Below are 142,441 nucleotides of genomic sequence, written 5' to 3' on the forward strand. Positions count from 1 at the left end.
CGTAAACACCAGCGCCAGACCTGAGTGGGATCAAAGTGCTCATTAAAGAAGCCCACAACCCTGAGAAATGGCAGACCAAATAGCAGCCCATGGTGGCGGGCGAAAAAACTAAATTTGGAACAAGGGCACGCATTCATTTCCCAGGAATGGGGTGTCTTAGGCAATTGCCATTGAGCAACGACAGTGTTTTTGAACAGTCGTCTACAGTCACAAACAGCCCAGTTTGATGCAGAACACTGAAAAAAAGGAGCTGTCACATACATAGATAAAGATAGAGCTCGTCTATGACAAATGATTCCAAAGTCAAAAGACTCACACACACAACTCCTGAAAACTTCCAGAACTTTTTCAGGATGAGCTGCACATGTGAACGCAGACGGCCACATTTCCCCCCCTCGACTTTAACTGGAATATTTCCTGACTGCCTCTGAGTACATTTTTCTGCATGTGGTTGGGGTGAACCGATGTGAGAAGGCAGCAGGAAGTAGTTGGTAAAAAAATTTACTACAAGCAAGTGAGCGGGGGTGATGACTTTCATATCCTGCTACCTGCCTGACGGGTGCGATCCTCATGCTTGTAATGAAACTCATTATGTCTCCTGTTCACAAGGATCTTCTTCTTCGCTCTTTTGTGGGCACCGTGAATGTGTCCAACTACACATTGCACTGATTTATAGGAAAAACATTTTTTTCAAATATTAATGTTTCATTGTGTCTGAAATAGCTGTAATTAAAGATTTATGTCAGAATGCGTCATTAAGAGGCTAAATGGTCCAAATAAAGAGAAACCTCTGCCAGCTATTCATTCCACAGGTCAGAGCAGCTCATGCATGATCAACAAGTCTATAAACAGGTGACAGAACCAGTTAAAATAACACACTTGTATGGAAAGAAAAAAACGGGGCAATTTTCATACCGTGGAGGTGTCATAGTTTCTGCTCATTTAACTGTTTCCGCCAGCTGCTGTGAAATAGTGGAAATGCAGTGTTTGTGTGTGTAACAGAAGCACACTGAGGCATCTGTTGTACGCAGGTGAACACAGCGGCATGATTCACAGTTGGCCACTGATTCAGTGTTGTTTTTTTTCCCCTCTCGAGGGTAATGATCAGAATCAAACTGCCTTTTTCTATCGACCTACGAGACGCAGAAAAACAGCTTTGATGTGGCTTCAGAGTGAAAGCAAAAACACAAAAGCAGAATCGCAAGTCACCGCTTACAGGCTTCTTAAAGGCTCAATCAGAGAAATGTTAACAATTGTGCGAGGGGACAATAGGCTCCCGAACTCCAAATGTAAATCAAAACGGCCTTGTGTAAACAGAGGGAACGAGTCAATCTGGAATAATCTGTTGATTCAGATTCTATTTGAGTCTTTGTGATTATGGCTTCCCCACCATCACTCTGTAATTATAGGCCTGCTCTCCTCAGCAGTGAGGTTCACATTACAAGTGTGGTTATCGACATGTGTGTGTGAGAGCGAGTGAGAATGTGTGAGAGTGAGTGTACGTGACGGGCAGCCGAGGACTGTCAGTGCAGCCTGAGCGTGCCTGTGGTTGACCTGTTAGCCTTAATGTCCTCTGTGGAGGCTTCATTATCAGGAATAATGCTCCTGCTGACACTTTATATTCCCAATGTGAAACAGGAGTGTGCCGATGGCAAGCGTGCACACAGTCAGTGTGCGAGGATAACTAAACCTATTTACACATCTCTGCCATAGATCAGTCTTGAGATAGTTGTTATTTACTTGAGTTTTGTGATTTTGGACGTTTTTCCACTTAGGTCTAGAAGTTACTACTCATCGTTTTACCCTAATAGCATCATCTCACGGCTATTTTAACTGGTTATTTTGGGGGTGCTGGTGGCGCAGTGGTCAGCGCGCGAGCCCCACAGCGGGCGACCCAGGCTCAAATCCAGCCTGTGGCTCCTCTTCCCTCATGTCATTCCCCACTCTCTCTCTCTCTAGCTCTATCCACTGTCCTATGTCTCCATTAAAGGCACAAAAATCCCCAAAATATTTTTTTTAAATGAGTAGCTAGTTATTTTGAAGATTTTGTGTGCAAAACATTTGAGCACTATGTATGGATTATTATAGATATGTTCAGTGAGGCAGGATATATTCTGCATGATTACTGTTCATACTCATACAATGTTGCATGCACTCCTCCACACAAGCTCACTAGTAGAGCTTTCACACTTGCAGAAATCTCCTGAAAAACTGAGGATATTTCCCGGAGGAGCTGTATATGTGAACGCAAACAGCCACATTTTTCACTCGGACTTCATCCGGAGTTTCTCCTGCCAGACCCCGGGTATTTCTGTCCAAGTGAGCTGATGTGAGAACACTGCAGGATATTCTCCTGAGAAGTCACCTCGAGCCAATAGGAGGGGAAGTGTCATTTAAATATCGTTATTTATTTACGTGGTGTACTGCTCCATTCCCTCATTGTTAGCCGATCATATTGCTGCTGTCTTTTTAAATATTGCTTTCTCTTCCCCCAGTTCATTCATTGTTAAGTGCGACCCTCCACCTCTCTTTCAAACCTTTCAGTTTTATCACATTCTTCATCACAACAGCCACAGATCAGCCATTATCCCCTACGCTAGTACACATTCAGTCAGCACATATAAACATCCCAGAGTTAGAAGAAAAATATGCATTTATTTTTCACCCTCAAAAAAACTTCACATGGTCGTATTTTCATTGTTGCTTAATGTAAGAATCTTGTGTTTGCTTGCTGTGAACGGTCAGAGAAAAATGTTGTTTCCTCTGCCAGGCAGAAGGACTTGAGAGGAGAAACGCAGGCCTCCAGCTTTCAGGTAAAAAAGCCAACTTTTACTGTGGAATTTAGATTCTCCAGAGAAGTCATCAGTCAAACGGAGGACAGGACTAAGTTGTAGTTTCTTTAAGCTCGAGAGACAGCGCCAACAGTCCCACTTTCTGAGTGTAGATAGAGATATTCCCCGATGAGGCTTAGACAGGCCTAACCTCAAATGATGAATTAGGCTATTCACCTCCTCCAAATCCACACAGACCTCTGTGTGTTTTGTCACATGAAAACACAAGGTTGCCTCTTGTACCCCAGGTCCAAGTATGTAAAAACAGAGGAAATAGCTGAAAGAAAAGGTGTCATTTTTCTTCATCTGAAAGAGTCCGTGTGTGTGTGTGTGTGTGTGTGTGTGTGGCTCAGAGAGAGTGAGAAAAAGTGAGAGCCTGCATGCGTGAGAAGCATATACACGCTCTCACTGCGGGGAAAGTGAGAGCGCGAAAAGGAGAAAGAGAGAAACTGGCCTCTAATTTGCTGATCTCAGCTGATTATATTTTCCCGTCCAGACGGTAGACATTCCTCCAACCTGCGGCCCAAAACCATCGGGGCCCCTCAGTTTTCACTCCGCAGCAGAGTTTCATTAGAGGTAAACAACTCCTGAGTCTATGCAGGCCACAGAAACAGGTGGGCGTGAGGGGTGAGACTGGTCACTGCAACCCTGGTAGAGGTCAACAGAGAGCGAAAAGCACCGAAAGCTTTAACCATGAGAACTCAGACCTCAGGGATTTTTAACCTTTTGCAGGATTTGGTTTTCTCACGGACATCAAACAGGAGGGAAAACATCTTGTGGTTTCGATTTGTTTACAGGGCTGTGAAAACACAACATCATGGGCGATGAAGAGTTAAACATCAGATCTGTTTGCCGCTCTAAATACAGATTTGGATCGTGAGTTGATCAGAGTGAAGCTGTCATTCCCACAGGGAGGGAACCACTTCACATCTCGACGTTTGCATGTCAACATGAGGATGTGCCGTCAGCCCAAATCAGTGAGACTGGGAAGACATGACATGGCAAGAAGTTCACCGTAAATCAATGATGTGTTTGCTGCCCACAAGTGATGAAGGCTCATGTGTGTAAAAACCTTTTCAGATCAAGTCGCTGTCCTTATAACAAAATATTAAGAGGCTAATGCTAAATATACGTTTTTGTTTATCTTAATTTTTTAGCTTTTTATGTCTTAATAGAGAGACAGGACAGTGGATAGAGTAATGCATCAGGGTGAGAGAGAAAGGGGACTGACTCACGGGGAAGGAGCCACAGGTCTGATTCAAACCCGGGCCACCCGCTTCAAGGACGACAGCCTCCGTACATGGGGCGCGCAAACTAGCCACTAGACCACCGACGCCCCAGTTTTTGTTTATCTTAATGTTTAAGTGTGTTGCAGCTAATCGGGGTGAAGTCAAATTGAACTTTTTTTGTATATAGTTGGCAACTTTAGTGTAACGAAGTGATCAGGCCCCTTCAAGAGGTAACAATCAAAAGGCCTGGGTGAACGCAAAACGCCAAATGTTCACCTGACTGGAACTTTTTGTGCCAGCCCCCCAGTAAAAAGGATGCAGGAGGAAAGGGTGTCAGGCTGACATGTGAACACAGCATGGAATTATTATCATTAAATTATCTTTATTGTTTTTTCAAGCAATCAAAGGAAAAACACACATTGACATCATACAATATTCAAAACAGTCAACACCCCCAAAAACAAGAAAAAATATCACATAACCCTACAGTACAAGGCACATATAGGCATCAAATTGGATTTCTCGAAGTGTAGACATTATCATAATAATCTAGGAACGGGCCCCACACTTTATAGAATTTGTTGATTGACCCTTGAGTTGTGTATCTGAGCTTTTCCAGTTTCAAATGAGCCATGACATCACTGACCCAGCGGCTATGCAAAGGAGGCAAGTTGGATTTCCAATTAAACAAAATCAGACGTCTCGCCAGCGATGATGAAAAGGCCAAAGCGCGGGTCTGGGCTCGGGGGAGAAACACAGCATGACTCCCTAACTGGTCACAGTTAGTCGTTCGATCTTCCTGAATGTAATGAAGCTGCTTCATAGGATGTTCTTTTCCTCTCTTTTGTTTATACTGTGAAGACGACCAATTACACATTGCATTGATATACAAAATGAAAACTGTCATCACAGCGTCAGACTCTGTTGCTTCGTCCACCATCTTGGAGACATTAAAAATATTGAAATGTGACTCCCATAGCCCCCTTTTGTGTCACGCTCTGCCTCCTGTGACCCTTTTCGTCTGACATGTACAATATCCTGCTGTGAGGGATGTGTGTGAAAGGGGACAAACATCAGGGGCATCCTGTCCTAAAAGTGTTCTAGAAATTGCCAGGAGTGTAAAGACTGTAAGACAAAAGTTAATGCAGCCTGGATAGCAAAAGTGAAAGTGCCTGTAACGCACGTTCTTTCTAATGGCCAGCAGGCAGCGACTGGTCACAGAAAGACCCCTGATTGTATGACTTTGTGTGAAATAGTGAATGGTCTCAGTTGCAATTTTTAAAGAATTTTTGAAAGGAAAAAATGTAAGATTTGTCAACACAGCATGTGAGTGAAATAAGACACTTGAGCAGAGGAATGCCTTTGGGTGAGGCTACATGGGGATTTTCAGCAATTAAGTGTTCAAGGGTTCCAAAATCCAAAATGTCAACAAGCAAAACACCAAATCAAGGCTTGGAAAGGGGGTTCTGAAAGCAAATGGGGACATTACAAATATAAATCTGAGGTCTCACAGGATGGTCAACAAGGTAGGAGAGGATAATGTTATTTTTTACCTTTCTCTATTATTTGCTGTTTTTGGGTTTGGATACCTTTTAATTTCTAAAGCAGTTATTTATGAGACCGTCTGCAAGATTTACAAGGTAAACGTTTCTTTTCTTTTTAGTTGCTGAATGTTCCATCAAAACAACTGGAACAGCTGGAAGCTTTCCCAACACCTCTCCAAAGTCCAAAACAGGAGGGTCTGCGATAGACACCATTTTTTTTTTTTTTTTTTAATCTTGGAACCTGACGTCAAACATTCACTAAGTTCAAGAAATGATCAGCCAGAAAAAGAGCAAAAAGGTTTGAACTTCATTTCTGTCATGTTTCACACGTACCAAACAAACTCGCACTTGATTAAATGTACTCAGTTACTTTCCACCACTGCTACTCACCCGCCAATACATCCACACAGTCAGTCAAAACACACCTCAGCCAACGACAGCATCAGTTTTTCCGCCATGTAGGCCACAAAGGTCAGGGAAACACTGGCAGCATTTCAATAAGTCCCCCCCCCCCCGTCCCCCCTGGTTTTCTCTGTTCCTCAGCAGGCCACACGTTTACTATCAACAGGAAACATCTTTCACGGCAGCGGAAGTGTTACTCTCTAATTGGCCTGATGTGATTCAATGACCGGTCCTCGCTCAGCCAATGGGAGGGGGCTTATTTTAAGAGGAGGTATAAAAGGGAACTGCGGCCCTTCCAGAAAGCTTAGACGGCACAAAGTTCTCACACGGACTACATGGTGCGATCTCGCCTCTCCACTTCTGCAAAAACAGAAAAAAATAGACTGTACAGAGACACATTACTAAGCACATCTGGTTTCATTGTTGTTTCATGGATCCCATAACACATTGTGAAACCACAGTCTAAGCAAAAGAAGATGGGGGGAAACCCAGAGTGTAAAAAAACTGACCTCATTATTATTCCCTCGACTTGGAGTGTGTGTGTGTCTTGTGCAGTTTATGAACAGAGAAAAATGATCCATGTGTACAGTAGCCTGAAATATTTGAAGTCATAAATCATATAGGGGCTATGAAGGTGAGCAAAACTGTCAAGTTGTGAGGGATTTGTTAATTATTATTTTTTTACGCCATGACGAAGTAGTTACCTCCCTGAACTGCCAGTGATGCCACAATTTCATTTTTAGTCCTCGCATTCCTCAAGGTTATTGTCCCCTGCCAACTTTGACATTTTTCTCCCCCTTCAATGGACTGTGAAGGCATGACAGCAGAGCCAAAAATATCATTACACAGAGGGTGACATTAAGGGGGAGCGCGGCCTAGCGACAGGGGGGGAACTATGACGGAGTTCCCTGATTAGCGAGTGAGCACGCAGAGACAAAGGGCCTCTGAAATCACAGGAAACAGAACAATCAAAGGGCCAGCGCACATTCCAAGAAAAGCAGAAACACAACATGATCCAGGACGTCCCAGCGTCTCAACATCTGATGAAAGTTTCACTCCAGCGAGTGCGGTGAATTATTAAAGAATGACGGCAAAGGACGAAGCTGAAATCTTAAAATTGCTGGAACACAAACATCGGATGCTATCTTTGATTGCTGTTGCTAACTTTTTTTCCTGCTGAGAGAGGGAGAATTAAAAGGAGAATGTGAGTATTTGGACAAGAACTGACCGTAATTACAACTTCCACACCAATGGTATCCGTCTTACAACATCACTGACAGGTATATTCATACACTTCCTCATTCAAAACCCTCAAAACTGTGGGGTCCCCCCCCCCCCCCTTAAAACACCACCAGGCCCACACAGCTTCCCCATGATCCATTAGATCTCGGCCTGAACTCAGGAAGTAACTGGCTCCTTCTTTTTCTCCAAAATGGCAGCCCTGTTGCCGCAGCATTGGTTTTCTGGATTAGAACAATTCCCCCACCAGCCCATAATTTGTGGGATTCTCATAACACGCCACACCCTGCCATACATTTCCATTATAACCCCATTTTGTCCCCCAATGAGGATATTTCCAGAGTAAAGAGGACATCTAATCCAGTCTCTGGTGAAGGACCCTCCGGTCTTTGGGGTGCTGCAACAAGGATGAGCTTGTAGCCGCTAAACGTCTCTGCCTCCTCCTCCTCAGTTTTCCGGCAGGTAACGACAGGGTTTGGTGGAAAACCCTCAATGTGGGAGCACAAATTCTAGGTCAAGCAGAGATGAAGGGGATCTATTTTCAGCCAAGTGTGCTGTTTATCTCTGTGTGCAAAACCAGCAGAGAACCTCTTCCCCCCCACAAGTCAGGCCCACTTCTCTAACTTGTGGCGCATGTGGCTACCTGTGTGATGCGGTCGCTAGATCATCTGTTTTCTCCTTCTCCTCTGATAGAGCCGTTTGTGTGTGAGTGTGTGTGTGTGTGTGTGTGTGTGTGTGTGTGAGTGTGTATGCGAGAGAAATAAACAGCAAAAATATTAAATTAAATTAGGCTGTGCAATCAATCAGGATATGAGGATTCATAATTAACACATTGCATGTTTTTGCACAAAGCATACTGTTATTCACATCTTGCAGGCCTAATTCAAGCCTTTACATAAGACCTTGAAGGAGAGTTTAAGTATTTTCTCTGGATTCAAAACAAGATATCTTTCAAATCATCCATCAGAAGCAGCTGTGATATCTCTCTTTGTATTTTCAAGCCAACAGCACTTCACTCAAGCTTGTGCAACCCAATGGGGCAAGGCGCATAAAACGCCAGATGAGTATAAATCTCGTCACCCTCAGAGTCAGTGAAAACAAGTTAAGACCCTGACAGTCCCCCCTGGCTCACAGTCGCAATACACAAACAACTGGCGTGCATGTGTTTCTGTTAATCGCTGATTTCAAAGACAACATTCGACGCTGGTCTCAGCTCATGCAAGAATGTTGAATCCCTGTCATGAAGGCCGCTTGAAGTCCAAGCTGCTGAGCTGATTGTAGACAAAGCACATCAAGAGAGACGCAGAGATGAAGAGACAATGTGTACGCAGCTCTCTCACGCTGCTCTTCAGCCGAGCAGGAAGGTTACAGTGTGAGGCCACAATGGGGAATGATGCATCAGTTTCCTGAAAGACAAAAAGGCTTAAACACATGCCATTCATACAAAAAAAAATGACACTTGTTTATTTTATTTGACCACAATAAATCTACAAAAAAATATAAAAAAATGAAGCAACACTGGCTATCAGATTTATTCATGCAAAGAGTAAAACAAAAACCAGCAAAGAGACAAATGTTTTTGGTGCCAGAAACTTCTAGTGAAAAGAAAGTTAGTGTGTGTTCAAAAAAAAAAAAAAAAAAAAAAAAAACTGAGTAGAGAGGAACTGTGATTGTTCATTGCAAACCCTGCAAGCTGCCTGAGTTTGCGTTAACCCACAACACACACGAGTGCTCGTGCTTACACACACGAAACACACTTCAGGAAATGATGGCCAAACTGTGAGAAGATTCACTGTTCCAAAAACAGGAAGTGGTTACCAGCTGCATTAAAACCGAGTACACCTATGTAATACTAGAACAGTCAAAATACACTGCCGAGCTGCCATATCTGAGTGCTTTTTAAAACTCTAACGCAGAACCAAGAAAACTGTTACACCGCTGCCATAAACTCAAATTTGCTTTATTTGCATAGGAGGCACACGTAGGGAAAAAAAGCACCTAATTTATTTGCTGTTCCTCAAAGAGGTAGCAAGTCATTATTAGAAAGTTGAACCCACTCACATGCATGCGGGCCTTTGTCAAAGAATATCTCTCTCCCTTTGACAAAAGAATGTTTGAATTGCATAATATGCCAGGCAGGTAGATTAGCAGAGGCTTATTCTCCCGCAACCGTGTCTGCGCCTCAGGTTAAACACAGCAGCTGCTTTTAAGAATGTCACCCAGACCTGCAGGGCTCACCTTCCTAATGAGCACACATGCATTTATGGATCAAGTGTGTTTATCCCCTCGGCCTGCTGCAGGTTGAAGTACACGGCCTGAGAAGTGCCCGGGCATGCCGATGATTGTGGGGGGCTTACATGGGAAGAAAAACAAGAAGGGAATTAATCGAGCCAGGAGTCATTATCTGAGAGGTTAGTGTCAGCGGCTCAGAAGAAGACACGGGCAGCAGGTCATGCAACAAACAGGTTCTGACAAACACGATGGGCCTGATAAGTGCTAGAGGGAGGGCTCAGGTGAGTCTTAAGTGGTCAGTCAAGTTGGAGAGGGCGGATCCTCAAGCTCTCCAAAGGTCATGGATTCAGAGGAGCAGCCACTCTGACCTTTGACCCTTTAAGAAGCCTGTGAGACCAAGAATCATCCTCTGGTGTTAAAAAATTAAGCCAATGCAGAAGTGGAAAAGTGTCCACTTGAGACTGACTATGTATTGTAACAAATGTATCGTTACAGCAGAGATAAGGATGTTTACTGCCCTGCTCAAAAAACTGTTTTGATCTGTATAGCTACATTTTTGTATTCGTTCACACTGTAAAGACTTCATAACTCATTTGATTTGATATTTTGAAGGCTATGAGTGATGCATATATTAACATGATTAGGGCATCTCTTAAATGCCTGACAGGTGGGCACATTTAAGCTGTTTGTCTGGTGGCTTAAGGTCCGCCACAGATAGCATTTCCAATATGGCACCGCCATTGTTCTGCTTCACCACGCCTCCTCAGCAATGGGTGACATCACTTAGATTACATCCATGTTTTATACAGTCTTCAGCTGTGTCCAAAATCAGTGTCTGCGTCCCTCGAACAGAACCAGCCTGGAGTTCCTGTTTGCATCACAAGCCGTTCCTGCATTAACAATTTTCGTTAAGCGCCTAGAAACCTCAAAAGTTGGACTGGAACTCTCTCACATAACTAATGTCACATATTATCTTAAAGATCATTTGAAGCTTCAAGGCATCTTTTATTTTTAACATAAGCATCATATACAGTTAGAAACCAGTTACATTTAAAAGTGTATTTTACTCAGCTGCAGCTTGAGAGTCCACCATCTCGTTTAATTTGCCAGGCAATAAATCTTGGAATATGTTTGGCCGCAAAGGATTCAGCTGATGCTGTCCTTTTTGACCTGGGAAAAGTAGGACACATGGGACAACCTTTGACATGACGCTGTGAAACATGTAAGTCTTGAAATGCGCCCTTGATGCAGGATGCAGCCCCTGAAGAGAGACGGTCACAGACTCAGATGTTGAGGAGGAACTGTTGCTCTGTTGCGGCCTTCCCCGCTCCGTCAGCTGTTGCTTAGCACTGGGTGGGTGTGTTTGTGTGTGCGTGTGTGTGTGTGTGTGTAAGAGAGAGAGTATAGTGAGTTACAGTCACTATACAATGTGAAAGCACAAGATGATCGCATATTTTGGGAACAGTTGCTTGATGAATAAGAGACTCAGTCATTCAAAACTGCGGTGCGGTTACGTCAACAGTCCTTCCTTATACTAATCACCTCGATCATTTACAAATAGACATGACCCTGTGGTGACTTATTAAAAAAACAATATGCACTGAGGCCTGAACTTTAATATGCATGATGATTATATAGGCATGTAATAATTGTCATTTTGACATGAGATTGTGTCATCGTCTTACATTTCACCTGTGCTAATAGTGAAATCTTCCCTTCTCAGTATTACAGCTATGATAACAACCAGCCCCTGTCTATCCCCCCCCCCCCTACAGAAAGCCCATAAATTACAGCCTGATCAATGGTGGGCCCCATCCAGGAAGCAAGTGAGGAGGCAGAGATGATACGAGAGATACAGGTTATTAAAGAGCAGGGGGAAGAAGCTTGGGGGGGAGTTTGAAGTTAACCAGTCGGTGAGGCCCCTGAGCTATTACAGCAGGTTAATTATACCTCAGTTGAAGTGTTAAATAGACCAGTAACCTGCGCTTTTGTGCCGTTTATTGAAGCCAGGTGTAGTAAATAAATCAATTAGGTATGGGGGTTCAGGAGTAACTTGACTCACTCAAGCTTTCTTTATGTAATGTGCTGTGTGTGCATTTTAAGTTCTGCGCCTGTAATAAAACAGTGGTATTTAAAAACAAGTCAAAGTTCTCCAGCTGTTAACTATTTCATTTTTTGAAATCACTTTATATCACACACAGCCACAAAAGAAACTGCTGAAAGTTGGAGAGGAAACCGACATGCGGCTCTGAAAAACCACTCTCTCCGTTGAGGTAGCACACTTCACACACGATGAGCTGAATATTTTGCATCGTGGACCCACCTGGTGAGCTGACAAAACCACACTACAAACACCAATTCCTGTCAGCAGGCAAGAGTGAAAGAGGGACACATCAGAACCCGAATGCACCACGTGTCAAATGGTCGGTACACACCGGATCTCGTTTGCTCGTCAACCACAGAGTGTTATCTTCTCTGTGTTTTTGCAGCCAAACCCAAAAATCAAAATTACTCAGTTGTAGGAACACCCTCAGCACCTGAACCCTCCCTTCAACTGCTCTAACTGTCCAAAGTAGAAATTCATTGAATTAGCACTGGTTACACCCAGAAATCACTTCAGCAGCTGGGTTTTTGTCTCAATATGAAACTGACAGTGTGGCTATTTAATAAGAATATTTCTCACACATCTAAACTGTTTCTGACTTTAACTGTCTGATCCCAGCAGGAAACTACATCAGACATTATCTGTCAGCATCTTTCTCACCCCTCACCCCCTTGAAAAGCAGGGTGTTTTATGACAGTTTGACTCTGGGTTAATGTCCCCGTGTGCCTTTGAGATAACATCTGAAATGTGCAGAGGAACCTGTCTGACCCCCGCGAGCCACGACCTGATGAGTTATAGACTAAGAGAGAGTGTCAGATAGCTTTAAGAAAGACTTGTGACGCGTCCTGGCCTTGGGGCACGGAGGGGAACAGACTACACCTGTGTGGATTTGGTCTTACCAAGACCTGCAATGCTTGATATTATAAAAATAAATACTTCTACGGCGATGATTTGTTGTTCTGACTCGAGTGGTACTATTTTTCGGATCTCTGTTGCCAAATATTCATATTTTTTAATTTAAGAATAATTAGTTTAGAAAAAGTATCAAAATACTTGATCCTACATTTCCCACAATGCAGCCTGATATTTGCCTTTCGAGAGCAGACTACTTTTAAAACCTACACTTCCAGTCTTTTCCTGTCGGCTATAATAATCTCGTTAGATTGTCTTAATCTTAACGTAGATTTGTGGAGAGACTCTGAAGATGAATTATACAGGGGTCCTGAAAAGTTTTTTTTTTTTTCATCAAACTTGATTGTAGTGTCCATAAAAACCTTCAATCCAGCCTCTCTGTGATGTTCAAAAATTGTTACAGCATCTACCGTGAGGCTATAGCTGCTAAACGGTCTCATAACTGGGCTTCCCTCGTTTTAAAAGCCATAATACTGCAGCTGTAAAGCAGCTGTAGCACGAGGGTAATCACCTGAATCTGCAGCTCCCCTCGGCTTTATGAAGCTTTATAGCAAGTTTCAGCTCATTCTTCAGATGTCTGCCTCACAGTTTCTCTGTTTCTGTTCACACTTTCATTCACAGCAGGCCGCTGTTTTTTTTTTTCTGCAAAGAAGCTGTTAAAACGATAAGCTACATGCTCAGCACCACGCAGCAACCACACACAACCCCCTTTACACTTTGCCGTTCTGCAACAGCACTGCAATGAAACGCCACCATCACTATGTTTTTTTGTTCTTTTGGGTTGAATTTGCCACAGCTTAATATTGATGTCGCAGTAAAAGATTTTAGATTGTGTCATGGCGTTATAAAAGCACGAGAGGCTCGGTGTGTGAACAAACAGCAGGAGATCCACATACACAAACACTCCACTGTTCGGCTCGGACGTTACACCTTGCCACTGTCTCAACGTGTTTCTCCTCTGTTACTACCAATGCAACATCAGGGCATGAGCGACTCTTGCAAACTGTGTGCGTGTGTGTGTGTGTGTGTGTAAAATCATTGTGATATTAGAGATCAACAATGACTTGCTGATGTATGATGTATGACACTGAGATGCAGAAGCTCCTCACGTACACATTTAGTCATCCTGACCTCTTGACCCCTGTGCTGGACATCAGAGCTGATAACCACCTCCCACACAAGATGACTTTTACTCACCGTGTACTTCCATTCATTTCAACACCACACTGAACTCGCTTACCACCGTAATTTCCCAAGAACCTTACTGACAAGCTCGTACGAGTTTGAGGTGAAATGGCCCCCACGTGTTTTCAATGTCATCCATTTAGAAAAACACAACGGCATTCATGAGTACAGGATCAATATCCAGTGCCTGAAAGAGTGTGGTTCTGTGAAAACAGACGAGTGCACTCAAGGAATCGTAACCAGGTGTAGGAGAGGAAATACCTGGTGCATTCCTTGCTGGAGGAATGTTTTTATTAGCCTTTTTACAAATGTCGCCATTTCAAGGTGTGTACACTATAAAGTGCACTGCAGGCTGGATCACTCCATCAAGCGGAGCGTGGCTTCAATGGGGAACCTGTGTCGAGGCCGGGGTTATGCTATTTGAACAGCTGGCACAGTTTAGTTCGGCATGTTCAAATGCGCACAGGACTGAGGCCGTCGTACCACACAGAGGAGAAAAACACAGGCCTCCCCGAGCTTTCAGCAGGATAGACTCTGCTTTGTACAGTGTCATCATTCTGAAGGTGAAACAGAGTTAACCTGCCGACGTTGAGTGGATATCAAATCAATGCAAAAGAAAAGCCTTCATATACAAACAGATCACATTTATGAAAGCACACTCACTTACTTTTTGGATAAGTAAGTGTGTAACTAGAGATAGCTAGCCTAGCTTTGCTCAACAAAACCTTAAAAAATGTATGAATTATTTTATCATAGAGCATAGTGCAACAATTGAGATGTAGGCTAACTTTGATAAATGAGCTTAATTGGTTCTCTAAGCCTGATTCTGCTTGTTGTTTCACCTCTGTTTCCAATGTTTGTGCTAAGCCAAACTAATGGTTTCCAGGCTAAAACTTAAAAAATAAGAGCGTTTGCAGGGTATGCATCTTTTCATATTACTCCTGTTTTAGTGGTTCTTAACTGGAGACCAAAAAATGGGTCACAGAGCTGTTTTCATTGGCTGGGGAAAAAAACAGTCAGAATGTCAATGAAACACATTATTTTGTCACATGTTTTGTAACATCTGAGGTCCAAACTGTAACATTTTTCAGATTCAGATTGGTTGAAAAATATCTGAAATTTGGGTTGAGATCTTTCCTGAAGGTGTTGGGGCTGGGTCCTGTTGCTAGATCATTTGAGAACCACTGCTGATAGAAGAAACAAACTTTTATTATAGTCTTGTTTATTTTCTTCCTTTTTATTAGATAGAAAGATTCAACACATTTTAAACTGAGTAGAAGTGCTGTTAGCTGGCTTCTGATTACCAACTAGCCGTGCCTCCCTGTTTCCACTCTATGTGCTAAGCCGAGCTAAAAGTTTCCAGGTTAAAACTTCACATTTAACTGAGTCGGGTATTCTCATGTTACTCTGGCTAAGAAACAAAATCCCAACAGTTCAGGAAGTAGGCCTATATGTTATATTTCTTCCATCGAGTCATATGAGAATGTTTTTAGCCTACCACTAAGCGTTAGCTTAGCGCAAAGACTGGGGAAACAGCTGTGCTTCAACAAAACAGAAACAGATAACTTCTTGAGTAGGAATCAGTTTACCTTTATTTTGACAGGCAAACAAGTTTCTCCTTTCTCCAACTTCAATTTAACGTGAAAACATCACAGTGGTAATGATCTTAATAAGAGAGCTAATGAAAGTCTTTAAATAAAAACATAAAATAAACTTTAAATTGTGAAATGAGCTTTCTTTTCAGACGTAGCTCTGAGTCTGGCCAGCGCTCAAGTGTCGTGTGACCAAATACAAGTCTGAAAATGTTCCAGTCGTTTTCAGAGCAGCCCACTTCTCGATCTCAAGAGCCTGCCCATTCTCATTTATCTAATAAAAAGCACCTTTCGTAGCACTTTGGGGGGAAAAAAACAACATTTTCACAGCCAGTGAAGCCATGTGTGTGTGGTATGACGAGTGGGACCGGTATGATTCCTGGTGTTAACAGCTAATAAATTGGGGCCCATCCCCCTGTGCTCTACTGGCTCAATTATATCCACATGTAGCCATTATCCCTGCCATGTTAGCCGAAGTGAGCTGCATATTTTTAAAAGGTGGGTTTCCATAACACTTGCTGAAAGCTACATTGGTTGTCGAGACACATGTTTGGGTTCTGTGGAAGCCAGACGCTGGCTGTTTTAAAGGCAGAGGTGCTGTGGAGCGCAGTATGAACCCTTTGTTTTCCAAATGTTTTGTAGGAGCAACAAGCAGTCACTACCTGGATAGACCTGTTACATTTTACCTTAAAACCTTTTCTCCAGTGTGTTTTATCTATCGTTTAAACCAAGTTTCCTACAATATGTTTCCTACTGGCTAATACAATAGTAGCTTGACATGCTATCTTTTATAAGGGTAAAGAACTTAATGGTCTTTTATATATATATGTGCAGTGCTTCACACATTCAGCCAATCCTTACTGTTGTAAAAGTAACAGTGGTCGCTAACCATTAGCACACATAAAAGTTACAAATGTACAGTACAGCAAGAAACGCTATCTACATTTGGATTATAAAAGCTGAACCTTGAGGTCATTTTGTAGTTTTTGGTTCTCTTGGACTGTAAAAAAAAATTAACTGGAAAGAGCTTCCTTTATATGATGAGATGGAGTTACGTCTTAATGTAGATTCAGTCTCACTCAAGACCAATACATCCACATAATTGTATTTCTGTCGCTATTCTATGAAAATATTCAATTGTTTGGTTGAATATTACTTTACTTATTTATTTAAAGAGGAAACAATGAATAATGCTTCAGACGTAAATAACAAAGTAGATGCAATGCAAACAGGTTTCATGGCTAATTTGCAACCTTTAAGGATGAACACAGAAGCATTAAAAACATACGAGAAACATTGTAATACGATACAAATGCAGATATTACAATATGATATAATAAGAGACTAAAATAAGGATAACAAGAGGAAGCACAGTCGATGCTCCCAGTCCCTGTTTTAGATGTGTCTAAATGTTGAACTGTCAGTTTTTCAATTTCTGAAAAATTATTCCTAAAGTTATGTTCTTCTTACTGAGGAGGATGACTGACCAAATGTAGTTCTGCGTTTTTGTGCCGTGCAGTTTCGATCTGATGTAACACTCGTTCTGATTTTGTTTGGTCTGTTTACCAGTTGACAGATTGTTCCTGGAGACATTATTTTCCATAAAAAGCCTGCCTAGACGAAGACAAACACTATGAAATACTGTGTTTGTCGAAATGCTCGACTTGTAAAACCTTCAATTTGTAATTCTGCATTTTTAAGTCTCATAGCGTTCCTTTGCAGATAACAATGTAAACAACCAAGCAGTTTCATACCACACGTTATACAAATCAGCGCAGTGTAATAAACAAGGAGAGACTGCAGGTTACTGGCAGCTCTGTTTGGTGACAGTTATCTTTAAACAGTGAAACTCAACCGATCTTTAGTTATGCTAATTGACTACAGAAACCTGGCTGAATGCTCTGCTTCAGGTGAAAACTTCTGGACTGTCTGCTCTGTCCGTGTGCTGTTATTTTAACAAATGTTTGAGGTTTTCTGAAATTGGAGCGGGACTAGAGCCAGCTCCTTGGATGTCAAGCTGATGGCGCGTGCCAAACTTCTCTGCTAAACATCTCTCTCCCCCTTGTCTAAACCCCCCCTCCCCCCCCCTCCCTTCTTTTTCCAACAGGGGGGTTGGAGAGCCTCAATGCTATCATTCTTTGATTCTGTTTGAATCTGGCCGCATGTGAGCAGGAAAAGGAGCCAAACGTGCTTCCTGAGTGGAGAAGGGGGGGGGGGGGGGGGGGCGACTCTGTAATAAGCAAAGGGGGTGGGGGTTTAAAAATAACTGGGGTATATAAGCATGGCGCAGGATCCCGCTCACTCTCAAACTCTCCTTGACTCGGGCTCAGTCAGGACGTCCTGTGCAGGCCCCGCTGCTACCTCTGACACTCACACACAGTTTTTCCATGGAAGTTAGCAAAGTGTGCCACATGAGGCAGAGCTGATGTGTGTCCAAAAGTCCTCGCCACACTGACGAAACACTCTCAGGCCTGACACAGACATAACGCACGCTTGTTCTCATGTAGGTGACTTGAATACTTATTAGTGACAACACACGAGTTTCATCATGGAGAATGCGAGACATGGACGTTGATGACGAGCCATGTGATCCGCCCTCTGGCAGAAAATATTAGAAATTATGAAAATATCTGAAGATTCAGTGATATATTGTCACTTTGTGGATTTTATTCTGTTGGGTTTTCTTTATATTGTTTCCATAAAACAGACATATTTGGAAATTTGTCATCTAATTTGACCTTTTCCTGCATTGTGTTGTGGTTGAGCTGCCTTGTTTCTGTCTTTGGGTGTGATTGGGAACAACAATTTTAAAATAAACATAGCAAGAGTTCATAGAATACTGGAAGGGAGAGTGATCTTTAAGGAAAACAGAGATTCTCAACATTTCTAAGTACGTCTTTGTGTGGGACAATGTTGTGTATTAAGAAAACAGAATATTTTCAATACACTAAGTGCTGCGACAACATGTCATCGGCTTCATGACTGGATAGCAACTTGACAACCTGTTGATAACTCGGCACTGATAAGTCAGTAGCACAAATTGTTCAGGCTTTAAAATTGTGAAATGACATGCTGGTTGCTCAATTCACGTTATTGTGTAAATCTCAATTCAGGGAAAGAGATTTTCTGAGGCTTCTGTAGAAATTTGGCTCATCTGTATTCGACTTTTTTTTTTTTTTTAAAACAACATTTTCAGTTGTTCCTCTTCTGCAGGGATAGTCAAATGTGCATACGGGGAGCTGTCGTATTTTTGACCTCTGACCTCTCAAAAGGGGAAGTCTTACAGGGATCTTTTCAGATTAAGCTTTCTAAGAACATTTTATAAATGTCTTTAACTTAAACTACCACTGAGGAATATGTCTATGTTGGCTGCTGCAGTCAGAAGTGTGTCCCACCCATTGTAAGAGAGGTCCTGTACTTAATTTGCCAAAATTAAATTCTCTCGCCGGGTACGTACACTTCTCCACAGGAAGTGACGGATCAGAATGAAATACAAACCTGTCTCTGAAACGTCATACAAATTAGCGAGCGCTCCCTTCGGGGAAACACCAGACTTGCCAGCTCCGGCTCTCTTGTTTGCCTTTCTCATCCCTTTGCTGCACGTCATGGAGCAGAGCCCCGCTGTGTGCAGTTTCACATTATTTCAGTCTACTCAAGTGAAAAGTTTTCAGTTCTGTCTGGCTGACATTTGAATCCACCAGGTGCACGCTGCAAGGTCTTGATACAGTTAAGTCGCAAATCTTCTGTTAACAAGGTCTGGTTGAATCATCACAATGAACCGAGTGTACTGCAAATTATAGGTGAACTTTCCAAGATGAAAATATAAGATACCACTTGTTATTTCCAAATTTAGGAACAATGTGAACTTTCCTCTTGGTTTAGCTCATGCCAGGTGTTGCAGAGCTTAAGTTTCGTCATGATAAAATCCTCAAACAAAAGAAAACCTGAACATAAATTTAGCAGCTGCATCTCAGTTGGTAGACAGAGTTGATGCTTCATCATGACTATTCCTCAACCAACATGGAACACAATCTGATTTGTTTTACACTCTGATTTTGAAACATTCAGGGGATGAAAAACAAACTGGCTCCAAACACATAAGCAGTTTACACATTTCCCGAGGAAATGTCAGGCAGGCTGCCCCTGAAATCTTCTGGAGTTTGTTGTTCACACACGTCCCTCACAGTGGGAGACTATCCATGTGGTACAAGGGGGGGGGGGGGGTCTCAGGAGGCATCTTTAAAAGAAAGATGCAGAAGAGGTCCAACACTTTATAGACAGTTTCTACACTTTCATATCAATGCTGCATTTGACATATTCATAATATCAACCAAAGAGTGCAGAAGAAGATACGGGACGGCAAAAAACGTAATGAAGCAGTTTCACTACATGCATGGAGATGGCAGCGATCATCATCACCAACTTGCTCGCGGCGTATTTCCTGAACATTTCCTGCATCGTTCTCAAATCACCTCACCCTGACTTCATGCTGAAAATTCACTAGAGGCCCGGCAAGAAAAACTTAGTGTGAAGTCGGAGTGAAAAATTTGACTGTTGTGGGTGCGTAATGCCTAGCAGTTACGTTGAGCTCCATTTACAAGGCTATAGTCCTCCAAGCCGGGGGCCCGCGTTCAAGTCCGGCCTTTTGCTCCTTTCTTGTATTTAATTTCCAACTCTCTCTCTCACCTGTCCTAACAAATAAAGGCAAAAAGCCCCCAAAAATAGATATAATAAAAAAATGTGTAGGCTTTTGCATTCACACATGCATCCCACCCTGAAAATTACAGGAAGTTTTCAGGGGTTTAATTTAAGTGTGAAAGCAGTATACAAGTTGGTTTGAATCTGGAATAAAAGAATGTAGCACATGTAGCACATTCCCAGTGAAGTCACTGCAGAGATTACTAAATACTGAATATTATATAATGTTTAGAGTGTCCTTCTCATGTGTTGAATTTAGGGCTGAGATGAGAACATAATATATACAGTTCATTCTCGCACTAGTAGTCGTGTCACGCTTCTCTTTTTGAATAAAAAACTAATATCTGTATCAAGGGAACAAAATGTTACAGTCATGACGCAAAACTAAAAGCAACTACAAACTATCAATTCTTACAAATGTAAAAATCAACAATATGATTAAGTTCACCGGTGCTGTGAGTCACATTTTGTCATCTTTTGACGGATCCAGGCTAGTTGCTTTATCTTGTTTCTAGGCTTGATGCTTGGCTGATTTAAAAATCCTTAAACTGTAGTTACATAGTGAACACACAGATTCAGAGTTATATTTACTTTCTTATCTTACTATCTTAAAAAAAAAACCATTATGTCTAAAAAGAGATGGTGCAAGTTGCTTTGGATAATAGCTGTTTTGATCTGTGGTCATAAACATGTCCTAGTTAAACTCCACAAATTTGTGATTTTATGATGAGATTTCAACATCTTCCATGTAAGCACAATCAGATGTCCACAGCAGCTTGTATTCAACAGGGGAGAGCTTCGTACATCAGGGAGGGAAATCTACGCCACAAGCGCTTGATGCAAAACAAAATTGTGTTTGAAAGTCATTTATGAGATATGACAGTATAACTACAGAGATCAGGAGTAGAAAAGGTTCCTTAAACTGAAAGTGGATTACAAAGCGTTAAAGGTAGCTGAGGAACGGGGGAAGTGAGAGTGAGAGCACTCTCACTGGTAGCAGAGAAGAGGCGGCACGGTGCCGGGGTCAGAGTCAGCGGTCAGGGGTTCAGACATCAGACCGGCCACTCTGTCCGCTGCCACTGAAAACACACTTCCTCTCTCCGGCCTTACTGGACTGCTGCCGTGTGACGCACTTTCCACTGAACACACAGCACAGATCAGGGATCAGGATGTGGAAACCTCACAGCTCCTCTCCTGGAGTTTAATGGTGGACGTGACCGCCTGATGAGAGGTGATGTGTCTGTCATGTGTCTCTGAGCTGAGAGGTTCTGTGTGTACTCAGATTCCTGAGTACTTTGATGTGTTTTTACTGCACCTGTTGCAGAAGAGGGAGTGCTGTTCTTCTCCTTAGCTTTACGCAGCACAGTGTTGCTCAGAGTTGGAAAGTTTGTCTACTCAAATATTCTGGAAATATGATGAGCTAACACGACACATTAACTCATTCACTAGACAACTCGATAAAGATTTCTACTTGAGTAAGATAAGAGGTGGATAACTGAGGACGGATACTCGTTAATAGACTAAGACTAATAAAACCTTTTAAGGTCAGTTATCCTGAAAGTAAAAATCACTTCTACAACTGGATTAGTATTACTATAATGAAGGTATAAGGCACATTGTTACTACATTGTGTTAAAACATTCTTGTTTACTAAACTTAGGTAAAATTCTTAAATCTATATTTTAAATATTTGTCAGAGTTTTTATCACACTGGTCTGAACACTTTTTAACTGAAAAAAAAAAAATCCTTTATTGTCCCCGGCCTGGCTTCAGATGTCATTAAAGCATTTGATTATGATGAGTGTTTCTTCTACACCTCATTGAGTATGTTTTCTTGTTAGCTTTATTGTTTTTGTTTGGACTACTCTGTGTTACATGTTTCTCTTTAGGCGGGCCACTAGACAAGCACCTCTGGGTTTATTTGACACCTCCAGCACCTTTCTTTCAAAAATGTAAGATATTCTATAGGCCTATATGTGTAACTTTATGTATGGATGATTTTTATTTTATGTTAATGCTGATATGCTGAGAGTTTGACAATTGTCTTAAATCAAGATTAAAAGTCTCATTCAGAGACTCTACATGTGTTTTCACATGTATTGAAGGCTTTAAAGCAGGTCCAGAGTGCAGAGTTACAGTTGGCCTAATGACCTCTGGAGTCTGAGGATCCCTGCTGAGAAAACACACCGACAGTCTTCACGTCAGAAACCAGATCCCCTCAGCACAAACAGCAACAAGCAGGCCGGGGTTGTGATGTAAATGTGAGCTCCAATCGACACTGCAGTCTTCCCCCCCCCCCCCCCTCCGTCCACCATTAACACCTGAATGGGACGTTACTTTAAATCATGTTTACATCACCAGCGGTTAGAGAGTTTAAAAGCCGTGAAACGCGTTTCAGACGAGTTTGGCGCCTGTTTGGACAAGCGTGCTGCGAGGGAACAAAAAAACCCCAAGCCTCCATTCATGAGAATGACCCGAGAGCGAGACGCGCCGAACAGGTGGAGGCAGCGGCACGGACCATCTCCACCTGCATGTAGTTATAGCTCAAACAAAATCACCTTATTCAATGCAGGTTTAACACTGGAAAGAGTAAGGTAACAGGGAAAGCTGGCAAAGACAGGAGAGGGGGTTTCTTCTTTTAATGAAAAGCAAACATGGATAGAAATCGTTCTTGTGGTTTTAAATCAAATGATGCAATCGATGAGAAGACACAACTAATAATTCTCGAGATATAAAACTTGTGAACTATGTTTGAAGACATGTTTAAACATCATGCGCGGTGAGATTTACGTGCCATAATCTCAGTGCGTAATACCGCCTGCCTTTTATTAAAACCATTTTTTTTCTTATTCCTTTGTCTCTCCTTTCAGGCTTTTTTCTCCACAACTCTTGTTATATTTTGTATTACAGTTCATTAAACAGTCATATGTCATCTGATTAACTGAAGCACTGACAGCCTCTCATATTAAGTAGTTTCTTGTGGCTTGGCCTGCAGCAGTTTCTGTCATTACGCTTGTTCTTTTGAGCATGTTACGTAAGTATCTATGGTTGCTATATTGTCCGTGTGTTTGTAATTTGCCAGCAACTTTTTTCCAACTCAAATGTTGGTAGGCGTGTCTGTTGGTGTCTGCGTCATCGCATGGGGGAGGTCCTGCACTTTATAGGCTCCGCTGCGCTGCACTGCCTGTCATACAGTGAACTGAGCAGCACTGCCTGCACCAGGCGCTTTATAAAGAGCTAAAATTACCAAACTTTACGTTGTTTCCTGAGCTCTCACAATTGGACGGTCGCGCCGAGCTTAGACAGTTATAAGGGTTGAAGGACCTCCTACCACTTAGAGACTTGTTCATGTCTTCTGAGCGCAACTGTGGAGAGTGAGACAGGCGCACAGACCCTTTGACGAGAGACGACTTATTATTATTATTTCACCCAACGATGGCCTTATCCGGAGTGATGCTACCGTCCTTTTCCACATTCACAAACCAAAGAGAGAGAACCTGGGAAAACGTAAGTCTATCACCTTTTTTTGTGTTTAAACGCGATTGTTTTGTCATTTTATTTTTAGCGCTTTTGATTGGGAGGGGATTTCAATAGCTTGGCAAGATATTTAAACTGTTCATTTGCTTTAGTGTAAGAAGAAGAAAAAACAAATTTATAAGATACAAAACAAATTCTGAGGCGAAATAATCAGTCCACGTAAAGTCACCTGCATCTGTCCTAAAACTTTTTCTTCAAAGCAACATTTGACTCATCATGTCTAACAACAATCTTTTCGTTCTTTCAGAGGTGGAAGGGAGAGGTGGACAAACTTGTCTCCAGCAGCTGCTCCATGCTTGAAATGGTACACAACTTGGACAATCACAGCAAAAAGGACGACGAGGATCTGAGTAATTACTTGGATCTGGATTTTATTCTCGCCAACACAACTGGCTCAGACAGCGCGGCGGACTTTGCTGGCACTGTTGACCCCAGCATGTACACGACGGGACACTCGATGCCATCCTACCAAGCAGAGGACCACCGCTCCCCGCCGCCCCCGTACGGCGCCAGCCTCATGACAGAGCTGCTCCGCTCAGAGGGACCCAACAACTATGGCATTACGCGCAACCCTTGCGTCCAGGGGAGATTTTACGTCAACACGGTGCCTTTCCCCCGGCAGAACATCAAAGTCGAGCCCCCCATGGACGGTTACGGCCCCGTTATGGGCATGGTGCCCCAAAGCTGCAGCAAAATCAAGCAAGAAGGGAACGTTTCGTGCATGATGTCCTTCGAGCAGCCCCGGGTTGCAATCTCCCCGCGGGCAGCAAGCAACATGACCCCGCCTCTCAGCCCCAACGACCAGGGAGCTTCGGACTGCCAGGCACAGCTGTGCCAACCCATGAACTTCTCCCAGAAGTATCACACACAGGCGGCTTTCCCACACCACCCTCAGGCCCCGCAGATGCAGATGCCTTATCATGCTCAACACGCTGCCTTTGGCATGTACGACGAAGGTCTCAGCCTGCAGCCAGGCGCGCAGAGGGTGATGCTCACACCGCCTTCTTCTCCCCTCGACCTGATGGAATCCAAACCCAAGAGAGGGCGACGCACCTGGCCGCGGAAGCGCACTGCCACGCACACCTGCACATTCGCTGGCTGCGGGAAAACTTACACAAAGAGCTCCCACCTGAAGGCTCATCTCAGAACTCACACCGGTAAGTTTGAGCCCATATCTTTTGTGATTAACAAGATGATTGTAGTGCGTAATTACGCACAGATCTGTTTAGCTCCAATCAATGTATTCCTTTAAACAAAGACTAATAATCTCTTAATTCTTTGTCCACGCAGGTGAGAAGCCATACCACTGCAGCTGGGAAGGCTGTGGATGGAAATTTGCCCGCTCAGACGAGCTGACTCGTCATTTCCGCAAACACACAGGTCACAGGCCCTTCCAGTGCCACCTGTGTGAACGCGCCTTCTCCAGGTCTGACCACCTCGCTCTCCACATGAAGAGACACATGTGAAGAAGCCCACATAAGAACTTGGGGTCAATGGGGGGGATTGTGTTATTTTTATTGTAATTAACTGATGTATTTTTTATTTAAATTGTTGTACACCTGACCAAAGTCTTTTTTTTTTATATAATATTGAATTCAAAGTTTTAGTGTTATTATGTTCTAATAACGTAGCTGGTACTACTTTGGTTGTATGAAAGCTTTAGAAAAGCTTTGTTTGCTTTAGAGCAGGCAGACCAGGAAGGGGCTGGCCCTGTACATACTACTCTTCTTTGACAGAACTGGAATGCTGTGTTTGACACAAAAGTGCCTTTCTATGACTGTGCTACTGTAAAACTCTTCACGACCAAACGACGTGGCCACAAAAACAGAACATGTTCTTGTTGACAGGAGTGAGGTGCACATACAGTTGTCTAACATGTGCAAAGACAATGTTTTATTTAAACTGCCTCAATGTCTGAATGGCCTGAACTTTTCCTGTTTCCCACTCTTTGGAGTTGATTTTGTCTCCTCGTTTGTGAAACTCTCAGATCCAGCCCCCTCTGTTCACTATCAGGGCTTGATGTCCTGTGCATTATTTTTCACTTAAATTTATATAAAAAAAAAATGTACATGGATTTTATACTGTCAAATGTATTTATTGTAAATATTAAAAACAATGAAATTGAGCTTTTTGACTTCATGCATTCTTAGTCACTGCCGACACATCTTGTTCACACCTTTTGTTCAATGAACCACATCCGCCCACTCACTGACAGGTCCCACACTGTGTTTACAACCAGAGTAAGTAGGAGCAGCAGACCTGCACACCGTCAGATCAGTCACACTAAATAGGCCATACATGTTGCCATCATATACCCACTCTAACTCAAAACATGGGCACTTGATTTCCACTGTGATGTCTTGCAGCTGCACGACAGAGAAGGGCAGCCGCTTGTGGGCTTAGCCTATAAATACAAACACTCCATTTCCATAATTACAGAGTGAGCCGGGAGCCGTCTGGACAGAGGGGCACTGCAAGCCCTCATCAGGGAGCCCTTAGACTCCCTTTCTGATGGGTAGAAATTATAGTAGGACATCAAAGGGCCTTAATACTACAATTACACAGAGTCACTCTGCTCTGCAGTTTCAAAGTATCTCAGTCCGTGCATATTATGTCTGCGTGGTGTCACTGAGCATTTGTTTCCCCCCGCATCAAAGCCTATAGCGAGTCCGTGTATCAAAGCCAGATGGCCTTTAAAAAAAGATAAATATTCAACATTTTCTTTAAGTACTTGGCTGGTGATTGACATATCGCTCTCCTTTCTGTTGCATTATGGGTGTGGACGCTGTGTCCCATAGTTTTGAGTTATCTCATATCTTGAAGTAAGTGCTGAGTGTCAACAATTTTCTAGAATTTATCGTCCTATTATTAAAAAAGAGGAAGTACACACTAGGTAAAAATATCTGCAGTGGTTGATGCAAATGTTTCACTTTCATTTCACTTTTTTTTGTTCCAATATTAATAAAAATTCAAGATGTAAACATTAGATTTCTATAACTCTTTACTTTACATTTTGGGGATGTTTCAGGCTGAAACCATTAAAAAGAAAAAGGTTGACTAAATTCTTTCCTTCTTACACGCAATGTTTGCAAATGTATGTATCACTACTGTTCCATGAGGTCATCTATTTGATGACTTGAGGAACAGTGTTGATGCCTGGCACACATCGGTCTACTGTTGTTGTACTGCTTTCTTTTAAAATCAAGACTTACCTTATTATAAGGATTTCAAAGATCACTTTTATTCAATTGAAAGTTATAACAGATCTGAGCGTGTCAAACCTCTGAGTTTTGTTTTTTAAAGAATCACATACATACTGTGCAATATTAAAATGATACAATGCCGATATGATGATAAATAAGGCGCTGTCACTTTGTACATATCCAGTAAGCTCTAGAATATACAAGTGTGAACATTATGTGCCAAATAAACCTGATTAGTGTTTCTTAGTTACAAAGATACAACATTTTAAGGCATTTCAAGAAATGTCCTCCAACTGGATCATAAGACAAAACTGAACAGAAAAAATAATCCATCAGGGAAAAAGAGATCCACTGGTTGATCTGAGGGGCCAGAAAAGATTGGCAAAAAGTCGGAAGCAGACGTCACTGTGGTAGTGTGAAGAAGTAAGGGACAGTTATGTGTAACAGCACCAGTATAAACAACACAGGTTTACACTTCATTCCATTTTATAGAGGCTTTAGTTGTATGGGAGTGCAAGTTGTCGTTGGGCGTTACAACAAGGCAACCAATGAAAAACAGCCTGACAGACACAAGCTGTTGACATCAGAGAGGGACGGTGAGACAGCGCTGCAGGTGGGCTGAACTTTGTTCAGAGGAAAGGAAGACTTCAATGATTATCACTAGCATCTGTATTACTGAACAAGGCAAAAACTCCATTCAGCTAAATATATGTAAAGGCTAAAACGCTAATCAGGGTTCCCAAAAACATTGTTTTCTTACATAAATGTATCCAAGCTGAGGGTTTGATTATGCTCTAATATTTATCACTTTAAGGCCTTAAATAGTTGATGAAGCCGGCACAAATGGCTAAAAACACGTGTAACACATTTAGACTTAAAATACTAAATCTTACCACTGATGATCTGATTACAAAGCTCTGCTCCTTTAAAGACAGGTTTGCATTAAAAAGACGAATCAGGCTTTTCCCAAACCGTGAACATAAAACCATCATCTAACCGTATTTACAGTACATAACGGAGCGCCTTAAAACTAAACATTTGAAACTAGGCAATAAAAGGCTAAATTAAATAGTAAGCCTGTATAGTTTGACTTTCAATGGAGTTTTTCTGGAAAAACTAAAGGTTATATAAAACAGTTTATACATTTCCTTTACAGGTACTTCTTACACAACAGATTTGTTGCTTTCACATATAAATAAAACTGTAAAGTATTCTTAAAAGTTACTTTTTGTAAGACAGAGGCCCTCAGATATTGAGGGTGATTGGACTATTATGAATGTTAGATATACTGTAGGTTGTATTCGAGTACTCAGGGTTGCATTAAATGGCATTTTATGTTTTTGCAGGATGAGCCAGGCTTAAATTAAGTTTGCTGCGTATTGTCCCTGATTATAGGCGCCTTGAAGTTTGGGAGCAATACACCTGAAATGCTTGCTGAATATGGAGTTATTTGACTTGAGTCCAGTCGAGGCGTAGAAACACTGGTCTCTTACACAAATTGTTAACAGGGCTGCTAGTCATGTTGGGCCAGTGTGGGTGCTGTTGTCATGAGCCGGAGGACAAGAGAGACTGTAAGGAAGAGGGCTAAAAGCTGTGGTGGGGGGGGGGGGGGGGGGTGCCTGCTCAGGAGCTGGGCATGTCGGCCCTGCTGAGAGCCATGGCCAGCTCCAGGTCCTGCTGCTCCTGGAGACGCAGCCGCCTCAGCCTCTCCTGCTCCTCACGCTCGCTCTCCCGCTTGGCCCATTCCAGCTGCTGGCTCTCATTTCCAAACTGGAACAGAGAAACTCACATTAGACGTGGAAACAACACCAGAGATAGAGGCTGAAATGTCAACACAAATAGAGCAGCGTCATTGGATGTATGTAAAAGTAACATTGGATGCAGATTTTTAATTGACTTTCTCTACTTGCGCAGAGGATCAAAATACACATCAAACATAACTGAAATGATTGGACTTAAATAGCAGCACGCAGCTTTAAATTAAGAAACAATGAATGCGATAATTTAGATGTTTGGATTTTGCCTGGAAGTCACAGAAAAGCAGAAAAAGCAACGCTACAAGCTTCACAAACTACTGCTGCTCACACATTACCCATAATCATTCAGCACGTGAATCACTGTCACGGAGGATATAAATGTGATAAAATCATGCTTATGAATCAGCGCACTCGGCCCACGCAGTGCGGACAGGTTTTTTTCACATGCAGAGGACCACCACACCCATGTACAGACTTACCTCGTCATAGTCAGATCCTGGTAGAAAAAAAAAAAATTACAATACAGAGCTCGATATAAAAGAGAACCCACAAATTCCTTTCACAACTCTCATGCTGGCATGAGGGATAACATTGATGCATGTCATGTCAAATGATACAAACCAGACACAAAAAGCTGCCATGCATCATCTCTCCAAACTCAGGCTGCACACGAAGGCAAAGAAGCGGAAGATGTGGGACAAAGAGGAAGATTTACTCAATGGCGCTCTGCTTCGAGGCATATCATGCTTTGACAGCAAATAAGCCTTTAGCTTGTACTTCCAAGACTTGAAATATGCTCCTCCAGTGCATTCCTGACCAGACAAGTTCACTGACTCGCTGTCGCTGATTAAGAGTTTATAAATCCTGAGATAACAGCAAGCATGCAAGAGCCCCTCTACCAAGACAGTCGACTCAACACACATCGGGGGCTGTCAAAGTCAGTCACGTAAACATTTAATATCCTTCTTCACCAAGCCTTTAAAAAGCTCTTATGATGTTCTGCCAGTTGTTAGTGGACAGCCAGTAAGCGCGACGTCGTTAACAGAGAGAGGCCAAGTGACACCTGTCACCTCGGAGCCTTAAGCGCCTGTCAGTCTGAAGAGTCAGATCGTAAGATCAGCGGCTCATGCAGACAAATATACCAACAGGAAACCATAAGACTACACTTACAGAGGCAAAATCTGCAAAACCCACAGGACAGTCTTTGGATGCATTACTCGAGTGAGTTGTAACAAACGAGCCTGTACTGTCTGCTGTGGAGCCAACGCTCAGGGACGCCTCTGATGCGGTCAAACTGAGCATACCTACTGGAGAGGAAGATGTTTAAATAAATCCATGCAAGATAACACATTTCAGACTAAGGCTGTCCAAATGTTCCGTATTAGGCTACTTTTTGATAGCACCTGTTTTAGAACAGTTCATTCTTTGATATTTAAAGAATGATAGTATCGAAAAGTAACAAAGCTATAAGAATGACACAGCGTTTTAGTCAAATTACTAAACAAAGGCAGCCTCGAGCAAAAGAGAGAGCACGGTCCGAATTGCACAAATGTGTTGGCATGGTTCTGGTACTGAAACCTTGCCACGGTATTTGTGCAGTTTAGACAGTGTGCAGGAGTTTGCCTGCATTTTTTGGTAACCAAAAACGGGAAAGTACCAAATGCTGGGTGCGCAAGCCTTCTATTTTTGCTGCAGTGGTATTGTAATTGTTGGAATTGAACTCGTATCATATCTGACTTTACAATTCTGGTATTGTCAAAACCCTACTTCATATGTCAACAACAGAGAACCCTTGGGAAACTAAGGTCACACTTTAAAAGGCTGGTGTGTAATATCGTGAGGCCAAATTTTAACAGGAAGCCAGCAGCTTCACGCTGATGCTTTGCACAGCAGTCACCCAGGGGAAAGCCATATTGATTTTTTAAAAAAAAAGGTAAAAAAAAAAAAGGTGTTGACCACATTTTTGGAGTGAGGCTCACTGAAGCATTGAAGCTTAACACGCAAAGTGTGGCTTTCTGGAAATGTATAGAATTGTAAAAGACAGACACACCCTTGAATACAGCAAGCTTTGTATTTTATTTGTGTAATAATGTTTTCAGAATTATTCATGCATAAAAAACGTGTGCACTGACTGACACATCGGCTGCATCCGTGAATCGAAGGGCTTCTAAGAAAACAAAGGGTAGTAACTATATATTTTAATATTGTTAGTGATTACATGTGCCTTTAAAGTTGTGTGTAAGTGAATGGCTATATGGTTCCTAACGAGACCAAAATAACTGCAATTGTCCCTCTGATGCAGTCCTTCAGAGTAGCCAATGAATTTCAAAGAGAGCTTCTCACTTTTGTTTACACGAAGGCCCAACTGGGGACACAAGTTGGAAATTAGCAATATTTATATACTCTTTATGCAGCACATCAGTTTCATGCTTTGTATTAAATTATTTTAAATTGCATTGTCCCTATTAAAATAAATAAAATTCAATTCAAATTAACTTATCACGTGATGCACATCTCTGCAGCCGGCCAGCTGGTCTACTTGTGCCACTTATCTCACCCCCTTTTCTGTGCGGTGAAGAGGAAGGACAACTTTCTCACGCTGCGGTTCCTGCCTACAGAATAAGTGCAAGGTCACAGCGGAAGGGCACGTGCTGGGCATGGCCTGTGGGTAGTGGTTGACTTTGTGAGCACCAACACTCACACAAATAAAAACAAGACAAACATGAGGCTTAATGCAGCCAAAGGCAGAGAGGAGGTGTTCTCCATCTCAAGTTTAACCTAAAACTGCACTAACTACATTCAGGCTCAGTGACACTAGAGAGGGTACATCACTTCTTAAACCCACAGTACTACCTCACCTCTACCAACTGCTTTCCTGTTTACAACTTCAGAAGAATACATGTTCAGTTTCTCCCTCACATCGAAACAGGGAAGTACTTTTTTTTTCTGCATACCGCCAGAGCAAAAAAACTGCTTTTTTTGTTGGACAATGACTGCAATAACATGAAACGACAGATTACATGTTTAAAATTGGCACATGGCAAAATAAAAATGTGTGTAATAAAGAAGTGACTATGTTGGCATGGTGAACAGTATCGATTTCCCCATGGACTAAATCAACATAACATGCTAAACAGAAACACAACTGAACAATTAATGTCAAGTTAAGCTGCATGCTCAGTCATGTTCAAGCACACACACACTCACACACGTATATAAAATCAGGGCTTACCATAGGGAGGTGCGGGCCGATTAGGCACATTTTTCTTTGATGGGAGAACAGGGTTGTCTGACTTCTGTTCACACACAAGGGAGAGGACAAGAAAAAAAAAATCCTTCACTTATCGCACAAAATGATGACTCCAACAGAAATGTGAGCCAAAAGCTGAAGCCTTTGGCTTCATACCAGAGAGGTTGTTTTCATAAAGGTGATAAACTGGCAGAAAAGTAAGAAATCACTCATGATGAGAGTTAAAATAACAACACGGCTTTCTACAGCTTAAGTGGAAAATGATGCTTAATGGTGGAACTGATTCAGAACTCCAAGACTCTCCAGAGCGTACCTTTGACATCTGACTGAAGTCAGCAAATCCGCCCCCCTTACTTCCAAAGGAGTTGCTTCCAAAGGGGTCTGTTGTCCCGAACACATCTGTGACAAGCCAACATTGAAACACATCAGGAACATTTGAATGCGTTTATAGAAAAGGCCAGAAACTATAATAAAGTTCAGTCCTAAACCACACATTTAAAATAATAAAACCATCTCTGCATCTTGCTTCCTCCTAAAAGGCCTGCTTGCTATTTTTAGGGAGGGGGAATGTGGCATGACCGTTAAATTTTCCGTGACATTTCGCAAAAACCTGGAAAGCAGAGGTTTTGTTAGACCTGACGTATGCATCTGATCAGCTAATTAAAGGCGTCAGTTGGCGCACTGTTAACCAGAACTGTGCCGGGGTTGTTTTGAAGCTCAGTTGGTATGCCGCTTAATGAAAAAGAAATTGTGCTAACTGCAGATGGTTACAGTGGAAAAACAAAACATTGTAATAGAATATGTTTGTTGTGAGTGTGCAATCACAAGAGAGCCCATTCATGTGAAGTACGTAGTGTTTTTCTTTTTACGCACAGTAACTCAGCTCAGGTCTACAGCAGCCTCTGTGTTCCTCTGAAGGTGTGTAGCATGGCAGAGCAGTGACCAGAAGTAGCCACTAACTTAAAACAACTTCCGTAACTGAATGAGGTAGAACATTTCAACAGCAGCAGATAGAAAGAAAGGACAGAAGCAGCAAGCAGAGAACTGGTTAAAGGAGTGGCACTGTATTCTAGTAGAGCAGGACCAACAGTCACAACGTTTGTTATGTTTGGCTCCTGCAGGCCTCCTGTTTTTCCAGGGTAGGGGGAGTATTTTTAGTTGGCCAGTAGTTATATGCGTAGGTACTCGACTAAAAATAGCCTGAAAGCACAGGAAAAAATGAAGCCGCAGTGAGTAAAAATTGTTTGCCCCCGATGCACCCCCCCCCCCCAAAAATAAAACCTAAATCTAAAACGTCACCTAGAACGGCAAAGAATGGCTCTTTGAGATGTGGTTCACAACTAGAGCGTTATTCTTAAACATTCACATGTCCACTAATAGAACCACCTTCTGGAAAATCTACAAGGAAAATCTGTACTTTTTTTGGTACAGGGATGCATTTTGTCTTCCTCTGAAATCACATACAATGAATAATGTTCATCCAGTCATCGCTGTTAGTCACTTTATTAGTTATCCATCTTTGAAGATGCATTCGCACTTTCAAGTCATAGAGCAAGATGTCGACTTACAGTGAGCTCCAGTGTGATAGCGCGACATATTAACCCTTTGACACAATATTGTCAAAAGGATTGTGGCTTCAATCCTTTCAGTAACAAGTAACTCAATCGCCGTTATTTTAATCGTTAAAAATCTTCAGATCTTGAGTCATATTTTTAACTAAAAGCTGCCATGATAGAGAGAGAGAGAGAGAGAGAAAAATAGAGAGAGAGAGAGAGAGAGAGAGAGAGAGAGAGCAATGTTTAAATTGCACAGATTTGTTGACGACTTTTCGGTATTTGAGCAATTTAGCCTTAGCAGGAGATTGGCTGCAATTGTGGTTCTCAAAAACAATAACTTATACCCATTAATAGGTATATTAGGCGCCTCGGTATTGTATTTTTGTTGCAGTGAGATGGAAACAGGTATTGTTCGATTTTTCTTTATAGAAGTTTAAAAATCTGGTATCATGACAACCCACCAGCCCTCCACACTAAGTCTATTAAAATAAGAGAGAATAAATACCCTACATCTCCAAATTGACTTACAATACCAAATAAATCACATTTTGCTTTATGTTCCGCTTTTATGTGGAGACATTGTATGTACATATGAACAGAAAGTTGAAAAAAGTGAAACTGTATAACTACAGCAAAATGAAGAGGTCCAAATCAGCTAAAGGTTTTTTTTCCCACAAACTAATACTACCTCAGCTCACACTTAAACATTTAAATGAGAAAGTCCACTCTCTATTGACAGGCGTTATAGGATACATACGACCAAGCATCATACCTGAGTCCTTTGGTTTGGGGCTGTTTGATGTGAAAGCGTCACTGCTGCTGAAGGCACTTGGCTGAGAGGAAACAAAGAAAGAAAAATACAGAAGGGAAGTTATTCATTCACCATGTCAGCAAAACCACACAAAAAAAAAAACCTCTTTGTGCCATTGTCTGTAATAGTTAGGACACTTCAGAGCTCGTCTCTCTCAGCACACAGAAAACACAGCAAGTCATCAAACATAAGAGTAGAAAGAACCATTTGACCCTTTGTATTGATTGTTCCACGATAATATAACATGAGAAAGAAAAGTGATAATCACTCCAACAAACAAACATCAGCTAAGAGATAAAAAAGGTTTGATACCTTTGCTGGCGGCGTCGGTTTTCTACCAAATGCTTCAGAGGATCCAAATGCGTTTGACTTGTCTGTACTCTTAAAAAAATCATCGGATGAGGTGCCTTTGAAGGGATCGCTTTCTTTGAAAGGATCTCCAAACGGATCTAGAAAAGGAAACAAAACTGTCAGAGTCTTTTTCATGGACTAGGCACGCACTAAATCATCGTCAGCCTTTAAATATAAAAGATCAGAGCTGTATTCTTGTTTTCCCACGGCCTGAACACAGCGATTATTTCCTTTTCTAACAAAACAACTTCAACGTAGGTACATGTTCAGTATTCAATGGAAATGCTTCATGACAGGAGCTCAAACTTAGTGCAGATGATTACAGAAAGAAAGGAAGTGAAGAATAAAAACACAGCTTTCAGACCTTTAAAGGGGTCGGCCTTGAAGGGGTCCTCTGTCTGGAAGGGGTCTACTGGAGGCTGCTTAGCGCTGCTGCTGTTGTTGAACATGGCTAACTTTGACTTAAAAGAGTCATCCTGATAAATGGACGCAGAAAGACAATAAATGAGTCCAGTGTTAAAAGTGTCACAAAGCTTTTCATTTACAAGGCATCACTGAGCATGTTTCATCACAGTAAGAAAATAAAGTTTCATCATGAAATACATAAAGATATGTTAATGTGTGCCATGAGGTAATTTCCCACTGTAACATGCAGACAAATATATTACTAACTAAGACTATGAAACTAGGCAACCAAATAAGGTTTCATGAGCATCAGGTCGTAATAATTTGTTAATTAGTTAATGAAAAAAACTTAAAAACAAAGAATTCTTACAATTAAGACAATGTGACTGAAACATGCTACTCGATGGATTTTAAATATTTTAGCTGTTTCTCCTTTTTCTATTTATTGGTTAGGAATCTAAATCTGAATCAGGATTACTGGGAAGAAAAGTTTCTTGCTTTTAGTCAAAATTCTGGAGAGGTAAAAAAAGGATATAGAGTATTCATGCTCTCACCACACTTCGGAAACCTCCGTTCTGCCTCTCAGCGAACCCTTCACTTAAGTCGGGCAGGTTGCTGACGTTTCCACCGTTTATGTCGCTCAAAGCGCCGTTGTATTGCTCGATGGTCTTGGTCATCTCCTTTTGGCTGTCCTGGATCAGGGACAGCTTGCTGCGGGCCTAGATACACAGATTGCTAAATCGGTATTTGATTCCATAAAATACTTAAACATGATCTCCTCTATTGTCACTTGTTTACTATTTTTCAAAGCTGTTAACACCGGAGAACTTCAAAACCAGGCGCAGGTGAGTAAGCCATAATAATCTCAGGCAACATTTTCAAATAGAAAATGCTGAGTTTACACTCCCGTACATAAATATAGATTTGCTTTCTTAGAAGTTAGTCATGCGTTTAAAATCTGCTAATTATGTCATTTGCTGTTAGTGGTTAAGTTGATCAAATAAATTAAACTTAACTACTGAGATGTGATGGTTTCACTTCAGTGCTATTCAAATCAGAGTGCTCCAGAGCATTCTAAATACATTTCACAAATGCACAAAAGTCCTGAAAATGTCCCTACATTTTCTGCGTGAGCTACATGTGTGAATGCAAACTGACAAATTATTCATCTAGACTTTTCCAGTCAGCCCCTTTTTAAAATGTCATCGTGAAGTCGGGGTGAGCAGCAGGGGAAATGTGGGGGAGCGAGAGCGGGCGGTGATGACGTTTATATCATGTGACCAGTGAGCGACCGCTGCTGTCATCAAGCATGTAATAAAGCAGCTTCATACTCTTTCTGCTCACATGAAACACTGAATATTATATCATCAGACTTTACATATATTGTACACATTGCTGCTGCAACGTCACATCCTGCCTCTATAAACCCCCACACTCTTGTCCACGAGGGAAAATGTCACACTGAGAGGGACAGGTGTGATTAACTAATGTTACAAATGTTCTGTTTTTAACTCTGCAAAACGTTATAAATTGCTGTTCTAAACTCACCTTGAAAAATTCAGGGGCAGGCTGTCCTGAAATGTTGTGGACATTTTCACGAGTGCTTATGCATAATGTGAAAGCAGCTTTAGACAAAGTGGAAGTAAACGTGAAACAAACAGCTGTACCTCCACAGAGAGGTCTGTATTATTATTGGATAACCAGAGCTTCCTATATATCAATTTAAAAATCCCTGTAAATTCACCACTGAGATTACACACAACATCCACCTGTGGTGACTGACCTGGTTGATCTCTTCCTGAGTGGTTTTGAGGGACTTGATGATGCTGTCCAGCTGCACTCGACCAGTCAGCAGGCTCTGCTCCAGCTGGGCCTCCTCCTCCTGCAGCCTGCTCAGGTCCATCTTAGTGCGGCTCAGTTCATCCTCCTGACTCCGGAGATCTGTCTCTTGAGAGTGGATTTGGCTGTGCAGTGACGAGATCTGGACGGTGAAATTAAGAGAAATGTTCATTAGATGGGAGTCTCTTTTAATTAAGTAGCTGAACATTTTTAGTCATTGCTACTTTTCAGAATACAGTATAAGACCTCATCAAAACCACCATATTTAATTTTCTTCTTCTGAAGACGCCAGAAAAATACAATGGTTAGCATAACACTTACACTGTGTTCCACATTACACTTACTTAAATGTATGCTTTTTCTTTCATTTGCACCAAAAGAGACTTTTGATAAAAGGTCAATATTTTCCTTAGAATACTAATTAAGCTTTACTGCACTTTATTTTATTAAAATCTGGTATCACTTTCTGAAAATACCAAAGCATGATCTGCTTAATGAATAAAAGGTGGCACCATTTTGCAGTACTACCATGTCACACGAGGCAAAAATACAAAATGCTTAACAGCTGATTTCCTTTTTGTTTTTACATATATGCATGTCTTAAATGTGTCAAGTCTCGAACCAGCTGGGACTCTTCCTGGCACTTCTGCTTGACGTCATTGAGCATCCCCTCCAGCTTGGAGCGTTGCTGGTCCATCTCCTCCAGACGCTCCTGGGCATCCTGTTTCTGTGACTCCAGGTCCTGCAGGCTGCAGCTCTCCCTGTCCAGGCCATTCTGCATGTCCTGAAGGTCAAACACACATGCACAGGCGTTTCTATGGTGCAGCAAAGCAAAGCGTCTTTTATCTACTGATTAACTCTGAAGCCAAAATACCTCAAAAATTGTCTCATTTTGTTGGGAATCAGGGAGGAGTTGATTTATATTCAGGCACTGTGAGCTGGTAAGCCTTACCTGAACATCACTGTTTTGTTGTCTCATGGTGTCCTCCTTTTCCCGGATCTCTTGCTCCAAAATGAATTTCTCTCTGTGGGTAAACAACAAAGTGAAAAAGCAAAGATAAATAGTATGTTACTACTTCCTCCTAACAAGGCTCATGTTGAGATTGAGACCAAGCTTTCTGAAATAGCATGAGGATTTTTTACATGCTTGAAAAAACAGACTGATGGGATTCCCCAGAAAACAATGCCACGAGTGGCAAACACATTAGTAAATTGCAATAAAGCTAATCTCCACTTTATGGTCACTTTACTTGACGTAAACTGTCCTGATGTGGAAAACTTGAGCATGCGTGGGCAAAAAACGAAAAAGATTCATGGTTGTCTTATACTGCTTTTGGCGTAACATGGAGATGGAGGGATTTCCAAAAGAATAAACATTAGGAAGCAGTTAAAGATGTGGCATCTGTTGCAATAATTGATCCGTATTCTTTCCATGACCCTTCAGACAATATGCAGCCTTGAAGCATTGCCAATTATCAGTTCTCCAGGCAATTCCTTGTAAAATATCCTCAATACCTTTAAGGATAAAAAGTGTGATAAGAGCACCCTGTTAAGTAAATGTTCACCTTATTCAGCAGAAATATCTCTCATAGTTTTAAGGAACTTTGATCCTGCACATCCTTTCTCTGTTACCTCCCCTCCTCCGTCTCAAGGGGAGGAAGAGAAACAAAGCTGTCCTCCTGCTACTCAGAGTTCAGGGGCTCACCTCTGCAGCTGAGCTATTTCCTGGCTGAGGTCATCCAGCTCTTTGAAGCCTGTCAGCTCAGCAGACCCTGTGGAGCTGTTGCTGTCCTGAGGCGAGAGACAAAGACGGACGAGAGCGAAGGGGGGGGGGGGGGGGGGGGGGGGGAGAGTGGGGTAAGAAAATAAGATGAATCAAGTAACTGGAGGACAAAGACAATAAGAGAGAATAAAGAAAGACAGGAGAGGGAAACAAGATGCCAAACAGAGGTGAGAAGGAGGGAAAGAGAGAAAAAAGGGAGCAAGAGAGCAAAGGGGAAGTGAACGGTACTAGAGGTAAGGAAGTACAACACAAGATGCAGGAAGGGGGGCAAAAACACCTCTAACAGGGAGGACGCAACATTTCCAGACAACACATGAACAATGACAAATACATACAGACTAGACAGATTCATTTGATTCATATAGCTAGAAATGGGACTAAAATATCGTTGCACAACAAATTAAAACGTTGATGAATAAAGATGTTCCAAAACCATCCTCCCTTTACAAGAAATGAAATCATTCCTGCACTGATCAGCCGTACTGTATGCTACATTACAAGATTAAGAGGGAAAGACCTGAAAGGTTTCTTCTCCAACCTTAAAAAAGGAAAACAAGAACTTGGAGTTTGAAATAATCTCTCTAGTAGTAATTAAAAGAGTTTGCATTACTATATTTCTTTTAAGATCTTGCTTCATTGATTTTCTTTATTCTTTGACATCCCTCTGTGTGTACTAGGGTTGTGTTATGACACCAGAATTTCAAACTTTGATATGATACGAGTAAAAACCAATATCAATACCTGTTTCAACAAGAAGGCAACAAAACCAATGTTAGGTAACTTCCTGTTTTTAGTAACCATAAATCGCAAGAAAACTCCTTCACACTCTCTAAATTGCATGAATACATTGTCAACGGGATAACGTATTCTTGCAGTTTAGAAACGTCTTATCTAGTTAAACTGCCCGTAGAATTTGAATGAACAGCCGCTTCTGTCTTTCACTTGTGGCAGCTTTGGGTTTAAAATACGACTGAAAATCTTTTCTTTTTTTTTTTTTTACTTTCGTACTTTTCAATTCTATCTATGATATTATAACAGAGATCTTCTTAATGATTAAAAACACATGGCGAGGAAAAGTATCAAATTATCGACAATTTTGACAACCCAGTGTTTACACACAAAGACTTTCTGGTCTCTTCTGATTTTACTTTTTCCTGCCTTTGTTTGTTTGTTTATTTGAACTGACAGTTTACCAAAAAGTAACTTTTCTTTCTAACAGAATGAAAAGCTGCAGCCTGATATTTGATGAACCAACAAACTAAATTAAGAACTGGAAATAAAAAAAAAACATTTAAAAATCTAAAACCTGCTTTTATAATCTCTGATACTACGTTGGCTTAAAAAGGACACATCTCTAAATGTTCTGTTAAAGATGGCAGACTTTGTAATCACTGTTTGGCTGGAGAAGAACAGCATTACACCTACTGTAAATATTCTATATTCATTATCGGCTGCTAAAGTTAAGTGTTGCTTTGTGTGCATGATAACTTAATAATAAAGTAAATCATGGAATTCTGGAAAGAGGTTCTATTGTCATACCATTAATGAAACAGCAGGTGGCAGTGTCTGCCTTTAGCACATTTAAGGTTTAGAACAGAAAATAATTCTTATCAAAATCAATATATACATACAGTATATATATATATATATATATACACAACATGTAAACTACATTGCAGAACAGAAATGTGCTACACTTTTGGGGAAGATTAAAACAAAAATGGATACAAAAAAAGGAAACTGTTTCTAGATACACATAAAGCTTCACACTGAAACAGAGAATATGACAGGACAACAGTGCCACCTTGTGACAAAGCGGTCTTTTACTCACTCTGCGCATATGAGTGAGTGAGGCAAGGTCAGGTCTCACAGCTGGCATAAACCCCACATAGCTCTGTTTGAAAGGGGGGAAGAAAGCTCAGAAAAGCAGAAGCAAGACAACGTTTTGCAAGGCAAGGCTGAAAAGTCAGAAAGCAGATCTCAGCATCCAGAATGTATAAAGCGGCAGGACAACAGATTCCTGAGGTACATATGCAATGGAAAATGTGTCGTATTTAGAAAATAGTAAGAATTTAAATAAATGAGGCTATTGACAGGTAAAGTTTATGTTTCAGGACTCACTTGACCCGCTGCTGAAGCTGCAGGCCTCTCTGAGGGGGGAATCATGTCGGGGGTTAGGCTGGAGGGAGGGTCTACACCTTTAGTGGCCTTTTGCTGGATCAGATACATGGCCAGGGAGAACTGCTCCCGGTTCAGCTTGCCCGTCTGTTTAGTGTCAGCAAGTCCCCTGCAGAGAGAGGAGAGGACGCATGTGTGAACAAAAAAGGCCCCAACTTTATTCAGTCACTGCAGAACACTGGGGGTGATGACGTTTATATCCTGCCACTGGTGCACAACCAGTGTTCTTCATGTGTGATAATGTAGCTGCTCCATGCTCTACTCATGTATTTCCACTCATTTGTATGATAAAGAGTGAGGTTAAGACCTGCTCTTTTGTAAAGTTACTTGAGATAACATTTGTTATGAATTGGAGCTAAATAAATAAAGATTGAAGGAAAAAACTGTCCGATAGAATCAGAATCTGTTGCTTTGTCTGCTATCTTGGAAATCTTGGAAACATTGCACTGTGACTTCTGCAGCATCCTTTCTAAGTCATGTCTTGACCTTCCTCCTTCCGACAGGAAAAGTCTCACATTGTGAGGGACATTTTCAGGAGAGAATGTGTGAAAAAAAAAAAGCATGGACTGTCCACTAGATGGAGCTAGTGTTAAAGCTGGTGAGAATATCAATGCATACAGCAGGTGTGGCTGATTTTGTTTTGAAAATGCAAAAGCAGATTGTGCAATGTTAAATTGGTGCACATGTTTCCCAATTTGTTTGTGTTATTTGAAGGTGTAGGGCTAATTTCTTCATGTCGAATGCTTCTGTTATAATCCTAAAAGTCTAGTCAGGGAGAGGGGTTGCAAATGAGCCTCGACTAGAAACCTGTATGCATGGCGTCTACTTTGTATTTTAAATATGAAGTAATGTTTATTGCATGTGTGACCCTGTTAAATAAACAAACAAATGTACAGTTGATTTGTATCGGTTGTATTTTTAATATGTAAAAAGAGCGCTGTAGAAGTGTTGGTCTCACCATATCTGTGCCAGCATGGTCTGCGAGAGAGTGGACAGCATGAAGATCTCAATCACCTCAGTCCCAGTAACCAGGCCGTCGTTATCAGAGTCAGTTTTCTTAAAGATCTCATCGTATCTTTCCCTGTCGGCCAGCGGTACCACCCAGTTCACAACAGGCTAGAATGAACGAAAAACAACATTCACACGGTTTTAGCAAAAGGACACAACATCTGGTTAAAAAACTACAAAGTATAGTAACTAGATCAACAAGGGTTGTCATTCACGATACCAGAATTTTGAACTTTGATACGATACTAATACAAATCTTAATGACATCGTTACTTGCACCCAATATCTAATAATGTCCTTGTTTTTAAAGACACCTTTTTTTAAAAATCTGCAAGAAAACTCCTTCACACTCTTTATTTTGCACAAACACGTTGAAAACATATTTATGTAATTTGGTTTCTTCTGCTCAAAGCAGCTTTTGGTTAAAAATATGATTGAAAGTCTTCTAGTTTTTTTTTAAAGCCTGGAACTTTTTGATGCTTCTGATCATTGTATCTGATCAAGTACCATCAAATAACTTGGCATACACTCAGTCCGTTGGGACTTGGGCTGGGAACTTAAGGGTCACCGGTTCAAGTCCCGGTGGGACAGAGCATGAAAATCGGTTTGGTTGCTGGAGAGGAGCCAGCTCTCTTCCGAGCACTGTCGAGAGGCCCTTGAGCAAGGCATCGAGCACCAAAACTGCTCTTTCGTGTGCAGCTTCTCACCCTGACATCTCTTCATTAGTGAATGTCTTTAGATTCCTGCATGAGGATTTGTCAATGACCTATAATGCCCATTTAAATAACATTTTTTAAAAATGATGTCAAATCTGAGTTTAAATTGAAGCTCCTACGAAAAAAACAGAATACACAAACAAGAACATTTCATTCAAACAAATCCCCTATCGCTGGTCCTAGCTCTTTTAGTTAGGTAATATAAAAATTTCATTTATATAAAAATTTAATTTAGGAGAAATGTTGACAAATTGAGGAATGAGAACTGGCACACAAAATAAAAATGACAGCAATGGCTCCTCAGCCCAGCAGGTGATCATGGTACAGTGTTACAGAGGAAACCTGTTCCTCCAAAAGTCACGGATGAAAAATCCCTGCAGCCATAAGGAGGTTAAGAGAAACAGACTGGGCTGTGCGCAATGCTCAAAACAATGTGGAAAAACAAGTCCACCCATCATCACAGAGGCAGGAAGAATCAATACATGTGATGCGGGTTTCTTTAAAGGCGGAGGGAGGAGTACGGAAAACACTTATTTTGTTGTTAAGTATTTGCATGTTCACATGCATTTGCATGTGAACATGCAAATACTTAACAACAAGCCAAGTTCAGATGGAGCATTTTTATGAAGCCAGACATTAATCTGCACAAAGTGGCACAGCACGTTTATCAAGCATGCACGCCTTTTTTAATTAATACAGGGAGGCAGCTGGAACTACAACTGAAATGTAGCAGGACGTTAGACCTGTGATGTAGTGATGTAGAACATATTAATGCAAAGTATGGCTGGATTATTTACAACATTTAGCAATGTTTAGCAGAATTATATGTAGAAAATTATTTTTCACAACATTTTTTAAACTAGATTCCTTCTGAATTTTTATTATTTTTGTTATTATTATGCAATTGTGAAGACGGTACAAAATGTTTTATTTTTAATACCAATACTTATTTCGTAAAAAAGACAGTCTATTAAAATGCCAGCCGATGCAGTGAATTATTAGCTTGAATGGAAATGACTCTTTCTGTGTTTTTTGTGCATCCAAATTTCTGTGAAAGTTTCTTGGAAACTTGCTTTCTTTAAAATAACTTCAACAACTTCTAAACTATCTGCTCAGCTGTGATGCTCTGATCATTTTGCTGCAGGCACTACTGAGATGTATTCACAAATATGGAGCCAAAGGGTGCTTTGCAAGACAAACTATGTGATTGCACATTTTCAATCACCCCAGGCATTTCCTTCTAATTTTACGTTCTGCGACAAGTGTTTTACACAGGTACATATCCGAATGCTAATGTAGAAATATATTTATGGGCTTAGATCAGCCAGATAAGATTGGTGAAGTGATTCCACAAAATATGTATGTTTGGGTTAAACATTCTTAGTGATTAATAATATTCTATCTTATACGTTCCTCTGTCAACACTTCAAGAGAAACAGAAGAAAGGCAACGTACCGGTGTGCTGGATTTAAAGGAGTGTTTTGGTGACAGGTTGACAGTATTGTTGCTATGGAGGGCACTGCTGCCCAGAGGAGGAGTGCTTCGCAGGGAATCTTTAAGAGGAACAGGGCCAGCCATCAGCCCAGACAGAGCAGGTAGAACAGCCACAGCACCTGGAAGTGCTCCTGCAGTCTTCTTTCTTTTAGATGGGGGGATGAGGTTAGTTGGTAAGGATGTTGGGATAGGCTCCTTCTCCATGGCACGATACACAAGATGCATAGCCTAGAATATGGGACATTAGATCATTTATTAGCATATGATATTGTGGTTATTACTCAATTTATTTTGCTTTTAGGAGTAAGAGCTGAACTTCAAGTGAACAAAATATGTCATATTCTCACCACTGTAAACTCTTCTTTGTCCAACAGTCCATCTTTGTCAAAATCACTTAGATCCCAAATCTACAAAATAATTTACAAAATGAAAAGAACTTAAACTGCTTTGGATTTGCCTTTATGTTATTTATATAAATCTAACAAGAAATATCACCTTTCCCAACACATCCAGAGGTAGCTTGGAGTTTAGCAAAATGGGCCTGACTTTGTCACCCGGCAGGAGTCCATTTACAGGTGATAGACTCTCAAAAATGCCCTCAAACTTCCCTTTTTCCTCAGGCTGGAAAAGAAAAGAAACGAAACACAAGTTTAGATCAAACGCTGGATTCTAAAACATGCACGGATATTCTAAAAAGAAAACCCGTATCAGCTCACCCTAATGGCCCACTGAGAGTCAGGTGCAGCGGTTGAAACACTTAATAAAGGACTGTTTGTGTCTATCTGCAGAAAGATAAAAGTAACAGAGAGGTGATTAAACACAGTTAGGGGTGAAGTCTTTCCACACCCAGTTTGTTACATATCACATCACTGGATTTTGCAATTGTCAGGAACGTCATCCCATCACTTACAAATTTGGGTACACCTAGGTTTTGGTTGAGGTTGTGGAGGCTGATGTCATTTCCACCCTGTGCTGACGCCACTAGTCTCAGAGCTATGAAGAAACCCTAAAAAAAAAAAGAGGAAGAGAGCAAGGCGAATCCTGTATTTAATGCAAACATCAGCAGCATCGGAAAAACCACAGTCTCCAGAGATAATCTGTTACCCTCTTATCCAAATAGCCTCTTCTTTCGGAATCGGCCAAATCCCAAATCTAAAAAAGAAAAAAAACATGTGAAAAAGAGTTCAGCTGTTAAATACATTAGTGAGCTGTGTATACATGAGTAAGTGTCCCACCTTTCCCAATGTACTGTCTGACAGCCCTGACTTTTTAAGGAACTGAGCTGCATCGCCGGCTGATATTTTCCCTGTGTTTCCTGGATCGAGCTGCAGAGAATCAAAGAACATAATACTGAATGGATACAGCAGACAAATCTGTGTCAAAGTCATGGATCTAACATCATATATTTGACTCAGCTAAATGACAATCTGAATAGGAAATCACCAATCTCAGAGCTTACCTTCCTGTAGTAGCTGTCATAGGCTGGGTATCCACCTGATAGCTAGATACGCAGACAGCGAAGAAATATAAGAACAACAGTGTCACATACATAATACACAGTAAGCCAATTGTTTACTTTCATTAGTATCAGTACCTATTCATTAGAAATAATATCTTCCTTCGTCTATGAAAACGTTTAGTAGGTCTGCTATCCTCACTTCACCTAGCTAACAATGTTAACTTTGCTGTCAGCGAAAATAACATAATACGGCTCAACTGAGCAGTTTTCGTAACTGCTTATAGGGCTATAGATAGGGTTAGATCATAAAACGACTGTCATCGTCACTCTATAGTCATTAGTGTTCAAATATAAGAGTTATTCTGAGGTGTTGAGAGTTGTTACCTGACTGGTCGTCATGAGCGCCGCCATATTTCCTGGTGACTCGGGAGCGCGCACACGCCCCTTAAACTGATCGGGGACGAGCGGCGGCAGAGCGGACGGGACGTGGGTTCCGGTTGTTTTGTTGTACCGCTGTCTCTGACTGTCTGCAGCACTACGAGGCCAGTGGACCTGCACAACTGTTAACCAGGATGCGAAGAGCAATTACAGATAGGGAAGTTATTGCTCAAGTCCTTAGCTTTGACTTGATACGTCACTTTGTCAGTGGAAAATATAACAAGGCACAGGTGGTGGTCCAATGTGGTTTAGATAGATAGATAGATAGATAGATAGATAGATAGATAGATAGATAGATAGATAGATAGATAGATAGATAGATAGATAGATAGATAGATAGATAGATAGATAGATAGATAGATAGATAGATAGATAGATAGATAGATAGATAGATAGATAGATAGATAGATAGATAGATAGATAGATAGATAGATAGATAGATGGATGGATGGATGGATAGATAGATAGATAGATATTTTATTGATCCCGAGTTCAAATTCAAAGCATCCAGTAGCAGGTTACAAAGACGTACATGACATGAAACATTTGTTACAAATTAAACCACAAAACCGATATATATATATATATATATATAAATATATATATATATATATATATATATATATATATATATATTAACCCGAAAAAAGATTCAAAGAATACCCCTAGATCAGGGATGGGCAACTTTGGTCACAGCAAGGGCCACATTCATTTAATTCTGACTGCCAGGGGGCCAAATTGTAGGATACAAAAACGATAACAGTCAAGTCAAGTCAAATTTATTTATAAAGCACATTTAAAAACAGCTATAGCTGACCAAAGTGCTGTACAATACATTAAAAAAGAAAAAACAACTTCAGATCACAACGTCCACAAGAGAGAAATATATATATGTATACATATATACAAATAAAAAGAAAGAATATATAAAGAAAGCAACAAAATAAAGAAAGCAACAAAGGAACCTGAAATAAATGGTCTATTCAGGACCAGGGGACTCAAATGCTAAAATATAAAAGTATGTCTTGAGACGGGACTTAAAAGAGTCAACAGAGGGTGCAGACCTGATGGGATGAGGGAGGCTGTTCCACAGTTTAGGGGCTTTTACTGAAAAGGCCCTATCTCCCTTTAGCTTGAGCCGTGAGTGGGGAACAGCCAGGAGGCCCATGTCTGATGATCTCAGGCGCCTAGATGAGGTGTACGGCCTGAGGAGGTCGGTAATGTAATGGGGGGCCAGGCCATTCAGGGCTTTAAAAACAAACAACACAATCTTAAAATCGATTCTGAATCTGAATCTTATTGGGAGCCAATGAAGGGATGCTAGGACAGGACTGATATGCTCCCCCTCCTTGGTTCCAGTCAGCAGCCTTGCTGCAGCATTTTGGACCAGCTGCAGACGGGACAGGGACGACAGTCAATTATGTCTCAAATTTAACTCAACATATACCAGTGATCAAATATTATTATGGAAATATTTCTGGTTTTCATGATTTCATGGCAGATTTTGTCATGTTTTCTTCATGTTTTGATATATAAAAATTGACCTGAGGGCCACATTGAGGGTTGCCGAGAGCCGCATGTGGCCCCCGGGCCGCCAGTTGCCCACCCCTGTCCTAGATGAATCAAACTTAAACTGCAATTAAAAATAGATTTATACAAGTGATGTACATAACCCGTGCAGGGATAAAAATATATGTGTAATTTCAAGGAAAAACCTATAAACAGTTGAGGGAAAAAATCTGAAATTAGACCTGAATATAAATAAAAAGTGTTGACCTTCTGAAGTTGTGTTGTTTATATATGTACAGCAATGTTTAAAAAGCAGATAGTGCAGAGTTATCAAAAACAGACATTAAATTAAAGGTGCTATTGAAGTAATTGAGGTGATTATTAAAGTGTCCAACTACAGGATGACTCTTGGGACAGCTGTGCAGATGGGAAGTGGAAAAAGGAAGATTTAGTCCAAGTGTGTGCTTTCCCCCAGCCATAACAGTGAGGTGTTGTACAGCCGTATGGCCAGGGGGAACCTGTCTGTGGAGCAGGATTGTGACAGCAGTCTGCCATTGAACACACTCCTCTGCCTGCTGAAGGTGCTGTGCAGAGGGTGGTGGGTGCTGTCCATGATGGAGAGCATTCTGTTCAGGGTCCTTCTCTCTGCCACTGTCACTGTCATACACATGATGGTGTATTTATTTTACCTTCTCTGAAAATAGTGCTTAATATAAAACTGGACTACCTACTTGTACAACCCCCCATAGGTTTACTGTGTGGTTACTAATAATGTTGATGGGTTTTTTTGTAGACTTATAAACCTCTTTATTACAATTCAAACCTGTTTTTTTTAGGCGATCCCATAGCTATAGATGACACGCCATGTGTCAATATTACAAACGTAAAGCTGGAGTTGGGTTGCATTGTATTCAAACAGTTATAATGATGTGTGTAGAGTGATCTGGAGAGTTTGAGGAATCTTCCATCATAACTCAGCTGTGTAAATACAGCTCAAAGAGTGGGAGGAACTGTGGCTGCATAGGGAGCATTGCAATATCTACAATTAAATTTGCCCAAGGGGACCCTAAACAGATCACAGGAATTGAGCAATTAATTTTCCCTTTCAAAAATAAAACTATTTAAATTTCATCAGTTGATATAATTTACTTCCAGCTGTAAGCCAACAATAAACATGATTTACCAATTATCAACTGTTCTCTATAGAAAGCTCACCTAACTTTAATATAAATAGTTCATTATTCCAACATAAAACCCAAATCCCATTCCATGTTTAATACACACAAGGTCTATATCTACAAGATATAAACTGTAAACTACACACTTTTTTCCAAGCAGAGCACATTATAACTAAAGATTTGCAAAAGAAAATGGGCAGGCAAGTAGGTTATAATCTTTTTAATAAAAACTTTGGTATCATTAACATTCTGTCCAATAAAAATCATCCCTATGATTTCACAAGTCACTCCAGGGGCTCCCCATCTGTTCTCCAGATTTCCAGGATTTAATGCAGGTGCCATCATATTACCATGAAGACACTTTCAAAGTATGCAATTTACTGTAGAGAAACTATTTCATTGTGCATTAAGATGGAGACTGATTGACACTTCCTTCAATTATGCATTTTAAGTCTGGGAGAAACATTGAAAGTCAGTGCCACAGACATAAACAAGTTACATTACAGTCTTGATTTGTCTGTATTTTGTGATTGTTTTGCATTTAGTCAGTCTATGTATCTCATTTTCAGGTATGTGCAGTTTACTTTTCATGAGGCTACAAGAGATCGTTCCTTTCTAGGAGGGAAAAGTTTTAAATTCTCAGTTTTCTTTTATTTACCTCTTTTGTATACCAGCTTTTGGTAAAATTGTGAAACATATATGAGAAATTCTGCATATAATGTTGTGTGAATCAAGAAAATCAAGAAAAAAAGTGAATCTCTATTCTCTGTTATTTCAAAATTAGGAATGCACCTTGAGCATAGAAAACACAAGAATCAACTAAGCAGCTCAGGGGCAACAGGGAAATATGACCAAAATGAAAGAGAAACTAAGTCCAGCAACACCCAATTCACTACATTTGCACCCTAAGATGGGTTGTGTCCAAATCTCAGGGAGAGGATGCACAGCAGCCAAAATACCCCTGGGAAATTCAGGACAGAGTTTCTAAAGGAGGGACGTACAAAATCTACAGCAACACCTCCTCAAAGCTCATCTTTAAGCTTTGCTTCCTCCTCATCCATTTCTGAAAGTGCCTCCTCCATTTCGTCCTTTTCTTCACTCATGTCTTCATCATCCTCCTCCTCGTCATCCTCCTCATCAGCTTCAGCCTCAGTCTCTTGTTCTTTGTTCTTCTCCTCGTCTTCTTTTCGTTTCAGGTCATCTTGCTCCTGTTTCATTGTCTTTTCGGGTTCCTGTGGAGGAAGTTAAAAAACAAATTCACAAACCATGTCTCTGGATCTATTCAGTATCCCACTGGCAATGGTTAACATGTTGCTCCAATAAAAATACATGGCCTAAAGAGGGCACCAGTACTAACATACCTTTGTCATCCCCCATGTCTCCTGTCCAATCTCTTCAGCCTCCTTCACATCGTCTCCGATCAGGAAGTTATCAAAGATGGTTCCAGATTTCACCTGAGATAAATATTAATAAAAGTTTGACAGTAGTTCTATAATAACCAAAGAAATAAGATTCATTTTCAAATCCAGATTGGCTCTCTTACCTGCCAAAGATCCAGACCTAGAACACCAACTTTGTCAAACTTGTAGATGTTCGAATCAGGGCTGTATTCAGGATTGTCAATCTCAGGGTGCACCCAGGTTCCTTTGTAGTTGGGGTTGTCAATCTGTTTGGGTTTCCATTCTCCCTGTAATACAGAAAGTGTTAATTAGAATTTGGTGAAGGTTAAGCATTTTGCAGTCAGACTGGATTACTAAAAGCACAAGCCATGCCCATCACTATCTAACTTTAGCATACCTTGTACTCTGGGTTTGGGATCATAGGTGGCTCCCACTCTCCATCCATATCCTCATCCCAATCCTCAGGTTTTTTAGCATCAGGGTCTGGAATGTTTTCAGCTTTGTCCCAATCCTAAAGGAGAAGAAGTAACACAAAAGTTAAAATACAGAAATGAGTGGGGCGCTGGTGGCGCAGTGGTTAGTGCGCGCCCATATGTGGAGGCTATAATCTTCCAAGCGGGCGGCCCAGGTTCGAATCCAGCCTGCGGCTCCTTCCCCGCATGTCATTCCCCACTCTCTCTCCCTGATTTCTCACTCTATCCACTGTCCTATCTCTCAATTAAAAAGGCACAAAAAGCCCAAAAATAAATCTTTAAAAAAAAAAAAAAAATACAGAAGTGAGTGAGTGTAAATTAAGCTCTTGAAAGATCAGGACTGCATTGGGTGTGGAGAGAATGTTGGAGAGAACTAAAAATAAAAAAACATCCCTCCCCTTTCAGCATTTCTTATCAACACAACACCCAGGAAATAGCAAATGTCACATTTTATGCGGGATGAGGCTGATTCACTTCATAATTCACCTCAGGCTTTGTGTCATCAGCATCATCGACCTTTGCACGATCATCCCAGTCCTCTGGCTTCTTGGCCTCAGGGTCCTTGACTTTCTTAGGAGGCAGGAAGTCCCAGTCTTCCTCCAGACTGCCGGATTCTACCTTCTCATTGTCAATTTTCACCTCATAGGTCTGATCGGGATTCAGGATTAGTGTGTACAGATGGGTCAGCTCATCATCCTAGAAGAAATATCAGCATTTGGAATAAGCCACTGGTACAGAAGTAGTGCATGTTTACATATCATAATTATAAGAATATTTTGTTATATTAAAATGTTAGTATTACCTTGCACTTAATCTCTTTCTTGATTAGGTAATTCTTGCCTTTGTAATTGAAGATGACATGGACTTTCTTGGTGCTGTAGCCACAGATATCAGGGCCTGGGTGGAATTAAATATTTTAAAAGTTTTTCAAAACTGACTTTAAAAAACACTCAATTATTTCATTAAAATATTCAACTATCACAAACAAGGACTTACCAAACATGACGTAGTACGAGGAGTCTCCATGCATGTCAGTCTGGTCCAGGTCTGAGGGGAAGACTTTCACGTAGCCACCACCACAGTCAATCTTTTGCTCATGCTTGACAGTAAACTGAATGACCAAAGGCTTGCCCTCGTTGCTGAAAGGCTCGAAGCGGGCAGAGGTTGCATAAAAACGAGCATCCTGGCTTGTTTGCAGACCTGAAAAGGAAAGTGCAAAGCAAGATTTAAACAAGGCAAGCACAGTGAAATAAGTCTTCTATAGCTAACAATGAAAAGTAAAGACTATACTACAACACAACAACACTTAGGCCCTTTAAACTATAAATCTGCATCGCTAAGGATACATTTTGTTTGTGTATTACATCAAGTTACATCCAAGCTTTTGAATCAAGATGCATCTAGTGATTCAACTTTTCATATGTTGTTCTCAATTAATCCTTACTATTATTAGCTTATTCATAAAATACTCAAATCAGAAAAAGCCAACTACTCTCAAGAGCATTTATGGCATTCTAAATAAAGCATGATCAACACTGAGAAAAGGTTGTTCCCAATCAAGTGACGTGTTTTTTTTTGTATAATGAGTGGATTTTGAGAAGAAATTCGTTTACCTTTGTCTTTCTCAGCATCTCCATAGAAGTTGCCGGCTGTTAGTTTCCACTCTCCATAGTCAGATTTGTGTTTGGAGTTCACCCAGCGACTTCTCCATTCATCTGAAGAAGAGGAAAAACAACATCACGTTAAGTAAGCCCCTGGGACACCACTTTCATATTCATCAAGCTACTTCCCTTAAAATCCTAACAACTGTCAGATCACCTGGGTTATGTTGTAAACTATCAAATGGACGTACTGTGATAGTAGTTACATCGTTATGCTGACATTAAGGCCACGATTAGCAACTTAAGCATATGTAGAAAAAAAAATACGTTTTCAAGCCAGGGGGGGGGCCTTGCTAAAGTTAGCTACCTAACACCAAGTTACAGTAAGGACACTGAGAAATGAAGCATTTTCGCTGAATCTGCGAATATATATCACAATTATAGCCAATGATGTTCTGAGAAGAGAACATTATTTTAAAATAAAAGGTACGAAGTTCATTTTGGAGATACAGTCAAGCTAACGTGCACTGAATCACCCCCTCTGCAGGACCAGTGTTAAATATACTTTAAAAGACAAACTTACCACCGTCCGTAAACTCCTCACGAAAGAAAACAGTGGCATGTACGGTGTACAATGCTAAAACAACCACAACGACCCCAAAGACTTGCATTTTTCCACAACTTTCCACAACCGACGACGTCCTTGTTGAGAAGTGAATACCAGGTGGAGAAGGAAGAGAGGAGAGTATTTTAGAGTCGCTCGAGCGAACAGATGTCTGCCTCCCATTGGACGACACGATGGTGTGCCTGGACCAATCACAGTAGACCACGAAACATATGTCACTTACAGGGCCTGATCCAGGATCAGTGAATAATATAACACGTCGACTTTGTCATTCTATCAACATTCCTGTAGAGGGCGCCAAATATCAGATGTATAAAATAGAAAGAAAAGGTGTTGTTGCCAGGTCCGCTTGTTATAAGCGACTTTGGGCTTGTTTTTCCTGTAAAGTCGCTTGCAAATATCGTCAGTCGCGGGTTGCGGGTTTTTGGGCTTGCTTTCTAAAGTGCAGTTGCTTGTTTGGGCTTGCTTTGCTCCCTGTATGAACCGCTACTGATTCTCTCCACAACTCTCCACAATAAAGCGAAAAACGATCGCGATAGTTTGTCCTTTTCCAGAATCCGTCCACAACCCCGTTTACCCTATGCGTTTACCCCGCGAGATCTGGCAACACCGTTCAGTGTGTCAGCTCAGCTACTACTATTACTGGTTGCATTGTGAAGAACCCGTGTATGAGGGACAAAAAAAGACTAAAGTATAAATAAATAAATAAATGTTGGGAGAAATGCATACAATAATGTATAAATAAATAAATAATTAAATAAATGCATCAATACATATATTAAATAATTTTATAAATAAATATATTCATATATTTATTGTGTCCATGTTTTTCTGTGTCCATGTTGTACAAGGAAAAGTATATATGTGAATTAAGTGGGCCGTCCTAACATTACTGAAGTAGGATTGGTCAATTTTGAAAAACAGACAGAAGCAAATTTACATATATACTTTTCCTCTTACGACCTGGACACAGAAATAAATAGATGTGTAAATGTAAAAATACGGAAATAAATTAATAACTCAATTAATGTGGAAATGTATGCATTGATGCATATATAACTGTAGAAATACACTAATAAATGAATAAATACTTGTAAAAATATATAAATAGCCTTTTTCATTAACAAAGTGTATTTATTATTTATTCATTGATGCTATTGATATTTATTGATGCATTTATTTATTTATTTATACATTATTATATGTATTTCTCCCAACATTTATTTATTTATTACTTTATTAATTTATTAATTTGTTTATACATTAGTCATTTTTTGTCCCTCATACCCGTGAGCTCACGCCAGGTGAAATAAAAAAAGTAAAAGATTAGTAAGTGTACAGAATAACTAGGGCTACAACTGGACAATACACTGGTGGAAACAGTCATTAAATCCCTGAACGTTGAGATAAAATTGTACCGCAATTTAAACATTTCTAGTTTTAACGGCCAGTAACCATAGAAACGCGTGACGTGTCCCGAAATAAACTGTTGATAACGGTTAATGTACGGTTGTAAACTTCATTACAAGGAAAGCAAAAAACACCGAGTTGAGTTTTTTTCTTAGAGTAAAACAGAAAACGCACACACAGAAAATGTGGCAAACAGGTGTCAATCTCACCTGGTGACCGACTACAGTACAGGTAAGGCAAAAAAAATACATGTAATTGTTCTATTAATGGCTAAGTTTTGAACTAGATAACAGCAAACGGCCCGAAATAGTTTGCTAACTGGTAGGTTCACTTTTCCTTCACGACAACATTTGATTTAACTTGGTTTATCAATTATGGAGTAACATTAGACAGATAGTAAAACGTAAGGAAATTAATTTTAAGTGATACAATTTGCCTGTTTGAACGCTTATTTTAAATAAGCTTCGACTAAGTTTACAACACTGATGTCATTTCAGTGGTATGTTAGTCAAATCAATTGAACGTAAGCCAGCCAAGTAGACAATTCATTTTTTTTGCCTCATGTCTAGGTTCTACACTAGTAACTTAGAGACATGTAAATAAGGCTTCACCTTTAGTAGCTTGCTCATTTTCAATTTTTAATCACATCTAGAGAAAACAAAAGGGAGACAAAGTTTTCCAACAGCAAAGGAGGGGTTTGTCCTGTGCAGCAATTGATGATGGATACCAGGTTTGGATGTCAGGTAAATTGATTTAACAACGTTAATTATAGGGTTATTATGGAAGAAAAATAAACACATTTAATCAGTTTGATGGTACAATTTGTTTAGTTGCATAAGTACAATAAATACTATTAACAACACATTACTCTTCAGGCAAAGTACAAGCATGCCAGAGAAGATAGAAAGAAGCTCCTCACCTCTGCACACAAGTACATGATCGATACCCTGGCAAACAGACTGTGTTTGGATCCAACAGCAGTAGAGGAATTTATTTTAGATTCTACATCTGTGAGTTTTACCTATGTTTTTTTTTTTTTTTTTAATAATTCCAATCAATGCTCTAATATTCCTGGTAAGTCATAGCCATGGGGGGCATGGGACACTTTGGCCCTGTAATGTGAACATCATCATGTCTCTAAAGTAAAAGTAGATGAGAAAAGACTAAAATATATTGTTAAGAGATAATATATCCATCTGGCAAACAAAGAAACTTGCAATTTCTCTGGAAAACTCCAGAAAAGCCCCAAATCGAAAACCACTACAGACATTTCCAATATTTCAGTCATGCTACAGGGTTGGTGGAATTTATCATTGGAGATAAAAGGTCCTAATTCTTCAATCTATCTAATTCTCATTTCCTATCACTGGTATACAGTACTGTTATGCTGCTATTCATTCTTGATTTTGAGATGAAGTTGTGCCTTTGTTACCATTTTTAAAGTTTTCAATTTCTGTCCCTACTCTCTTGTCTAATAGCTGGCTGCTTTTGATGATTTCTTCGCTGAAGGAGGTTGTAAAATAATTATCTTTGTGTATCAACAGTTCAAAGTCCCAGGAATAGGTAAGCATGAATCATGCACAGTTCCATTTTTTTACCGTCACTGCTCAGAACCAGCTTGCCTCAATAGAATGTCTCATTCTAGTATTAGGTGTTGGCCAACATTGGGTTTCATAAACCAGAGTAAAAATATGTAAATTAAAAGAAACTATCACAAATATCAGATATCAAAAATACATTATTCAGAAATCTGAGAGATATTCTAACATCTTGGTATCCTTGAAGGGGAAAAAACAGCAGAGTTGGTTTCATTTTAACTGAAAAGAAGGTTAAGGGAAGGGTTATACCGGTTGTTTATAGTCTCTCTAGTTTTTGAAAATTTTCGGGTATAATTTGGGATACAACATTATCAAGAAGACATACGTTAATATTGTGTGTATTCATCATCAAAATTGTGAATATCCATACTTTATTACACAAAAAATATATCAGCATTGAATAATTCTACATATTATACCAAGTTATTCTTCTCATAAAAGTAATTGTGATTTCAGAATGTGGACGCGTATACCCTGGGACTACCAGAGGTGGAAAAGTATTAAGGCTGTTTTTAGCCGATTTGTCTCAGATATGCCTGACTGGTGTTTGCTGCTACTTCACAAGGACTAGAGTGGACGTTCCTGTGAATTTAGAGAGCATACACGAGGTAAGACCGCTATCTATATGCCTTGTTAGTTTGTAATTTTGTAATTGGGTTCTTGGTTTAGACTCATTTTTGTTGCTATATTGTATTTAAAAAGTGTGTTGGACCCCAGAAAGAATAGCCGATGTGTATGCTGTATGTTCTAATGGGGATCCTAATGAAGAAAGAAAAGAAAGAAAGAAATAATCACTGTTGAATGCAGAAATTATTAAATTGGAAATAGTGGTTCCTGTTAATAACAATGTAAAGTGCACACTGTGCTGTGCTAACCTCTTTTCCATTAAAGTAACATGTCTAATCACAGACATTAAATAACTTGTTTCCTCTAGATGTCATTAGTGGATGGATGACTCTATTGATGTTTTGTAGGAGATCTTCTTTTCAATGGTTGATGCCAGAGATGGCCTCCTGAAAGGAATAAGGAATACCTTCAACTTTGTGCTACCAGCTCTTGAAGCACAAAACTGGGGTGTCTTAGAAAAGACTAAGCATGGAGAAAAACTTATAAAGGACTACAAGTGCAATATAAAACACTGTCTTGACTCCTTAATTGGTAAGATATTTTTTTCTTAGAAGCGATAAATTGCACAGTTTTTGGATTGAAGTTTTGGTGGTTGGAGGGAATTATCTTTTTCTTTTAACCTAAAAAATGCCTAAACATGTAATATTATCCATTTTTACTTCATATTAAAATGTTATGATGGGTGGTCTCTTATCGTTTTGATGACCTGTAACCTAATCTTCCTTGTTTGTGCCCCAGTTATCCAGAAGCGCAATGAGAGTGTTGTTCACCTGGAAACAGTAACAGATATTGACTTCTCGAAATTGGCCTCCTTTGATGACATGAAAGATGCAGCTGCTGACACTGACCTGGTGGAACGCCTGGAGGGAATTTTAAAGCCATGGTATAAGCAAATTGAGCAGGTCAGTTGAATTGAGATTTTTCGTTTGTTATTCAATCATTAACATGTGATCAAACTGTTAAAAGAAAGGGGCTTTGCCAATTGCCAGTGTTAAAGATCAGGGAACTAAGACTTAAATAATCCTGTTTCAAGAAGAAGCGCTTCAGATACTAGCATGTAACTTGGCATTGTTATCTTCTTTTTAATCTAGAAAATGTACATTGCACATGAATCCATATTTTACAATGTTATGTACGGTACATCACTTTCTGAAGGGGTCTTACTGTTGCTTCATTCTCACATTAAGTTGTTACTTTTCTTTGTATCCATAATCACTAGATACTGATAGAAAGTGATTCACAGAGGAAAGTAGCTGATGCTGAAGGACCACTGGCTGAGTTGGAACACTGGAAAAAAATGTCTATAAAGTTCAACTCCATCATCAATCACATCAGAGGCCATCAGTGTAGGCCAATGGTACTCGTGCTCCATCTCAGCGATTCTGAGATCATGGAGGTATTCTCTTGAGTATTAAACTTCCACTAATAAATGACTAGGTTACAGTATAACAGTTTATACAATTTTCACAAGGCTTGCTATGATGACCCAGCTTGTGATAGAAAAGATAAGTAACATAAAACCATTTGTTCTGGAAAATTAAAGTTGTTTTCATTGAAATTGTGCCAGAAAAACAAACGGTGAGGCAAAATGCAACTGGATTTTTTGAGAATCAAAAAATATCATAAGATCACTGTGGTTTGGTCTGATTGTGATTAATTCCCTTGTTATGATAGTCGCTGCTGTATCTTTTGCCTGTAGATGTGGCAGGAGATTTATGCCAAGATAGTAGAGCGCACCAATGAGGCAAAAGACAACGTTAAATTCCTGAGCTCGCTGGAGACCGTCTGTCAACCTCTGTACCATGCTGACCCGGTACGTTAAGTTAAACATTTAATGTCTAAGGAATGTCAAAGGAAAAGTTGTAAGTGTGTATTCAATAATTTATACGTGGTATACATTTAGGGGCATAAAAGGAGATTAAGGTAAAGATACTTGATAGAAGGATGCTTCATCTTTTGTTAAGAGTCCTAATTGAAAATGCATTTGCCATAAAAATCTTGAAAATGCATGATGTTTGTAGCAGCGTTTACATAAAGTAACAGTGTTGTAGATGTAGAATTCTCTATTTAGTTAACAGAATTATTTCAGATGTAGGTTGAACCTCAGATACTGGGACATCTAGTGGTTATCAAGGAAATATCCAGGACAGCAACTTCATAAAGATGAAGAAGGCGGTTTTTAAACACAGCTTATGAGGAAGCAGGGACAGTCTTTGAGTGTCTGTCAAGACAACATTAGAGTGCTTTGAAAAGTTCTTGAGTCTCCACACATGGCTGCCCATCACCCATTTACAAACAACGTATGTATCCTAGTTGTAGGATTGGTAGTATTATAGTGAAGAAAACATCTGTTAAAATTCACCATGAGCAAGCAGACAGTGGTGATGCATTAATATCACGCAACCAGTGCGTGTTTGCTGCATTCTTCTTGTATGTATGTGCTTTTCCACTAGTTCGATTATGCTTTGGTTGTGTCCAATAACTAGCAGGATTGCTATAAATGCAAAAAAATGTTTACATCATGTCTTGCCTCCTGAAAGCCCCTGTCTCTCCCATCCAAATGGAAAAACTATACTCTGTGAGGAATGTGTAAATATGCAGTTCAGGAAAATTTCATAGGCAGGCATAGCTGCTACTTTGGAGAAATGTTCAAGAGGGCATGTGTGAAAACAGTTTTAGTGACTCCTTCAAAGTATAAAGTCTTCATAAGAAGGTCAGTATATGCCAATAATTACGGTAATAGTGTTCTGTAGATAATATAATGGTTTATGATGTCAGGTCGCCATGAGGACAAACGTGCAGAAAATCATTGATGCCATTCAGAGGATCTACAATGATTCCCTGTACTTCAATACAGACGACAAGATATCTGAACTGTATTTGAAGGTAAGTGTATTCTAATCAGTGTAAGAAAACATCTTTCCTTTCAATTTGTTTTGAACATTTTGTATCTGTATTCCTTGAAATGTTTCCAGGTCACACACCAGATGGTTACATCATGCAGATCATATATTACTGAGAATGGCAAACATCAAATATGGGACCAAGATGCTGAAGACATCCTCAGGAAAATGCAGGTGATAACCACACCTATCATTATTGATTAGCTGTGTTGTCATAACACACGTTGACATCTGCTTCCAACTTTATCATCCATCCTTTTGGCAGAACTGTATCAGCCTGTATCAAGAGTATCAGTGTCGCTTCCAGAAAATGAAGAAACAAACGATGGAACAGCCTGGAAAGACGTCATTTGATGTGTCAGAGACACTGATTTTTGGCCACTTTCAGGGATTTTGCAAGCAACTTGAAAAGGTGCAGTTCAAGCTGCTGACTATTTAAATCTCATTTCATTTCTCTTCAACCATAAAGCCTTGTCTAGTAACCATAAGTGTTATCTTTTGCAGATTGTAGAAATAATTACAGTGTTCAAGAAGTTTGAACCTCTGGCAAAATCAAATATTGAGGGCATCGAGAATCTGGCCAGACAATTCCACACTATCTCCATGAACCTGAAAAGGAAGCAATGTGATATGTTGAGTCCAGAGTCAGCTGAAAAGTTCATGACTCAAATCAGCCACTTTGAGGTATGTATAATTTTCCTCTGTTAACAGTCTGTAGTGCATTAAATGTAATGCAAGTTTTATTTAATTAAGAATATGGTCATATTCAATTTACTGCTCTTTATCTACAGAACCAGCTACGAACATTCATGAGTTCCTGCTTCTCAAACATCATCTCATCTCAGAAATCTCTGTCCCTAGTACAGAGGTCAGTGGGGCAAAATATAGTAGACTCATTTTAAGATTGCACTTTAGTTATTGGAGCTGTTGGTGATTTTACATTATAATGATTAAAGGTCTCATCATTTTTTATTTGTAGTTTTCAGAGGCTGAACATTCCCTGTCTTGAAGAAGAAATATCTAACGTCTTGGGCCTTATTTTTGAAGTTTATGCCCATGAACTAGAGTTTGTGGAGAAGGTATCTTATCCTGTTGGGGAATACTTTTATGGGTAGATCTTCTGTAGATATTGACATTTCCTATTAAATTTACTGGTATACTTTACTTTTTTTTCAGCACTATGACAAACTGAAAAATGATCCCCCGTTAGCTGTAAATATGCCTCCTGTGGCTGGAAGGATTGCTTGGGTCAGGCACCTCTACAAAAAAATTGCTGATCCCATTACATACATACAAGTAAGCCAAAACTACTCCCACCAGAACGCCTGAATGCATGTTCATTGTTTAAAATATTTTAACCTTGAATGTATCTGTGCCGGTCAGCAACAGAAGAGCTGTGACATCCTGTGCAGCCCTGAGGGTCAAGATGTGATGAAAATATTCAATCAAACCGCAGCTGTATTAACAGAGTTTGAGGTTGTTCACCATAAAGCGTGGATGAGTGAAGTGTCCAATAAAGGTTCTGGTTAGTTCTATTGCTCTATCTTTTAATTTTGATACCCTCATTATGTTGTAGGATTAGTATTGATTTCATATCATTCCTTCCTATTCCTACTTTGTAACAGTCTTGAATTGTATGCTGCTGCTTCGTCACCCAAAGAATGGAAAATTCCTGATTGGTTTAGATCCGAAAGTAACCGAGATCATTCGTGAGGCCAAGTGTTTGTTGGAGATGCATCTTGAGGTTCCAAAAAGAGGATTGGATTTGGTTAATTTGGAAAGCCAATTAAATGCCACTCATCTCCGACTACAGGTAAGCAATACAATTTCACAGATAGAAAGGGCCATCTTATATTATGACTTGCATGTTATTATACTTAAATGTTTTTGTAGACCATTTTGGCAGATTACGAGGCAGCTTGTGAGTGCATACCTGAACACCTCACCAGCTTGATGGCGTCAAAAAAAGAAAATGTAAGCAGTGGGAAAGTAAATTACATTTTAAAGACGAACATTTGAATGTATTATTATACTTTGTTTTGTTTGTTTTTTGCTTATATACCTTGCATAACTAACACTTGGGCCTTCTATATGCTTTAGCTATAAGTGGGCACATTTGTTGCTTGCTTCAGAGTGATTGGTCTTTTTTTAGTAATTTGTGTTTAGGTCCTTAAGCAGTGTTATTTCTTCATTTATCAATTTCAAGGTGGAATCTGTGTTTCAACATGGATCAGACTTACTCGCTTGGTCAAGTGATCCCCCCTTATTGGACAAGTTCTTTCAAAAGGCTGACAGGGCTTTGTTTGAGCTCCAACATCTTGTAAAGAAGGTATTGTACTGGAGAAAAGCTCAGAGCAAAATGTGTACCGTCTTTTATCTCAATTATTGTATTTGAATATGAAAGTTGTTTTTTTTTAAACATAGAATTACTATTGCAACATTATTAATGATAATAATATATGGCATATACATGTTGTTTTAGGTGCAGGATATTTGTAAAATCCACATTGATGATGTCCTTAAAGACATCTCAGAGGTCGTGGTGATTGAACTCCCAGAAGATCACGCATCCTCACTGCAGTACCTAATCAACAATAACAAGGTACTGTACTGTTTCTACATTTTCATTTTCAGAATGAAAACACAAGTATTAGTGAATTATTAATCATCTTTCAATCATGAATCCTTAGATGATTTGATCTGTATTTGAATAATAATAATGCCTCTTATGATAATCTTCAATTGGTTTGACAATGTTTTAAAGAAATATTGATTTGATAGCTTGTTCACTAATCTCCTTTTTCTTATTTAAGCATCTTTGTAAGGAGCATATAAAGACATTGAACAGCAAATGTAGTCGTGTTAAAGAAGCAGTGGGGAAGCTGAGACATGTGCTGAGTGCTATTGAACCAAAAGCCATCATGACTGTTGAGGAACCAGCTCCAGGTGCTCTTAAGTCTCATTTTCTAGTGTTGCACAAAGAGTGAAATACAGTTATACACCAACCACAGATAAATAATATATACGTGGTTGTTTCCCCTCCGAACTTCTTTAAACTTTTAGGAACGAGGGATGCGACATTGTCAGGAGAGGGCAAGAAGACCCCTGATGAGGAGGAGGAGGGAACTACTCAAGTAGATCCAGAGAGAAAAAAGACACACACATTTGAAAAGGTATTTTTGTTTTCCGATTCCATTGTATTGCTCTCATGCACAGTTTGCAAACAACCGTGTTAATGCCTGAAAAACAATCTTTGTTGCAGGAGTTTAAAACGCTTTATGAATACTTCTCTTCAAGAGTATTAGATGCACTGGTCAGTACTACCAAGTTATCCCTTGACACCTTGAGTAGGAGATTATTCCACAAGTAAGTCTGTGTTTGTTGGTCAGTATGTAAAAAGATGATGATATCTAGGCTAAACAGTATGATCTGTTACAGGGCAAATACTCACAAGGAGTCCAATTCTGTGTCTGAGATGGCCCCACTAATAAAATCTGAAGTGCAACTGGTTTTAGCTAATGTGGTGAGTTCATACTAACCATTAGCACATTAAACAGCTCTTTCTAGTTCCCATGAAGGGTTATAGATAAAGTTAAACTCTTAGCCAATCAATCCAGAATACATCTTTTTTCTTTATTATAAAATTCTTGTCTTTAGGTGATGGTTCCTACTGTTGATGAGCTCCAACAGGGCATAAATCAACTCATTGAGTTGGTGTTGGAAGTAAGCAAAGGTGTTGTGTGGCAGTGGGAATACACTGATGATTCCACCAAGAAAAAAGGTAAGCCATTGTTAGCATGCAAACCCTAAACGAAAAGTTCAAGAATACAATTAAAAAAAAACAATTATGAAATATGTGTTTGAGGGGGTTCTGTGGTGGGGCTCATCTTTTCTTAGTAGTAGAGGGGATCCAGGGAACAAAAGTTGGAAACCACGGGGTTAAATTGTAACCAGGGTTTTTGAATAAAGATTGTATCTCTGCACCTTGATGTTGTTCAGAATCGGGTGTCGATCCGGGATATCCCGAGTGATGATTCCCAAATGTACCTTATATAGGAAACCTGGGCTTGCCAGCACTAAACACTATGCATTTTAAACAATTTTCCACATCATATGTAATCTCAAGCAGAGACATTCCCTTTGCTCTTGGAATATGTAGCTTGGTGGAGATATAGTCCCATTCACTCACAAAACTATCGTTACTACAGTTTAAATGCATTACTATTGGCTGTCATCTGACGAAGATTCAGCTTTTTATTAATTTTACTTATCTTCATGCAAGTCTAAAAATCGGTTTGTTATGTCTCAACTCAATTCTTGTTTCCTAAGTCTCCAGGCAGACTAAAAACAAAGAGCAGCACCCTGAAAAGAAAGTCTTGGCTCAATAGCTAGAGTAGGCAATTAGGAGAGAGAGTAGGGAATGACATACGGGAAAGGCCCCGCTTGGAGGACTATTGCCTCCGAAGATGGAGCGCAACCTAACTGCTAGGCTATCTGTGCCCACATATCCAGTGTATTGTAAAATCTTTTGACATGAATAAAATTTATCAAAGTTGAACAGCACTATAATTAGCAATTTTCAGCAAGTGTGTACAGACTTGGTTATATAAATATTTGATTTGAAGAGTGTTTTTTGTTTGTGATGATTTATTACACGAAGAAAAAGAAAACTTCCATCAAGAAGTTGTGGGAAACATGGACATCGAAAAGGTCGTGGACAGTCTGAAATCCAAGCTAACCGCCCTGAAAGAACAAGAGGCTGATGTTCTGAAGCAGTTCAGTCCTTTTAGAGCGATCTGGGATGAGGACCGAAACCTCAAAATCAAGGTTGTCCTGCACAAGTAACCTGTCATTGTTTAGGCTCCTAATCCATGCATAATATTAACATCCCTATTTTCTTAACATTTTGAAGGAATTCATGGACAGCAATCCATCTTTGACCCAGATCCAATCTGAAATCCAGCACTACGACTCAATTGAAAAAGAAATTGAAGATATCAAGCCCATGAAAGTTTTGGGGTGTACTGAATTGTCAACAGGTAAGGGAGCTGCAGTGTATTCTAGATAGCAGCCAGTTAATACACTACCACTCTTCTACATTTTTATTGTGTACCTGCTTCTTGGTCAAATTCCACTAAGGAAGGTAGAAAGCTAGTCAAGAGTGCTACAGCAACCAGTCAGAGGATGGAGCTAAAGCTTTAGTTTAGCCACTTCTACAGTTGGAGGCACTAGTGTAAGACTATAGTCACACAGCAGTGCTCAGATGTAAATGCTTACTGTCTTTGATGACATTGTTGGCATGAAATAACGTTCACCAGCACAGTGTGCTAACATGCTAACATTTGCTATGAACTACATTACATACGGCACAGTTAAAGTACTGGACAGGTGAAATTGTTACCTGATGATTGCAGGATAAGGAAAGGTCAATCTAACATGAACATCCATACAATTATAAAGACATTTTACTATAAAGAAATGTATCTCATGGTGGCGTTACAGAAGGAACCTCAACCCAAGTCATTCAATCTCTATTCAGAGAAGCACAAAACACATTTTTCAATCCTTATTCAGAATCCATCAAGTTCTTTATTATATCTGTCTGTGCGGACCCAAATGGTGGATTGACTATCATCACCATCTCTGGCACATGTGGAGCAAATGTCTACCAACAAGAATGCTGCTTAGGGAACATTTGATTGAATAGGAAATGTTCAAGTTTTTATTTATGTATATTTTAAATAGTGATTGTAATGGAAGAAAAAAAATAGGATTCTAATTTTTTGTTCTAAATCCTATGCAGTAACCCTGATTGTTTATTCTATAACTGTGAGTTTGTGGTATAAATAGTGCCTTTTAATTTCCCAAAATGTACTGTATTTATTTTGTCTCCCGCTTTGGCTATTTTATCATTTTAGTCAAAACAGTAACATAATATTTTCTTTCTATTTCATGTCCTCACTTTTAGGTTTAATGTGATTTGAAAACGTCCTCACTGTAAGTTGTGTCTGTTGTATGTAGAACCATTGAAGAAGTCTTTGACAGCTGAGACCAAAGCTTGGAAGAAACTGTTGTGTAAATACCTGAAGGAGAAGTACAAGAAGAAAATGCTGGACACTAGAATACATACGAAAAAATACCTCAAACAACTCTTGCATCCTGTGACTAATCTGGAAGATGTGCGCCGTGCCAATGCAGCCTTGTCGGAGCTTCGGGATTCTGAAATACAAACAGATATGACATTGATTTCTATTGAAGTATGAGTCACACCATCAAATGCATTCAATTATACAGCTTTAGTCTATTGAACCCCAGCAATAGTTATTCTAATCTTCAGGCTTTGTTAGGGATACGAATTATTTGATGATATCTTACTGTTCTCAGAGATCATACTCAATAAAACACTGGCTTTGTAGCTCTGTGGTGTGTTTAACAGCTAAAGATATCTCAGACCGTTTACAGAGATTGTTATTTCCATTAGATTGTAGGTCTTTATGCTCTGTCAAAAGTGTCATTACTGTTTTCAGAAATGTTTTTCATCGTCATTTGTAGTTGTTGATAATTAGTAAAACATTATTTTTTATTCATAATTTAGCTCTATAGATGAATGAAATCAGCTGCTCATATCCAACATTTGATCATACTATTTATCACAGGAAGCCTTTGAAATTTTAATTAAATATGAACCAGAGATGACCAAAACGGATGTAGAGGGCGTGTCCAACCTGAGAAATTTCTTCAACGAGCTTTCAGCTAAAGCTGTTAGTATTAATATTGTATTGATTGTTGTTGTTATTTTTGCTGTTTTATTACTTCTCATAGTGTTTCTATTATAATTTATAAATGCTGTCCTTTAACCTCACTGTTCTTGGTTCCTGGCTTTCTCAGAGATCATTGCGAGATGAACTTGTCCTTTTACAGCCCAAATTCAAACAAAACCTTCTGGACTCTGTTGGTGATTTCCAAAATGATGTTAGCAATTATATTGAGCAGTATGATTTAGTAAGTACTTAGTTTTTTTACTCTCAACATATGTTATCTTACTGAAACTATTAACAAGTTCTTATGCAGTCCTTCTTTTTCTTTTTTTTAGGAAGGCCCCATGGCTGATGGAATAGCTCCCCAAGAAGCCAGCCGCAGGCTTCAAAGCTTTAAGGTAACATTTAAATGAACTTAAAGGTCGTTTTATATTAGTTATTGCTGAATTATGAAAATGTGACATTTCAGTTTGAGGTTAACAATAACCTTAATTAAAGAAAAAATCTGTATCCATAGAGGAAGTCCTCGTTCCATGAATAAATAAACTTCTAAAAATAATTTTCAAATGTAATTTTTTGCAAATGAAAATAGAAAATATATTTGAAAAATGGTTAGATTCTATTTTGTATTTAACACAGACCCTTTTTCAAAATTCCTTCAGGCACATTTTGAAGATCTGTGGAAGAATTTCAGCATCTATAACTCTGGAGAGCAGCTTCTTGGTTTGCCAGTAACAGAGTACGACTGTCTGGACAAGAAAAAGTGAGTTAGCACCAGATTCGACCCTACATTTCTAGAACTGTGACTGTTGTCTCAATTCTACACTAATATATCATTTCGGTTTTTTTTTGATTACATCAGAAAAGAGCTTGACCTACTACAGAAACTCTATGGCCTGTATGATGCAGTGATGGGCAATATTGGTGGGTACTACAGCATTCTGTGGGTAAATGTGGATATTGAGAAGATCAACACAGAACTTTTGGAATTTCAAAACAGGTAATCCAGGTATTTTTATGACAATTCTCCTTACACGAAGGTTTGAAATGATTGTTTTGTTTTTTCCTATATCTTGTGAAAAAATGTTAGCACTGTAATTATTTTAAAAGGTGGAGTTTTTTGAATGTGGGAAGTGTTAGAAAACAAAAAAAGTAATGTTTGTATTTTGTTCTTACATGTGCATCATAACACATTTTATTCTAGATGTCGAAAGCTACCTAAAGGTCTGAAGAGCTGGCAAGCCTTCCTTGACCTGAAGACCACCATTGATGACTTTAGTGAGTCATGCCCTCTGCTTGAGATGATGGCAAACAAATCTATGACGAGGAGACACTGGGACCGGATTACCGACCTGACTGGGCACCATTTTGAGGTGGAGTCCAAGAACTTTATGTTGCAGAACATCATGGAAGCACCTCTGTTGAAGTACAAGGACGACATTGAGGTCTGTTGGCTGTTAGAAACTTTATTCATCCTGCCACATTCTTTTACTTGTGCTCTGTAATTAATTTTACCCCCCCAAGCTAACCTTTTATATATATTTGCCCTGAAGGACATCTGCATAACAGCTGTGAAGGAGAAGGATATCGAGGCAAAGTTAACACAAGTGAAAGAAGTGTGGTCTGGCCAGATCCTGAGTTTAAATACATTTAAGGATAGAGGAGAACTGTTGCTGAAAGCTGCAGAGACAGCAGAGATCTTCACCATCCTGGAGGATAGTCTGATGGTGCTGGGGTCACTGCTAAGCAACAGGTATGAAAGCGCAAACACTAACATGTTCCGGTACATTTATTTTTAACACCTTGTCCAAAACATTGAGCGATACTTAAGACCATGTAACAAAATGGATTGGGGGCATAAAAAGAAAGACTGATACTTGAATTGGGTTGTTTTAACAGATATCTTAGAAAGAAAAAAACAATGATACAGATCATTTATGCTCCATTTATTCAATGCATCCTCAGAAATGATTTCCACACAATATATGTCTTCAGGATATTACTGTATCCTTCTCTTCCCCTTACAGGTACAGTGCCTACTACAAAGCAGAGATCCAGGATTGGGTGTGCAAACTTTCAACATCATCTGATGTCATCGAACAGTGGATTATTGTGCAAAACCTTTGGCTCTATTTGGAGGCTGTGTTTGTTGGGGGTGACATCGCCAAAGACCTTCCACAGGTATGGCTAAGTAAGAAATAATGTATAGCAATGTATGAGTTGGTTATCGTGGAATGGAACACTGACAAGGTGAGCAGGACCCTGATGTGAAGCAGAGGGGCCTGTTCTCCTGCAATTACAACCTGTTCACTTTACATTATCCTGCCTGACTACACAACTTCTTGTGAAGGAAATCAATCATTTGAAAACAAAATATTGATTTGGAAATGATTTTATTGATTTAAAAGTGTTTTCTTCTTCACCTTAACTAAACACATATGTTGTAATCTACAGTTAGAGGTACATCCATATCACTGGTTAAATCACTAACTGATCCTTACTAAAATTAGCTCAACTTCATACTGACAAATAAGAAGCTTTCAACTCATGCTCGCGTGAGACAAGGTGAACTCTGCATTAATCAACACAGTACCTGACTGAGTTTTTCTGAGCCGTCACAGTTAGGACATTTTCTTTGCCATACAGTCCTCCAGAGTCTGTGATAAGAGCCGTGTCCCTAGCAACCTAATCTGCTTTTCTTAGTAATGGTTTGTTCTTCTTAACAGCCTGCTATTAAGGGATAACAGATTGTTGCTATGTGTAGTTGGACAATCAGAATCAAGCATTTAACACAATCATGTAATAATGCACTGTTTCTACTTTCAACAAAATTATAATGTTGAACTCTACTATAGTAAAATACCAAAATACTTTTTCTCATTATAGGAAGCCAAGCGTTTTCAAAACATTGACAAGTCCTGGATCACAGTCATGCAGCGAGCCCAGAAAGTCCATAATGTGGTGGAGTGCTGTACGGGTGACCCAATCATGGGACAGCTGCTGCCAGATCTCCAGAAACAGCTGGAGTTTTGTCAAAAATCTCTTTCAGGGTAAAGCTTTGTACAACAGCTTGGTTTTTGATTTTATTTATAATGATAGTAAGATACACGAGTTGGGCTAAAAACCTTTATCTAAACTCTTCAAGTAGTTTGCTTTCCCTTTTTTTTTTAAACATAAATGTATGAAAAATGTGAGCAACATGTAAGTGTTGGTGTACTATGACAGCCTCAATGAAAAACAATGACCAATCAGCATTTTATTGAAATGTTTTCAATTTGACTTTCATCACCAAAATCATTTGTATTTATGTGCTTTTTATTGGATGATTTTCTCACTGGAAATGATGTAATATCAATCAACAGGTACCTTGAGAAAAAGAGGCTCCTGTTCCCACGGTTCTTCTTTGTGTCTGATCCATCCCTCTTGGAAATACTTGGACAAGCCAGTGATTCTCACACAATCCAGGTGAGGGCACCCATGGAAACCGTAAAAAAAACGACTTTTAAAAGTGTGACTCAAGAAATGTTCTTACCTAATGGTAACCTGTAACATATACAGTGTATGTGTAGGTGTGAAGTGGATAACACAAAGTCTGGCAACATACAGTAATCATTTAAAATGTGGGGACAAATATGTCCAAAGAATAAAAATAAGAATGTGACCCTGATTACATATACTCTTATTATTACTACTTACTATATACTACTTATTTGTTAGAAAAAATTTTACCAATTATAAATTTTAGTCATGCTTTACTTTCAGTCACATCTACTTGGAGTGTTTGACAATGTCAATGAAGTGGAGTTTCATGCAACAGAGTATGACAAGATCCTGTCTGTCCTTTCACAAGAGGGAGAGAAGTTACCGGTATGTAAATGTAATGGCATTTGCAGAGTTAAACTATGCTGTAATCCTGCATGTGCAATATAGAAATTAAATGTGTTTCTTTTAATATAAGGCAATTTGTTGCAGCTGGTCTATAACTAGCTGATTTATTTACATTGTACATTTTTGGGTAGTTGAATCCACACCATGCATCATATTGCATTTAAATTATGCAATATTTATCACCCGTACTTTGCTGCTTTCATATTCTGATGACAAGTATACAATGATTAAGTAAATGTGTATGTGTGGTTTCAGCTGGACAGTCCTGTAATAGCACAGGGACCAGTGGAGCTTTGGATTGGGGAGCTGTTGTTACAGCAACAGGCTTCTTTACACACTGTGATCAAAGCTTCAGATCTAGAAATCAACGATGAAGACTTTGACCTCCTCTCTTTTCTTGACACGTTCCAAGCTCAGGTCAGAAGTAACTTGTGCAGTACTCATAAAATGTTTAATAACTTGACAGTAGTCATGTTTTCTTGGCACTACAATGACTTTGATGGAAATTAGGAAAACAAACAACATGTACAGGGTTCATTTGATTAGATTACATTGTTTTTTATACATAGCCTTAGTACAACTCAGACCCAAGTGTAACAACCTGTTCAACCTGTGACCACAGCTCTGTGCAGATTCTTAAAGGGAGAAAGAGGTTTTAAACACTCATCACTTGTTTGACCAGGACATGATTAAGCCTTTCCTCAAACTGCTACACACTGAACAATTGATGCTTTTGTCAAACCATCAAGTTATATGGCCTCATGCCTCAAACCAAAGCTAAACAAAAGGACCTCTTGCTGCCTTCCTAAGTAACTGGGACAGCCAAACAGTTGCTGACAGATTCATTTTATGTGATTTACCGGTACCTTTTTAGTTTATCTTTTTGCACTTACTTTTTTTCAGGTTGGCTTGTTGGGGATCCAAATGCTTTGGACCAGAGATGCAGAAGAGGCACTACAGAATGCTGAAGATGACAAGGAGATCATGCCTTACACCAAAAAGAAGTTCCTAAATCTACTCACAACCCTAATTAAACAAACGACCCATGATCTGAGCAAGTTTGACCGGGTCAAATATGAGACACTTGTCACAATCCATGTGCACCAAAGTGATATATTTAATGACCTAGTAGGTTTCTTTAAATAAATCTCTCTTCTGTTATGGATCGTTATACTTAGCATATTGGCTAGTTATTGTAATTTTAGTAACATATATTCATATATACATTTCCTTGTTTGTTCTCAGGTAAAAAAGCGTGTAAAATCTATCGGTGACTTTGAATGGCTGAAGCAGAGCAGATTTTACTTCAAGTACGACCTGGATAAGGTCCTTGTGTCTATAACTAATGTCGACTTCATGTATCAAAATGAGTTCTTAGGCTGCACTGACCGTCTGGTCATCACCCCCCTGACTGACAGGCAAGCGATGGGAAATTTTAATTTGTGTTTTAAAATAGATTAAATACATTTTTATACAATGTAGGTGGCTTCTTCGAATCACTGTCTTTTTAATCAACAGATGTTATATCACACTGTCCCAGGCTCTGGGCATGAGCATGGGTGGAGCCCCTGCAGGGCCAGCTGGCACTGGGAAAACAGAAACCACTAAAGACATGGGTCGCTGCCTCGGCAAGTATGTGGTTGTGTTCAACTGCTCTGACCAGATGGACTTTAGAGGACTGGGAAGAATCTACAAAGGTACCCCAGACGATGAAATAACTCCTGTAGCATTGTTTTGTAGAGTGTTGGTTGTCTCATGCTCTATTCTTTACTCAGGTCTTGCACAGTCAGGGTCTTGGGGCTGCTTTGATGAGTTCAACAGAATCGACCTGCCAGTGCTTTCAGTAGCTGCTCAGCAGATCTACATTGTTCTGATGGCACGCAAGAAACACAAAAGCACTTTCATCTTTACTGATGGAGACTGTGTGAATCTGAATCCAGAGTTTGGCCTGTTTATTACCATGGTAGGATACAGGAATGCAAAGGAATCTTTAATCTACAAAAAATAAACGTTGAATATTCAGAAGCTAATACATCACAATCCCATGTCTAGAACCCTGGATATGCTGGTCGTCAGGAACTTCCTGAGAATTTAAAAGTGCAGTTCAGAACCGTGTCTATGATGGTACCAGACAGGCAGGTGGGTCAAGTCTACCTTTGGATGCATAATTGCATAACTTTTCCTTAAGCTCCAGTCTTACCAAACAACTTTATTCACTGCTGTGTTTTGCAGATCATCATGAGAGTAAAACTGGCCAGTTGTGGATTCAATGACAATGTCATTTTAGCCCAGAAGTTCTTTGTCCTTTATAAACTGTGTGAAGAACAGCTTACAAAACAGGTGAGAAACTTGTGCCCACACATTATTCATATTTTGAAATGACTTAAAGCCTACTCACATACAACTTATTTTCTATTTCAGGTCCACTATGATTTCGGCTTAAGGAACATCCTCTCTGTGTTGCGAACACTGGGGGCCAGTAAGAGAGCACGGCCTGATGACTCAGAGTCCAGTACTGTCATGAGAGTGCTGCGTGACATGAATCTTTCTAAACTGGTATAACAGGAACTCACTGTGACCACCTAATAATGGTTTTACAGGACACAAATCCCATGGTTCTGATCAGATCATGTATTTTGATCCCGGATCAGATCGGCTTTTCGGATCCACCAAACAGAAAAAGACATTTATAATAGAAATTCTATTCTTCAGCTGGACTTGACTAAAACGGAGCATTTTAATATCATCAATACAACTTCACTAACGTGAAGTTATACTAAGTGTTGTCATACGCAGCCACCAGCTGTTACCTGCATGATAACAGACAGAGTTAGTTCGAACAGAGAAAAGATGAAGCGCTGTTTGAAATATTACAACTTTTTTACACAGTGCAAAAGTTAGCAAAAGATGTTTTAAAGACTGTGAATGCAATTAGCTGAGTGGTTAGTGCACCCCATGTACGGAAGCTATAGTCCTCCAGGCAGAATAGTATGATAAACATTAAGAGGGATTTCACTGTGTCTGCAGATACTGTGTATCTAAATCATTCTTTATGTTTCAGGTTGATGAGGATGAGCCACTCTTCAAAAGTTTGATCAATGACCTGTTTCCTGGTATCCAGCTGGATGGTAGCACATATGTTGAACTTCAAGCTGCTGTTGACAATCAAGTTAAGCTTGCCGGCCTTGTCAACCACCCACCATGGAACCTCAAGCTGGTTCAGGTAAAACCCTTTTCGTAATTATACTCTCTTCTGTTCAATATCTCTGTTTTGTTTGAAAAATGTGTTATGGCTGTCTTACTGTCATTGTCAGCTTTATGAGACTTCACGAGTACGCCACGGCCTGATGACTTTGGGCCCGAGTGGAGCGGGGAAGACAACGGTCATCAACACTCTGATGAAAGCTATGTCTGAATGTGTGAGCCCACATAGGGAGATGCGCATGAACCCCAAAGCAATCACTGCACCACAGATGTTTGGTCGTCTTGACGCAGCCACCAACGATTGGACGGATGGGATCTTCTCCACTCTTTGGAGGAGGACACTTAAAGCAAAGAAAGGTTTGTAAAATAGGTTGAGAAATATTGAAACTAAAACTTAACTAATATTAAAAATCTCCTTTTTCTGAAAATGTCTTAAAATGTAACAACCAAGAGACATTAATATGCTATATATTATGAATCACTTAAAAGGACAATGACACATTTTGCAGTTATTGGATAGTAATTACACTAAATCTTTCACTCTTTTATGACTGGTTGACATTTTCAGGGGAGTTCATATGGATTGTACTGGATGGCCCGGTGGACGCCATATGGATTGAAAACCTCAACTCTGTGTTGGATGATAACAAAACACTGACCCTGGCTAATGGTGACCGCATAACTATGTCTCCATCCTGCAAGCTGGTGTTTGAGGTGCACAACATGGATAATGCTTCTCCTGCTACTGTGTCCCGTGTGGGTATGGTCTTCATGAGCTCCTCAGCTCTCAGCTGGCGACCCATTCTTCAGGTTCAGTTGTTCTGTTAAATCAGCAATTTAAAGAAAGTATGACGATAAGAATGAATGTTTGTTTTACTGTGAAGTGCTTAACATGAATATCAATTTAATGCCGTAGGGATGGGCTAACAAGCGCAATGCTGAAGAGGCAGAAAGCATAGTAAGTTTATATATGAAGATCTTTGAGGATGCTTACTTACACATGAAGCGGAACCTTAAACCAAAAATGGATCTCTTGGAGTGCAACTATATAATGCAGGTATGTTTTGTGAAAACTAATAAAGACAAACAATGATTAGATGATAACCCTTATCTTGTTGTATAAAAAGAGGGAATTATTTGAGTACTTTCCCCCCTCAGTCTGTGAATTTGCTGGAGGGCCTCATGCCAACTAAGGACAAAGGGGGTTTGGCTGGTAGCAAACACCTTGAACGCCTTTTTGTCTTCTGCTTGATGTGGAGCCTGGGAGCCCTTTTGGAGTTAGAGGATAGGGACAAACTGGAGGCTTACATCCGAGCTCATGAAAACAAAATTGATGTGCCTCAAACACAGCCAGGAGAGACTATGTTTGAGTACATGGTCAACCGAAACGGTACAGACGTTTTATACTTAAAAACCCCTCCTTTTCCCTTTTTAAGTGATTGTTTTATGTCTGGTTAATGTTGGCTTTGCATACATGTATATATATATATGGCCTCTGTTTCAGGTGAATGGTGTCATTGGAATAACCTGGTGGGGGAATATGTCTATCCAACTGACCATGTGCCCGACTACACCTCCATTCTTGTGCCAAATGTGGATAACACAAGGACCTCTTTCCTGCTGGAGACTATAGCCAAACAACGCAAGGTGATCATTATGTATCTTTTAAAGTACAACAGTAGTTTTCATCTTTACTTTCGTGGGTTGAAGGTATTCTGTGAATGATGAAAACTGTGTGTGTGTTTATAGGCTGTACTGCTTATTGGTGAACAAGGAACAGCCAAGACAGTAATGATAAAAGGCTACACCAAGAAATATGACCCTGAGACAGACCTGTTCAAATCCCTGAACTTCTCCTCTGCAACAGAACCCATTATGTTTCAGGTAGTCTATTTATTATGATCTGCATCCGTGACTTTTCAGGGTTCAGAACTTTTGAGTGGAAATCCTTTAATTCCCTTTACAGAGAACAGTGGAAAGCTACATTGAGAAACGAATTGGCAGCACATATGGACCTCCAGGAGGACGCAGGATGACAATCTTTGTAGATGACATAAACATGCCTATTGTCAATGAATGGGGAGATCAGGTGTTTATACAGGTTTTCATACATAATGAATATACGTGTGTGAGTGTGTGCCTTGTGCGTGTAGAGAGAGTGGATATTTCATGTTACTGCTATATGTGACTGTCCAATCAGATCACCAATGAGATTGTACGGCAGATGATGGAAATGACTGGAATGTACAATCTGGACAAGCCCGGAGACTTCATCACTGTAGAAGATGTACAGGTACTTGCTGCCATGATTCACCCAGGTGGTGGGAGAAATGACATCCCACAAAGGCTGAAAAGACAGTTTACAGTCTTCAACTGCACTCTGCCATCCAACACATCCATCGATAAGATCTTTGGTAGCTATCTCTAAAATAAATGATAATTTTTCTGCTTACCTTTTTTGGTATAAAAACACTTCATGCTTTGTGCTCTCTCTGTCTGCAGGTGTAATTGGCTGTGGATATTTCCATTCCTGCAGGGATTTTCCCCCTGAAATATCAGATATGATAAAATGTCTTGTGTCTACTGGGAGGATTTTATGGCAGCGGACAAAGGTTATTATTGAAATGTGAGATGTGAAATTGTTTATAGGTACAGATTTGACTGATCAAGACTTGACCTGTCGTGATAATTGTACATTAAAGGTGAAAATGCTCCCCACACCATGCAAGTTCCATTACATCTTCAATTTGAGAGACTTGTCCAGGATCTGGCAAGGAATGTTAAACATTAAGGCCAGTGAGTGTAGAGATATCCCTACTCTCTTGGCCCTTTTCAAGTGTGAAAGTACAAGGGTGATTGCTGACAGGTACTGTGCTTGGTTACTATAGTTGATCTTTTAAGCACATAAGAATATTGCAACAAGGCTCACAGTTTTTTTTTCTTAAGGTTCATTTGCACTGAGGACAGAGAGTGGTTTGAGAAGGCCATTACTAGTGTGTTCCAAGAGCATGTTGACACCAATCAAGAGGTGCACCCAGAGCCGTACTTTGTTGACTTCCTACAAGATGCTCCTGAGCCCACTGGAGAAGAAGAAGATGATGCCTGTTTTGATGCCCCCAAAATTTATGAAATTGTATGAAGTTGTTGTTAGGTTATTGGAAGATATTTGTATTGATGCTGCAAAATCTGTCAACATCATCTCATAAAATCATCACTCTCCTAGGTGCCAAGTTTTGAGTTCTTATTGGAGAAGCTGGTGATGTATCAGGCCCAGCACAATGAAGTTGTTAGAGGCTCCAGCCTGGATCTGGTTTTCTTTAAGGATGCCATGACTCATCTCGTCAAGGTAAATCTAAAAGCCAATCCAACTGAAACCCATCCTCTAAAGTAAGCTAAAGATGTTCTGATGTATTTGAGATTTCCCTTCCTATAGATCTCACGAGTCATTCGAACTGATAATGGTAATGCCCTGCTCGTGGGGGTGGGAGGATCAGGAAAACAAAGCTTGACTCGCTTGGCATCGTACATAGCTGGATACAACATTTTCCAGATAACACTGACCAGGTAAAAACTGGAATACATTTTTTTTTAAATGCCCCCAGTATCACTGAACCAACTTGAGGTAAAAGGCCATGCAGTAAAATGATCGTGAGAAAAACATGTTAAAAAAAAAACAACCCATCTGCAGTTTGTGAAATGCATGTGTATATTTTTAACTTGCATTTAATTGTAAGATAAAAAATAGACTGAGCATTCCTTTTTTTCATCTAGATAAATAACAATACTATTAAATGATATCACCACTTTAATTCCACTAATGTAACAGCCTATTGCCATATCATCCAATCCCCTTTGACTTCACTGTTCAGAATAAATAGTAAGATTTGATTCTGTGAGAACCTGATGTTAACTTTGACTGGATCACTTTGTCACCATTAATGCTGTGATCAAATTGTTTTGGATATTTAAGTTATAATTAATCTTATATTTCATATTCTTATACACTTATACATACATCGCTGGTTTGTTAAAAAAGCAATGAAAGAGGTACCCCATGAATGCTTGGTTTTCAACACTGCTTTGTTTTCTCTTTAGAACATACAACATAACTAATTTCATGGATGACCTAAAGGTTTTGTACAAGACAGCTGGGGCCGATGGAAAAGGAGTCACCTTCATCTTTACAGATAATGAAATAAAAGATGAGGCCTTCCTGGAATATCTCAACAATGTTCTTTCTTCTGGAGAGGTGGGGACATCAATTGACTTCAAGAGTAAACATTTGATGTCTTTGATGCAACATTCTTAAAAAGCTAGCTGAGTTTTCTTTAAGACTATATGTCAATGAACTGTGTGCAGGTCTCAAACCTGTTTGCCAAAGATGAGATGCAAGAGATCACCCAGAACCTGATCTCTGTGATGAAAAAGGAGTTTCCTCGTATTCCACCTACTTTTGACAATCTTTATGACTACTTCATATCCAGATCCAGGAAGAACTTGCACGTAGTTCTTTGCTTCTCACCAGTAGGTTTAAACTTTGTTTATTCATTTGCCAAAACAATCACTACAAGGTTATTTGTGTGCTCTAAATATCATTCAGTGTTAGTTGGGTTTCATTCATGCCTGTAAGAGATCATGCTCTCTCGGATGACATTCTTCTCTTCTTGACAGGTGGGGCAGAAGTTTCGCTCTAGATCCCTGAAGTTTCCAGGTTTAATTTCTGGGTGCACAATGGACTGGTTCACTCCTTGGCCAAGTGAGGCCCTCGTGGCTGTATCAAACAATTTCTTGTCAGATTTTCCAATGGTGTGTTCTGCTGATGTGAAAGTTTCTGTTGTGACTACCATGGGGGCATATCATGAAAAAGTATCTGATGCCTGTGAAAGCTACTTTGAAAGGTATACCTTACAAATCTGGCCAAGGCTCACTCTGTCACATTGTAAATGCTCGATTCTTATATTTCCGACATTTTTTTCCCCCTGACTTTTCTTAAATGACATTAATGTGCAATGTTTGATTCTACAGGTTCCGAAGAAGAACTCATGTCACCCCAAAGTCCTACCTCTCTTTTGTAAATGGTTACAAAACACTCTACTCTGATAAGCACAACTTTATTAACACACTAGCAGAGCGCATGAAAGTTGGTAAGCAAATTAGCAGTAAGGCTAACATAAACAATAAGTATTATATATTGTATGTAATATGTGGACAACTTCTCAATTACAACTGATTTCCAGGGTTGTCCAAACTTATGGAGGCAAGTGAGTCTGTGGCTCAACTATCCAAAGATCTTGAAGTCAAGGAAAAAGAACTGGCTATTGCATCTGCCAAAGCTGACAAGGTAAAAATAAATACAGGCTGCAGCTGCTCATGCATAGATAATTGATGGATGGATAAATTAATGGGTAGCTGTAATTGTTTTTTATTTATTTTTTATTAATTTTCTCAAATTATAATTTACAAAAGTGTGTAGAATGTGATTCATTGTGTTTATTTTGGAAAATACTTGTTTCCTTCTCAAAGGTGGTGGCAGAGGTGACAGTGATTGCTGAAGCAGCTACTATAGTAAAGAATGAAGTCCAGATTGTGAAGGATAAAGCCCAGAAAATTGTGGATGGAATTGAGAAAGAGAAAGCTTTTGCAGAGGAAAAACTGGAGGCTGCAAAGCCAGCTTTAGAGGAGGCTGAATCTGCTCTTAATGTGAGATTTGTGTCACTTCTTTTTCAACAACATATTTGCACCATGCATAGCAAACTACCCGATGTTCTGCTATAGATACTGAACATAAATGATCATTTCTATTTACTGGACATTTTGCAGACCATCAAGCCTGCTGACATTTCCACTGTGAAAAAATTGGCCAAACCTCCACATCTGATTATGAGAATTATGGATTGCTGCCTGCTTTTATTTCAAAGGAAGATGGACACTGTCACTATGGATCCAGAACGACCTTGTGTTAAGCCTTCATGGGGAGATGCACAGAAGGTAAAAAAATATTACTTTTTAGTAGTTTGGATATCCCTCCAGATACTCACAACCGTCCCATTCCAAGAGTACCAGTATTTGTATTCTGTAGAGTTGATGACAATTTTTAGCATTCTGAAGTAACATGTCGCTCTCATGTGTTAACTCTCATTTTTTCTCTTAAGCTTTTTGGTTCCGCCGGTTTCTTGCTGTCCCTCCAGCAGTTCCCAAAAGATAAAATTAATGAGGAAATAGTAGAACTGCTGAGTCCTTATTTTGGAATGGAAGATTACACGATGGAAAACGCCAAGAAAGTGTGTGGTAACGTAGCTGGTCTGCTGCAATGGACCAAGGCCATGGCCACATTCTTTGGGATCAATAAAGAAGTTCTACCACTTATGGTAAAGTCAATCTTTGGCATTGATGCTTATATTTTGTGCAATACATATAGCATAGTGGAGTATTAGATTAAATATTATAGACTTAAAGCCTATTTTTGAAGTAAAAGTAATGATTACGGTATACCTTTTGATCACAATCCATTTTTTTAATTTATATGCATTATAAAATGTGACTGCACTGCAGACCAAACTCTATGAAAATAATTAAAATACTGCTTAAATTGTGCTGCCTGCTGCACCTGTTGTGGTTTTGTGATCTTTGGTGTCACTTGTATGTGCACAGGCTAACCTGGCCATTCAGGAAAGCCGGTCAAGAGTGGCAAGTAATGAGCTTGCCAAGGCCGAGGCCCTGCTGGATGAAAAGCAAGCTGAGTTTGACAAAGTAAAGGCCAAATGTGATGCTGCCATGAAGGAGAAACAAGTGGGTTTAAATATGAAAACTTTTTTATTTAAAACAAGCTTCTTTTAATCTAAAAATGTAATTTTGTATTGTGTAAAATGTTTACAGGACTTGCTTGACGACGCTGAAATGTGTAAAAACAAAATGCAGGCTGCATCTGCACTTATTGATGGACTTAGTGGAGAAAAGGTTCGCTGGACAGAGCAAAGCAAAGAGTTTAAGTCACAGATCAACAGGTGGGTTTCAAGAAAAATGTTCAAAGAGAAGCATAAAACATGGGGCATATTTACAGTTATTATTATTATTACTACTACGACATGACTGTGCTGCTAGTAATACTACTCATAACAATAGTCATAATTACAACAATAATGGGGCTGTCTGTTAAAGTGGACATTTGCTTGTTTTTGATCATGTACCGTAAGTGTTAAATAAGTTTCTTCTGGCTTTCATTGCAGACTTGTTGGTGATGTTCTCCAGCTCACTGGCTTCCTATCTTACTGCGGGCCATTCAACCAGAACTTCCGCGACATGTTATTAAAGGACATTTGGAAGGCGGAGCTTGTTAAACATAAAATCCCTTTTACAGGAGACCTCAACCTCATTTCAGCCCTAGTAGATCCTCCCACTGTAAGAACAACACTAACGTGGTTAAAATTTAACCTCACTGCTTGCTGCTCGGAAGTTATTATTGAGATAATCCAATATACATATACTCATGTTCATGTTTAAGGTAAGTGAGTGGAACCTTCAAGGACTCCCAGGAGATGACTTGTCTGTACAGAACGGCATCATTGTCACAAAAGCAACAAGATACCCCCTCCTCATCGATCCCCAGACTCAGGGAAAAGCTTGGATTAAGGAGAAAGAAAAGGCTAATGCATTCCAAGTACATAGTGAAATGCATCAGAGATTTTCCACAATTTATTTATATAAATCAAACATGTAATTGGAGATATCTGTAATTTATCTTTCAGGTGACATCACTCAACCACAAGTTCTTTCGCTCTCATTTGGAAGACTGTCTTTCTATGGGACGCCCACTTCTTATTGAAAATGTTGCTGAAGAGCTGGACCCCGCCCTTGACAATGTCCTTGAGAAAAACTTTATTAAATCTGGGACCAGTTTTAAGGTAGCCTCCTGTAATACCCACTCAATTAAAAAAAACTGCTTTAAAAATGCCCTTTATGAAATTCTTGGATTTTTCTTTCCTAGGTTAAAGTTGGGGACAAAGAAGTCAATGTGATGGATGGCTTCCAGCTCTATATAACCACCAAACTGCCTAATCCTGCATACTCTCCAGAAGTCAGTGCCAAGACATCAATTATTGATTTCACTGTAAACATGAAGGGCCTGGAGAACCAGCTACTTAATCGTGTCATCCTTAAAGAGAAACATGTACGTATGTACATTCCCCCCCACACACACACACACACACACACACACACACACACACACACACACACACACACACACACACACACACACACACACACACACACACACACTGATTCTTTCAATAGCAGTCAATAATCTCTAAAATAAAGAGAAGTTAAACTGGCACACTTGCCCATGACCTTGTTGTGTTCAGTTGTGTTCAACATTATGACTAACTGTGTTCTGATATATTACCCTTTAACCAAAGTTTTTAGACACTAAAATGTGTTGTGCCTTTAGCAGCATGTGAACTTTTGTTTTGCACTATATCCTGTTTATTTCAAATCATCTGACAGGAACTAGAGGCAGAAAGATTGAATCTCATTGAGGATGTAACTGCAAATAAGAGAAAGATGCAGGAGTTGGAAGACAACTTGCTGTACAAACTTAGCAGCACAAAAGGTACACCAGTTCCTTGAATTGATTGTTTCCAGTTCCCTCGCGGCTGTATACTTGTAATAATAAGTAAGTGTGCCTGTTTATTTAATAAAAGGTTCCTTGGTTGATGACGACTCCATGATCAGCATTCTAAGTGTAACCAAGCAAACTGCTGCTGAAGTTAGTGCCAAGCTTGAAATTGCAGCAGAAGCAGAGTTAAAGATCAATATTGCTCAAGCTGAATATCGTCCTGTTGCCTCTCGAGGCAGCATCCTTTACTTCCTGATCACAGAAATGAGCCTGGTCAATGTCATGTACCAGACCTCTCTGGGTCAGTTCCTGAAAATGTTTGACATCTCACTGGAAAGGTACAGTACCACATACATGGTTTCCGAAAAATGTTTGAATAACCTTTGGATTTTTTTTTAGGATGAAGTATTAGGTTATAACAGCTGTTGTACTAGGGACATCACATTTCAATGGTAGATGTAACCTCACTATATATAGCTATCTTATTACTTTCCTTTTTTATATCGGTACACCTTGTTGCACACTCTTTGTCTCTGTCTCCTCTCTGTTGTCTCTTCTCATGAGTTTGCTTTTGCAGGTCTGAGAAGTCCATTAAAACCAAGAAGCGGATTGCAAACATCATTGAATATCTGACCTTTGAAGTGTTCAGATACACCGTGAGAGGACTATACGAAAACCACAAGTTCATCTTCACGCTCTTGCTTGCCCTAAAGATTGACTTACAGAATAACAAAATAGAGCATAACAAATTTCAGATTCTTATGAAAGGTAAGATAAACAGCTCTGCTTAAAAATGTAATGCACCTTTCTGTTGTGGCATCTTTTCAAAATATGAAAACTTCTTTGAATATACCAACAGGTGGCGCAGCTCTTGACCTGAAGACCTGTCCCTCCAAGCCATTCAGCTGGATTCTGGATATGGTATGGTTAAATTTGGTGGAACTCAGCAAATTGCCAGAGTTCATAAATGTCATAAACCAGGTGAGCATAAATTCCAGGGATCAAAAATCATGAAAAGTGTGCAGAAAAAGTTTTTGCTGATTAGAGACTTTTCAGGTTTCTCAAAATGGGAAAGCATGGAAAGCTTGGGTTAATCTGGACGCTCCAGAGGAAGGCGTCATCCCCGATGGATACAACTCTCTAGATGTGTTTGAAAAACTTTTGCTTATAAGGTTGGTCCTGCTGCAAGTCACATGTTATTGTTTATATATTGACTTGGGGTGGGACAACTATGCACATGCTGGCCGCAAATATTTGGTTAAAGAAATAAAGCACTCTAGACAGATTTCTCTGCGAGTTTGACCCATGTCAGTACTTAATGACTTTGTGCAGTGTTGCTTTTCACTTGAATGAGGGTTACATGAACAGAATTTAATTGGCCAAAATTTGATTGTGGAATTAGAGTAGAAGAAGACAGCGGAGTAAAGCGGAACAGTGGTGAAAGAGAGATGTGCTTGCTCTGTGATGAGAGAAAAGGTGGAGGGTGAACTTGTGCAAACATAGAGAGTTGTACTCAGCTGTGATGAGTGGCATTTATCGGACCCAGGAGTCCTACATGACAGTCACGTCACATTATATTGATAATGAGATGGGAATGCTTTGCTACGTGCTACAAGTGGTGGTGCTGAAAGAGACCCACCCTGGTGCTCAAATGTCAAGAGTTTTTAAGGCTACGGAGGAATGAAAGTAGACTGGAAACAACCCATTGTTCTGCCGAGTTGTTCTGCTTTGTCGAAAAAATGCACATGTAGCACTAAAGGATGACAGAGGCTATCAATGTTCCCCATCATATAATGCTTCCAGTACAGAATCACTTCATCATACACCACTGCATACTCCATTTGCACTGTAAGAAAAGGGGAAGTATCCTTTCATAATTTATTACCAAACTTTTAAGGTTTTCGTGGAAATGTAATTAAATTATTGGTGAATTAATGTATTGGCAAAATGACATGCACACAGGATTGTGGCTTTGCACATGCACAGATCTGTGAAGAGCTGCTTAGTAACACATCTCAATGGGAAGTACTTTTCGATGTATTTGATGGATTTACAGGTTTACAAGCTATGTAGCTGGTTATGTCTGTCAAATGCTAAAATTTGTATTTAATTGATCTTTTTTAAAGAAATGTGTTTCTTTTTACACAAATATGTGTATACAGATCTATAGTTAATTTATAGACTCAAAGTTTTTGTCAAATTCTGTGAAACTGATTTTTGTGGACCATGTATCGCGTATCATAGAATAGAATAGAACAGAATAGAATAAGCTTTATTGGCCATGTATGCTTACACACAGAATTTGTCTTCAGTAACTGTGCTCTCAATGTACAAAGTTAAACATTAAACATAATATAAGCAAAAAAAACACTAATATATACAAGGCTAAATAAGACAATAGTGCAGTGGTGAGTAGTGCAAAAAAAGGCTGAGATGAACATGATAATAAATATATAATTATGTAACAGATGGTTAATATATATGAGGTAGAGTTTTTACAGTGTTTACATACGCAGTGTGCATAGATTGGTGAGAGGATAATATTTCAGTACATACATGATTAAGTTATTGAAAAATAAAAAAAATAGTTACAATAGTCTTATCATAATGTGAGCTTCCTTGCAATGCCCACCCTTAATACTGACAATGATACAATATTTTCTCTTCAGGTCTTGGTGCCCTGATCGTACTTTGGCTCAGGCCACAAAATATGTAGGAGACTCCTTGGGATTGAGGTTTGCTGAGCCGGTGCTCTTGAACCTTCACAGCACATGGGAGGAGAGTGATCCCCGCACTCCTCTCATTTGCTTCCTTTCTATGGGCTCAGATCCAACTGAACAAATTGAAGCACTTGCTAAGAAACTTGTGCTTGGTGAGCTTCACTGTCCAATTAAACATTTATAATCTACTCATGAACAATCATTCATGTGCTGTTTTCTTGAGCTTACTACATGGTTTGTCTTATAGAATGCAGAGCTATATCCATGGGGCAAGGGCAAGAGGTGCATGCAAGGAAACTGGTTCAAACGTCCATGAGAGAGGTATGTGTATTTTAATTTAATGTAGTTTCATGTTGAGGAAATGAGTACTTCCAATGATGGTTGACCTTGGCGCCTTGTGAATGCTCTCTGTATCTGATAATGTCTAGGGAGGCTGGGTCCTTCTGCAAAATTGTCACCTGGGTCTGGAGTTTATGGATGAGTTGCTAGACACCATCACAACTACAGAATCAATGCACAATGCTTATAGGGTGTGGATCACCACAGAACCACACGATCGATTCTCCATCACGCTCCTACAGGTGATTTTATGTAACATGATTTTAATTATCACTAAGTGTATACCACCATTTCCTGTCCTAAGTTTTACAAATACTCTTACTTACTAACATTCTGTAAACGTTCAAGCTGGGACAATTGTCTTTGATCTCTTTACCTGTAGTCTTCCATCAAGTTTACCAACGATCCACCCCAGGGAATTCGGGCTGGCCTTAAACGAACGTTTGCAGCAATATCACAGAACCAATTGGAAGTCAGTAACCTCCCTATGTGGAAGCCTTTGCTGTACAGTGTGGCTTTCCTCCACACTGCTGTGCAGGTATTGTCTATTTTCAATTCACTGATGTCAAATAGTGTTTTAGCGAAGCCTATGAAGACGTACAAACAAGGGTATTGTGGGCAAGATGAATATTTAAACCAACTAAAAATGCTATTCACCGTTGCACACATTAAAACAAACAACATGAATATTAGACTTTCTGGGAAGCTATATGATGTACATTGAGTTGAAAGTGTGTACATTTTAGTCAATCATTTTGTCTAGCTTCACATCAAATGTTGTCTACTTTTGGTTACTTGTATATTAAGTGGTCTAAAAAATGTGTTTGTATATTTGTTAAGTCAATGATACTTTAAAAGTGCAAAGAGTTCAGCAATACCTTATTTAAACAACATGATCCTTTTTGCTTTTTTTTAGGAGCGACGTAAATTTGGACCATTGGGTTGGAACATCCCATATGAGTTCAACTCTGCTGACTTCACCGCAAGTGTTGAATTTGTTGAGAGACATTTGGATGATTGCGGCCCAAGAAAGGTGGTTATTAGCAAAAGCAGTTCAATTATTCAGTTAAGGGACCTGTTATTCTTAGTCCATTCCTCACTTTTCGTTTTGCTGTTCTTTCCTCTCAGGATGTGTCATGGGTCACTGTGCGATACATGCTAGCCGAGGTGCAATACGGAGGAAGGGTTACAGATGACTATGACAAACGGCTGCTCAAGTGTTTTGCACGCGTAAGGCTCTGATGTTTGTGTTCATTTATGTGTTATATCTCTTTGATCAATAGCTGTTTTTAACATGTACCAAACTTGAAAGTGCTTGTTCTTTATTGCAGGTGTGGTTCAGTAAAAAGATGTTTGACAATCTGTTTTGCTTCTACACTGGCTATAAAATTCCAGTGTGCAAAACAGTAGAGAAGTACATTGAATACATTGAGAGCCTGCCCACTGCTGATTCCCCTCAAGCATTGGGGCTGCATCCTAATGCGGATCTCACGTGAGGAGATGTTATCCTAAACCTACCAATCAACAAGATTATCTACTTGAAATGTGTCTAATGTGTTTCATGTTATTATTATTACTGCGTTTATGTTGTTTTCAACATCAAATAGGTATCAGACAAACACATCTGCTGAAGTGCTAGAAACAGTCACAAATATCCAGCCAAAGGAAAGTGGAGGTGGATCAGGAGCGACTCGTGAGTCAATTGTTTACGACTTGGCTGAAGACATGTTGGAGAAACTGCCCCCTAATTATGTGCCACATGAGGTCAGTTTGTTAATTAATAAGGCTATTATGCACCTATACTTGGAACAAATGGTCTAACCTTGCAACTTTTATGGGTTTAGGTCAAAGCCAGACTGGATAAGATGGGAGCGCTGAACCCAATGAACATCTTCTTACGTCAGGAGGTGGATAGAATGCAAAGAATCATCAGTCTGCTGCGCACTAGTTTGACTGACCTGAAGCTGGCCATTGATGGAACTATTATAATGAGCGAGGTCAGATTATTTCTTCATTCTGTAACTCACTCTAAAACTCTAACCCTTTACTGTTTAGTCCTTAAAAATACTAACTTCAGCTTATGTTTGTGATTCAAGTCGAACAGTACTGTGTGAGTGTTACCATATTGCAATACTGTCACATTTGTTTGAAAAGTAAAATGAAAAAGTATTTTCTCGAAATTATTTTGACCAAACTACTCCCCAAACATGATCCTCATGAGAGTTTCACATGCTATGAAATTAATAATCTGTATTTTATCTCTAGAACCTCCGTGATGCCCTTGACAATATTTTTGATGCTCGTGTGCCAAACTTGTGGAGGAAAATCTCCTGGGAATCATCCACACTGGGCTTTTGGTACACTGAGCTTATTGAGAGAAACAAGCAGTTCAACTGTTGGGTGTTTAAAGGAAGGCCAAAAACATTCTGGATGACAGGATTCTTCAACCCTCAAGGTGAGAGAGAGCTTTTTCAAGAGCAGTGACACCCCTGAACAGAAAAGACACTGGACTGATTGTATGTGTACTCATATAACTTATAGTATGAGGTCTAAGACCAAAAAAAAGAATAAATGAATCCTGAGAGATTCTACCTGATTGATTAAGCCATGTTGTTTGTTGGTGGTAAAATGTACTGAAAGAAAACCCCTGATACTGCGTCTGCTGTTAAATTGACAAAGGTTATATGTACGGGGAATTTTTTTTCAGGTTTTCTTACCGCTATGAGACAAGAAGTAACAAGGGCAAACAAAGGCTGGGCTCTGGACACAGTCACCTTGACCAACAATGTACTAAAGCAAGCAAAGGAGGAGATCACAGCCTCACCCACAGTAAGTAGAAAGGCATGAAAATAATAGCATTATGCCCACTAATTATGGCCAGTGCAACTAATAGTCTCATTTTTATTCAAAATATAAAAATATATATTTAAAGAACAGTGCTTTTCTCTGCCACTGACTGCTTTTCTTCAACAGGAGGGAGTTTATGTGTACGGTCTGTACCTGGATGGTGCTGGCTGGGACAGGAAGAACACCACACTGATTGAGTCCTCACCCAAAGTGCTTTTCACACCTTTGCCTGTCATCCACATGTTTGCTGTTAACTCCACTGCCCCGCCAGATCCCAAGCTTTATGTCTGCCCCATCTACAAGAAACCAAGGCGCACAGACCTCAATTACATCACAGCAGTAGTGTTGCCTACCGTCCAGTCACCAGACCACTGGATCATGCGCGGGGTTGCCTTGCTTTGTGATGTCAAATAAAATATTGATGCCTGTCCATAATAATATGTTATATTGCTTAAAAAGTGTCAGAAGGTATACTTCAAAAGTGTCTGAAATCAGTATATTGACAAAGTTAGGACTTTCCCCGTCTTAAAACCAATAAGCAATCATCTAACAACATGCTTTTCAGAACGATGGCCAACTTTTCTGAAATTCTAGTGTAGCAAACGGTTAGTGTTAATCGACTTCCTTCTCCGTGCCCTGCATTGTTTACATTTTATTATTTTGGGTCATTATATCCTCGGAGGAGCACCTTGTCATCTTTCTCTGGTATGTGTGTTTAACAACTCTTAAAAGGTTTTTGTTTCTTGCCACTGTAACTGATGATGAAATGATGCTTAGTTAGTTAGTTAGTGGTCATGATGGATTAATGTTTGGTCTTTCTAGATAATAATATAATGACGAGTAAGGTCTTTTACCTGCTTTTTGCAAAGTGTCTTGAGATAACATTTGTTTTGAATTGGCGCTATATATTGCTAAGTCTGTCCTTAAGAGGAAAAGAAAACCTGTTTTAATACCCTTGTTTACTGATTGGAGGTAGGATTGATCATTGCTGACTGTTCTAACGAGAAGGAAATCTAAAAACTGATGGATTTTGCAAAGGAAAATCTAGCAGATTGTTCTCTCTCAAGTAGAATTTTTTGATCCAGAACAAATTGTTACCCGCAATTGCATGAAGCTATCTGGTAATACAAATATATAAATCATTGTCAGATTAGAGAAAAACAGGATTTAAAATGAAGGAACCTGGACCACAGTGCAGGTTTTAGAAATCATGCAACAAGTGACTACTTCATATCTTTTTTTTTATTCAGTATGAAGCTGCTGAAGGCCTTCGAACTATGTGGATGGTTCAGATGTATCTGTGGCCCGCACATCCTATCAGACTTGGCTTGTGTGATGGAAGAAAGTAAGTTTCTCCTATTTGTTCTTGCTGCTTTTTATGAAATGAATGAGCTGTTGGTGCTGAGTTAGCGTGAATAGTATTATCTAAAATGTAATCGTATTTAACAAGTATTACTGCACAGTTATTAAATGATGTTGAGCAAATCAATTACTTCTTCAAACTCAGCAACACATGAGGGAGGAGTGCTGTTTGAGTGACATGTCCTTTCTCTAAAAGTGAACACTGGGGCAAAGATAAGCAACTGGCGCCAGCCATCAACCCCCCACCCCCACCCTCTGAGTGATTCCCAATTATGTCAAGAAGGAAAAATGGTGTCCACTTGAAAAGTTTTCTTAATCAAACCCAATTATTTCCGCTGTTTTCCCTTATTATTCCCACCATGGACCATGTCCTGCTAGTCAGCCTGTTAACTAGAGCCTGAGCCCCAGTGAAGGTCAAGCTTGGAAAAGTAATTGCATGTTCTGAGTGTCTTTACTACAAATTATGGGTGGTGTTACATCATATATTTCTAAGAAGGGTGTGGTGAGAGAGGGTTATAACTAAATATAGAAATTCTAACTCTATTCATCTTTATGTAATGCCAAAGTGCTCAGGCATAAAAATGTAATGAGTATTTAACAGTTGTTTTACCTGCAAAACTAACTGGTAGCAACTTAAAGCAGGGAAGTAGGAAAAATAACTTGTAGGTTTATTATGTCCTATCCAGGATTAGAATTATTTAAATTATTTTCTTTTCAATAACTTTGTGCTTGTTATTCTTAGTGTGATGGAGAATCTTTGCATAACTGTCTGCGTATCTTACAATGTCCTACTCCAACTTCAAAATCTTTTTTTTTACTATAAATGGAAGCTATGACGCCTCTGACAAATGCATCTGATTGATTTCAACATGAATAGCAAGTTAACTGTGTCACAGAGAAGCATTGAGTTTAAATTGCCTTGCCTCCTTATTGTTACAAAGTAGTCAGATGCAAAATAGACCTAAATACAATCCTCTATCCAAAAATAAATTGAAGCAGCTAAGCCACACAGGCCAAAGGAGGGCAATTAGAGCTTGAGCCCTTGTGGCCTCTGCAGCCCTAGCAGGCGGGGCCTCCTGACACCCCTGGTTGGGCCTGATGGAGTGGAGCTTCATCTGCCTAACGGCCTGGCAAAGCTCCACAAGCCTGGATGAACACAACAGGCCTCCATCAGGCCAGCTCGCTCTGTCAGAGCCTACATGGCCTATTGTACACCAGCGCTCATTAACGTCACTAAGCCATGTTGGTGACTCACTAATGCATGTGCAGAAACAAAAACAAGGTACGCAATCAAAGTGCTTCTTTGTGGTTCTACAGTAACTTTATTCCGTGTTATGCAAAATGGAAATTAAAGTCACATTCCAAAACGTCTAATATAAATGAAAAAAAAACCATAAACATCCATTGAAATTTATCAAATTTTCTTCTAGAAATAAGAAATGTTCCTTTGTATTTCTTTGGCTTTAGTCCACTGTTGTCAACAGGGATTTTATTATTCTAACCAACAGAACCTGTAAAACTGGCAGAGTGCTGCAAATGCTGTCATTTCTAAAGGCCATGATTTCATATTTTGAAGTCCTATAAAATGATGATTCCATATTAAACTTACTAAAGTGTCCACATAGGACTTCAGTTGCCAGATTAATTTTCCTCAATCCATTGTCATAGTCCTAGGTGTCATCAAAGGTTAGTATTGATACCACTAACCTAAAGTTATAATGATTAACAATTACTTTTCTTGACATAGGAGAAAGCCTAGGATTCCCTTGAATTGTTTTGAATGTGTTTTTGACACACATGACTCAGAAAGACAATGATAATTAGGCAAATGCATTTGCTAGCCTAGCACTCTTTGATGCACAAAAATAAACAAATACAGTAAAAAAACACAGAATCTGCATCAATATGACCTATACCGGTAAATGTGAGCCAAACGTCATGTCCTCCTTCCAAGAGGAAAGAGAGACTGCCAGCTTCCATTAACCTACTCACAGTAAATCCAACTGCCTTAATGAATATTTTGTCAACAGTGAAATGCATTGCATCCTTTACCAATAAGGATGAACATTAAGGTGGTGAATTATAAAAAATAACAGTGATATGTTGTGCAGTTAATTAAAAAATGATACAAATGGCGAGGTTTGTGGGGAGGGGCGAATATAATCAGGACTTGAAAAGGTTTTTTCAGGGAAATCTGATGGCATTCTGTCTGTGGTTGAGAATCCAGGGTTAATCGCTTTAAAAGCAGTAATTAGGTGTTAAGAGGCGTGCTTGTCTGTTTGAATTAGCCTCTGAGCTAGATTAGATTCTGTGACTTCCGATCAACTCCCCCATCAGGGCTAAATGCTCTCCAAGAGGCCAGTTTTATTATTCAAAAAAACGAAGTACTTTAATTATTCAAGCATAGTGGTTTAAAAAACACACTTGTACCAAATTTGCAAAAAGAAAGATAACTTATTAAAAAAAACTGCAGCATTTTACACAGTCCAGAAAAAAGATGGATAGAAAAAGAGGGACAACCTATCCAAACACACATGCGGGTAGAAAAACCTCTTGCGCCCACCAAATTAAAGCTCCTGTGAGGACTTTTCAGCTGGGTATGAAGCAGTCTGAAAGTAATAGTGATATCTCTACAGGGCTTCAAAAACAAAAGAGACAACTAGCATACGGATTGACTATTTTTATTTACCGTAGTTAATTCTTTTGTCTGAAACTGCAGCCGTGAGGTAAGTGTCAGACAAAATCATTAACAGCACACCGCAGAAACAGCCTTTTTTTTCTTTCTTTTTAAAAAAATTCCACTGCAAAGATTCCCAAAGAATGATTTACATTTGACATGTAAAAGAAGCAGGATGAGATTGTTTGTCATCAACCCTACCTACACAATGCACAAGAAAAATTAGCAACACGATAAGAAATAACCCCTATGTCTACAGCTGCTGCCAAAATTAACATAAATCCATAGTTCCTCAAAGGAGCTTTAATAATACCAGTAAATGCTCATAAAGCACAGCTCAGAGTTAATTTGCCCTCATGATGATATTATTACTTTAAGATAGCAGATAAATCTGAAACCCATGTAGACACAGTTTAACTGAATATTACTTTATTTTTTATTTTTTTTATTTTTTACAAAATATATTTTTCCTCATAAAGATCATTCCTTAATAACAATGTAAACCTTTATAAGTTGTTGTTTTTTCACCAAAAATCAGTCCAAGAACATTGCTACCCTGGCCACATGGCTCAAATAGGCCTCTGGTACACTGAATTGCAATTTGACAGATTTTGCTTTTTTTTTACCACAAATATACAAAATAATTGTTGTCACAAAAGTGTTAAAACATTCATAATGAAGACTTTCTCCCACTCAATACACAAAAGTATTTTCTGAAACGTTTTGAGATGAACCAAAGAAAGATTTACGGGGGGAAATTGTTAGAACAAATTGCTATCATTTTAAAGTGAATTCAAAATTTAAAAAAACTCACAAGAAGTTCATATCCAGAGTTGTTTTTTGGGGTCATGATAAACAATCTGACTCCTTTGGTGTCATGACCCCACCCCCCCTTTGAACATTAAACAAACAGTGGAACAGCATTTTGTAAACATTCACTGGAGCAGCTTGAAAATTCATTCCACACAGTGTCATCCACTCACATATGCTGCCAGGTTTTATCCATGGACTGAATGTGCTCTTTGGCTTTCATCCTTAGTGCTGCGATGCTAGAACTCCTGTCGTCCTCCATAGGGTATTTATCGTTGAAGCTCGGTGGGCACTGGTAGGGAGGAGGACCGATTGGCTGCATACCTTGAACCATTCCAGGTGGAGTGTTTAGGAAGCTGTGGCTTGAATAGGCGGGCTGCAGGCCCTGTGGTGAACCCATGAACCCTGGGATAGTATGCATTTGTGTGGCACTGGAGATAGGCGAGGTCAGCCATGGATCAAGTGGCATAGGGTTTGACACTGGCCCCACGTTAGGTGGCATCGGAGGACGATTGAATGATAGCATGGGGGAATCATGTAGCTTCATGGTACTGGTGTCCATTTTTTCTTGACGTCTCCACTTGGCCCTTCGGTTTTGGAACCACACCTGGACAAAAATATATTGTGATAGGATTAGATGGTGCAGTGAGGCATTGAGGTTATATCAGTCTGACTCAGTTTGAATGCAAAGAAGATGTAGAGGTTGGAACACTTGATACATAGGGGTGCTCTTAGTCAAACTTTGATTGTCCTAAAAAGAACAGGAAAAATAGATGATGACCTCATTAGCCATAAAATAAAGTTGAATCTTTTGATTTAGTACAGAACTGTTGTTTAACTGATAGAATGCCAGCAGGACATTTCATTGTCTTTACCTGAACTCGAACCTCAGGCAAATTGACCTTCATGGCCAACTCCTCACGGCTGTAGACATCTGGGTAGTGGGACTTCTCAAAGGCTCGCTCTAGCTCATGAAGCTGATAGGTGGTGAAGGTGGTTCGGTTTCTTCTGTGTTTCTTTTTAGTGTGCTCCTCATCTTTGAGAGTCTCTGGAGACCCCTCCGGAACATCCACTTCTTTTTGAAGGTCGCCAATTTCATCATCACACTTGTCACTCGAGAAGAGATCTGAATCTAAAAAGAGGGATAGGATACAAATAGTATTTTTTAAATATATATATAATCTAACTTTTTAATTAACTTACGGATGTGCAACTGGTTTCCAACCAGTAAGCACACTGCATGCTTTAGTTTTGGCAATGTTGACAAATCTTATCTGGCTAGGTAAAGCCAAGGACATAAGGACAGAAGAGAGAAAGAGATGACAGTGGAGTTAAAAGAGCAATTGAGGTTCTTGGAATGGTACAACTACTGTACCTTTAAACCACAATAGCATAACTGCCAGCCAAGGAGTCCACCATCTTAGGAACAGTTTAGTGCACTACCTTATCTAAAACGTCATAATCAAAAGTACTACTGTAAATGAAATATACATCCTTATTTTGTAAGTGTAAACGTTTTTTTTAAGACAACTTACTTGGTCAAAATATATTTACTCCAGATTTAAAAGTTCTGACAACTAAATGTAATTACAAAGCCGTATTTAACACAAGTACAACCAATTTTTTTAAACCAAAAATGTAATGATCAGCAGCATCTCAAATTGTTGAACATGCAACAACCACAGTTTTTGCTAAAAGTATTCTAAATGCTATAAGGGACCTAACTTTTCATAGTACCCTTACTGATTTCCTAATTACTAAATAAACCATGCAATATACTTGATGTACTATGTGTGTTTTGTGTCTAGTTCAAATCTTGAACAATAATAACAGTGAAGAACATATTATTTTATGATTTTATGATAAGTTTAAAATGAATTGCACATTAAAATAGTCTTATCAAAAAGTGAAAATCTTTCCTCTCTTCCTGATGCAAAGCTTAATGACTGATGCCCTTGTAACACCAGGGGTTTGGTAAGTCTAAATAACATCATGTCTTTCACTGAATTGTTTCCAGTAATCCCATAGTAACAGATGCTACTAGTTCAATCTGCAATCCTTGCCTCCTCCAATAACAAGGGACTTTAGTTGGCTTCAGCAAAGCTGGGTGAAAAGTCATAGTCCAGATTATTTCTTCCAAGAAATGGCTGTAGAGCAAATGAGCCATGTGTATGATGTATTGAAGCTTGTTAAACATAATGGTTTACAGTCAACAGATTATCATTGGGAAACAATTATGCCAAGTAGCAAAAACTTTGTGTTATAGCTTTTAAATGATAAAAACACAATAGTCTTAAAAGGGAAGTGGTAGCTTTTAATACCCATTAAAAGGCATTGTGATACTTTCTATCATGCCAAGTTATTAGAGATCATAATATAGTGAAGTCTACATTTAACCTGAAAACTGTGAAGTTGGTCAGAAACCAGTCTTTAGACAAAATAATTTCAGTGGCTTTGAATATCTGAACATATTACATGCGTTAAACATCATCATAGACATATTTAGTCTGTATCTGTCATTTAAGTCATGTTCACAGAGCAGAATCAACTGTGCTGATAGAATGAAAAGATTAAGCTTAAAAAGATAAAAGAAACCCCAAAGGGTCTTGTAAATCTTTGCTTTGGTGTACTAAATGATATCAGGAAGTCTTTCAAGATTGTTTTAAAGGAAAATGGAAACAGAGAATAACTTTTCATATTTTTTCAAAGTAATGTATTTCTGTTTGTACTTTGCCATTGTTCAGACATGCTCCGACATAGCACATTGGTTAGCTTATTCTGTTGTGGTTACTGTATAGTACTTTTCATATGGGTTGCTGTTGCACCATTGTCATTTGCATTTTCAACTTTTTAGCATAACACCAGTTGCACCAAAGGCTATCCTCATCACTGATGCTTCATTACATCACACAGTGATTTATTGTGTGTCTTGTTTGTTTAAAGTCTGCACTATACATCTGTCCACCAGAAACGTGAAATAATATATTCAAGCTGAGGAATAGTTGGCCACATTTTGAAACTTCTTTTGGATATGCAAAAAGTGTATTTCAAAGCACTCGGAAATTTCCTAGGATTGTTGAGTGTAATATAACAAATGTATGTACGTTATCGCAACTATTATAGTGATAGTTTTGCAAGTTTGTTGCATTCAAAGAGTCATGACTATCACATTATTTAATGGGACTTTTACATGGTAATGTAAAAACGTTATTAAAATTTGAAATAGAAAGCAACAACAATCCTAAGAACACTCAATTTTATGTGATTTTTTAATAGGTGGTAATTGCTGACAACAGAATAACTTTGTTGACTTATTTACCTCTTATTTCCAGCCCATCTTTAAGCAGGTCATTATTTAAAATCTGCTGTTTGGCCAGGCATGGTTCTAACCCATTAAAACCTATTTTAAATTACTATTAACATCCAAAGATTCCATGCTAGAGAGACCTCTCTCATGAACATGGCAAGAAAAGCACAGGTAGAACTAATGACATTAATCTTAGCTCTTCTCCATTTAACCTTGCGTTTAAGCTAGCATGCACAATACCAAGGCCCTGGCACTAAAACACCTGAATGAAAAGGAAACATGACTCACATTTGTAGACTGTGGTGTGTGTCACAGGCCAGAAAACGTAATTCCTAAAAACAGGGAATTTTCTTTTCAAATAATCCCAAAGCCCTTTTTTGTTTCAGTCTTCATGAAGGTAAAGGTGCAGCAATAACAGAGAAGAGAAAGTCTAACACACTGACTACATGAAAAGTTATCAGACTTTTTAAGTCAGTAAGCTCTCTCTGAATATAAGAAATTTACATTTAGGGGGGAAAGTAGGATTTAACAGCTTGTACCCTCCTGAGCAAACATATCATTATATTGGACATTAATAGGGCTTTGTTATTTCTACATCTGTCTTTGGCCGGTCTGTTTCTTTCAGTTGGTGTAATGTAAATGTGAGGGTCCAAAACTCTTTATGGACGGGCTTTGAGCAACACATTAGAAAAACTGTTCCGAGCATTGTGTTTTAGAGCAGCATATACGACTCTGCCAATCATAGTACAGCTCTAATTCTACTTGTTGCACAGTTTAAGAATCTTCTTAACCTCTTGTGATCCTGAAAAAATTACTTTTTTTGTAGTTTTCTTAAAAGACTCACCATGGTAGGAGGAGTGTTGGGAGCTGTCACCTAGTTCTGGAAGATGCCCATATGGGTCAGACGGGTGATGCTTCTCAGGATGCTGTGGATTTTCCATGTTTGTTTTTTGGCTGTCATCTTCTCCTACTGAATGAAGTAATGGGTCCTGGTCTTTGCTGAATCCCAGTATGACATCAATACTGTGGACCCTGCCTCCACCACTCGACCCGGCACCTTTGGCCATGTCATAGTTGTCTAGGCAACTATCGTCCACTATTCCCAGGGTATCCATTGACAAATGCATTCGAGCCTTTTGGCACACTTTCTCTCTTTTTAAGTGAAATGCAACCAAGTAAGAAGATGGACAGTTGTTCAAGGAGTTGTTGTTCTGCTTGACACGCAATGGAGCAGGCTTACTATATGAAGTGCAAGGGCCGAATCCTTCCAAGATTCAGTCAGGTTGAATGAGTTGTTTTCACAAAAGAAGAACGAACATGCATCTTTGTCTGAAAAGAAGATATAACACACACACACACACACACACACACACACACACAATGTAAATCTTTGTAAATCTTACGTATACTATATCAATAGATGGCTCTTGAATACACTTTAAAGACAAGTTCATACAAATTGGTCTTTTAGTGGATATAAGACATGACAACCTTATAATCTAATAATATGTTAACTTGTTTTCACAAAAAGAGGGGTTACAGGTTAAAGTAATGTAATAACTTAAAGTCTGATCCGAACTGTATTCTCTTAAACCTCAGTATTTTTACCGTTGTTTACATAATCATACATTTATATTTGTTAAAAATCTACTCAAAGAGACTTGAGAATGTCTTGAGAGGCACCAAAACTCAAGCTGCACTTCGAAAATTATTGGACCTATAAATCATAAGATGTCATATTTGACAAAGTAAGGAAGTAATCTTACCTTCTTCAGGTTCCTAACATAGGCAGTGCTGCGCACATGGTGTCCCTAGTCCATAAGCAGACGATTGACACTAACTATATCTACTATAGGCATTTGCTACTCCCCGTTAAGTCCTTGAAATCCCCTGCGCACAAGTGAGCAAAGGACCTACTGTTGAAGTTCTTTGCAACAAGCACATTTAATGTCTTTCTTTCCTCACAAAACTCACCTTAACCTCATAAGACACCAAAGCTTGTGGGGGAATGGTAGTAAAACCAAAGGGTTTAAGAGGTTTATTAATTGGAATCCTTCCCCTTTAAGACTGACTGACAGTTGTTTTCTGGTCAAGTAATTGCTCCAAATGTGTCCTGCATTCAGACCACAGAGGGAGGCCATTGCTAATGAAGCCTCGACAAAACTTTCTTTCAAAAAATCTATTGTCTGAAAGATAATGGCTCGTACTGAGAGTTTTTCAACTAATCCCTTCATTTTAGACAATGTAAGGGAGAAAAGACACAGAGATGGACTTTTATCATGATGGCTTCTTAATGTAAAGGCTTGCATTAAAAAATAGTTTAATTCAAGTGGGCACTTGATTCTTTATGATCAGCACATAAAAGGAAATTTAATCACATTATAATCTTTTTTGGAAAAAATATGCTGTCAAGTTTAATTGGTTTTATTAAGAAGAAAACTGAATTTTTATTAAATTAATTATACAGTTCAAATGTTGAACTACTATGCATTTGTGTAACAATAAAAAATAACCCCATGATAATATTTTTATGTTTTTACACAATCTTGTATTAACCAAATTAATTTAAACACAAGCAACTAAAAGACAGCTAATTCTGAACCCAGTTCCTATCTCTCCTCTCAAAATCAATCAAGACTTTGACATTAACCCATAGTGTTTACATGTGTCAAAAGAGAATAGTACAAAAACTAAGCCTGTTTGACAAATAATCTTACTGCTCAGCCTCTGATAGCTCACAGAGGAATTGGGTTAGGGGCACTGGGGTCATTTACCCTGCAGTCTGCAAGTTTCTCCTTTGCCAGCTGGCACAACCCGAGCTGTAGTGGCTACAGTAGGTGTTGCAGAGAGCAATCCCATCCTTAATGAGCCTAAAGACTTCACTGGAGATTTCCTCTGACCTGGCTCCTACTATCTACAGTTAAATTTAGGAGTTCTGTTAAATTTAGGAGACTGAAATTGCAATTGCTTTTGCATTGCATTACATATAAATCATCAACCAAGCTTCATCAAGAGCATGATAATAATATGTTGATATTCCTTTAGCACCCAACCATCAAATGAATCAAATAATGGGGCTACATAGATTTAATGATAAATTGATCAATTTAAGTTTCTATTTTGTATTAATTTACATACCATCATGGGTACTGGTATAATGTATACATATCTATATTTACAGTTATATATATGTGTATGTGCACACATACATATGCACATGCGTATATGTACCTAAACACATATATACTCATTGATACTCTTCTACACATCCATAGATATACATTGAACCACCTGAGTCCACCCTCACATGTAACATACAGGGTGGTCAAATGTTCAATGTTATCTATGTGTTTAAAAACAGGCCTGTAACTTCCAATATGTTTTCATGATGTAGTTATAATTTTCTGTCAATTAAACTCTCTTTCTTTCCAAACAAATCTTCCATATTGCTTATTCTGGCAGTTCATTTTTCCATAAATTTTATAACTAGAATCACATTTTCTATTTTAATATTTGTTTTTCTATATAAATAGTGTTCATCTTCTTCAAGAGGTTTGCCCATTTTAAGACAACATACTTCTGATTGATCAGGACAGTAAGAACAAACGAACAAACATTGCAACATTACACACAGGTCATAAAGACAACAACATATAAGCCACAGGTACACACATCACAGTCATACATTTAAAGCTTGTTTGAAGAGGTGAGTCTTGAGTAGTGATTTGAATGTAGATAGGTTAGTGCAGTGTTGAATATGTGTAGGGAGTGAGTTCCAGAGGGAGGGGCTCTGTCCCCCCAGGTATCATAAATTAAAAGTATAGCCAGTTGTAACACGATTTATTTAAAAAAAAAATCAAATATTCTTTGAAATGTATTTAACACATCAGAAAGGGAAATCATCCATGAGTCACGGATATGTTCTCAAACTAAACACATGTCTGCACGGTTGGCTCATGCCTAAGCAGCTGAGGAACTGTAATTGCTAACGAGTTTAAAGCCATATGGCAACATAAGGATGCATTGCCAGTGCTTTCAATTAGCTGAATGACTGTCAGCTAAATGGATTTGATTGAACACCTTTTCCCGGTTGTGAGGATTCTTTTCCAAGAAGCAGGAGACTGCAAAAATCCCATTACTCTTGCCTTTTAGCTGCATTCTGGCCATTGGAAGAGTGAAATAGAGCACTTCCAGTTGTTTCTATGGGATTAATGTTTTTATAGAGACTTTAGTGCACAAAAACTAAAAGTCATTAAAATGCAATGTGGTACTCCTATACTTTATTGTTAAATAATTATCTGATTTATGCAGTTTTTAAAATATTGGTATTTTGTTTGTGTGTGTATTTTGGTGAAAGTCGGTTCTCAAATAAAAATAGTTCTACCAGTTTTTCAATATACTTATCTATCATGGCAATAAACTGAAAGTAACATTAATTGTTTTAGTAATCTGATACCATAAGACTGTCAGAGGACTTAGCAGCTGATTATCGGTCTAATTAATCGATGATGCAAGTGTGAAAGACAGCCACTTGTCAAGTTAAATGTCTTAGAAAAAAAAACATTCAAACTTTTCCAAATCAGAAAAGTTGGATTTGCTACATTTATTTTAAAGTCAAGATTGAATATTAACATTGTTAGCAGGCAGAAATGTGTTTTGTTTAAAATGATTGGCCTATATTTTCAGGTCACTCATTGTGTATTCATTTTTATTCACCAAGTTGATAGTCTAGTACCCAATCGTTGCTATGCTAAGGACCCCCATATTGCGTTAGGCTCTGGTGCTGACCCACCAATTGCAATATTTATTTAAAAATCAACAATTATATATAATTTTGCAAACGGTCTTTTGACATTTCTGACTTAACAATTAGCACTACAGACTTTGATGTGCAATACATCTCAAATGCCCTATTGTAAGATTTCATTTACAAAACTAGTGTTTTTGGTCAGGACCCCCACTTTGAAGAACACTGGTTTAGTACTTTTAAAACTCCTTGTATTGCACCGTTAGTATTTCGTCAAGTACCAGTGTTTTGGACACCATTTATTCAATTTCAACTTTTATGAAAAGTTCAACCTTTTTTTGTCATTTAACTGGATGGGGGTTTCGAAGTGGGAGTGTGGGGTCTGATAAAAGAAAGCTATAGATTTGCAATGTTGGAAATGTAGATTCCAGTAGTTTTATAGCTTTGGGCTTAAACATAGAATAGCATGACCTCTACTGCATTTGTTATGGCCATTCTTTTCAAATCTGACTCGTGTAGTTCTCCAGTTGAGTACCGCTTTGAATATCAGGGAAGATACCAACAAAAAAAGTGAACGACCACACAGACACATCTGTAATTGATAACATTAATGACGGTTCATGTCCAAGTACAGTGTTAAAGTGCAAAAGCAATTAGATTCCCTAGCAGAGGCTGTGATTGGACAATGTGAATAAATACTCAATTGTGTATTTAAAGAATGAACATTTGTAATTGGAAATGGTATCACTGGTATAGTATGTCAGTGTTACATATCAGACAAACAATTGTTGACACATTTCTAGATCCAACCCAAATGTTTTTATTTACTTTGCTGTTCCACCCGGTTTATTAACGGCTAATATTTCTAAGAGTCTTAAAAGATGGTCCTAGTACCACCCAACTCATAAGCAAAGGAAATTGATAATCATTTTATCACATTAATATATTAAAGCTGTCCCTCTTCGCTTGTTTCCCCATTATCCTAATTGAGTACAAATTGGTTAAGAGGGCGCGGCATAGCTATCAAGCTCCTTAGTTTTATCAGATGACAGTTTAAGCCTCTGAGATCCTATTAGTAAGAAAGCGGCTAATGTTTAAAGGCGCTGTGTCAGCTTACAGGGGGAAAGGGGGATGGTGAGCAGCAGGAAGAAGACAGGCAGATGATGGAAAGGGAGGGTAAAATGTGAAGAGACCGGCCATGTGACCAGCAAAAGCTAGATTGTAAAGGAAAAGCTGAACCTTTAACATGTTGTACATTTGTTTAAGTGCTTTTTTTTTTTTTTTTTTTTTACTTTGGAAGTGACAAAATAGTACACCTATATTCACTGCCACAATTCCATTTTTTTTTAATTTAAAGGTTTGATTTCAGTCTAGAAATCAAAACATGCCAGATGAAGATCTGTAAAGTTTAAAGGATTCCAAAAATATGTATATTTCACTATATTGTCAAGTCAATGTTTTTTATGATTACAAGCAGCTCAAATTAGCACATCAGAGACTGACAGATTGTTCTCTAGCAGAAATGCATCCTTGGCTGATTTAAAGTAGGTTTTGAAATGTGCCTTTTTTTTTTTTACACATCCCTTTCATTTATTTATTTAAATCTGATAAAGCTGATAGGGGAGAGAAAAAAAACCTCTTTTGAACACTTAGGTACTTTATCTTTTAATCTCTATGTTTGTCATAATGGTCAGAATAGATGACCATCCCTCCACAATGCGGATTAAAACCCGCCTCGACTTAAGGTTAATGCCCCCTCTCTTTAATTCTAACCTCTTTAACCTTTTAAACAAAGCTTTTCTGCGACTGCCACTTAAAGGAACACAGTCTTCCAAATACTCAAAACAAAAATTATCACACATTTACCAAAGCATATTAGTACAAAGTGGCTCATGTAAATACAGTAGATACTCAAAGGTCAGTGCAGATAAAAAGCAGTCAGTAGACTAAAAACAGTTTACGGCTCTACCCGCTGTTAAAGGGGATAATGCATTGGATCAGATGAAGAGCAATAGCTGTTAATTACGTCCCTTTCATTTCATAATGTTTTTATTGTTTTATTTGTTTGTTTTTTAGGATTTCAGGTTAGAAGCAGAATATATTTGAATGAATAGTATTCTCATGAAGGCCTACTTCTCTTGATCTAGTCTGCTTTTTCTATCCCTCTATGACCTGAGTTTTGGCTTTCAGTGTGGCCAAATCCATGTTTTCAAGTTGATTGTAAAATCATCGTTCTTCTTCCCTCCTACGTAATAATATAATTGCCTAATAAAAGTAGAATGAGAATGGAAAATTGCATTATCTTGCATTAAAGTCTTTGTCCTGCTGAATCCTGTCCAACAGCCACAATTTATACGAAACTCCCAATACCAGGAACTCGAAATCCTTACAAATTGCTAGGCGGGAAATTTACATCCCTATGCTTCATTTGCAATGTTGCAAAGCATGGAGGCAAAATGGTGGAGATACTAGGACAACAGTGATGTTGTCATCAAGGAAAACATTTAAACTAGGAATGCATAGGAATGTGTATGACCTTTTGTGAATAAGAGTAAGAATGTTGTCTCTACTGTTTTATGGCCCGACCATGGTTCAGCTACCAGACAACAAACCAGTATAAAATGACACACGCCGTCATCACCACGAGATCAGCCACCACTATCTCCTACTGCACGCGACCTGGCACGATTGAACCTGGCATTCATTGTGTATTGCAAACTGTGCTGGGATACATAGTGGCACAGACCAGGCTGGCTGCCTAACCTTTTAACATCTTTTCTTAGTCACAAAGTCAAAATCATGCATTTAAAGGAAACAGTATTGTTCAGTGAGTAAAGCTTGTGGCGTGCTCTCTTGATTGGCAGAGTCAAATATTAAAGTTAGCGACCAGCGTAGTTGTGCAGCACAACCCGCGGGCTGTGGGTCTATAGGCTACTTCACAACTTTTACTGTAGGCTAAGAGCTCAACTACTGTAGTGTAGCTAGTAGGACTGCAAACTCCACATGGTGAAAACAGATGATACTAAAAGAGCTACATAGCTCTAGATACACTGGAATTTGCTGAACACAATATAAATCATCAGTTAAAGCCCTTTTTCTCTCTGAGAGACCCCCAAGATCAGACTGAGTCTTATTTACTGGTGCGACATATATTAAGGATTTTACAGTACAAATCACACGTCTATAAAGGATCTTAGTTGTTAAATTTAACATCTCCCAAAATGAAAAACAAAAAACAGTGAATGTGCTACAAGGGCAAGAATTAAAATACATTGTGGTGTTAGTACAAAAATGTTTACAAGTTGATCAATATATTTAAGCGTTTAATCTTGACCCAAAAGTTTAATCTTGACCCAAAATCTCACATTGTTGGTTTTGTTACCACCAGATAAAATTATAGGAAATTAGAAGTAGAGGAAGTATTAAGGTATTATGAAATTGGGACTGGATTGGGGTCTCCAAGTTCTGAACAGAAGGACTTAGCTAATATAGAAAATACTGTTCCATGTTCTCCTTTGAATCTCCTTAGAATTTCCTGTCTGCACTGCTAAGACTGAACTAACGTCATCTCCTCTCTAAGCCCACATCTTATAGCGTACTTTACCCTCAGTCTAGTCGTCATCGGACGATAGGACTCTATGTTTGTACCAGATATGACCCATGTCTATTTAAGGGTGGTCTGCTCAGGCCTTGACCCTCTTTTAATAAGATTAGCTGCACCTAGAGCTGCAGCTTGGCACAGATCTGCGGTTACTTGATGTCTTGGCCAGGGCTGCACTCATTTACCTCATCCCCTTACCCCGCTGTGCCATCGTGACACAAAGATCATCCATGGATTTGTTCATGATCGGCTCTATGCTCCATCAAAATTAAATAAACAAAATACATTTCAACTCCAAGCAAATTAGAAAAACTGGAGGAGGCAAACTGCTTGTTTACTTCAGTAGTCAAAGTAAATTCATTACTTTCTGGACGGTGCAGGATATTAAAACTGTGACTCAATCAATACAATCTTAGATAAGATAAATAGTAGGGACTTGTAGCTTAATCAAGCAATCTGTTGTTTTACCACAAGGCTATAGTTTTGAGTTATCTAATATGTTCAAGTAAAAAAAATGTAGAAATGGACTTATATCTTTACTCTTATTCTTGTCATATTTAATTTGTTCATGTGTAAAAAATTAAAAATGTCTTATTGAAACCTCTACATCTCTTGAGAAAGAAGACATAAATGTCTTGAAAAAGCTTCCACTTGTTCACCTAGAAGGTCTGTGTTTAATTTCATTATACTTTGCCTTTTATCTACAGTATCTCATCTAATTGACAGTAACTAACACATCAGCACTACTTGAGATTGTAAGGTGATTAAATAATTATTGTTTTAAAGCACGCTGTCTAAGAGATGTGTTTAATGATGGCTACTTGAAACCGAGCCCTGGCGGGTTATTACACATGGAGCCTAATTAGCTTCTAGTACGCTAATTTGAGCCATAAGGAAATAAACCCTCACCTAAAGCTACCTTATAAGCCTGGCTCACATTGGTTGGTGTCACACATGACATGACACGTATCCACAAAGGCAAGAAAGTTCAAACTACTTTATTTATATGAACAAATCTGGTATCTAGCTATCTAGCTTTGTGGATAGCGGTACCACAAAAGTAACTAATACAGTACGGTATATTACTTGGGTTTTGTAGAATTCACAAAGAAAATTGCATTGAAAACTCTTAATATTATTTAATCCAGCTCATGAATTTCATAATAAACACTGATGATACTGTATGTATCTTAATTTCAGGCAAACATACAGCTTCCAGTTGTTTGCTAAAGTTAATAGATTCAGACGCTGGTGTAGTTGGTAGAGCAGGCTCCCCATGTATAGAGGCCCAGTTCTTGTCACACTGGTCGAAGCTTTGACTCCCAGCCTGTCGCTATTTGGTGCATGTCATCCCCCACTCTCTCTCTCTCCCACATTTTGTGTCTCTCAAATAAAGGCAAAAAAGTACATGAAAAAGAGAAATGTATAATTAAATGAAAAAATAATGTAAATAATGCATTTCCTTAATATCTAATGAATATAATTCCTTCTCGATTCTCTGAGGATGTGAAGTTTTTCTTTCTGTCTCTGTCTATACACATAAAGTGATACAAATCCCTCTTTTGCATAATAGGTCATATTTTCTCTTTCCCTTTTTCACTCTTTTCAACAAACACTTTAGGGAAATGAGGCTCTTAGACAAAGATTAGTTAAAGCATTTTCAAACGTGCACTCCTGAAATATTTTTCTAGGACAGACTGCCCCTGAAATCTTCCTGAGTTTCCTGTTCCCATATGGACTTCACAGCGGGAGACTTTCCCTGTCGGACAGGAGGAAGGGGGGTCTCAGGGCACAGGACATGTTGTAAAAAAAAAGAGCGACACAAAAAGTTCAGAAGAAGCAGCAGTCTGACAATAATGACAGTTTTTTTTCTCTTCTATTAATAGTAAATATTATTGAATGTGTTTACAGCATTAACATGAGTGGGTAAGGAACATACTTTCAAGCAGAAAAGAGTATGAAGCAGCTGCATTACGTGCACAACTACAATACCTGTTACTCAGCGGTTGTGTGATTAAGCATGAACTAAACATTTTAATTATTGAACTTGAAATATTTAGAACAGCTGGTTGCTATTAAAACTCCCCAGATCGAAACCTTGGAGTCAAAAAGTTTAGATTTACAACTTATATAACTTGTCCCTGGAATAAAACCCAGAAAGAGCTCATCTCACAATTGAAGGCCTTCAGAAAATGTCTTTACATAGTCAACAGGATGCAGCAGAATACAGTTCACTCAGGACTAAGGCAAGGCAGCGTTTGTCCAACCCAATAATTAGCACTAATTACTAAAGCAAACAAAGGATCTAGTGGTAATTACCAAAGATTAAAGCAAGACATAAAAAGAAGTCCCATAATGAGGCAATATTAGAATGCACTTTAAGGATTATTAGAACAAGTTTTTAAAAGAAGAATTTAGATTTCATAATGCTGCTGGAAGAAACAATATTCTGTCATTTTCAAATGCTGTTTAGTTAAATTGGTTCATGATCTAATTATTTAGAATGGATCGCCTTACAATAAAAAGTAACAGTAACTCCAGGGAAGTGTGGGTACCATCCATAGACTGTAAAAAGATAGACGACATGATAGTTCCCAAAAAGTAAAAACATTTGGAGCTCCCCCTATTGACTGTCTGCAGTATGGGTCCTTAGGTCCGCCTCCTTCCTGTAAACAGATGGGACATGGTTCAAACTAGGAAACCAAAAAGGTTTTTCTTAACTATGGTCTCTGTCATTTTAGTAAATGCCTTAGTTAGTGCTTATCATGCCAGTTTATGTCCAGTGTTATATCTGAGAAGATACATTTAATTAGTTATTTGATGCTATAAATGGTTGTGACATCGTAATTGACAGCTCTGTTGACAAATGCTCTGTATGCACCAGATTAGCATTTTTAGCATTTATGATGTTTGTAAAAAGCGTCTGCTAAATTAATTGTAGCATTTTTAGCAAAATTTTGACTGAAAATGTATTTGGCACTTTCAAATACAGCTGCTGAATTCTCCTCAGCTTGTGTGTCTTTGGCAGTTTGCTCTAAATACCCAAGGCCCTCATTCTAACAAATACACCAAGAAAGCCATAAGAAAAAATCTTTAGCGGAGCTCAGACACTTGTTACAAAGAGCAATCTAACCAATAGACAAGTTCAATTTTAGTCTGTTATCCACTTACTTTTATTAATTGATGACAAATGAAATTACCCGACACTTCAGTTGTTTTTTTATTTTGACAGCTGAAATTGATACTCTGATTTCATAAGCTTAAGAAGATAGCATCATCTCAACTGTAAAGTGCCCTTACAAGGGATAAAATGTAACAAAGTTCCTTCAGGCCAGGTAAACCAACAAAGGCTAAAAGGCTAAAAAGCTTTGTGGAGATAAGTCTTGCACTATAAATCACCTTTTACCTTAGCAAAAAGTTTGTTTTGATGTTTAAAAAGAAATGAGGGAAACTTCTCAAGACTTAAATTAAGGTTTGAAATGAAATGACATGTGTGACAAGCTCACAGCACGCTTTTAAATCAAAGCTATGAATCTTTCAGAAATGTATATATAGTAGTTACATGAAATACTCAGCAAAAACAGCCCTTTATTCATGAGACAATATTGCATTTTTACATTTATAGATATTATTACCCGTTATACTTCCAAATATACTTGTTGTAAATTATGGATATAGGATTTAAAAATGTGTTACTGAAGGCAAAGGCAAAGACACAAGCAGTTTCAAATAGTCAAGGCTTTTGCTCTGCACCGTAATAATATGTCAGCCAAGGACATGAAATACTTAACCTTTCCTGGTGAACTTCTAATGAGAATCCTTCAGCTGTTTGTTCTTCCATTCATCATTTCCAGCCTCATTACAGGTTAGATCCAAACTTAAGCTTGTTAACTCATTGATCTGATCCACAGTTCACCTGGTCATAGATTCCTCCAAAACAAGATCGAAGATTTTATTGAGCACCAACATGAAACATGAACATCATGAACTATACGACAATGTGGACGTTTACTGTGCCTTCCAGGTTAATGTTTAAGACTCTTTAAAGATGTTACAATGTTACTGAAATGTATAGTGTTATACCCCCCCCCCCCCCCAATATAACCCAAGGACTCAGGCCTTAGTGTTTTTTTTTCTAATATAAGTATAAATATGAACTTAATCTAATCAACTTTACTCGTAAATATTATCCTCAAATTCAATATCATTAGTACAGTATAGTATAGTTCAAAGGATCGACAGCACCTTTACTTGTGCATTTGAAACAGTGTGTACCTAAACATAATAAAGTCATTACATGAAATAATCAAGAGATCCAGCCGAACAATGCAACATAACATAAGGAGAACAGCTCCCTTTACAATGCCTGATAGCTTTTATGTGTTTTTGAAAGGAAACACTCTACCACCATCCAGTGGCAGGAGAGTAAAGTGCAGGACAAAAAAATATCTCAGTGACCTAGTTGTACTTAGGCAATGCGGAACATATAGAAGTGTTTAATATTTAATTGTACTGCACTCTATCAAAGTCAACACTGTATAGTGAAGGCTTGGAGCTGAAACATGATCGTGTACCCCCTTCAAACTTTAAGGGAAATGTTGATCTCAGAATATGAAAAAGTACTGAAACATTTTTAGATATCTAAGTACTTAAAAGAAAACAAGCAACAACTTCAAGCTAGTAAGCCTGTTTTGTGAGTCAGCCTAACTCTTTATAAAGAATGAATGCATTTTTTACAATAAGTTTTTCTACATAAACATCTATTGTATTGATATCTACTCTAAAATGCAGCTTCTCAGCAGCTCGAGTGTACCAGCTTGGTGAGGAAACAACAGCTTTTAGTCACAAGTCTGGGAAGGTTGCAGCATTTCAATGCCGTGCCAAGGAGCGTTATTAATAGAAAACTCTAAGCACATCACAATGCATTTATCTTCCAAACAGCCAATGGCAGGAGAAGAATAGGAAACTGTAGCTGCCCCCACTGGGCGATGAGTGCAATGTCAGAGAGATGCCACTGACATCGCCCAGAGCTCAGTGCAGCTGTGAGGAGAGCGAGACAGAAAAGAAGGAAGGGAGGGGGTGTTATCATCACAGCAAGAGAAAAGGAGGGGGATTCAAATGGAGGAGGGGATTCACATGGAGGAGGGGTTTCACCAGGAGTGAGAGAGCTTAAAAGAGATGGTGAGAAAAAGCAAGAGAGAGAGAGATGCTGTGTGAGGGAGGAAGATGCTGTTGCCAGGGAACAGTGATGAAGTAGAAACGTCCATCTTTTCCAGGTTGCGGTTTGCAGGAGGATAAAAAGCACCATTAAATCATGGATGTAAAATGGACTGAACGTGAAGAGAAGGAAACCTGCTGATCCATACAAAGAGAATCAAAGAGAAGGTAGGCAGGTGTGATTGCATAACAACCATACCACAGCTCCCATTTGGGTGACATCATCACAGCAGGATTAGAGCCCGGGGTGGGAGCATTAGTGTTGGCGGAGGGAGGAGGGGGTTAAAGGGGGATTCAGCAGAGAGAAGCAGAAGTAAATGGGAGGAAGAGAGGGAGAGAGAGTGTGATCATCATGAGACGAGCTAAAAGCACAGGGCGAGGATTATCTTTTGTCCAAAAAGCAGCAAGGGATCCTGCTGGCAGAGGAGAGGGAAACGATGAAAGCAGGATGGCATGTGTTGTGCGTTGACCCTGACTTCCCTGACTGGTCTTCTCTCTACAGGAGGATAGCATTTCTCCGTCAGCCTCCTTCTACTGCATCCATAAACAGCAAGAATCATCATCAGCTTAGATCCTGAGCACAGGAGTGTGTCCTACCTGCAGATGTAAACATTGATGACCCTAACTCTGCTCAGGCAGATTTGAGGAGGAGAGGGGAGTGTCAACAAACAAATCGAGGAAGCTTACGATAAGGCGAAGAGGAAGACTTCCTTATCACAGTATGTGAGTATGCTACCTTTACATGAACCCTGATTTTTTTTTTTTTTTTGGTATGAGCTTAAAAAACTGTTTTCTTACAGAGACACAATCGCTTTCAATGACATGATAAATTATTGCTTTGTTTAATTCTGCTACACTCTGTGATTCAAATGACTGAGATATTCTCCAGATAAGGACATGATTGCTGGTTGCTCCAACATTACAGAACAAAAAAAAAAGAGTAACACAAAAGAGCATCAAATATACACAAGAAATGCTAAGAAACCGTGTCTAAATAACATCAATACATGTAGGATAAGTTTTTTTAAAAATGGCATCTGCTTCTGGTCACTGACGATGTCTGATGACAAATGACGGGATGATTAATCACTTTAATTCAAATCTAATCCACCCACAGCTATTCAGTCCTAACAAAGCAGATTAGCTTTAGCTTGACACTTTTTTGAATGCTGCCCAAAGATGTTAAAGTTTGATTTTTGCTAAGTTAGCCAACCTTTGAAGACAAACAATCAGGGGCTCTACAGGCTTTTCACAACACTTATCTCTTGTTTGTAAATTTCAATCAGACAAGTTGTGAAAGGCTTTACTGATCATGATGTCTCCTCTCGGCTTTCCTTTCATATCTGTGGCTATATCAATGCCTATCTCCAAGCTGCAAGCCATGTAAATTGTTTCATAATCTAGAGGAGGATGAATACAATGTTCTATTCAAGAGAACATGTTGCTACGCTATGTCATGAGACTTTTTAAACTATGACAAATATTCACCTTAACAAGTAATACAAATTAAACTTTTGTATCTTGAGTATTTTATTAACAGTATGCCTGCAATCCATCCCGCAGATTATAAAGTTTTTGGTGAAAAGCTCACAAGATAGTGTTTGGGAAATGAAGGCCGCTCTGCCATCTGGACTCAAATCCCCACCAAACACGTGCTACTGCAACATTACTTAGAGGCCATCAATCAGCAGTTCACTGTGTGAGCAGCTGAGCCATCTGCACACACAAGCCACACACGCATTGATCTTCTGTTTCTGTGAGAATTTTTCCTCTTTATTCTCTGCAAGGAACACCCCCCCCCCCCCCCCCCCCTTCACTAATAATTCAGACCGGAGAATGATCAAACTGTAACAGAAAGAACAGAGGAGGAAACTCTAAGTGTCTTTTATTCCAGGAGGATCTTTATTCAAGTGACATATCAGGAGTTCCCCATCAAGCCCACATCAAACTTGATTTTATTGTAGCAGGATGATGAGGTTAAACACTGAACCAATCGTTTCTATCTTTTGAATTCAATCACAACACAGTAGCACCAGCAGCATGAAGCCCGAGGGTCTGTGCCTTTTAGCCCACTTTTTTTCCTCAGTATAGTCACTGATGTGTTGTGCTGTAGCACATCAGTGCCATCCCAGTGGACAAATAGACCCAGCTAACGTCTGCTGTAGCCTGAACTCTGAGTGGCTCAGTGATGTAGGAAGAAAACTCCTCCCCCATGCTCACATTTCTGACAAGAGACTTGCACACGATGTTCACTCCATGCATGACAGATCCCGATAGACAGCAACCGACCTAAACACGAGACACTGTTTAGCTTTAGGTCATAGCCAAGCTATAAAAAAAAACCTCCAGCATCATATGGAGACTTCTGTCATGTCTGATTGGTTATATAAAATATAGAAGTTCAGATCACTATCTGGTATTTGCCAGCATGTGATTTGTTTGCATTTCCCCGGGGGACTATGAGCAATGTGGTGTTTTATTTTGGTCTCCTTCCCTGAAGACTCACTGGGACATAATTTAAAAAAAATATGACTTCAGTTTATGAATATTGCCCTTGGCAAAGTAGCGTCCATGACTCAAGAAAAAGGTAGACTTTTTTGTGAAGATTAAACAATTTCTTTGGACGAATTCTTCACTTCACCCATGTTAGTCTGAGCCCCTAAAAGCAGTTTGTTTTTCTAAACTTGCATAAATCAGCCTCTACTTGATCTATTTAAGGGGAACTGAAGCTGTTTAATATATGACGTCCAGTGGCAGGGCAAGTTTATGAAAAGAGCACCAGTCATACATAGGGCAACTCAAAGTGCTTTACATAGGTAAAGAAAACAGTATTACAATACATTAATGATAAATACACACCCAGTGACCATTGATTGAACTATTTTATCAACTTTAAACCATTGAATGCAAACAACACTCCTGCTTAAAAACATGTACAATGTACAAAAGTACAAAATAATGTGCACATGTGCATTCAAAACAAATGTGCATGGACTTAAATCACATATGCTGCTTTCTGATGAAATATATATATATTTTTGTTTCCAGTTCAGTCAAAAAAGTCAAAAGCATTGAATACTACATTTCCCATAATTCAATTAGATGTGTCTTAGATTAAACCCTCCCCTCCGAGGAAACACCCAAGTCTTTCAAACTCCACACCTTCACTCTGTAATGCTTGCTTGCTTCTTCTTCATGACCCTGAACTAAACATATTTATCAGGGTTTTAGCACATTGTTTCCCACTTCATGACTTCGTTTCAAAAAATTTTCAACCACAGAGAGCTGAACCCTGTCCTCCCCGGCAGAGGATGGGTACAGCAGAAGCCACTTTACGCATGGACAGCATGGAGGTTAAGGACGAGTGGCAGGATGAGGACTTCCCCAGGTAATCCCAAATATGTTGAGTCTGCATTTGAGAGAGCGATTATGGTGTGTGTGTATGTTGGTCTGATTTGTGGGCAGCCTTCCACAAACAAGCTCAACTATGATGGGAAGTCAGGCATGTGTGTCTAATGCTGAAAGGCAGCAGGTGTGTTCTTTCCTCCATGTAGTCATGTTCTCACACGATGAAACTAGCAGCGTCCATAGGGAGAAAATGAAAAAAGCAAACCACCCACTCTTTAACTGGAAGAGTCTTTAATAAATAGGAGAACAAAACTAAAAGGACAACACAGCCTCAGACAGCACACACTCACTCTGCCATCTCTACAACCATCTCCCCTCAGGCCACAGATACAGATCTCTCACTTTCCGGACTAATCGAGCCATGTCAAGCTTTGCTCCCACATCCATCAGGCTCATGAACAAATGATCTATTTGAGACCACTCATTTAACCGCTCATAACAATTATTTATGACCTATTTATCATGCTTTTAATAGAGCCACTTGTATGTGTGTGTTTCTGCTGTTGTTTTTGTGTCTAGCTGTATGCGTACTGATGCTCTTTTACACAAATGAAGTTCCTAACGGATAAATAAAGTTATTTGAATAAAGCAGGGGAAATATATTTGGATAGTCATTATTCAATGAGTTCAACAGCATCCACAGCACATTTACAGTTTATTACATGTTAAGCAATTTAAACATGGATGTGCTTGATGCTAATCTTCTGTGTTTCATCTTTGTCTTTATAGGGAGCAATAATTGCCTTGTAGCTCAAAAGCTTATAGAATACAATATAATTAAATCTTTAAGGGCAGACAAAAGGGTTCTGCATGGGGAGACAGACAACGTTTAATGGAATTAGTATTTTTTGTTTTGTATTTCATTGTGATCTCAACTATTTACATGTTTTCATGAATACCTATAAAGAAAGCTGCAGAAAGGTGAAGTCCGATAGAAACATGTTTAGGAATGCTTTCACCCTGCTAATAGTTCCCTCCTCCCCGCTCTTTAATCGTCTCTTTAATATCTGTTGCTGCTGTCTTTACCTCGCCTCTACAAAGCCACTGACAACATAATAACTGCAATTACCGGTACTCCAGTAGCACCGTCAACTAGCCCATACTTGTGGGGATTTGGGTGTGTTTGTCTATGCATGCATGTCTTTGTCAATGTCTTTCTCTGTCTGTGTGAAGTGTGTGTGACTATAATCTAACCTTCTTGCCCTTCAGTGCAGACACTTCAGCTCTTATTATAATGTCAGAGGGGAGCTGGTAATTACTGGTGTTGCTTATTTCAAACAACATTGTTTCCAAGGACAAACTGTAGTCAAATCACAAAGGAGACACTCCATAAATTAAAGGCAAAGTGAGAATACGAGTATATACTTTGTGGTTTATCTTCAGTACTATCTTCGTCATGGTAGTTTATTCAACAGTTTAAATCTCATAAATAGCTATTATTAAAAAGTTAGCTGGAAAACAGAGTTATTTTATTCTTGCTTTGTTCATGTCTCTCTCTGCAGGCCGCTTCCAGAAGATGGAGATTCTTCATGTGGCCTCACTGACAACAGAACCAGTGAGTATCATAGATTAATTAACAGCAGTATTAAAGTTTTGAATGTATACTTATTATATTTATGTGTGTACAGATCCTCCAACCACTCTGAATGTTGGCGAGACTGTTGCACAGCGCAAGCGCCGCACTCTGGTCGCCCCCGACATGAACCTGTCCCTGGATCAGAGCGAGGGCTCAGTGCTCTCTGATGACTTCCTGGAAACACCAGACGACCTGGACATCAACGTGGACGACATCGAGACGCCTGATGAGACGGACTCGCTGGAGTTCATCAACAATGGCACCGAGCTGGAGTGGGAAGGTCAGACAGAGTTCAAATAATATAAAGTCAGTTTTAGGAAGAATTAGATGGTCAGAATTAAAGAAGGAAACGATAACTTAAAGGTTAGAAGAAGTAAATCATATTAAATTCAGTGTCCTTAGTTTGAGTTTCATTCACAAATCACTGCCAACTGTTGAAAAATATATGTAAATAAAAATGAACAAAAAAACACTAAAAGACTTGTCAATGGATGCTGTCAAGTCTAACATTTTCAATTCCTCAAACTCCCAATGAGCTACAAAGTACCTCATCTGTGTAATTTTAATTCTTCTGAATCCAATCCACCATCTTGCCTAATTCTTCTGAAGGAAATGTAAGAATATATGATAGACATTTGTCCAAGAAACAATTATTCCAAATTGTTCTCTTCCGAGTAGCTGAACTAACTAGGGCTGTCAAACAATAAGATATTTTAATCTCAATCAATCGCTTCCTTTCAATAGTTCCAGATTTAATCACATGTTTGAAATTCAATTATTTCATTATTTCAATATTTTGCTTTAAAAAATAATAATTGTTAGGCTTTTGTTTTTGATATTTTTATTTTACTGTCTTAAGGTGAGAGTACTTTACTTGCTGTTTGATTCAACCCTGCTTTTATTTTGAAATAAAGTTAGGACCTTCTGGTAGATCGGAGGTTTAGATATTAACTTAACTACAGAAAAAGGAACTCGTTAAGGATTAAAAACTAAATGACAGCAGCTCAAAGGAAAGGTAACAAAGGTAAATGTTTGATGTCATAAGGTGGATATTACTTTTGACTCATCAGCTGAGCTGTATGGGAGTTTTTATTTATTTGTTTCATTATTAAAAAATAATGAATACATTCATTTCAGACCTTCATTAATCACAATTACTGGTAACTAATAAATGCTGACAGCCCTAATTTTAACCTCTACAAAGCTGTGGGTGGTTGTCAGGAGCAATATATTGGTTTTCCTTTAATGTTATCTACGAGACAAAGTCAAAGTGGAACTTTCAAAACTCTTTTCTCTCTCAACACTTTTACTTTCACAATGTTTAAATTAAATTAAAGTTTTCTGATGAGCTCGTTTCTTGTGTCACCTTGTTGTCCAGACGACACTCCTGTGGCCACTGCCAAGCGTCTTCCAGGTGAGGGGGAAGAGGAGAGAGACTCTTCTGGCCGTCTTTGGCGAACAGTGATCATCGGTGACCAGGAGCAGAGGATCGACATGCAGGTCATCAGACCCTACCTGAGGGTGGTCACACATGGAGGTTAGTAAAGTGTGTATTTTAAGTAGTCGTAGATAGTTTGTTTTTTATGGAAGTTTGAACTTAAGTAGACGGATAAAAGCATTCAGCCAAAAAAAGCTTGTGAACATGTTCCTATAGATCCAACAACGAGAGTGTGAGTGTGAAAAGCAGCTGCACAAGGACACAGGTTTTAGTTTTTATCAGGTATAACTTTAAAAAAAGAAAATGGTCTTTCATCAAGGTTAAAATATTAAAATGTTATTACTGTTGAAGAGAGGTGTTCATTCAGCTGTATGACCATTTTAGAGGACAGTGTTTCTCATGATGTATGATATGTTTCACTGAAAGGTGTTTTTAACTCTCAGCCCACACTTAAACAAGCACTCCCGTTTGCTAGACTGTTGCTCTGTGTGCTGTCATTCTCATTATGACAACTAGAGGGAGCTGTTCAGTCAGCTGTGCTCAGAGCCTCCAGTCTGCCACATCACCAGTTTGACAGGTTGTGTTCAAATACGTGGTTGTCAAACTATAACTACAGCTGGCTCGTTGGTCTAGGGGTATGATTCTCGCTTTGGGTGCGAGAGGTCCCGGGTTCAAATCCCGGACGAGCCCTCAATTTTAACGTTAACTGTTAGAAGTGACCAATGTTACATGACACACGACCTGGTGTCATCATATCATGTCTCCTTTGTAATTCAATCTCAAGTTAGTTCCAAGTATGATTGTTAACAGCTGACATGCATCCTCAGTAACCACTTATGTCCGTATCTTCCCTCCCCTATTTGCAAATAAAAGTAGCCTCTTACCTCATTAGCTTTAAAAAGGCTTTAATTTATTATGAGAGACCTCTGCAGAGTCAGAGAGAGAGAGAGTGGACACTCAAGTGGAGAAAGAGAGGGGGGGCCGGGTGAATCTGGACATCAGAATTAACATCAGACACGCCTGTCAGTATAACACAGCTATTCAAAAGCACCCTATCCTACAGGCTCCAAAGTACCTCTATAGCTGAATAAGTATATATGTGGAACAAAAGCTGAATACAACAGCTTTCATGATGTCAGATTATGATTTGCAGGACTGTTGTATTAGACTTGATTTGTTGAGCTAAGTGTACCGAATGAACCGGCACTGATTTATGTATGTTTGTGAATGTAAGTGTACACATTAGTGACTTTTTCATCAGCAAACTCCAAAGACTTAAGAGAGCTTCTATTTGCTATGTATGTAGATCTGAATGGATAAAATCCTTCTTTGTGACAGGTCAAACAAACTAAATTCTAAAAGTACTGACAAATCCATCCTGAAGAAGGAATAAAACTTCTGCTACAAATTAAAACATTTGAAGGATAAAAAACTAGAGCAGCCTAGAGCGTCAAGTGATCATCAGGGGACATTAGAGCTCATGAAGGGAAAGAAAAGAGCAAAGCAGACGTATTGATGCAGCACATTTCATGCACCAGTGGAACTCATGTTGCTTTACATTAAAAGTCTGATATTTGAATGCTGTTAACAAGGACACAAATCAACCCACTCACAACAAGCATGCCAAAAAGCCGACACAACAATTAAAACTCAAAATGACATAACTCAGAAATAAAAGCAAACATTAAAAACATTTTGTCAGAACATTAAAACATACATGAGCAATATGTAAATACTACATGCTACTAGAACGGCTGTGACAATGGAGACAATTCAGTAACTGCCAGTGTCCTCCTCTGGCAGTGCTGCTGCACTTTAAGAGATGACATGTGTCTCTCTCCTCTTTCAGGTTATTATGGGGAAGGTCTGAATGCCATCATCGTGTTTGCAGCCTGCTACCTCCCTGACAGCAGCTGTGAGGATTACACATACATCATGGAGAATCTCTTCTTGTAAGATCTTTTCTGCTCTCATTAGGGAATCTTTTATAGCGCATGCATTGTTAAGAGCCATTCAATAAAAATATGGCTCTGCTATGTTATCCTACACTGTATGATTGATCAAAGGACATTGGAATCACAGAGTTACTCACACAATACAAAACGCAATACTTTGCCCATGATAACAATATCACCATACAGTGATTCTGCAATTAGAAACGCTCCATATTAGAATTCCATGCTTCATCGTTTAACTTCTTTTCACTGCTTTCCGACATTATCACACTGTCTGCTTCTTCTTTATCCTACTGTTAACTTGTTTTATGGACAATTACCTTCCATTCACATTATGTTCATTTATGTCATAAGTGTCGATGTAAGGAGTCATGAAGGGGTGACATGGTGAGTTACATTGGCAGGAAAATCTGTTAAGAATGCCTTTTTCTCATTTTATTTTGTTGTAACATTAAAATATGGTTTAATTATAATTATATATAATATATTTCTCATGAACACGCAAGTTGAGTATTTAATATCAAAAAAGTTATATGTGACCTTTGATGACGTATGACATAGACTAACTAGCCCTCGTCATCACGATAGACGTCCCTACAGAATCTTCTCGCCAAGGTTCCGAGTGACAGAGAACCCTTGCAGTCATCCAGAATTCATAGAACCCTAGTTACATACGTAACTCATCACTGATAATTGTTTCACACAAGTCAGGGCGATGTTATGCGATATTATGTCTCACCCTGACTCACAATTATGCTAGAAATGAAAGATTAAATGTTTACTGATGAACTCTGATCACCACATAGCTGAAGTGGAGCCACTTCTAAATACATGCAGTTTTCAAGTGTTTTTGATCATATATGTTTCTGTTTAGTCTGAGTCAGACCTCAGCATGTTTGTTCTGCTCTCAGATACGTTGTGAGCAGCCTGGAGCTGCTGGTGGCAGAAGATTACATGATTATTTATCTGAACGGAGCAACTCCTCGCAGGAAGATGCCTGGGATCAGCTGGCTGAAGAGATGCTACCAGATGATTGACAGGAAGTAAGACAGACTAATTATCAGTTTTGTTAGTTAGTAGTCCAAAAGTGATGAAATACAGTAACAAACTAAAAATTATCTTTCTGAAGATCATTTTGAGAAGGAGTAAAACAATCTTGCAATTTTTTGTTTTCTGCAGACTGAGGAAGAACCTTAAGTGTCTCATCATTGCTCACCCAACGTGGTTCATCCGGACCGTCCTGGCCATCTCAAGACCTTTCATCAGGTGGGGATGCATTCAGTGTGGCATACAGTTCATACTGTGATCCCGTTACTTTTGTGATATGTTGGCCAGGAACCTTTCTGTAAACAAAACAAATAAGCAAAAAGAATGTTAATCATGGAGTCCTGACATGAAGTATGGTGAGAAAATGAAACTGTTACATAATCAAACAGTGAGAGCTGTGACATGTTTTTTATTTTTGAGCCACATACATTCTCAGACAGTTCCCTTTGTGTGAATAATTTGAACGTTGTTGATGTTTTCTGCAGCGTGAAGTTCATGGATAAGATCCGTTACGTTCACACCCTGGATGAACTCAGCCAGATCATCCCCATGGAGCATGTGCAGATCCCTGAGTGTGTGTTGCAGTAAGTACTCTGAGCCACCAGGGGTCACTGCTGAGACACTACACATTTCTTGGACAGCTCATGTTATCCACTGCGGTAATCAGACCTTAAAGAATGCCTACAGCATGTTGGTAGAGGCAAACCTGAGCCAAGCTGTGTTAAGGTGACTGATTTATTGTGTGTGTATTTTTTTAGCATGATCTGTTTCTTTTGTTTAAAGTATTAGGGAGGTGAATGATAAAGGTAGTGTACAACATGTATTGGCTGTTACAAAACAAACCCATCTATCTATCTCTGTAGACTTTCTGTCGTTTTAAACAAATACTAAGAAGCTGAAGCCTGATACAAAAACACATGATGGCTGAGTCCTCAGCAGCACAAAGAATATGAAAGATTTCTAAAAAGCAAAAAGTTTATGTTATTTATTCTGAATGTGAAGCGTAAGTGCAGGTGGAAGAAATTTGGAATTCAATATTTTAAGCTGGGTGTGTTTCATAACTGCAGTGAATACTTAAACACAGCAAATGAGGCCAAACTATAACAGAAGAAAATCATCTTTGGCTTACTCTGTGTGAACTTCTGGAGCTTCTTAATGCCACTGGTAGAAATATGTTGATGTCATGACACGTCACTCTGAGATTTCTATTCTCTTTCTTACAGGTATGACGAGGAGAAGGTAAGAGCGCAGAGGGAGAGGTGAGTGGTCGTTTCTTTATGCAATTTAATTTCCAGAAATTATACTTTCATATGCTTTTTTTTTCTAGATCCAAGCGATATTTTATTCTTATTTTCCTCTCTCACTCACAGACTTGAGCAAGAGCAGAATCACACCAACTCAAAACTGCCAAAAGAAAGGTGAGCTCGTTTTGTACAAACAGTCCACTGCCATCTTTGGTTCAATAAAATGTTTTCTACCACAGCATTAATACACAGGAAACCTTTAGATATTTCATAATCTAATTAAAAACTAAAGTTTACAACAGTCACCTACACATAGTGCAACTTATTTATTTGATAGTTTTCCCATTTAGTCAGTCAGTATTAAGAAAACATTCACATTTGAAAGTTGTGTCTGTGGGTTCTTTTACATTAAGTGCTCGAAGCTTCAGCAGCCACATGGATATGTTTTGGCAACAGAAGGCACAACCTATTACGGGCTTCATGAGCAAGCAAAATATTTATATTTACTTATGGCTCAACTTTAATCTCATTCATTTCAGACCGAAGTCGATGATAGCAGACGTGGGCCGTGACATCTGACATTAAGGTAAGAGTTCTCATTGACTCAACGGCCTTCCTCAACCCTGTCCAGGCTGGTTTGTAATGTCAGACCACTGCAACTCATCTCTGACATACAGGGAAATGTCCTCTTCTGTCTACATACAACTGCTTAAGTGTGCAGAAAGAGAGACGGGACATTAAATCAGCCTAATGCTAGACGCTTGCCTGGTAAGAGTCTTGGGTCATGGACTGAAGGTCCAAAGGGTCAGGGGGACCAAGACCCAAATATACAGTTTCACAGCAAGTCAAGTGAGATCACCAGTTATGTCACACTACTCAAGTTTCATCTATAACATACAACACTTACAAGTCTTTAGTCTTGATCATAGTAGATCATTAATGTTGTAGTTTCTGATGTTTTGGTTGGCCAAAAATTGGAAGTTGTGAAAGAAGGAAGGAAATGAATGAAGGAAGTTTGATGAAGTCACCTCAGAAGTGGAGGGGGCCTCATGTTTTAAAAGTGAGCCCACCAGGGCATGCCTTCAACCGTAAATTTGTAATAGCCAGCAGGCAGGCAACTCCACTAAATGCAAAAAAAAAGTCTGATTCTGTGTAGCCAGAGGGGGAAATAAAAAAGTTCTAATGAGTAAATTTCCTCAAAAACTCTTCAGAACAGCATGGTGTTGATTTAGTACATAATTACACCTCTTAGAGCAAAGATTCTCAGATGTTTTGACCCAAAGGTGGGTCGCAGTTGCTTTCACGTGGATGTGGATATGTTCCTGTGTAAACAAATGAGTAGCAATAAGTCTATTGCCACATCTATTGGTCCAAACTGCACCTGCTTTCATGGTTCTTGAGACTAGAGCAGTTGTGAACCTGATTTAGAGTCAAACAACTGATAAAGAAGGATATTGCTTCAGAGTGCAGCTTGTATGGTTTGAAAATCATTATCAAGGTGACCTTAAAACCAAGACCGAGACTTATACAGCCTCTTGTCTAAATATTCTCATGTTTGGTTTGAAAATAAAACCAAGACGTTTAACTCAAAGCTTCACAAACCTGCTGTATGTGCGAGCTTGGATAACATGACGGATATTTTCTCCGCTTCCTGTTCACAGTTTTTTTCAGAAAGTAAACTTTAAGATGAACTAATGATGATAAAAAATAATCTCACAACTCAGGTAACCAAAGAGACACCTGAGTCTTTCCTTTCAATAAAATAAAAGTAAAGAAATCATGTTTTTCCTGTCTGACTTGAGATTCTCTTGGTTCTCCATCTCAAACAAACTGACCCCCCCCCTCCTCCTCTGTCACACTGAAGTGAATCACTGCATCATATGGACCTCTGGTTGCAGTAGGAACTTAAAATACATGCACACTTAAAGATGACTATTTGAATGACTGTGCTGCTGAATGTATGCTGCTCCCCTACCTTACTTGTTACTTGTTTTCCCCAGCTGTTTTTATTGAAACTCTTTTGCATGTATTTATTGTAGTTGGATTGTTTTAATCAGAAGTTGTTTTAGATATATTATAATAGATTTGTTCTTTTCTGTTACACTGCTGTGGGCTGATAAAACAGCATTTCATCTTTTTTAATGTATCTAGATACGTAAGAAAAACAACAAATAAGCCAAATATTGACGTCTTGAACAGTTGACTAAAGGTGGAACATATAGCTCATGGTTACTATCAATCACTCAGCCCGGCTCATTTTCCCTTTTGCCAAGTCATGTTTCATTTCTTTAGATTCCTGTTGGGAGGGAGTCCACAAAATGTTAGCTGATCCTCACACATCGTATTTCCTCCTTACAAAGTGTTACATAAAGCACAGCTGCTCGTCTCTTTAAGCTGCCTGCACAAAACTGATCGACGCTATTTTTAATGAGCCATACCGCCGAGGTCTGGCAAATTGATCCGCAGCGCACAGTCTGTCCTGAAATCGAGGGAACTACCGACCACGCGGGCTGGGGTGGGCGAGGTGGGTTATTTTAGAACCCCCTCCCTCCTTCAGTGCTGGCCTCCACTGCTATCAGCCATATATCAAAAGAGCTATCAGGAGGTCTGGCTGACATCCCAGGAATGGTCACAAGCACCATCCCTTAACTAAATGCCATGGGAGGAAGCAGGGGAAAACTAGATGGGCAAACCTGATACACGTCTGGATGTATTTAGTTTACATTTTGTGCATGTCTGCTGAATAATAGGAATATATGCTGAATGTCTTACATTCCTGGAGATGCTTTAAGGCTCTCAGTGATGAAGAAAATAAAAAAAATACACTGTCTGTATTTTCATTACAGAGCTTTACATTGAAGAACCAATGGGGACCATTATTTCATTGAAATGGGAACCAACATCACAAACCTGGGATTAAATGTCCTTCATGGATCCATTACCTGCAAGACAATCATTTCTCAGATACAGTATCGTCAGTGTCATGCCTGCTTCTTACTAGAACTTCAACTTAAAACTTAAACCAAAGCATTACAAGACAACGCTAAATCAAAACAGTCTCAGCTTCCTGCATGACAAACTGAGCTTTATCTACAGCTTCAAATATAAACGGTAAAAAATGAAGACTCGAGCCTCTTCAGACTATGACCAGCTTCAGATTGTAAATATGTGTACATATATTTTTGAGAGATGTTTGCACACGTGTAGTTTTGATATGAGTGGCATGGGTGTTGTTGGGTTTGATGGAAAATAATGTGTGACGATAATGTTCTTCTTCGACCTCCAGTAGATGTTACTGATGCAAACATATGTGAAACTTGTGTTTTCCAGAGTTTGATATGCAGGTGGCATGCTTGTTAAAAATCCTTCTGTCTATGTCAGGTTTTCAGTCGTTTGCCATCATGTTTCAAAAGCTACTTTTACAAGACAGAAAGCTCATATTGTTATAAAACAGAGATATTTAAAGAGAGAGAGAGATCCGATTTAATGCTTAAAGTATTATTTATGAAAATGTGCCATTTACTGTTTGTAAGAAATAAACGAGTGAACTAAACCCAGCTTTTGTCGTGCGTGTCATTATTGAGAAGCAATAATAAATATCGCTCTTGAATGTATTCTGGTTTTGTCCAGGACGTTTTGACTGACAGCTCCTGACGAGGGATAAATTAGGATTTATGAGCGTGTTTGTCACCTGACAGTCCTGTGCTGTTCTTCACAGGGGTCATTTCAGCACAATACTCCTGAAGTCACCTACAAGGTATCAGCACAAGACATACCCTATTATAAACTGTCAATACTTTCTTCAGCACGTCCAAACATTCTAAATATTAATCAGCCACTTTGATTAAATTCATTCCTTTTATCATCAATGATTCTTCAGACTAAAGAACACTTAATTCAGTGAAATGACAACACCAATACATCTCTATAATACTGGTAGAATCAAACACTATGTCAACTTGAAAATAATTATTTCTATGACTTCTATGGTTATTAATATTAATGTAAACTTTAATTTAAAGGAACAGTGTGACCTTTTTCAAGATAAGCACATGTGTTTTCTTTCTGAGGGTATCATGAGAACATCTTTACACCTCAGCTATAATGTCAGAGTCAGGGGGCTCTTAACAAAACCTCTCCCCAAATCAAATCAAACTTTATGGTCATTTTGAAATGCAACAAGCTACAAGGCACTGAATGCAGAATGAGAGGCGTTTCTCAGGGATTCTCTTAAACATTAAGCACAATATGACACATCAGTACAATATCAAAACAATATCAACCCGGTACCTGTGCCCCATGACATGCTGATTAAAAAAAGGGAAGCACAGGGGTAGATTGTTCAGTGTTTACTGAAGAAGTGTACAGTGTTAAAGTATGCCGGTGTGAAACTCAAGAGTTAAGAGGATCAGTGCAAGTTAAGTTAAGATAGTTACGTTTTAGTTAAGGCATAAAGATAAGCAGCAGTTGATGAGGATACCCTGACTGGGCCAGAACAACACATTCAAATCAAGTTTTCAAACATCATATATAATTCTGTTGGGCTGGTTCCCTGCCTCCAGTTTTTATGCTAAGCTAAGCTAACCTCACCTCCTGTCTCTGGAGCCTTAGTAAACACACTGGCAATGACTTATATTCTTATCTAGGTCTTTTGAATTGCTGTTTGCTCAATTGTTTGTTTGTTTGTTTATATTCATATTTTCTTCATTTTGTCTGATAATGTGTATGTTGTTTTGTAGTTTTATGGGTTTGTCAGTGTACATATATACATAAACATTTATATAAAGAAAGCATGTTTATATTTATATGTATGTATATATATTTTTAATTTTCATGTATTTTCATGTTTATGTGTGCATAGATATACTGTATATGTTATGGAGAAGGGGTGATGTTTAATGAGATAACACTATAATGTAAATATCAAATTAACCAAACTAACTGTTCCTTTTGGATTACGCTCTTCATTCAATTGTTGTGTTACTTTTTTCTCTCTGGCTGTAAATCAATCCCTCGTTATTACACCAAGAGATTTTGAAAAATTCAGAGGTGGACATTTAAAGTCTCAACTCTCTGGTGAAAAGTAACACAATCTGTTAGACAAAGTGCTGGTCAAGCGATGTCCGTCTGACTTGTGTGGCTAAAGAGGGAAAAAGTATGTGCCCCACATGTTACACATGCTGCACCATATGTTTATGTGCCCTACATGTGTCAGCCTCTGTGGGACAGTTTTGTAATCTCAAAGTCTGAAGCAGAATGTAACATTCTTCTCTTCAGTAAAAATCACAACACATCGAAGCTGCCAATCTCTCCTGATTTAAGACGTACACATCAGATCAAACAGTGTCGACAGGAATAACATCTCCATTGGGATAGTCGGTGAAAGATGAAGCCCTGAACATGAAACCATGTGCTCTGATAGCTGGGACTCAAAGTTCGACTCCTTCACACTGACACTGACACAATCGCTATAAGCTGTTCAAATGCAAACACAACAATCACAAGGTTTCACTTCACACATCCGGAGCCGTGTAACAAACAAAGCTGATAAGCAGTGGGCGCTCAAGTTATCAGACTGATAGCCGTGACTCAAGACACTGTGGTCACATTGCTGCAGGACACGTACTCCTCGCTGGTTGCATCAGAAATATTCGTGACGCAGCAGCCACACATACACAACAGGCGACTAAATATAGAGCTTCTGGTTTTCACCCACACGGAGCTGTATACGCATGGAAACTTTTCCCCCTAAAAAAACCCACAGCATCAGCTTTTCCTCTCAGCTGTCACACAGATGTGTGACTTTATACTCAGTCAAATATTGCAATAAATGTAATAATACAATTTCTTGTCCTTGTCTGTTCTCTATATAGTTTGTTGACATATTTCTCTTTATTATAGGAGTCACCTGATGTTGACTTGTCTCTTTTTAGAGTAAATTAAGAATGAACTGATTGTACAAGCTCCAATCCATCATCAGTGTGCAGTAGCTTCTGTCTGAGACTCCACATGTGACTGCAGCTCTCTCCAAAGCATCAATTCATTTAGTGATTCACAGCTTAGCCCGTCGCATATTTCTCTATTGTCTTCCTAGAACTCTGCTAGCTGTGGGATTTGTGTTACATGTATATGGACAGCGTTCACTGACTACTGACAGCAGGTGGAAAATTTAGGATCTACTTTCATGCAAATGTCGAGGCCCCGCAGGTCGTGCTACTCCTCATTGGTACAGCCCAGCTGTAAATCGGCCTGTCTGATTGGCTGAGGGAACAGAGGGCAGAGGGGGTGAGAGGCTGTGACGCTGCGGCTAAATCCTTTAAATGCCCGGCGAGGAGATTGTCTATCAATGAAGTAGTAAAAGGGGGGGACATCTGCAGAGAAGGTGAAGGGAAGGTTTTTTAGAGGAAGCCTTTGACAGACTGTTTGCTTTGGCTGGGTTCCCTTCTTTTATTTACTGAATTCAAGAGGTGACCAACAAATAAAAGAATGAAGTTCATCATAGGCATTGGAGGGTAAGTCTCTTTCAAAATCAGCATTTATTTTGCCTATCAGTTACATTTCTTCAAATCCTGGATTGTAACTAATCTTTGTGTCCTGACATGTTTCTGACTTTCAGTGTGACCAACGGTGGGAAGACCACTCTGACAAATAGACTTCTAAAGACATTACCCAACTGTTGTGTGGTGCATCAGGATGACTTCTTCAAGGTAAGATGAATTAAAAGCCCCATTCATTTGTGTTTTGAAGCTAATTTAAATCAGTATTTGCTAAGTTGTAAGATAAAGTAACTATATTTGTTATAGTAATACTTAGTCAAGGTAAGTATCATTTGTGATATGTTTAATTTGCTACGTTAAGTTTGCCCTTGAGGACATGTTGTATCCCCCAGTCTGACCTGCAGATGTCCTGTCATCTCAGTAGCCTAGTAATACATCTGGCTGATTGTCTCCTGGACAGCCAATCAAAGGGCCGAACGTCCCCACTTAAAGTCTGACCTTGTCCAATCACGTTGCAAATTCTGCAACCAACCTTTTTTTTGCATGATCAATAATCCCATTTTTTAAAAAGTTTAAAAGAAGCCAGACGACTTCATCTAACACTTCCAACTTTTCGTGCTACATTCAGGGACAGTTATTAATTACCAAACACCAATTGGTATACACTTGATATACATTTTTTTTTACATCCTCATTTAAAATGTTTAACAACTAAAGCATGACATTTTGATTTTTCGTCTTAGGCCGCACAACTGCAAAAAACAACAACCTGAAAGCACAATTTTTAAATCGCATTTGCTTTCAGATTTTTGGTAAAAGAAAACAAGTCAGAGAAAGTTTTGCACACCGAACATGTCGAGTCTCTAAGAGCACTCCTCTGTTAGTAGTGTAAATAGAATTAAATTAGATGTTTCAAAGGATTTAATTAGACAGAGCTGTGTCATTTTGGTTTTACACCCGGTTTTGCAAGCGATAATCAACCGCACTCAAAAGAGTCACTGCGCGCTACTTTAGGTGGAGACGAGTCCTTGACTTGTCCTGTCCAGGTGCCATCTGCTCCGGCTGGTTACTAGGTTGCAGCAATGTTTTATTGGTGACTGTTATTTCAGAAACCCGATCAAATAGAAGTCGGGGAGGACGGCTTTAGACAGTGGGATGGTAAGAATGGATTTCCTGTAGGAAAACCATGCAGTAATGTACTCTTTCTTTCCTGCACATTTCTCTAGTTTGGTAACCAATCAACAGTTAACATCATCATATTCAATTACACATATTTTTCTGTGAATGCTTCAGACATTCACTAATGGTGACTGATGTGTGTTAGAGCACATTAGTGTGGAGCGTTTTGTTGCATATGTGGTGAAGGCCGCTCTTTTCTCTCTCCTTGTTGTGTATCAGTGATCACGGCTCTGGACATGGAGGCCATGGTGAACACTGTGAAGGGCTGGCGGGAGAACCCGGTCAAGTTTGCCCGCTCGCACGGCGTCAGCCTGTCGTCTGAAGCCGAGGACACCGACACCGAGAAGGGGATCCATATTCTCATCATCGAGGGGTTCCTCATCTACAACTACAAGTGGGTCAAGTTTTCCCTTTTCGCTCGTTTTACAGAAGCTCTAACATTCGACCCTTTAGACTGACCTGATCCTCTGCTTCCTCTCTGCAGGCCTCTCATTGAAGCCTATGACAAATGTTTCTACATTTCCATTCCTTATGAGGAGTGCAAGGAGAGGAGAAGGTAACAAGCTGCTTCAACCACTTTGACAAACTACACCTAAGAGCAGATATTACAGACTATTATCTAAACTTGATTGATTCTGTTTCTGCAGTACAAGGACATACACAGTCCCCGACCCCCCAGACCTGTTTGACGGCCACGTCTGGCCCATGTACTTGAAACACAGGAAAGAGATGGAGAACAACTGTGACAGAATAGGTACGTTGAGCCAACACAAAATATAAACAACCCTTCATCTGCCTACACTGCTTTTTCCTCTTTCCTCTATCCGCATCCTAAATAAAAGCAACCTCCCCCCTCTCCTCCAAAAACAGATGCATTGGCTGCCTCGTTCACCTACTTTGTCTTTTTCCTCACAGAGTACATTGATGGCATGACTTCAAAGGAAGACATCTACAGCAAAGTGTATGAAAGCATTCAGAACTCGCTGCTGAACACATAATAGGTAGATGAACTTCACCATACTTTCAACACAGAGATGATTGATTACTGTTTCAGTTTTAGTAACTTCTCTCCTCTCTCTCTCTCTCTCTCCACAGCAGCACGGGGATAACCAAGGATCTGTGTATAGACTTGTAAATATCATTTTTGCGTCAGCGTGTGACCCCTGTTCTGTACTTCTAGCCTGATTTGTAAATAGTTAAGTCTGTAACTTATTAAGAACTAATGGCAGAAGCGTTGTGTTTTGTATAGCCCTGTGTAACTTTTTTTTCTAAAAGATAAGCCACCTCTGGACGTTCCCAGTGTAAAACATCTGGAAAGAGAATTGATGTGAAATTCTAAAAGTACTGGGAGGACAGATTTGTGTTTCACAACGAAAAATGAAACGTCTGAATCCACCTCGTGTTTCCTGTCTTTTCTTTTTTCTTGCACCTCCTAACTCATCACACACGCCCCATGAGGTTCACACAAAGGTCACGCTCCTCACGTTTTTACAGCACAAACATTTAGGCTTGTAAATGAGGCCTCTCATCATAAAGCTTAGATTACGAGCCTCAGTCAAAGTGGATGGCAAAGTGGATAACTGAGAAGGTTTACTCGAGAAGACAAAAAAGAACAAATAAGGATGATGTTAATAAATCCTCATTCAGCTGCTGTTTTGTCACAAGGATATTCAAAACATGGATGACTTTTTTGATGACTGATGTCTTTATTTTTCGAATTTCAAAATAAATGAATAAAAAAACAACCAGAGCACGATGAAGAGTAAATCTAAACAACAACATGACGAAGCAATCATTGGAAGTTTTCACTCATCTACCCCTTATCTGCTTTCAACCACTAAAGCACAAATATCCACCCAAAACAAAAGGGTTTTAGTAGTGTAGTGGTTAGTTCGCTTGCCCCATGCCCAGAGGCTTCAGTCCTACAAGCGGGCTGCCCGGTTTCAAATCCGACCTGTGGTTTGGATTTTTGTATATGTATGTATTTGTATCTTTAAAAAAATACAAATACATAAATATATTTTTCTTCATTTATCACAAAGAAAATCTAATGAGTCAAAAGAAATCTAAACATGTTTTTTTTTAAATATTCTCACCAATATGTATTAATGAATAGTTTTTAATGAGCCACCTGAACACCTGGAATGATATATTTAACTTTATCATGAGACTTGTTGCTTTAAATATATAAATGATTACAATCTCAGAAAGATACACAACTTGTGGAAGGTGTTTGTGTTTATTCTCAAATCAGGCATCCGAGCACAGCATTGAGTGTGAACATGAATAAGCTCGTTTTTTTTTTTCTGATTGGTGATCGTCTGCTGATGTTTTCAGTTTTTGTCTTAAAGGTGAGTTATTATTTCCTCTGTTTGTTCACCCATATCATTAAAGTTGTCCTAGTTTGCAGCCACTGGTGTCTCCCTATTCCTGAATCTGTTCCTACAGTGTGGAGAGTGAAGACTCAAATGTAGTCAGTGTGGTTTGACTCCTGTCTGTTAATTTATTGGTCAATATGTTGAATTTTGTCCTGCTTAGTTTCCCAGAGAGCCTCTTTTACAACTTCTGCCATGGTTCTTCCTATGTATCATATATTTGTTTAGTAATTATGTTATTATTTTCTCACTAGCACTATCAGGTTTTATCTCTGCTCTAATTTGTTGTAACTCTTTTTTATTATCATTATAATCCAGTTTTATACTTTATTAGATAAGTGCAGTAACACAGGAATATGAAGATTAATTTACCAAATGTGCAATAGTGACTCCTTATCTTTATCTTTATATTTGTATTGACATTGTATTTCTATGTGTTGAATGTTTCTTCTTTAATATAGCATGCATGCCCCACTAAGGAGAAGCATCTTATTTCATTGGACAGCTGTGCAATGACTGATGCATCCTGGTATTATCCTGTGTGATGGTGCTCTCAGTCTTCTATTGTTGATTGTGATTTGATTTGATTTGTCTGTGTGCTCGGTCGTTCAGCACTTACAGGTAGGTAGGTTTTAAATAAATGTGACATTGCAGTATGATTGAACAAATGTCTTCCCCGACATGCACTCAGTCAACTCGTTTCAGTCTTTACAGGTCGTCTTACAGATTGAGTGTCCTTTGAAAAAGCCGCCCACGTAGCTCTGCCCCCGAGCCAACACAGTCATCACAGAAATGAGGTGAAACGATGAGCGGTAAATTTTCACTTTTATTGTCGCTTTGATGTCAGTGACTTATAGTGTGACCTTGAAGGCTGTAACTCTCAGTTATATTTCTAACTGTTTACTGAATCCCTTTTTGTCTGCCAAGCAGCGATGACATAGACATGAAAGGGTTAACAGGCTAAGCCATATTCAAGGCCGTATGTTTCTAGTTTTTCATGATTTTATCGCCTCACACTGCACCACACTACCCAGCTACATCCCAGGACCTGGCATAGGGCGTGCATTTGGGGGGGGGGTCAGGGTCTTGTGATGCATTTCTGAGAGTCTTCTCATGCCAACAGTTGGTCTACAGCTGAGGGTGCTCTGTCACTTTATATTTAGGCCAAGTGCCGGGGGTGTCAGGGAAAATATATTTAACAAGTGCACAGCCAATTACTGACCTGCACACACCCACCCATACGCTCCACAGCCGGCTCTGACTCAGGGGCCAGTCCCATCATGCCACCATAGGGGGGCGGGGGGCATGGGGGGCAGGGGGGGGGGGGATTGGTAAGGTAAGGTGAGAACCATGCGGGGTGGCATGTGCTCCCATGTCACTCGCCGCTATGGCAACCCTAAAAAGTACAGCAGGAGCGTCCATATTTGGGATTTGGGTGGAGAGGCAGGGACACAGGAGACGAGCGGCTGTCACATGCTGCACCCCCCCACCCCCACCCCTGTATGAGTGAGTGAGGACCCCCGAGACATGTGAACAGTTAGAGCACTGAATGAATGACTCGCTGCTACTGAACAACTGAAACACTCAATCAATACTTTAGAACAGACCGTAATGTAGTAAACATCTGGAAGGACATTTTTACTATCTATTGATATATTAGTCAACAATCAGATTTCTCACATTAAGACTCAACTATTTTATTTTATTTTGAAAGCCTAAAATGTCTTATTGAAGCCCCTGTTTATATGTCAAAGCTTTGAACCCCTTACATCACAGAACAGACGCTAAGGTCATCCTGTTTTTGATTACATCAATAACATGTCAAACTAAAGGTGACTAAGGAACATGCTCCTCTCTGCCAATAAACACACAAATGGATTTGACGGCTGAATTATTAAAACTCTTAAAGACCCACTTTAAAAAAAAATTGTTTTAAAAGATAACCTCACCCTGATTGATCTGTGATTGACTGGATCTATGATGTGCTGTTATTGTAAATATTAGATCAGCTAATCATCGCCTTTTTTATATTTTTTATTACATTTGTAATTTTGTTCAGTTTATTACCAAGACTACCACTGCTTTTTTTATAGACAGTATATATATAATTATTGTATCCATCCACGTTGTGTTTAAAGAACTTTGTAACATGGGTTTAGAAAGGAGAACTATATATACAACTTTATCTATCTATGAAGAAGTAGAGTAAAGTTCTTTATTAACGCAACACCTTGGCCATGTATATATATGTCACTTGTTCTGATTTTGAAGGCAGCGTGGTGTCTGATTATGTAACTGGCATTTGGTCCTGATCGGTTTGCAGTAACAGGGAAATTTCACGACGCGTTGAGTGAGTGTGCGACTCTCACAAATAAGTGAGAAGTACACAACTGCTGCCCTCTCTCCAGCATCATTACATCCAAACAGAGGACGGAGAGAGGAGATTCACAGCGTCTTATTACCGTACTTATCTTAAGTCCTAACATTAAATCATTAAATACGACCTATGAAAAGTCACATAGTTCTCTGTCTTTTTCACGTTCATGCTTCTTTCTCTCTTTCTTGGCGTGCTTTGGGGATGTGGCAGCCCTTCCTGAACAGTATTCTTTATTTTGATATTTTATCATCTCTGGAAAACAAAGTAACAAAGAAACTTGACTTCATTGTATTTAGGTCAGAACCCTATTTCATTAAAATATGTATAAAGAAGACGCACTACAACGAACATAATAGGACATATATCTTAAAGGTGCACTGTGGAGATTTGGTAGTGAAATATGAAAGTTGGAGAAGTGAAACAATGATATGCTATACTTTCTGAACTAAATACACAAACTTTATTTTAAAAAAATGGGTCCCTGAACACTGTTTGGAGCTAAAAAGCTACCAGGAGAGTTAGGGTTTCACTGTTGCAGACCAACCACCATAACTTCTCGTGCAGCATTTTATCTTCAAACAGTGTTACAGGGACCAAATGTTCCTCTGAGGACAGTTTGTGTACAGAGTTATGAACATATACCATATAATCTGTACACTTCTCCAACCTTCACATTTCTCTACCAAAACTCCATAGTGCATCTTTAACACTACAGCTAGGACTTAAAGGTCCCATATTATGCTTTTTCTGGTTTTATATGCTCTTTAGTGTGTTTTCCAAGTGTCCTGTGCATGTTTAGGAACATCTATGTGCAAAAATTCAAAGTCTGCGGAAACTGTCCTGTTAGCTGTAGCATTAGCTGCATGTAACGCTCGGTTCTAGCCCCCCTCGATAAAAATGTGTCAGTGTGACGTCTTGTCAGTGTGAGATCACTGATCTAATCCCATTGGCTCGTTGTGGCAAGCCCAGCAGCTCATGTTGCACGCCCATTAACTTCTGTAGCACGCCCACGATATGCCGTAGCCTGCGGTAGCACAGTAGTGCTAAGGTGCTAATGTTTTTGCTCCCCGGCCCTCGGAGCCAGAGTGGCTGAGCGACTGACCAATTACGGCAGAGCCGACAGGCCGACCAATCAGATCAGACTTGGCCCACGTGGGGGCTCTGAACGTGGGCACTTCAGAGCCTTAGAGAGAGAGTCAGAAGCGAGCTGGTGCATGGAGCGGCAGTGAAAACAGACACTTTTTATAACTTTAGCTATTGTGAACATACTTTAGTAGGTACATAGATTAAATATACGAACCTCAAAAAGGGCATAACATGACCTCTTTAAAGTGTTACTATGTAGATCTCAGCTTTGTTAGGTGTCTTAATTATGTTGTTTTTTTCTGTTAATTGTCTTGCTTAATGTTTTATTTTGAATAGGCCTGATTTATATACAGTACCAGTCAAATGTTTGGACACACCCGATTGAAATGCATCTTATTACCTTGAAGACATTTTGATCCAAAGGTTTATGCTTCAATGTTTGATGTGTGTTTCTTGATGCCTACATATGTATGCATTTCTCTCCAAATCAAAAATTAAATGTTTTAATATCTACTATTAATCTTAAATGTGGAAAATAGTAAAAATAAAGAAAAAACCTTCTACTAGTAGATGGGCCCTAGGTACAGCTTACAGTAAATTATAATAATATACGGTAGTATACTGTATTATTGATAATACTGTAAATGTTGTGTGTTTAAACTTTTGACTGGTAGTGTACATCTTAATAAGATTCTATTCACGCTTGTCATCTCAAACATAATGAAATGGATTTTCTAGATATGGTAAAGTTAAAAAAAAAAATCATATATGTCTTAGATCGGCTTAGAAAATGCCAGACAATATTTATTTATGTTAATCAAGTTCTTAAGGATCAGATAAATGACTCTTGTCCTGATACTTGTTTAAATTGTATCTCTGTTTCCTGTACCTGCAGATCTTTTAATCTTCACTCTTAAGCAGACTTTAATCAAACAAAGAGATAAAAAAAACAAAAGCAGCCTTCAGTCGGGGCTAACCCTTCCCACCAGAGGGTAATTAGGTCACAGCCTCATATCTTGGCCGTGTTAAGAGACAGTTTTTAATAGCTCACATATTAAGCGCATTCCACTCTCAATTTGTCACGTGCAGATTGAAAAACGTGAATACAGAAACAGGTTGCCTGACTCTGAAACACGAGGAGAGCTGGCAGCGCTGATTATTGGCAAAGGTTAGTCAACGATAAGCAAGACAGGCGTCACAAGAACCCCTGACCACCTGCAGATGTCACACATCATGTAAGTCATCATTTATCAGAGATTTATAGTTAAGATCAGCTGTTAAAAAACTACTTTTATTTAAAGAAAATAAAAAAATCAGGACATAACAGAGTGACATTTCATTTTCTCAAACATTTGGTTCAGCGTCTCACCTGCATTGTCTCCCCATGCTCTGTGGTAAACCTCTGGATCTATCATTTAGGTGTAAACTCCTCAGACTGGCAGTGTGAGGCCTCAGGGGAAGACAACAGGTATACTCCTTGTGGGGGAAGTTTTCTTGTAGTAAAACCATTTTAAGACCATCATCTTCCTTTAATCTCACAAGAAGCAAAGCTGTGAGCAGCCCTGGATACCTAGATTCATGGGATAAGATATATTCAAAGCGTAAAAGAATTAGTCTTTCACACTGACAAAGATCTGCTGCTGCTGCTGCTGTAGGTGTACCAAGAAAACAACCACAAAGTGTTGATTTTATTTCCAAACACTGCTAGCTTACAGTAAAGATTAGTTTTTTTTTGTGGCAACATTTGTTGTGATTTGTTTACTTTCAGGTCAGACACACAAGAAAGACTCAATTCAACATGAATACTTACTGGCTAATTTTTGTGGTTTACATGTCCTGCTCGGGAAGTCTTGTGCCAAACCAGTGCCGAGGATCTGTGGCTCTTATAAATCTGGACTGCACCAGCTAAGAGCAGGCGGGGCCGGACTTTAGACCAGGGGAAGGTCCTTGATTCTAAAAATAGAAAAGTGCACAGACTCACCGTGCTCATGCCCTATTTGGCTCTTCATTTGAGAGGGGGCGAGCTCTGAGCTACGGAGCAGGGGGTGTGTATGATCCTTCCAGAATGTATCCACAGTCTTTAGTTATAAGTGGAGTTGTGAAATAGAGTTAAAGATGTAGTAGTAGGAACATAAGAGAGTTTAGCTACTGCACCTAGTGGTTAAAACAAACCTCTGCCCTGTTCACATGCAGCCTTAATAAATGTATTTCCTCTTTTAATACATATATTGTAACATAAACACAAACATTGAGAGAAACTCTCTCCAGAAAGAAACATCTCTCTGTAGCTGTTTTCACACATCTACGACTACGTCAGGCTGCCCCTATACATTTCTTGACTTGCCTTTTCACACATGTCCATTAAAGAATGGAAACATCTCCCAACTAATCGGAAACTTTGCACAAACTTCGTCACTTTCTCCCACAATGTCAAAAAATTGATTTTAAGAAACCAGTCTTTTCAGCAGTTCAGAGTTTTACAACTCAGAGAAACATGTACATAATGTTTTAATATCTGTAAGTTGTTCTGTGTTCTTCTTCTCTCATGAAAGTTTTTTTTTCTACTGGGCAAACAATGAAATTACTTTTTATTTTATTTTTAACTTTCTGGTTTTGTGGAAATTTGTATGACATTATTTTTTTTTTTAATTTGCTACAACTGAAATATGTTTGTGTTTAACTTTGCCCAATAATCACAAAGTTGCAAAAGCAATACATGAATAAATACTGATTAACACATGAATTTGGTATTGTACAACAATCTTTCAAATATTTGAAAGTTGAACTGCTTCTGTGTTGTCAGTGGGAAAAATGCAAGATTATTTTATTTCTCTTTTAAAACCTTTTGAAAGAACTTAAGGAGTCTGCTGGTGATTGTGATAAAGTCTGGAAGTTTAATAAGCTCATAGTCACTAAAGAAAAATCAGCCAATCACAACAACAACAACAACAACAACAACAACAACAACAACATACCCGTTTTAAAATGGACTTTGAGGATGGATGATTAAATGAGCCTCATGGAGAGTTGCTGTGTCTGTAGGATGGTGACACACAGACGCAGCCTGCCGCCCTGTGGTGGAGGATTAGTGCTGCATGAAGCTCACCAGGTGAGCCTCTCCAAAGTCTCTTTAAAGTGTTTGTAGAATTGGTTGGGAAATAATACTAAATCTAAAATCTGTTTATTATTTATGATGGACTGACCGTGTGCTGAACTTTAATAAAATCGTTATTGTCTAAACATGTACTCTTGGTGAGTTTTTAATGGTGTTTTTGCTTTTATTGTTGTAATAGAGTATAACAGTACAACTAAAGCTAAAGACTTTCACGGATAACTTTTCCTCTACTGGGCCGACTGGTTTCTGGAAAATAACCAGGCTGAACGGCCACATTCAGATGACTTCAGTTCACACCAGTGCGTAAAGTTTACTCTGCAAACGTCCTTGTGTAAGGCTTGTGTAACGGAACTTCGCCCCGGCAATGCACGGGTTAAATTGTCTTGCTCGAAAGTTTAACTTTGCGTTGGGAACTGGGCTGAATTCGATAAACGACCCGAGAAAAGGTTCCAGCCCTCTTCTTCTCTCCACTTGTCCTCCTGATATGTTGTTCTGTGTGAGAGGAGCTCAGAGCGCACTCCTTCATCTCATCCACTCTCCTCAGAGCAACATCTGTGCGCGTGAATCATCTCATAACCTTGTTCGGCATTGATTTACAAGAGGGATTTAATTTTCTTCGATTTCATTTTCTAGTTTCCTCTGCCATGGCGAAATTCTCTTTTTTATTTTTATACCTTTTCCAAGGACTACTTCCCTTCATCTTTGGGCAGCAGCAGCGCACAGCTGGGCCCTGGCGGCAACGGGTTCAATGGCAGAACAACGGGCAGGTTTATAGCTTAATGAGCACTGGATTAGAGTACCAGGCTCCGGTTCGGTCAAGGAGCCAGTCGAGGGTTTATATGAGCAGCAGGAGGGAGGCCACCAGGAACCACATGCCGGTTGCGCACAGAGGAGCGACGCTTGTAAGACGTGGACAGGCTGAATCTAGACAATTGAGGACTGTTAGCGGTGTAGAGCTAGAATCTGTAGCTCAAAGACAGAATTTTAGACAGTATGTACCTACTAATGGTCGTGCGTCAGGGGCCACAGCTCAGCAGCCTGAGCGCCCTTACTTAACAGGAGCTGCAGGCAATTCAGGCGCACGACGCGTAATCCCTGACCACACCACGACCATGAACTCCTCTGCAGCGGGGAGTTTGACAGATTTTCCGGGCAGGGTTGGAGGTATCAGTGGGGATGCTTCTGCTCTACATACCAGAGGAGGAGATCCAGCTCCCGGTGCGCAACACCAACAATTACGCACGGTGCCAGAGGCCATATCTGTCTCCAGACACTCAGCTCCAGCACATCCCACAGCTCTGGAGAGGGAATCTGCAGCTCCTGCTCCTTTCCCCGCGCTCACTGAGGATGTTGCGAACGAGGCTGCTGGTAATGGAGAAGACATGATTAACGATGACCCTCGAAACCCGTTTAAAAACCACAGGAATTCTGTTTTCCACAACATGCATCCCACAAGAGGGAGGTCAGGGTCCCGCACGCACCTTCCGCCTGGCACAGGGTATGGAACGAGATATTTCCAAAATGGTGAGTTAAATTCAGTAATGAAATGGAATAGGCCTTCTTAGTTAGCATTGATTTCACTGATCTAAAACAAACAATGAGGGCTCGGTGTGTCCAACAGTTGTGGCAAGGCTTATACAAGTTTCAGATGTGACCGTGACCAAGTGTATTTGTCTAATATCTACCCCAAAAAAGAAACATTACACTTTTCATGAGCAACCTTCACTGACCAAGTCTAGATACACATCTTATTTCAAGACAGGTGAAAAATAAGGCCTGAAATTCTTGCAGTGAGTTAAAATATCTGTCAGGAAACAACTTTTGCTTGCAAAGTTTCTTGAAATAAGAGACTGATCTCGGATCCAGAAACATGCCAAGTAGATTTTGTAGCTATGAAAACAATACAAATGTCTTAGAATATTGGATGTTTATCTGGAAATGTCAGGTGAATTTGACTTGTATACACCTAAACTAACTGGTTATTTGCATGGCTTATGTGTAAAAGGATATTTGTTTGACTGGAAATTAGACTAACTGTGAAGTTTTTGAGGTTTTTTTTGTAGTTAGCCTAGTCTTATTTCAAGATAGAAAAGAAAAAAGTGATTTACAAGAAGAGGAAAAAGATACATTTGGGCTTTGAGTACCAGACTGACAGCTCAGGAATGTAAAACACTTTGAATAATGCCAACAAACACAAACAGCTGCTCTTCTTCTGCAGCCAGAACACTGTCAGTCTGTCTGTCTGTCTTTGAATTGTTCTCCAAAAATGAACTGAGAAAAAAAGTTTGTCAGAATGACAAAACAATATTGAAAACTTGGTGCTGTCTTTTAAAACCTCCTCCCTCAGGTCTACCAGACTTGGTGCCCGACCCGTATGCCATCCAAGCAGGTGCTTACATCCAGCGCATGCAGATGTACGCGCTCCGCTGTGCAGCTGAGGAGAACTGTCTGGCCAGGTAATCATGTGCTGCCAAAAGTGATTCACTCCTCCAGTACGCAGACACACACACACACACACACACACACACACACACACACACACACACAGACACACACACACACACACACACACACACACACACACACACACAGACACACACACACAGACACACACACACACACAGACACACACACACACACACACACACACACACACACACACAGGTATTTCCTCTGTTGAACTGGTCATTTAAGGTTTGTTTCACTTGTTTTAGTGGAAATGTTTTTTAAGGAGAACTATGACTTACTTGTTTAGTATTAAAGGTTATCTGCTCTGTTGATGAAGTTTTTAACATGATGTCGTGCCAACACATAAATGTTCTGGGTTGATTTTCCCAAAAGCATTCAGCACAATGGAACAAACCCTTTGCACTTAAACGGAACTGAACTCCAGGAGCTCAGCCAGGAGTACTTTCCAAAGCAGCTCATGCCTTTTTCCTCCTGCGATCCATCCAAGGTCGGCGTATGGACCCGGCGTGAGAGACATCGACTTCAGAGTCCTCCTGAGGTTCCCCCAGAAGGTGAAGAATCAGGGCACCACTGACTTCCTACCTGTCAAGCCCAGATACCAGTGGGACTGGCATAGCTGTCACCAGTGAGTTCACACAGCCCTACCATCATATAAATGTAGCACCACGCTCTCAAAAGTCACTTTAAAACTGAAGAAATATGGTTTGAGCATCGCCACAAGAAGCAAACTACTCTCTGTTTTCTTATGTTCTCGGTCAGACATTTCCACAGCATGGACGCCTTCAGTAACTACGACCTGCTGGACACCGTCTCTGGACTTAAAGTTGCCGAGGGACATAAAGCCAGTTTCTGCCTGGAGGACACGGGCTGTGATCCCGGATTCAGGCGCCGCTACGCCTGTACGTCTCATACACAGGTAAGATACACTTCAGAAGCTTGTAAAGTCGACGTGTTCTATCTTGTGAACAGGATCGTCAGAAAATGGGATCAAGATTATTTTGCAAAAGAGAGCTGAGGAAATCAGGGATTATGATTATTTTGTGGGCAGGCCTGTGTGTCAAAGATGACCTTTGGCTGCATGGTGCTGCAGTGGTTAGCGCTCTAACCCCACAGCAAGAAGGTTCCTGGTTTGAATATCACTCTGTGTGGAGTTTGCATGTTCTCCCTGTGGGTTTTGCATGTTCTCCCTGTGGGTTTTGCAGCCTCCTTTGAAGTCTAAAGAAATGCTCATCAGGTGAAGTATTGACTCTTAATCATCCATAGGGGTGAATGGGAGTGTGCATCCCTGAGATCGACTGGTGACCTGTCCAGGATGTACTCCGTCTCTCTCTCTCTCTCTCTCAAAGAAGGCTGGGAGAGGATTGTCACCAGAAGTTGAACATTTACAAGTTTTGTGTTGGGTATCTAGCATCAATCCAGTCAGCCTGATTAAAGCTTGAAATTTCAATAACTCAGCACTTCATAAGATGAAAAATGAAAATACAGAAAACACATAACTCGCTCCAAATGGCAACACACAAAAGAAATCTTGCATCATCTTTTAAATGTCTTTATTGAAGTAATAGGAAAGCTATGTCAGAATACGTCCAGGGATTTTGTTCCTTTGAAACCTGACAAATGCTGTTGCAGGTCGGAGCTTTAATTGGACAAGACGTACCGTACAGTATGTGTAAGTGTTCCTTGATTAATCCGTGTTTATCTTTTGGGCAGTCTACAAATTGTCCATAAAGATCACAGCTTGGAAACCAGACTAATCTGTGAGCTCATGTTTTTGTTTGCTCTGGCAGATGTCTGGTTTCCATCCAACCGACCTGGTGCTGGCCAGGCCGATCACAAACGTTTATCTAAACTGTGACGAGTTTGACACAATGACAATGACACACACAGAGGAGCACCAATGAGCTAATTATGTAGACAAGCAGGATAGATATGCACATGTGAAAACATTCAGCTGAATCAGCTTTTCCACCAGTAGAAAGAGAACAAACATCTGCACTTACAAATATCTTTAACAGATTTACTTTTCTCATTTATTTGGTCAAACCTTGATGCTGTTCTCTGCCTATGATAACATCCCCAAAAAATTCAAAATGAGCTGAGACGTTCCTGACTTATTTGCCTTTGTAAAAAGCTCTATCATTGTATAAAAAGTGATTTATGGCAAACATTAGTTTAAAAGGTCAAAAGGAAGGTCTAAATATTTGAGGCCTTAGATATCCTGATTTTTATCTGATAACATCCAAAAATGTAGATAAAGTAACTCGATGTTGTTTTCCTTTTCAGCCTCCATCGTTCGTCTTTTAGACCTCTCAGAATAAAATTCAAGGCTTTGTGAAAAATGTCAAATCTGTCACACTGGCTGAGCATATTCAAGTGATGACAGTTTTTTTTAAGTCCCGTCAAACCTCCGACAAAGACACAGAGATTCTCAAACTCTTACAGGTTGTCTCAAACTCTCTGTGAACTCTGAATAGACTTTGACGCCTAAACCTAAATGTTAACGTGCCCCTTTAATTGACAGATTAAGAATTCTGGTTTAAATCTTTTAAAAAAAAGGGGGGCGCCGGTGGCCTCGTGGTTAGGGCGCTCCCACTGTACGGAGGCTATAGTCCTCCAAGCAGGCAGACTGGGTTTGAATCCGACCTGTGGCTCCTTTTTCCCACGTCTTTCCCCGCACCTTCTCTCCCTGATTTCTGACTCTATCCACTGACCTGTCTCCAAACAAAGGCACAAAAAGCCTTTAAATCTTCAGGTTTTTGTCAGTATTTTATCACAGCCAGAAAGCCGGCTATTGATCTTATATATTTAGGCAAACATTTTGCATCTCTTTGCTTGCCATACATAAAACCGGTACCTCTCCTATTTACTGTGTGGTTCAAAGTTGGTCTGTCAGAAACATATTTTTAATAGAGAGCAAGAAGATAGCAAGGCCCTGATTTCTACAGTTACTTTTGTTGTGGAGTCTTCCAGTAGATCCTCCAGTTTCACTTCTGAGGAATGTTTTTTATAACCACAACTCCATGTAGCCAAGAAAAGAAACATCCTCAGGGCATGAGAATATTTATTATACGTGTTGTCTGGCTCTGTGATTCTGGCTTTGCACTGCTCAGTTGAGTGCTGGTGTCTTGTAACAGCGCAGCGTCCAAAGAGTTGTTTGTGTAACTCTAATGTGCCTCATTTACAGCTCTTGTAGGAACAAAGCTGTCAAAGCCGTCTGAAGAGTCAAAACTTTAAAACAAACCTGGGGGGGTTGTTGGGATTGTGTTTTTCAGGGACTGAGCCCGGGATGCCACGACGTCTACGCAGCCAACATCGACTGTCAGTGGATCGACATCACTGACGTTCCTCCAGGAAACTACATCTTGAAGGTAACACGTGTCCTGTTGAATTTCCATCCGGCCTTTAGCAGACACGCCTGCAGAGCTGCTCAACACCGTTTTTTTTATTTATGATCTTTGCAGGTTACCGTTAATCCAAATTTCCACGTGCCGGAGTCGGATTTCACCA

The 142,441-nt window shown here is 39.4% G+C and overlaps 8 protein-coding genes, 1 long non-coding RNA gene and 1 other non-coding gene across 18 annotated transcripts in view; 6 read left to right on the plus strand and 4 right to left on the minus strand.

The window, feature by feature from the left end:
* The first annotated feature begins 23,151 nt into the window (after positions 1–23,151).
* Positions 23,152–25,630, plus strand: klf2b (Kruppel like factor 2b). The gene is made up of 3 exons (XM_061045292.1): positions 23,152–23,475; positions 23,753–24,662; positions 24,796–25,630. The coding sequence occupies exons 1-3, from the start codon at positions 23,404–23,406 to the stop codon at positions 24,969–24,971; spliced, it is 1,158 nt and encodes a 385-aa protein (XP_060901275.1). The 5' UTR covers positions 23,152–23,403; the 3' UTR covers positions 24,972–25,630.
* Positions 25,631–26,725: 1,095 nt separating this feature from the next.
* Positions 26,726–45,794, minus strand: LOC132979457 (epidermal growth factor receptor substrate 15-like 1). 6 transcript variants are annotated; one of them, XM_061045288.1, is made up of 25 exons: positions 45,700–45,794; positions 45,316–45,357; positions 45,092–45,181; positions 44,961–45,008; positions 44,767–44,862; positions 44,573–44,638; positions 44,352–44,477; positions 44,204–44,263; positions 43,818–44,084; positions 41,597–41,754; positions 40,582–40,747; positions 40,292–40,354; positions 38,383–38,468; positions 37,630–37,702; positions 37,300–37,461; positions 36,622–36,819; positions 35,393–35,557; positions 34,798–34,909; positions 34,395–34,531; positions 34,044–34,104; positions 32,029–32,114; positions 31,698–31,761; positions 29,636–29,772; positions 28,945–28,961; positions 26,726–28,478 (listed from the first exon to the last, which is right to left on the minus strand). In XM_061045288.1, the coding sequence occupies exons 1-25, from the start codon at positions 45,724–45,726 to the stop codon at positions 28,409–28,411; spliced, it is 2,577 nt and encodes an 858-aa protein (XP_060901271.1). In that variant the 5' UTR covers positions 45,727–45,794; the 3' UTR covers positions 26,726–28,408. The 6 variants fall into 6 exon arrangements, with proteins under 6 accessions (XP_060901271.1, XP_060901273.1, XP_060901270.1 ...); XM_061045290.1 differs by lacking the exon at positions 29,636–29,772; XM_061045287.1 differs by lacking the exon at positions 28,945–28,961 and having other exon boundaries at positions 29,636–29,769.
* Positions 45,795–48,645: 2,851 nt separating this feature from the next.
* calr3b (calreticulin 3b) lies at positions 48,646–52,657 on the minus strand. Its single transcript, XM_061045293.1, has 9 exons — positions 52,498–52,657; positions 51,927–52,028; positions 51,310–51,513; positions 51,116–51,210; positions 50,800–51,009; positions 50,238–50,351; positions 49,984–50,127; positions 49,802–49,894; positions 48,646–49,672 (listed from the first exon to the last, which is right to left on the minus strand). Exons 1-9 carry the CDS (start codon positions 52,583–52,585, stop codon positions 49,463–49,465), a joined length of 1,260 nt encoding a protein of 419 aa, XP_060901276.1. The 5' UTR covers positions 52,586–52,657; the 3' UTR covers positions 48,646–49,462.
* Positions 52,658–54,668: 2,011 nt separating this feature from the next.
* Positions 54,669–87,861, plus strand: LOC132978541 (dynein axonemal heavy chain 8-like). The gene is made up of 87 exons (XM_061043745.1): positions 54,669–54,692; positions 54,825–54,959; positions 55,428–55,512; positions 56,004–56,155; positions 56,921–57,076; positions 57,394–57,570; positions 57,874–57,987; positions 58,953–59,060; positions 59,150–59,251; positions 59,343–59,489; positions 59,582–59,761; positions 59,869–59,945; positions 60,057–60,156; positions 60,254–60,373; positions 60,467–60,602; positions 60,703–60,890; positions 61,560–61,679; positions 62,340–62,443; positions 62,516–62,600; positions 62,735–62,858; positions 63,738–63,904; positions 63,990–64,116; positions 65,099–65,334; positions 65,734–65,838; positions 65,966–66,079; positions 66,171–66,233; positions 66,498–66,598; positions 66,698–66,835; positions 67,040–67,280; positions 67,389–67,588; positions 67,863–68,016; positions 68,722–68,885; positions 69,198–69,300; positions 69,598–69,702; positions 69,979–70,140; positions 70,627–70,851; positions 70,969–71,141; positions 71,242–71,420; positions 71,499–71,686; positions 71,776–71,862; positions 71,956–72,063; positions 72,145–72,279; positions 72,785–72,946; positions 73,038–73,284; positions 73,496–73,737; positions 73,844–73,984; positions 74,086–74,317; positions 74,432–74,574; positions 74,677–74,811; positions 74,894–75,016; positions 75,128–75,341; positions 75,430–75,539; positions 75,630–75,793; positions 75,874–76,060; positions 76,151–76,273; positions 76,361–76,491; positions 77,023–77,176; positions 77,287–77,451; positions 77,599–77,825; positions 77,953–78,071; positions 78,165–78,268; positions 78,451–78,627; positions 78,748–78,915; positions 79,080–79,295; positions 79,579–79,716; positions 79,804–79,931; positions 80,154–80,325; positions 80,429–80,584; positions 80,673–80,828; positions 80,912–81,094; positions 81,430–81,535; positions 81,627–81,879; positions 82,119–82,309; positions 82,401–82,522; positions 82,598–82,713; positions 84,211–84,413; positions 84,509–84,582; positions 84,690–84,842; positions 84,983–85,138; positions 85,517–85,633; positions 85,729–85,830; positions 85,932–86,092; positions 86,208–86,364; positions 86,445–86,597; positions 86,866–87,055; positions 87,308–87,429; positions 87,574–87,861. The coding sequence occupies exons 1-87, from the start codon at positions 54,669–54,671 to the stop codon at positions 87,859–87,861; spliced, it is 12,990 nt and encodes a 4,329-aa protein (XP_060899728.1).
* A 3,734-nt stretch (positions 87,862–91,595) lies between these two features.
* Positions 91,596–97,620, minus strand: rx2 (retinal homeobox gene 2). The gene is made up of 4 exons (XM_061045294.1): positions 97,370–97,620; positions 96,448–96,932; positions 93,172–93,428; positions 91,596–92,903 (listed from the first exon to the last, which is right to left on the minus strand). Exons 2-4 carry the CDS (start codon positions 96,728–96,730, stop codon positions 92,466–92,468), a joined length of 978 nt encoding a protein of 325 aa, XP_060901277.1. The 5' UTR covers positions 96,731–96,932; positions 97,370–97,620; the 3' UTR covers positions 91,596–92,465.
* An 11,459-nt stretch (positions 97,621–109,079) lies between these two features.
* On the plus strand, positions 109,080–123,387 carry atcayb (ATCAY kinesin light chain interacting caytaxin b). Of its 2 annotated transcripts, none has more exons than XM_061045300.1 (14): positions 109,080–109,336; positions 109,671–109,887; positions 112,450–112,556; positions 114,079–114,131; positions 114,205–114,432; positions 115,531–115,689; positions 117,440–117,542; positions 118,457–118,588; positions 118,725–118,811; positions 119,078–119,176; positions 119,816–119,851; positions 119,963–120,010; positions 120,376–120,422; positions 122,683–123,387. In XM_061045300.1, exons 3-13 carry the CDS (start codon positions 112,480–112,482, stop codon positions 120,413–120,415), a joined length of 1,062 nt encoding a protein of 353 aa, XP_060901283.1. In that variant the 5' UTR covers positions 109,080–109,336; positions 109,671–109,887; positions 112,450–112,479; the 3' UTR covers positions 120,416–120,422; positions 122,683–123,387. The 2 variants fall into 2 exon arrangements, with proteins under 2 accessions (XP_060901283.1, XP_060901281.1); XM_061045298.1 differs by having other exon boundaries at positions 109,081–109,336; positions 109,671–109,891.
* On the minus strand, positions 113,175–135,292 carry LOC132979464 (uncharacterized). The gene is made up of 5 exons (XR_009674052.1): positions 135,161–135,292; positions 134,720–134,920; positions 118,762–118,888; positions 115,519–115,667; positions 113,175–114,419 (listed from the first exon to the last, which is right to left on the minus strand). It is a non-coding gene; the product is annotated as an uncharacterized LOC132979464 (long non-coding RNA).
* trnap-ugg (transfer RNA proline (anticodon UGG)) lies at positions 116,209–116,280 on the plus strand. The gene has a single exon. It is a non-coding gene; the product is annotated as a tRNA-Pro (tRNA).
* LOC132979462 (nicotinamide riboside kinase 2-like) lies at positions 126,178–128,907 on the plus strand. Of its 3 annotated transcripts, none has more exons than XM_061045295.1 (8): positions 126,178–126,348; positions 126,453–126,543; positions 127,443–127,491; positions 127,732–127,906; positions 127,997–128,068; positions 128,160–128,266; positions 128,428–128,513; positions 128,608–128,907. In XM_061045295.1, the coding sequence occupies exons 1-7, from the start codon at positions 126,323–126,325 to the stop codon at positions 128,508–128,510; spliced, it is 603 nt and encodes a 200-aa protein (XP_060901278.1). In that variant the 5' UTR covers positions 126,178–126,322; the 3' UTR covers positions 128,511–128,513; positions 128,608–128,907. The 3 variants fall into 3 exon arrangements, with proteins under 3 accessions (XP_060901278.1, XP_060901279.1, XP_060901280.1); XM_061045296.1 differs by having other exon boundaries at positions 128,611–128,907; XM_061045297.1 differs by lacking the exon at positions 127,443–127,491 and having other exon boundaries at positions 126,280–126,348.
* Positions 135,293–136,786: 1,494 nt separating the features above from the next.
* The window catches only part of LOC132979465 (protein-lysine 6-oxidase-like), a 7,781-nt gene continuing 2,126 nt past the window's right edge, over positions 136,787–142,441 (plus strand). The window contains exons 1-6 of the mRNA XM_061045301.1: positions 136,787–137,989; positions 138,813–138,921; positions 139,422–139,559; positions 139,694–139,850; positions 142,207–142,302; positions 142,396–142,441. The exon at positions 142,396–142,441 is cut by the window's right edge and continues 70 nt beyond it. Of these exons, the coding sequence (XP_060901284.1) occupies positions 137,110–137,989; positions 138,813–138,921; positions 139,422–139,559; positions 139,694–139,850; positions 142,207–142,302; positions 142,396–142,441 (1,426 nt within the window). The 5' untranslated portion in view covers positions 136,787–137,109. The remainder of the gene's footprint in view (positions 137,990–138,812; positions 138,922–139,421; positions 139,560–139,693; positions 139,851–142,206; positions 142,303–142,395) is intronic.

Source organism: Labrus mixtus, chromosome 8, assembly GCF_963584025.1.
Source record: "Labrus mixtus chromosome 8, fLabMix1.1, whole genome shotgun sequence".
Taxonomy (NCBI): Eukaryota; Metazoa; Chordata; class Actinopteri; order Labriformes; family Labridae; genus Labrus; species Labrus mixtus.

Coding starts and splice junctions, on each gene's coding strand:
- klf2b (XM_061045292.1), top strand. CDS start 23,404: ATGGCCTTATCCGGAGTGATGCTACCGTCCTTTTCCACATTCACAAAC. Junction 23,476..23,752: donor GAGAGAGAACCTGGGAAAAC/GTAAGTCTATCA, acceptor TCGTTCTTTCAG/AGGTGGAAGGGAGAGGTGGA. Junction 24,663..24,795: donor TCATCTCAGAACTCACACCG/GTAAGTTTGAGC, acceptor TTGTCCACGCAG/GTGAGAAGCCATACCACTGC.
- LOC132979457 (XM_061045285.1), bottom strand. CDS start 45,726: ATGGCGGCGCTCATGACGACCAGTCAG. Junction 44,085..44,203: donor ACAAAGAAGAGTTTACAGTG/GTGAGAATATGA, acceptor CCCATATTCTAG/GCTATGCATCTTGTGTATCG. Junction 41,755..43,817: donor CCTTTAAATCCAGCACACCG/GTACGTTGCCTT, acceptor CGTTCATTCTAG/CCTGTTGTGAACTGGGTGGT.
- calr3b (XM_061045293.1), bottom strand. CDS start 52,585: ATGCAAGTCTTTGGGGTCGTTGTGGTTGTTTTAGCATTGTACACCGTA. Junction 51,514..51,926: donor AGATGCTGAGAAAGACAAAG/GTAAACGAATTT, acceptor TTTCCTTTTCAG/GTCTGCAAACAAGCCAGGAT. Junction 49,895..49,983: donor TAGGTCTGGATCTTTGGCAG/GTAAGAGAGCCA, acceptor TATTTATCTCAG/GTGAAATCTGGAACCATCTT.
- LOC132978541 (XM_061043745.1), top strand. CDS start 54,669: ATGGATACCAGGTTTGGATGTCAG. Junction 67,589..67,862: donor GGGTCACTGCTAAGCAACAG/GTATGAAAGCGC, acceptor TTCCCCTTACAG/GTACAGTGCCTACTACAAAG. Junction 81,095..81,429: donor TCATCCTTAAAGAGAAACAT/GTACGTATGTAC, acceptor ATCATCTGACAG/GAACTAGAGGCAGAAAGATT.
- rx2 (XM_061045294.1), bottom strand. CDS start 96,730: ATGCATTTGTCAATGGATACCCTGGGAATAGTGGACGATAGTTGCCTA. Junction 93,429..96,447: donor CCAACACTCCTCCTACCATG/GTGAGTCTTTTA, acceptor CCCTCTTTTTAG/ATTCAGATCTCTTCTCGAGT. Junction 92,904..93,171: donor TGCCTGAGGTTCGAGTTCAG/GTAAAGACAATG, acceptor ATTTTTGTCCAG/GTGTGGTTCCAAAACCGAAG.
- atcayb (XM_061045300.1), top strand. CDS start 112,480: ATGGGTACAGCAGAAGCCACTTTACGCATGGACAGCATGGAGGTTAAG. Junction 114,433..115,530: donor CACCGAGCTGGAGTGGGAAG/GTCAGACAGAGT, acceptor CTTGTTGTCCAG/ACGACACTCCTGTGGCCACT. Junction 120,011..120,375: donor TCAAAACTGCCAAAAGAAAG/GTGAGCTCGTTT, acceptor CATTCATTTCAG/ACCGAAGTCGATGATAGCAG.
- LOC132979462 (XM_061045295.1), top strand. CDS start 126,323: ATGAAGTTCATCATAGGCATTGGAGG. Junction 127,907..127,996: donor TTCCTCATCTACAACTACAA/GTGGGTCAAGTT, acceptor TCCTCTCTGCAG/GCCTCTCATTGAAGCCTATG. Junction 128,069..128,159: donor GAGTGCAAGGAGAGGAGAAG/GTAACAAGCTGC, acceptor CTGTTTCTGCAG/TACAAGGACATACACAGTCC.